The following is a 144,179-nucleotide window of genomic DNA, read 5'->3' as shown; positions in this document are numbered from 1 at the left end:
TTGTATAATTCTGATGAAAATGCAGCTGCAGCTCACGTTCGTCTAAGCAAGTATGTAAATATTGAATACATATTTGCCAAATTAATGCTCACATTGCGTGATTGAATCATTAGCCAACACATAGCCTACTTATCTCACTCAAAACGAACATAGAATTGCTGTAGCTCCGTTTGATACATGAATACAACGTGAAAGGCAATTGCACTTTAAAAAGCCTTGTGTATGGTTTGGTGATTTGATAAAGCAGACTGCACAAAATGCATAGATGATAAAGCATAGGAAAACCATAAATTCTTATCCTGATTGCAAAGCAGCGTGCAGCAGAAGCGTCCAAGCAGGCAGATTGAAGTGAAGCTATGCTTAAGTAAGCCGCCCTGTTTGAGAGAAGCCAATTGAGAGCATAAGATCAGCTGAAACAGATCAGCTGAAAGAGGGGCGGAGTTAGAATTTCCCAATCAGCTGATAGCGGAGCTTGACTACGTGGCCTGCCAGAACTAACGCTGGCGCTTGATGTAAACGGAATCCTGGGTTATCTTTATTCACATTCCACACTCCTCATATACCAGGGGTAAACCTGGGTATTCATAAGCTACCATCTCACACTGCACATTCCTAAAACCTGTTAACCCTTAAATGCATACCTTGGGTCTTTAGCGACCCGAGACTTCATTCACTACCCTCCTCCTCATTCATTTCTTTTTTTAAGTTAGACATCAACCTTCTTAGCATTCCTCAATAATTTCACTCATAGTTACCCTAAGACAGAAAACAAATAATAATTATAATCTGCAAAACTTAAAATGGCTGAGCGATTTACTGCAGAGCAAGCACTGAACACCATTCAAAAATGAGTGTCACTGTCACTTGAAGATGGATCTGGTGAAGGAAGCTGTCAGTGATCAAAATATTTATTTTGAAGACGTTGAAAATGAGTATAGAGGATATGCGTGAGATTGCGAATATGATCCAGATGCTGAATGCACTGGGAAATGAGTTCTGACGGGAACAGTGATTATGGTATAAAACATCTGCTCAAACTGAATCCTTCCAAGCTCCAAAAGGTAACAAAATATATTTTATTTTATTCTTCTGTAATTGTTGCTCTTACACCAGGAGTTTTATATATTTTAGCAACAGGTATAGATCTATCCATGTTAGATATAGATCCGGGTCGGTAAAGACCCAAATATGTAAGAGTGTTTGGCGAAACAGTCATGCATTTAAGGGTTAAAGTCCTTATTTGAATATTTTACTATACATTGTTTCACACTGTACAAGTTTGGCACCGCAATGGGGGGTTAAGACTGCAAAAGCGGTGCTAACCCTGCTCCGGAGCAGTGTTTCATAACCCTGGGTAAAAAGCAGTACTAACCCACATCTAAATTACAAGTGTGAAATGTTCCTTTACCCAGGGTTAAAAGCAGCGTTTAGAATGATGATAACCTGGGATTAAGCACAGTGTGAATATATTTGCGGGCTTTGGACAGTCACGGAAACACTGCACATTGTATATAAATAATGCACGACCAATTAGTGTATATTTGGGCCTAGTCCACACATACACAGGTATTTTTATAACCAGAGGTTTTCCTCCTCCGTTTTAAAAAACAATCACGTCCACACAAGCACGTTTTAAAACAAATCTCTGTCCACATGAAAAGGCAAAACCACGCTATGATTGGCTGCCTGATTTCCACATGGGTCCCATCCCCGGCACCGAAGCACTGAGGGATGCCATGGGCTCAGTGAAACCTTTCACTGCATGAAAAGTGAGATTTTCGACCCCGTAAGCGCCTGTATACTCCCGGAAATCTCCCTAATTTTCGGCAGTTTTCGACAATTTAGAGGCAGCGAACGTCGCGTTCGTCTGTGCCACAAATTGTCGTAAACGAACCATGACGTAGGTGGAGAGCCCCCCGCTGAGAGACCGCGCGGAGGTGCGACACCTCTAATTAGCATATGAATAGCAGCGAAACCAGAGAGTCAACGGCCAGACTTGAATTTACTCACTCACTATTGGCTGAAGCCACTACATTTAAAAAAGAAAAATCCCTCGTGATTGGTTGGCAGATCACTGCAAACCAATCATTATTGGTCCCCCTGGCTCATTATAAATGTAAACCCCAATAATATTAATAAATGTATAATTTATGTTGTAATAATTTGTTTTATATTAATGTTATTGTGCTATGAAGTATTCATACCATCAAGGAATATATGGGAAAATTATACGGACCGTGCCGTTTATTCAAAGAAAGAGCATTTATAAGCATACAGCTGTTCATTCAAAGAAAGGGCTTCATTTATAAAACACAGCTGTTTATTCAAAGAAAGAGCTTTATTGTTAAACACACAACTATGTACAGTGCAGCAGTAATGTAATGTAATGTAAAGTTCGGCGTGCTCCAGGCTGCGAGAGCGCGGTGGCCGCACAATCCATCCAGACACCCCGTCAACAATGCGTCTTCCTCGTCAAACATGAGTTCAATGGTCGCGGACTTCCAAATGTCCACCTCATCCAGCACACTCTCGCTTCCAGCAACTGTAATACAATCCATAAAGACAATAAGCAACCTGAAAAATACTCACATTGACAAAAAACGGATCTAATATAATAAATCTCACCCTTTTTCTTCTTGATCGACTCCGAGCTAAACTTCGCAGTTTCCGCCTGCTATGTAAGTTCAGGTTGTTTGTATCTGAAGCTGCGGCGTGTCGATTCATAATACGTCTTACAGGCAGCTGGAAAACAATTACATGAGACTGGTATTAATAAAAACAGTCACGGTAAAATTAAACTAGGAATGAGAAACACATTAGAAATTACTTACACACAATTTCGTCGTGATCAGCGGTTAAATCTGGACTCTTGAAAATCGCTCCAAGCAGATAAGAGCTCACGGCTTCGTTATGAGGCGAGGATAGTCTGTGTAAACAAAATGTGCAGTTTTAAGCTCGGATCTATTAACGCACCCATTTCCTTATACAGCTGAATAAAAGCATATTCTTTAAATCGTAACGTTACATTACCCATGCTCTGGTTCATAGCGCCTGCAGTTTGCCTCAGAGTTGTGAAGACGAAGACAGCCTCCTGAAAATTAGTCGAAAAAGTTGGTCACGTCCAGGAGTTGAAGACGGCGTCCTGTCATTGTTGATCACGAAAAAGGAAAGCAGCAAAAAAAATAGGAAATGTAAAAAAAAAAAAAAGGTTTAAAGCTCGTCTTCTATGCGTCATGGCCATGACCTCGACCTCACACGTCATTGGACTAGGGCTCTACTATGGAACGTAAGTTATGTCCATAACTATGGATCTATGTGACCGAACGATGACCGTCACCACGGTCTTACCTTGAATGACGCCATTCTTCCGCCTATCCTCGAGACCTAATAACAACAATGTCAGGTGACTGACCCTAGGGGTTGGCTAAATAACATCCAGGTGAACCAACCACTTCCTCTTGCCTGGAACGCCCAGTTCGTCCCGAGTGACAAAGGATGGTGACGGTCATCGTTCGGTCTCATAGATCCATAGTTATGGACATAACTTACGATCTATTTCGACCTCACTCAGACCGTCACCACGGTCTTACCTTGGATGACTTATACCACCAGGGTCACGAGGGACTAATATCTTTCCCTTTTCCTGTACACCTGACCACAGATAGAACAGTGGACCCAAAAGAATTCGGATTTGTCACATTAATCCTATAAAATCTAGTAAACGTGCATGGAGAGCTCCAAGAAGCTGCAGCACAAATGTCTGAAAGTGCTACCCCCTTAAGTGCCGCCCAGGAAGTAGCCATACTCCTGGTAGAATGAGCAACAAGATCAACAGGGATGGGTAGATTTTGATTGGAATATGCCTGTGAAATTGTATCCACTATCCAATGAGACAATCGCTGTTTAGACACAGGTTTGCCTACACACTTCTTGTCAAAACATATGAATAGTTGCGTGTGTGACTGACGCAATGAATGTGTGCGCTCAATGTATGTGTGTAATGCTCTAATCGGACATAGATAAGAGTTATCCAATCCCGCCCCTGAACAAAGGGGATCTGGACGAAAAGCATCAAGTTCAATCACCTGATTTATTGTACTAGGTCTAAGGACCTTGGGTAGGAATGACGGGTTTGGCCAGAGAAAAACCCCTGTTTGTTCTGCCTTCCATCTCAGGCAGTCTTCACTAACTGATAAAGAGTGCAATTCACCAACTCTTTTGGCCGAACATATCGCCAGGAGAAAGACTGTCTTCCATGTCAAGAATTTGAGATCGGCCTGTTCCAATGGTTCAAAAGGTACTTCCGTCAGTGAGTGTAGAACAATAGAAAGGTCCCAAGCAGGAGACCTCATAACTCGTCTTGGGTGTAAACGGTGTGCACCCTTAAGGAATTGAACCACTAAAGGGTGTTTGCCAACACTTACACCGTCTACTAAGACATGAAAGTGGGAGATAGCTGCAATGTAGACTTTTATGGTATTAACAGATTTCTCAGAATCCAATAATGACTGAAGAAACTTGAGACCCAGACTTGTGTCACAATTGGCCGGATCTAGTCGTTGGTCTTGACACCATGTTGAGAATACTCTCCACTTGCTAGAGTAGTTACTCCACGTAGAGGGTGCCTTAGAACTATGTATAGTCCTCAATACAGCTTCATCTAAGTCTTTAGAGAGGGACTGAGTAGAGGCCATACCCAAAGCTGTAGCTTCTCTGGACTCTGGTGCCAGATTTGGCCCTCCGCTTGAGAGAGGAGATCGGCCCTCCTTGGTAATGGTAAGGGGTGACCCTGGACCAAACGCACAAGAGCCGGAAACCAAGGTTTCTTTGGCCATCTCGGAGCCACAAGTAACACTCTGTGACGGCCCCGTGCTACTCTGCTGAGCACTAGTGGAATCAGAGGTAAGGGAGGAAAAGCGTATAATAACTCTTCCGGCCACTCTTGAGATAGTGCATCTATCCCCAAGGGACCTCCCTGACTGTTCAGGGAATACCATAGATTGCAATGTGTTGTCTCTGTGGTCGCAAACAGGTCGATCTTCGCCACACCAAACTGATCCCATATGAATCTCACAACTTCCAGATGGAGCCGCCACTCTCCCGGAAGAGGTCCAGTTCGAGACAGCAGGTCTGCTGCTATGTTCGCAACCCCCGGTATGTATACTGCTCTGAGTGATGAGAGTTTTTGAAACGCCCAAAACAGTAACTCTTTTGTCACCTGGAGACAGCGTATTGATCTGGTGCCGCCTTGGTGATTGATGTGGTACACTGCAGCCATGTTGTCCGTCCTCACCAGCACATGTTTGTTTTGCAGCCATGGGAAAAAAGCCTTCAGAGAAAGGTACACTGCTCTGAGTTCCAGTACATTGATGTGCTCTAAGGTCCAGGGAGATTCCCAGAGACCCCTGATGGACCTGCCTTCCCAAACTGCTCCCCACCCCGTCAAAGAGGCATCTGTAGTTATCACAGAACGCCTTGCTGGAATGTTGCCCAAGGGAACCCCTTGTGATAGCAACGCCTTGTTGTTCCAAGGGTGTAACATTTGCACACACCTTCGTGTAACCCTTATCGTCACTTGTCTGTGTAATTTGGGGTGTAATTGGAAGCTGTTCAGCCAGCGTTGTAGAGGACGGGCTCTGAGAAGGCAGAGTGGGATCACAACCGCTGCTGCCGCAATCATACCTAACAACCGCTGGAATTGAATCAGCTTCATTCTCTTGTCCACCCGGAATGAGCGAACTATATTGATCAATTGTACCACCCTCTGGGGTGATAGGGATGCAGTCATCATTTGGGAATTGAGTGAAATTCCCACAAACACTGTGTGTTGTCTGGGATTTAGATTGCTTTTTTCCCGGTTCACCTTGAGACCTAGAGACTGGATATGTCGTAGTACTATTTCTGTGTCCTTTATGGCTTGACTGTGAGATGGAGCACAAATTAGCCAGTCGTCCAGGTATAACAAAATTTTCAACCCTGCACACTGAAGGGGACGAAGGGCTGTTGCAACCACCCTGGTGAAGACCCTTGGAGACAGAGACAGGCCAAATGGAAGGACCCTGAACTGATAAACCTTGTCTTGAAAGGCAAAGCGAAGAAACGGATGATGATCCTGGCATATCGGTATATGGAAATATGCATCCTTCAAGTCTATGGAAGTGAACCATTCCCCCAGCTCTATGGACTCCAGAATTTGAGCTGTAGTTAACATTTTGAAAGATAGTTTTTTCAGGAACTTGTTCAGTTGCCTTAAGTCTAGAATGGGTCGAAGCCCACCGTCTTTTTTTGGTACTAGGAAATACTTCGAAAAAAACCCAGTGAGCTGTTTGCTGGCTTTTATCTGTACAATTGCCTTTTTCTGTAATAAAACAGTGATCTCTTTGGCCAAAATTTGTGCCTGGACTGGGTCTTTGACTATGGTCTTTTGAACTGAGAAAAAAAAAACTACTGTCTGCTGCGAACAGCTGACCCACACCTGTAAACAAACTTATGAAACTAAAGAGAAAAAAACTCACCGAAGTGGGTTCCAATGGCGCACCTAAATATACAAATGTGGAGAATCCAACAATCCTCAGGGACTTGAAGCACCTGCACGAACGTGACGGATTGGAATAGGATGTCTCCTGTAGAAATGAAGCACAAAAAACGCGCTCTACCGCTTCGGTCTCAGATGAGGCGAGAAAGGCAAGAGGAAGTGGTTGGTTCACCTGGATGTTATATAGCCAACCCCTAGGGTCAGTCACCTGACATTGTTGTTATTAGGTCTCGAGGATAGGCGGAAGAATGGCGTCATTCAAGGTAAGACCGTGGTGACGGTCTGAGTGAGGTCGAAATAGATCGCGCCCTGGGCCAAATCTCTTTATACGAAACGCGTGACTTATGACTGTTTCAACACGCACTGTTTGTCCGCGTCAACGCAGCAATTTTTTAAGTGTTTCTTTTGTATGTGTAGACACGCACATTCTGGTCGTGTAACAGGCATACACACACAGTCGACGCACAGTTTTAACATGTTAAGAAGACACATTTGAACGTGTTTCTTAACGCTCACATTCTGTACATGTCGAAGTGTAATATATATATTTTTTTTAAAGCAGACTTACCTTTAGATGTAGCCTAGGCTACATACATATTAATATAAGATATTAATTAATTGCTTAACTGACTACTGTGCTAGAGTAAAGTAGCCTAATGTTACAATGTATATTAAGTAAATGCTTAATATTATACAATTATTATAATTTATCTATATGGGTTATTGTTTGTTTTTTAAAGTTAGGCTATATATAATTTCTAAAAGTATATATAGGCTAATTTACACAGCACATATTTACAACTGAAAACACATACACACACACAACTTTATTCACTTTCACATAATAATGTTTTTGTAATTTGGTGTTTAGTTTGTTTATACTGTTCTGTCTCTGTTTTGTTTCCAGGAACATCTGATGAGTGCTATAATAAAATGACTTCATTATATTTAAAATATGTTTTGATATACATTTTATTTATATTATTAATATTTTATTTACCCATAAACGTGTCTTTAGGAAGCCATAAGTTATAGAGACAAGAATAACTTTTGCCATTTAAATGCCACATTAATTTACTGAGGACCCATACAGCCAATGATCATGTGTGAAAACACTTATACATAAATTGATCACTTAAAAATCAAAACTAAGGTTTGAGAAAGAAAGAATATGCATACAACAAAATATATTGTTTCATAGCAGCTTCAGTAACAAGTTCAAAACAAATTCTGCTGTAAACCGGCTCTAACAAGCCAATATAGTGTCAATATTCAGCTCAAGTGACTTCAGTGTTGATTCAGTTCAGCTGATTTCAGTTCAACTGTAAATTCCTCAGTTGTGCATGTTTGTGTGTAGTTAGATATATGCAAAAACAACATTTTTTGAAGAGTTAAAATAGTTTTGCACAAAGTGTTGCTTTTGCAAGCGATGTCTGATGTTTTGAATGTTGTGTGTTTTGTGTGTAGAGGTACAAGAAATGGAGCCATATTTTCAGAAATTGTGTATAAGCAATTAGATAAAACTGTAAATGAATCCAGTTTATTTTAGTTCAGGACTCATAGTCCAGGTGTTAGTAATCTGTGCTTAATCTTTGTTCCAGGCAACAATTTTTTAACTCGCGATTTACTAGATTAGGCCTACTCTTGGCATAATTTAAACCCTGTCCAGGAAACCACCTCTTGAAAATCTGCATTGATAATTCATAAAATGTGGTGTGAGCTCAATTTAAATGACAATTACAGAAAAACACAATCTGACTTAACTATAAACACACAAACTTGTACTTTTCACATTTATGATTAATAGCCATTTAAAAAATCATTCACAGTGCAGGGTGGAAAAATTAATTTTGGTATGTAAACTGTATGCTTTACTTGATTTATTTGTGTGCTTTGGTTCATTGTCTTGTTGCATCACATAACCTCTCTAAAGGTTGAAGACATGAACTGCTGTCCTGTATATTTTTTTTTTTACATAACATTGGTTATTGCTAATGACATACAGAGTAATTAATCTACACTGTGAGCCCGGACAAGTTGAATCTACTTAAAAAATTGGAGCAAACTGGTTGCCCTAAAAATTTAGTAATGTGAACTAAAACGAGTACATTTAACTTAAATTTAAGTTAACATTTTAACTTAAACTTTAAACTTGTTTTAGTTAAAAAAATTCAGAACCTAGATTAAACTCCCCCTGCTGCGATTTGCATTTGTGTAGCTCACAGCATGTTCATTTACATGATAAAGCCTCCCCTAGAATTAAGGGGAGGGGGGGTCATGGGGGGACAACTGCCAAGCAAGGCCCACGTCAATTTCCGACAATTTACGGCAGTTTTCGGTGTTGCCTGCAAATTGCTGTGCACAGTCGTAAACCTGAAGTTCCACGGCAATCTACAGTGCCACATACTGACGAAAATCCCACTTTTCATGCAGTGTTTCTACGAGTTCCTTTACTTTGCACTCAGTGACAGGTAACTGTATATATATACAGGGGCAGGGCCCAAATGGACTGTAATAGCTTCACACACTTGCATTACTATTTTGTATTATTGCATTCTGGCGCCTCTGTTCTTCAATACAATGAGATAACTGCGCATGTTGCACATGTGATAAGCGCTGTTAGCAGAGTTATTAAAAGCTACGTCCGCCGTTGCATAGACTCGACTCATGTAAGCAAAAGAGATAACGGCGCACAATCTGAAGTCAAACAAAGGAGAGAGCTGCGCACACTTCGACTTCACAAGCCGAAATCACCGGTTTCACCATCTACACGACAACACTGTAACCGGAGTTTTCTAAAAATGTTCATCCTGGCCGGAGTTTTCAAAAAAATACGGTTTCAGTAACCGGATACTGCGTTTGCGTGTGGACGAACAGCCAAACCACGTAGAGGGTTTGCTGCGATTTTGAAAATACTTGTGTTCGTGTGAACAGGGCCTAATTCTACAAATTCGTACGACCTCACTCGTATGAATTTGTACGATTTGTTGGTATTAAACCGCATTAATTTACTGGTTGATATAAACAGTAAATTTAACGTTTGAGAGGAAAAATGTCAAATGCTGACAGAAAACAGGTCAATTTGAGTGAAGTAGAGGCCGTTTCCTTTTTACCTTTATGGTTTGAAGTATCCATCCAGTATAAACTCGATAGTATAGTAAACAGCATAGGCTACGCACAACTGTAAGCTTGTCAGTCCAGCACCACCCTTATAGAAATTTACCTTGCAGCTATACTAACATTGAAGAAAAATGGTTTTGGCAGAAATGTATTTATTTTCTATTATTACTTATGTTAAATATTGCAGAATATAAATCACTTTTATAGAGGTTGTTTTTGTATTTTCTACATGGTTTACAATATTTTTATTTATAGTTTATTAATATTATTTGTTTGAGAAACCATATACCCATGTTAAAGAGGTGCATGGTTTTACCTGTGACTACCATGATCTTACAGTTAAATAGAACTACAGTTAAACTCTGGATTCAATGAGAACTATGGAAAATTTCATTAGGGCAATTAAAAGATAATAACAAAACAGCTGGATCGCATGAATTAAGGATGAAGCTTTCTCTTTAAATAGTCTATATGCTTTGTGAACTTTTTAATGCTTCTAATGAAATTTAATTGAAGTAAAATGTAAATTCAGTGAGAGCCTGATGAAACATAGATGTCAGTTTCTTACGTAAATTAACTTTAGTTTTTAACAAATGTTATTCTTTGATAGTTCATTCCAAAATGTCATAATTTACTCACCCTAATGACATTGCCAAACCTGAATTACTTTCTTTCTGTGAAACTAAAAGAAAATCATTTGAGAAATGTGTGTGTATGTTTTATTTTTATTTTATAGAAGTCAATGGTTTGGCTGCCAACATTCTTCAAAATGTTTTGTGTTTCACATAAGAGAGAAAGTCATACAGGTTTGAAATGACACGAGGGTGAGTAAGTGATGACTGTAAATTTACTTTATGGCATCCAAGCTCAAAATCAGTGCTTTACTGAAAGTGCATTTCTATATGACAGAAATGCAATTTTTAATTTATCTATCAATATATCAATATCACAGGGAGCTTGTGGACCAGACGGCTGGATTTGTCCAGGAACGAATTTTAGCCCCAGTCCGTGCCTAAGATTCAGTTTACTTGGGGTTTATAGAATAACCCAGGGTTAGCTTTCAATTTCAAGTGTGAAAAGCCCTAAGGTGATGAACTCCATTTGCAAACAGGTTTCCAAATAGTATAATGGAACAAAGTAAACAGCTAACAAAGAGAAGCAAACTAAAAGTTCATGAAAACAAAAGTAAAATAAACTAATCATGACGCATATCTTGGTTCTGTGAAACCATAACTAAACCAATGTTACTCGTCATGCCCCCTATGCTGATTGGCTACAAGTGTGCTGATTTCTCATAAATCGTTTACTGCACCTTTAAGAATAATAAATAATAGAACCAAATACATATTAATAACTGATTATGTAGTAGGCAGTGTATGCTTTTTCCTGTTAGTTTTTTGTTTTTCTATGCATTTCTTTGCAGATTAAAACAACCTGTAGCTGAATACCTGATCTATATAAATGACGTACATCAGTGAGTATACCCCTTTTTCATGTCAAGTCACCTTTATTTATACTAGTGTTTTTCACAGTATAGATTGTTTCAAAGCAGCTTTACAGTGATAACAGGAAATGAATGCAACAAAATGCAGTACAGCAGCTAGAAGAAAGTCATTGTCCAGTTTAAGTAAGTTCAGGGTTGGTTCATTTCGGTTGTAAAAGTCATTAGTTATTAATTTCGGGGCCGTTATTTCAACTCTGGACTGAAAACAGAAAACTTTTTATACGTTCTGTCAGTTCATTTACACGACAATGCGCTTTGGTGGCCTGAAAATGCAAACTTTAACTGTAAAAAATGTTATGTGCTATTTACTTTTAGTTTTTAAAGCTTGTTTTTAATGGAATCTGAATAAATCATGTATAATCTCTTTAATTATTTAGTCTATTAAACAATTAATTTAATATTTTTAATGAAATGTACTTATTTATTTTAAGTTGACTGTAAAAAAGGGTATAAATAATAGTGAATGGAAAAAGACCTGTTTATTTTAGACTGATTTACGTTATACAATTATTAGACTGTTTCATGCTAGCACAGTACAAATAGAAATAAACTTGTTACTGTACTGGCATTAACAAAGTTATTGCTCATTGAACAAAACAACATGCTTTGAATTATTATTTATGCAGTTATCCACAACCTAACCATAAGCTCTACTCTTCTCCACAATGGTAACGTTCGAAACTTCAACATAACAGAAACTCTTTCAAATGTCAAACATAACTGAACATTAACAGATGTTTCCGTTCACTCAAAAACACATAAAATAACACTTCATTTCAATATTAACTCTCCATTTCCAGCCATAGCATGCTGGGAACTAACTACACTCTTAAAAATAATGGTTCATTGCACTCAAAAAAAATATTTGTTGAATGTACATAAAAAAGCTGCATCAAGTGGTTCCACACAACTATATTGAGTCATTTTTACAAATAGCAATTTAGTTATATGAACAAAAGAAAGTAAAGTAAAGCTGAAAAAATTTCATCCTAAACACAGGCACCACTCTTCTGCATAATGGTAACCACAAAATTACAGAAACTCCTCTAAATGTCCAACATAACTGCACATAATAACACTAACATAAACTAACAACATCTTTCCCTGAACTGAAAAAGTTCAAATAACACTTTAATCCCTAAATTTACTCACCTAATGCAGTCCCTTGCAAAGCATGCTGGGAACTACAGATCCACTGCCCAGTTTGTTCGTTTCACTCAGCAATGTTAAGTTGACCGAACAAACACTTATTAAGTAAAGCTGACAATACTCATTTTTAGTCGAAACAACTCAGTAAATCTAAGTAAATTTAGTTACATGCATGAGTTTTTAAAGTAATGTGAACAAGGATGATTTGAGTGCAACTAACAACAGAGAAAGTTCTTTTTTCTTTTTCTTTTTATAAAGTGACATTGGCAATTACTTGTCTGGCATGCCTAATCCAGCTTTTAGTTGTTTTCATGGATCCGTGTGAACGATATCAGATAAATACCTTAACCAAGTTTAGTGTTTTGCTCTTCTCTAATATTTCAAATATTTCAAAATTATTAAATATTTACCTCATATATTGATTTAATCGAACTTGTAGGGTCATTAACCATTCCATACCAGAATTATGACCGCCTCAGACAGGATTTATTTTCCTCTAAGGGAATGCAAAACACGATTTGAACTTTTGTTTAACATACACTGTAAAAAATTTACCGTAAAATGTACAGTAACTTACTGGCAACGATTAGCCAGTAAGTTACTGTGAATACTTTTTACAGTAAGGGTACTGTACTTCCATTTACAGTATTTTATGTATATACTGTGAAATCAAAAACAATTAAATACTTTGATTTTAGTTGTATTTACAGTAACTTACTGGCTAATTGTTGTCAGTAAGTTACTGTAAATACATTTTACAGTAAGTGTACTGTACTTCCATTTACAGTATTTTATGTATATACTGTGAAATCAAAAACAATTAAATACTGTGATTTTAGTTGTATTTACAGTAACTTACTGGCTAATTGTTGCCAGTAAGTTACTGTGTACACTGGGCTATCCTTTGTGCTTTGTACCTGTTGGCTGATGTCAACCACCTTCCAGTCACTTGCTGACTAGAGCTGGCTTTGTTCTGATGGTGAGGTTACCTTGACCCCCTGTCGGACAAAAGCAATCACCTGTGCAGGTTTTACTTGGTGGAAGGAAATTTGCCGTTGTTTGTTTAGTTTCCCGGAGGGAGGTGAGGCTCTTAAGGCTCATAAGTATATGTTTGAGGGAAGTTGGCACGGAACAAAAGGCACACCCTGGATCTTCACCCAGCCACTGATGAAGATTGGCCAGTGTTGGAAGGACATCATATGTAGCTTTGATGGGAACTCAACCGACTTGTCCACTGTCCCTGCTTGCCAAGAACATTTTTGACCAACGTTTTCAACTTCTGATGTCATTTCTACCAAGAAATTACTACTGTAGAAATGAATTAGTCATTGCCTAAGGCAGTGAGGCAACAAGTCAGTTGCCTTGGTTTTCGGGTGCAGCCCTTGTCAATCCTGCTGGTTATGTTCTGTATAAAGCGTTCATGAAATACATACCATAGAGTATCACAGCTGCATACCTCAAGATATATTCAAGATATACATCAACCAGCTGAAATCTTGATTGTAGTGGGACTTCGCTACAATGTACATTGTTATAACAATACTTTTTTGATGTAACTGCAAATTACATTTTAATAACACAAATACATTTATTTACAGGCAAAAATTGGTGCAGATGAAGTATTTTCAAGAACAACAGTCACGGTAATAGTAAGGATTGCTGAAATAGCTAGTGATGCATGATGTCCAATGCAGTGGACAGATGATTCATCAGAATTTCCTCCCAATTTAAAATCAATACTTGGAAAATGTAACAAAATGATATGACTCCTTAGATGTTATTATGCTACAAAAAGACATTGTGATCTGCAAAAGTCTCCTTGGATAGAAGGAATGGACTGATATTCCAGAGCAACTTGGCATTTATTATCATCTGGCCGTTACGTCGGCCATCTTGGTTTGGAAGAAAAAAAAATTCCACATACAACGGGCTTGCCATTTGGTGGGAAGGTATGTGATGATGCATAAGTCCACTGTAGAGGTTGATGTGCAACTATGACTACATTTCAGAGCAAGTCCCTAACACACACACAAACACCTTTCCAGAGACGTGAAATGGAAAGAGTCCCAGAAAATGATCAATAATTTATTGCACAACACAAGTGAAAGATATAAAAGATTTTCAGTCCCACAATAAAAGCAAAAAAAAAAAAACATGTTGGGAAGCAATACATATTTCTTTTATCATTCAGATTTATCACGCCATGACTAAATGCTAATTGTTTTTCTTTATGTTCTGCTCAAAGTCAAATTCTGAGATTGTCTTTAAGACAAAAACACAAAAGTTTTAAAGGTGTTTTTTTTTTACCAATGATTTTGTTGCTTTACACAATTGTCACAAATATACAACAGTATATTTTCCCCCATAAATTTTCAATTGAGATGTGTCACTAATTTAGCTGATTAACTGAGTAACTGACATTAAAGATATATGACAAAACATACATTTACAGTTCTCTTTTCATTAGAAAAAAAGAAAATCCTTCATTTTCATCAAATTACACATTACATAGCTACTTCAAAAGACCTTCACTAGTTTGTTTGCCCTTATAATCCTTAAGCAAGTTAAATATATTTGGCTTGCTGTACGCAGTGGAGGGACTTGAGGTAGCAGCTTCAACTAGCTTATATAGCCCCAGTTGGACTACTAATGCTTGGAAGAGGAATATGGTAGCAAAGTATGTTGGTGGAGTTGGGGAGGTAGAGGGATGCCAAAACAGCTGATACCAGAGCTTGTTTCCCCCATGGAATAAAACAATTTAAACGATAATTGCAACTTTTTAGGCAATCTCACAATTCTGATTTTCTGATCAAAATTTTTTTGGTGAGTTATAATGTCAGAATTTTGAAATAAAAGCTTGCAATTAACAACTTTTTTCTCACAATTGAGAGTTTATATCTCACAATTCTGACTTTTTTTCTCATAATTGCGAGTATATATCTTACATTTCTGACTTTATTTCTTGCAATTGTGAGTTTATATCTCGCTTTTCTGACTTTAGGCCTAAACCTCGCATTTGTCAGAATTTATACTGAGTTACAGAGTTTATATCTCACAAAGACTTTCTAACACGCAATTGCAAGTTTAAATCATACAATTCTGACTTTATAACTCGCAATTGCAAGTTTATATCACGCATTTCTGAGGAAGAAAAATCAGAATTGTGAGATTTAAACAATTGTGAGAAAAAAGTCTGAATTGTGAGATAAAAAGGCTCCTAATAATAACCTTTTTTTATTTTTTACTTAGTGGAGGAAACAAACTTCTATAGTGAGCGGCTACATATGGTCTGGCAGTTAATTGGAAGATTAGATGTGTTCACTTCTCCCGAAATTACGTTGAGGAACTTCACTTATAAACTCCTGGCACCGACAAGAGCGATTTGTAGATCTCGTGCCTTCATCTCTCGTGACATCTGACACCAAACGCATGCTCTGCAGCATGTGGCCAACAGGCAGTCATTACACATATCACCCTGCAAATGAACAAAGGCATAACAGCTATATTACAAACAGGCCTACATCACTATAAAACTCATTTTACACTGTTTGTGTACATGGCAAGTTGCCACAACAAAAATAATAACGCTCTTTGTCCTGATATTTATGAAAAGTCCTGAGAAGGTTCATTTCTCAGTTGAAATCTATTACTAATTGACTCTTGTCTGAATGTAGGCAGCGTGATTTTAATTTGTTAAACTCACACAATAGCTATAGAAAAAAACATGATGGTATTGAAATATGAGTTTGTTTTATTGTTCATTAAAGTTTGCTGCGTTTTAAAGGATTCGTTCACTTTTAGATAAACTTTTGCTGAAATGTACTCACCCCCATGTCATCCAAGATGTCCATGTCTTTCTTTATGCAGTTGAAAAGAAATTAAGTTTTTTGATGAAAATTTTCCAAGATTTTTCTCCATATAATGGACTTCAATGGGCTCCAAACGGTTCAAGGTCCAAATGACAGTTTCAGTACAGCTTCAAAGGGCTTTAAACGATACCAGACGATGAAACGAAACTATTAGTTTCTGCGAGAAACCGAGCAGTATTTATGCTATTATTTTACCTCTTATCAGACGAACGTGATCATCTCTGAGCTCAGCCATAACTTCCGCTAAGTGAGGTCAAAATACGAGCCTGGTTAAAGATATATTGATCGTAGAGGCCTCATTCTACTGATCCGTGCAAGCGCTAATGAGGCATCTACGTATACATCTATGACCAGGCTCGTATTTTGACCTCACTTAGCACAAGTTATGGCGGAGCTCAGAGATGATCACGTTCGTCTGAAAAGAGGTCAAATAATAGCATACTGCTCGGTTTCTAGCAGAAACGGATCGTTTCGCTAGATAAGACCCTTATTCATCGTTTGGTATGGCTTAAAGCCCTTTGAAGCTGTACTGAAACTGTCATTTGGACCTTGAACCGTTTGGAGCCCATTGAAGTCCATTATATGGAGAACAATCCTGGAATGTTTTCATCAAAAAACTTAATTTCTTTTCGACTTTAGAAAGAAAGACATGGACATCTTGGATGACATGGGGGTGAGTAAATTATCAGCAAAAGTTTATTTAAAAGTGAACTAATCCTTTAAATTGCGGTGTAGCCTGTGTCATACATCTGTCACTGAAGCCCTTCTGATACACACGGTACCTGAATAAAAGTTTAGGTAAAACAAACAGTTTAGTGGTTGTTTTTACTAATAACGTTTAAGGATGGTTGAGATGGCTTTGAAATGCAGACATCAACGTCAAGGTAAGAAATTGTGTAACACAAAAGATGCATTAGACTAACAAATTTGTTAGATCGTAATTTATTTCATTTAGCTAGCTAGTAGCCTATAGCATAAATGCTAGCAGCCTATAGCATAAATAGAATAGCCAGCTATCCAGTGAGTAGGCTACCAAACTGCTCCATATTAAAAGCAATTGTAAATCATCCAAAATAAATGCCATGATCACTAGATTTCAGGTGTTACTATAATGATTTTGTACATAGTGATCAGCAACCAAATATTGATAATATGGAAGTTACTGCCATTTGCCTTGGTGCGTGTGACCTCTCACTTTTTGCAGACAATACAAAGGTAGAGTACAGTAACTTCAAAATAGGGATCAAAAGTCAAGTTTGAGCTCAAGAATTTTTTTTTATGTATAATTTTCATTACTAAAACATCTAATTATCAGATTTCCAGTGGCCCAGGGGTTTTCAAACCAGGGGTCCTCCAGAAGATTCTAAGGGGTCCCCAGAAAATTTCAGAGAATAAAAAGACAAAGCAAAAATGGATAAAGTGAACATTCTAAATGTTTCAGTTCTAAATGTTTCTCGCCTTTCTTATCATATACATACTTCTGTCCAGAATTGGATATGTTTGGTTTGTATCTTTCTGAGTTTTTCTCAATATAGTCCCCTTTATCTTACTGACTGGGGTTGTAAGGTGGTATTCTTAATGCAGTACTTAAGCTGCTTACATTTATTGTGAAAGTTGCTTATACAAATCATTTTTCTTCAGGTTTATACATCCAACATTAAGTATAGCCAATTTAAGTTTGGAAACAATATGTTGCATTTATAATGTCACACTTACTATAAAATATAATATATAAATGGATTTTAGGAAGTGGTTCCCTCATATAAGGTTCATCATATTAGGGGGTCCTTGGCATCATAAAGTTTGAAAACTACTGGCCTAGCCTACCTATAATCAATTTGGCTGCAACTAAATCGTTCAACTAATCTTTAACCCTCCGAGGTTCTTCGTTTTCAGGACCTTCGGGTCAAAAGTGACCCGACCCCTAAAATCAATGATTATTATTTTTTCAGTAAAATCAATTAAATGTATTTTTGTTCAATAATATTTTTTCTTTCTTCTTTTGTGTTTTGAGAGAATTTTATGATAATAATTAATAGTTATGCAATAATTATGATCCATTTTTCCCATTGAATATACTAGAAAATGTATATATATATATATATTTTATTATTATTAATGCTGTATTTCAGGTTAAAGGAGAGACTAGGCCTATAGAAAACAACTTTTGAAATCAGATTGGTGCCATCTGGTGGAAGCAGTGAGAATTATTATCATGAAATATCATATTTTAACCACTGGATTTAGATGGGTTTACAGCTCTCTGTTGAAAGGCTTGTGAATTCTACTTTTTTGTTTGTTTGGTTGGTGTAAATGGTAATTTGAAGAGCCAGTTTTACTTTATAATACAGTCAAACCTGAACATTGCATTAGAAAGAGAACAAATGGAAAGCATTTTGTTACCCATTGCTTTAATTGTAACTTAATAAAAATGCAATTCTTTCAGTCATAACATTTTTTGATTAACCTTTTATAATAAACATTTTCATTAAAATATTTTTTGTACAATTCAATGAACAGTAACTCTTTTTATTTCACATATTCTCACATTTCTGTTACAGTTTCACCAGTCTCATATTTACCTATGTGTGTGTGTGAGTGTGTTTATTTTGCAACCTTGATGGCTTACAGTGACATGCTTTCATTGCTGTGCGCTTTCTTTCTTACATTGATGAATAGTTGCTTTTATTTCACACTTTTCACAAAATTAGCTTTTGCAGTTTGTGTGTGCGTGTGTTTTTGTGTGTATAAGTGTGTGTGTGTGTGTGTGTGTGTGTGTGTGTGTGTGTGTGTGTGTGTGTGTGTGTGTGTGTGTGTGTGTGTGTGTGTGTGTGTGTGTGTGTGTGTGTGTGTGTGTGTGTGTGTGTGTGTGTATGTGTGAGTGTATTTGTCCATCAACACTCTTGATGTTTTAGAGATTCACCCCTTCACTGTTGTGTGCTTTTTTTCTGGATCGTGGCTGATTTGTAGATTGTACGCACAAAAAAAAACTATGTATTTTCATATTTTTGCCAATTTCCCATTCATTTCCTATGGGGGTCATTTTTGACCCGAAAAATAGTTTTTTACTATTTTTTTTCTTATGACCACTTAGACTTTTCAAATCCTGTCCCCAATTTTTTGTGTGTTCATATACCAAAAGTCACCAAGTTCCGTACCATTCCGATGAAGCTACGATTTAAGTTTTTTTTTATTTTTTAATTCAGGTCAGAAATGACAGAATAGTCCTAGAGGGTTAAAATAATTTTTCTCAGTTCCACACTTTAGCGAGTTAAAGGGATAGTTCACCCAAAAATGAAAATTCTGTCATCATTTACTCACCCTCATGTTGTTCCAAACCTCTAAGAGTTTCTTTGTTCTGCTGAACACAAAATAAGATATTTAGAAGAATGTTTGTAACCAAGCAGGTATGGCAACTATTGACTACCATAGTAGGGAAAAAAATACTATGGTAGCCTAGTCAATGGTTGCTCTCTCTGCTTTGTTACAAACATTCTTCACTCTATCTTCTTTTGTGTTCAGAAGAGCAAAGAAACTCATACAGGTTTGGAACAACTTGAGGTTCAGTAAATAATGACAGAATTTTCATTTTTGGGTGAACTATCCCTTTAAGGTCTTTAGCCGTTGTAGGGCAGTATAGGTGTACAGATTTAGGAAATAAACATTTGTCTGATTGCACTTTTGGCTCAAAGCCTCAAAGTTACTGAGATGTGACAACTAGGCTTGGTCTCCCCTAAAAGTATAGTAAATCCAATAGAGAAGGGATTCACTCACCTTAATGCCATAACGCTGGCGCATTGACACCCTTATGGACATGGTTATGGGTGGGACACACCCGCAGAAGTCCAGCAGGGGGAGACATAAGCACTCGCCATAATTCTTGGCTTTTATGCACGTGAAACACGAGAAACACCAGTAAGCAAAGCAGCCTGTTTACAGAAAGGAAGATGATAATAATATTTATTATAACACATGACACCATGACACAATCAATTAAATGCTCTGGAGGTGTTGTAGCCTATAGGATAAAGATATGAGCAGATAAATCAAAACATTTAGGCCTATACGTTCATTCTGCAGGAATTCAGGGGAAACTCTCACTGTAACTTTGTAACTGGTTCTGATCTATGTCTATGTAGGAAACTACTCAATAGATCATTTGTGTTCCACAAACAGAAGTTGGTTACAATTAATTGTACAAGTTGACGTAGTTACATTATACGTACTCAAATAAGTACAGAGTAATATTAACTACATGTACTTAGACTAGAGTTATGGTTAGGTTAGTTACTTGCAATTATGCATAATTTACTGTTATTGCTACAGTTAGTACATGTAGTAACGTGTAACTTCGTCACCTTACAATAAAGTGTTGAAAGTCAGTCACACAGGTTTGAAATGACCTCAGGGTGAGTGTTTTCATTTTGGGGTGAACTTTCCCCTTAGTTCCACCAAATTACGAACTATAAGTAACTTTGCAACTACATGTCAACTAACCTTCATTAGAGTTAGACAGTCTGCTTATATCTGCTAACCAGAGGTGGAAAGTAGCCTAACAAATTACATTTACTCACGTTACTGTAATTGAGTAGTTTTTCTGTGTACTTCTACTTTTTTAAGTAGATTTAAAAATCTGTAATTTTACTTTTACTTAAGTATGTTTTGTTTGAAGTATTGTACTTCGCTACATTTTAAACCACATCCGTTACTGAGTAAAATAAATAATACAAAGGGGGGAAAAACACGATCCGGAAACGACTGCATTGAATTGAAGGGCGGGAGAACGAACACGCAAAAATCACAAAAATCACAAAAAGGTGGAGACGGATAAGACAGACATCAGACCCAGCTGAAAGCGAAACGCCGTCGTGAACCCCTGGATAGTAGGCTAGGCTATGGAAAAACTTTGGATATAGACAAAAAATAGCCGGGTGTTGTCCTGGAGGATATCAAATTAGCAAAAAAATGTTGATGCAAAGGAGGAAACACATTCCGTTCCATGTTCAGGAACACCATCTCTCTGTGCAGATAAAGGTATGTTTTTAACTTAAGGCCGAGTGATTTCTGTGATGCAGAGGGAATCCAGACATGAGAATTTATTTACAGTATAACGCAGATGTCATGTAAAACACGCAAACGGATGAATGAATACATCGACTGTAGAGCTGTACAATAAATCAAATCGCGACATGGTCTGTGAATATTAAAGCTCAAAACACTGCTATATGAATATATGATCTGCTTGTTCTGTCTCTGTGTGAATGAGCAACGCCGTTTCGTCTACTATAGCCTACATAGGCCTACTTAAGTAGCCTACGCGATGCTCGTATTTGGGCATTAACATACAGTATGAACGTTTCCAGAGCTGATCTGAAACCCCCTAATGAACATTTTCATCATTTTATTTGATTAAAAGCCATTATCAAATACAATCTGAAACAGATCTTCACTGAAATAGGTCCTCACTAAAACCTGTCACAATAAACGGTTTAACTATGAAATTGTGACAGAAATATATTACTATTGTAGGCCTATAGAGTGCTTGTCAAAATAATAATAATAATAATAATAATAATAATAATAATAATAACAATAATAATATTACATAATTTAAACATTATTTAAGAATATATTTTTAAATCCATGGTTTAATTTAGTAAAACAGCAGCGCTTTGCCCAAAAAATGAAAGGAAAGTGTTTGATTACCACCGTTTTGGTAATGTATTTGTATTAAATCATAAAAAGAAAAATTTCTTGGGACTCTATTATTCTTAAAGTTGTTAATCTAATTCATGATAATTTATTTTAGTTCATTAGACATGTTTTATTGAAATTTTTATTTAAAAAAAAATGGTTTCAAGTTTGTTATAATAAATTATTTGTTCAACCAAAAATAAAATCAGTTTTCATTAATTTAATGCCATTTTAACTGGAAACAATAATAACCATGATTTAATAATACAGTTTATTTTTTAAATAATTAACACCATGATGCTGTGAAACTGGTGTTTTCATATTGTGAAAATCTTATTCTATTACAACCACAGGAGATCCCCCACCCCGCTGTTAAAAAAGTAACTCAGTAACTTTTAGTCTGAGTACATTTTAAATGAACTTTTTACTTTTACTTGAGTAAGTTTTTAGACCGGTACTTTTACTTGTACTTAAGTAATATTTCATTGAAGTAATAGTACTTTTACTTGAGTAGAATATTTTGTTACTCTTTCCACCTCTGCTGCTAACCTTATTTTGATGTTCGCCCAACAGTATCAGTGTACTACCGTCCATGGGCGTGGTAGTGGGGGGAAAAGTGGACCTGACTACCCAGGGCCCCGTCTAGGGAGAGGGCCCTTTGAAAAGTCTGGAATATATTTTAACATGGAACATGGGGGCCCATCAGGACTGCCTATGCCTAGGGCCCAGGATTTTGTGCTACACCCCTGCTACCGTCTACAAATTCTCTAATGAGAGTTAGTTGCCATGTAGTTGCAAAGTTACTCATAGTTAGTAGAATGTCTAAAGTGGCCCATATATAAAGTGTAACCTTTGTATTTTATTCCAAACTTTACTTACATTCAGGCACGTCATCACAGCAGTCAAAGACGCCTGATCTCCACTGATCAGAATGATTAGAGATCATAACAGGCTGTGGCTGCATGACTACCATTGAGTTTGACATGCTTACAGCTAAAAATGTACAACAGATAGATTTCAGCATCACTCTCCAGTGATTTGTTATATAGTTAATAGAAATGTTCATGTTAGTTGACAGTGCATTAAATAATATACTTTATAATAACAGATACTTTTTAGAGCTTAAAAATGTATTAGTAAATGTTAAGATTAACATTAACTAGAAGTGTTGTTCCTTGTTAGTTCATGTTAACTAGTTTCCATAATATGTTTAGCATATTATCAGTTTTCTGCATAAGTAGACCTAATTTTAATTTAATACTTGTATATACTTGAGATTTTAAACAGATAGAAGATGTTGTATTGATATGACAGATACGATTAAAAGTGATTAAATGTGAAAGGACTTTTCACAGTGAACAAGTCCTAATACAAAATGCTAAATAATCATCTTTAAAATGCAGATTAAAAATGCAGATGCAGATATGATTCTTCATATTTCAGTAGAAAATCTACACTCACCTGTGTGTTGAAAGGTCCAACGTAATGGAAAGTATCTGCTGTTTATAAATCTGTGATCACAATCTTGCCTTTTTACTGAGTGGGTATCCGAAAAAGACAAAAAAAGAACATCACATTGGCTCTAAAGGCAAACCTCCATAACCTGTTAGACCCGTTCACAGCATCATCCGAAACAGGGTGGAGAACAAGACTGCATTGCTCCATTGCATATGAAGAGTCCAGACATTCTTAATGCATGAAAATAAACCATAGGGAATGAAACTTGCAACATCATCATTGAAACCACATAATAAAAACACCTTCAGATATTAAGACAGAAATATATCCAGACACAAAAGAATATTTAATTATATTTCCAAATGGTTATGACATTAAATTCAAAGACAGTCACTGGGGGAAATAGCCAAGCTGCATCTCTATCAGAACAAAACCTGAAGACTTCCTCATTAAGATTCTTTCTCATTCAGAGTTTTCGTCAGATGAAAGCTGTTCGATTTTTTTTGAAGGGCTTTTGAGCTGTCTCCGCTGAGGTAAAGGAATCCTGTTAGCAGTAGCATCCATTAAACATTTCCCATAAGTGCCTTTCACTCATGAAAAATGTAATATATTAAGAACGGACCTGGTAACACGCTGAAATATCTTGACATCGTGCAGAAATGTTCAAATGGCGATGAGAGTCATTGCACAACTTTTAACAGAGACTGTCCATCAGCAGACTTGTTTTCAGCTCTTTTACAGGTTTCATGGAGTCATAAGGAAATATCTGAAGCATAGTTATCTAGTATCATAGTTTATATGGAGATTTGCCAAGGTATGACAACAAGTAATCCTCGCTTTATAAGTTTTGTTTTGATCCTCTTGTCTTGTTCATTCCTTTCTCATGACGTAGCATCTTCAGTGCTTTTACATTTACATGTATTCATTTAGCAGACACTTTAATTCAAAGCAACTTGAATTGAAGTATACAACAAGCGATTCATCTAAAGAGGCAATAAATACAAAAAATACCATTGTATTAATAGAAGTGCTATTAATACAATGTTTCAGCCTTCGTTTCAAGATAGGACAAACTAGAATTAAGGAACGGTCAGAGCATAAGTGAAGGAATAGTGAAAAAAAAAATTCAGCAGGCTGCAGTTAAGTGCTTACGGAAGAGATGAGTTTTAAACTGTTTCTTGAAAATTGTCAGGATTCGGCTATCCGGATACACTCTGAACAAAAATGGTGCTAAAATAGCATTAAAAGTGGTTTATTGGCTTGTAATCATAGGGGATTACAACCTATGCACCTATCTTTAAAATAGGGATGCACCAAATCCAGATTTTTGGGGTTCGGCCGAATACCAAATCCACTGATTAAGATTCTGCCGAATACGAAACCGAATCCTACTCCCATCCTCAGTACATTATCACAGTAAACACATTAATGAAGTAAACAACGTCCACAGCAGTGTAGGCTCGTATTGACCGTTTAACCGTTAACCGATTAATACTATAAGTTAAATGGTTTAAATGTTTTTTAATGCTTTTTTGTATGTTTGTTTGCTGCATGGTTAAAGAAAAATATACTGTATTTGTTCACTCATGGAGCACGTCGACACGTGCAACCACGTCTAACCAGACATATTTCGCAAAATGAAACAATCGGAAGGAAGAAGCCTATTATGTGGGACCATTTCGACAGAAAGGGCAACAAAGTTACTTGCAAAATATGCTACACGGTATTCAATTACAGCAGTAGTACAAGGTCCTGACTGGTGGAAAGCAAATGAAAGGCGCTGGCTACTCTAGTGAGGCATTCTCTCTGTGTTCCCGGGGCATCCGTGCCATCTGAAACCTTGTTTAAGGCTTTTCGTAGTGTGGTTTTGGTCAAGTTTACTAAAGTAAACATTGTCACGTATGTTCTTCTCGCCGCTGTTTTCTTATGGTTTATAGAACAATTACCCCGAGTCACCCTCTGTCGTTTCAAAGAACAGCACAACGGCGAGCGCAGAAGGCACGCGCGTAGTCATTGGAGGCTCGCACTGCGGAGACAGACGAAAGTATAAAGGCTTGAGAGGGTGTTTTCTGCCGCAGGTTTAACTGTCAACAGGATGTGCTCCAGACTAGCCCACATCACTTAGACATGTTACTTAAAAAAAACATACAAGGTGTGGATTGAGGTTGGCCTACTAATTTTATTTGACAAAAAAAATATTCCGGATTCAGTGTATTTTCGTTTTGTCATCTTAATTTGGTAATTGTTTAAATGAAAAATATTTAATGTAGGCCTATTTGTTTTATTCATTTTATTTATATTTTATCTCACCTGTATGCTGCTGTTTGCACGGTAAAATAAACCTGTGAAAAACGTGTCTTTTTAACGGGTCACAGACACTCGTCAAATCGTATTTTTATTTAATGCCAATTCAATATTATAATCTTATCAGTTAACTGTTAATAATCGGATAATGAGTAGCGGTTGTCGTTGGGAAAATTAACCGATATGAGCATCACAGCAGTGTATTTTTTATTTAATTTCATTTGAATTAAGAATAGGCAACGTTATGCCAGGATGACTGTCCCTCCTTTGCTGTACCTGAAGTTGCTGCATTTTGGCTGCTGTCTGTAGAGTCAGCACAACTGGTGTTCTTTCGGATGTTTCATATGCAAATGTTTTAACAGCGGCTATTGTTTAGGGTCCTTGCCACCATGCGACAAATCGACATTACATATTGAACATGTAGCTCGACTTGAATCGCCTTCTTTTGACTGAAAGTACTGCCAATCAACACGTTTTCTGTGCACGAGTTCCATTTTCACTTTCTCACAGCCTACTGGATTAGAACGGTCCACCTAGTAAACACCTTCCCGTAATCAACGGCGGCGTAATTACATTCGACCAGCGGAGCGCGCATAGTGCAAGCCAAGGGTTCGGTGGAAAAAATTCTATGGTTCGACAGAAACCGAACCCCGTCAAAAAGCCCAATTTTCGGCCGAATCCGAACCCGAATCCTGGATTCGGTGCATCCCTACTTTAAAAGTGTGAAATGGTGCTATGTAGAACCAGAGAACCACCCCATTCTCCTTAGATTTTAGATGCAACTCCACTCTCATATGTTTGCTATTAATGGGAATTTACCACAATGGCAAAAGCTGTTTTTAATCACTTTTATGCTTTTCTGAGGTCAAAAAGTTTCATGAGGGGGCCCTGGAATATTTCCTTATGGGGGCCTTGGGGGCAAAATGTTAAGAACCAGGTTATCTTCAGGAAATTCGCTGTTATCTAATTTTGTTTTAATCCTTTCCCCAACTAAACTAAGAGACTGAGAGAGAGTTAGAGAACCTTTAAAGATAAGGAGCTTAATGGGTTCTTTGTATGGCAGTGATGCTATATAGCACCTCAACCACGCCAAAGAACCGCTGAAGAACCACATTTTTTGTGTGTGTTGGGAAGATCATTTGAACAGCAAGGAACAGTGAAAAATAAAGTGCCTGATGGTAACATGAGATGTTGCACACTTCTTCCACCGAGAGGTCACGTAGACTTGTAAGAGAGAGGGGAGGTAGGAGGGTGCAGAGCCCGTGGCCATCCTGTAGGCAGAGGCTGACAGGAGTGAAGTACCAGTGTTTATCTTTGGAAAACGTTTACTTCACCACATCCCAAAGCATATTGTCATACTTTTTACTGCACTAGGTTTCTTACTTTCTTACTTTTAATTACTTTTACTTGAGTAAAAGTAAGAAAGTACTAGATTTCTAATGTAATTAAGTGTTAAATGAAATTCAATACGAAACATAGTGCAGTAAAATATACAACATTATGCTTTGGAATGTTGTGAAGTAAACGTTTTCCAGAGAAAAACTCTCTAATGAAGACCAAACACTTGAAAAATGCACTTAAGCAGAGTAAAAATACTTCACTAATGTCCGCCTGTGCCTGTAGGCAAGCACCAATATCGTGAACTTGTGAGCTGCAACTGGACAAGACTGCAGATAGATAAACAGCGGTGAGACGTAGGCTCTTTTGGGTTTGTTGAAGACCAGTGAAGCCGCTGCATTCTGGATAATTTTGTAGGGGTTTGAATGCACATGATGGAAGTCCTGCGAGAAGAGCATTGCAGTAGTCCAGCCTATAAATGATAAGGGCCTGGACGAGAAGATGTGTTGCATGCTCAGCTAGAAAGGGCCTGATCTTCCTGAAGTTATACAGCACAAATCCTCATGAGTGTGCTATAGCAATGTGGTCTTTGAAGGTCAGCTGATCATCAAAGATTACCCCAAAATCTTGATCTTGATGGGATTATTGTTGATGAGCCTAGCTGGATTCTAAAGTTGTACTGTACTGAAAGGGTGGCTGTGAAAACGAGAAGCTCTGTCTTTGCTAGTTTGTAAGTGATGTTCTTTTGTCCATGCAGAGATGTCCGCCAGGTAGTCTGAGAAGCGTGAAGCTACTGTGAGATTATCTGGTTGAAATGAAAAGTAGAGCTGTGTGTCATCAGCATAGCAATGGTAGGAGAAATCTTGTGCCTGTATAATGGGTTCCAGTGATGTAGTGCATATGGAGAAGAGGAGAGGTCCAAGAACTGATCCCAGGGGTACCCCAGTGACCTGATGATTGAATGACCTTATGTTTTGTATACCTCCCCTCCCCAGGCAAGCGTGAATGACCTACCTGTGAAATAAAATTCAAACCAGCAAAGTGGAGTTCAAGTGATGCCAAGTGATGAGAGGTTGGGCAGAAGGATCTGATGATTAACCGTGTCGAAAGCTGCAGGTAGTTCTAGAACTGATGATTTCAAATGAAAACTGATGATTTGGAATAAGCTCTTGCAATCCGCAGAACTTCCGTATCCAACAGCAACGCAGTCTCGGTTGAGTGGTGGCTTTTAAAACCTGATTGATAATCGCCCAGCTGGCTTTTCTGTGAAAGGAAAGATGATAACTGGTTGAAAACAGCTTGTCCAAGTGTTTTCGCTATGAGATACAGGTCTGTAAATTTCTACAATTGAAGTGTTTAATGTAGGAATTTTAAACAGTGGGGTTACTTGGGCCTGATGAATGCCGTGGGGAAATACCTTTATCGGGGGGTCGGGGGGTTATTGGGGTGTAACCATCACTGTCAACATAAACCAAAACTGTAGCTACAACCTGTCCACATTGAACCCCGCTGGCTACACCCCTGGGATGGGGTCTAGGGGGCAGGGGGCATGGGGCAGGGTGGCTGGAGATGAGAAGCTTATATATAAGCTTCTCATCGCATCCTTCTCTCTTCTCTCAGAAGAAGAACTGAATGTTTTGAAAAGTATGCTTGTGTCAGAAAATAACAAATTAAATTATTGTATAGCCAACATTTTATATTTGTTATCCAAGTCACTCTCTTTCTTTAGGGGAAATTTAAATCTGGAAACGAGGTCTAAATTTAGCGGGATCGGTCGGGTCGGGAAGAAACTCAGGTGAACACAGAGTGAATTTTAAGTGGGAGCGGGTGGGTGCGGAATAGAACCTAGCGGGAGCGGGACAAAAAAAAAAAGCAGTCCCGCGCAGTCCTCTACCTGAAAGCAAAGACTGAAGTCAGCTGAATCTTTTGATGTGTGCCATTTTCTTTCAGCTGCCTTGAGCTTGGTCCGGTGCTCACAGAGAACATTAGATAACCACGGGATTAGAGAGAGTAACACACGCTGACCTGGAGAAGAGAGGACAGATTTTGTCTAGACAGGATGTTAGAGTGAAAAATAAAGTGTCTTTGGTGTTATTAACATCTAGTGATGAGAATTGGGTGGGGGAGGGAAGAGAGGATGACACAACAGAGCAAAGGTAGGAGGGAGAAAGGGAGCATAGGTTTTGTCCGAATGAGACTGGCAGGGGGGTTTGTGGAATGAAAAAAGGAAGTTGTAAATCAAAAGTGATAAGGAAGTGATTAGAAATGTACAGAGGTTTAACCAAAATGTTTTCTGTGATACAGTTGTGTGTAAAGATGAGGTCAAGCTGGATGCCTGAGTACCTGGTGGTGAGTTATTGAAGATTGAAAGAGGCTATGGAGAGAGGGAAATCTGAAGCATAAGGCTTCTCCAGGTGGATGTTGAAGTCACTGAAGACTATGGGCTGCCATCCTCAGGGAATGAGGACAGCAGCACATCCAGCTCTTCTAGAAACTTGCCCAGCTGACCTAGAGGGCAATGCATGAGTAATATTTCAGGGAGTTTTGAATGTATTTACTGAAAGCATAAATTAAAGATGCACAGGATGAGCTCTGTCCCCTTCAGTAATCTTAGAGACAGATTGTGATTGAAGATGAGCAGGCCTACAACTTTCTCTACGGATGTATTAGTTTGGTTCAAGGATTAAAGTCGGTACATTGTAAGCTGGAGTACAGCTGGGCAGTATACTAGAGTTATGACATAAGGGGGTGTTGGATTGGGATATCCTGATTTATCACGAAATGCTCTTCCAAAGACATACATGGTCAAAATTGGAATACTTGAATTTATGAAGGATCCTAATGTGCAATTTCTCAGAATTCCAACATTAACAGCAAGAGGGTCTAATGAAATTCCTAATAGGATGTTCTAAGAGATTTTAAATGAATATTTCAGGATGTTAAATCTCTTGTCACTCTGGTCTGATCCAATCCTGTGAAAGAAAGGGCGGGACAAAAGAAAGAGAGAGAGAGAGACAGGACCAGCAAAGCAACACCTATACACAATATGTCTCAGGACATAACAACGTGATTTCTTTAGCAAGACATTGCTCAAATAGTCACCATTTACCATCACTATACATATATACATATATACTAACCTAAAGGATTATTAGGAACACCTGTTTAATTTCTCATTAATGCAATTATCTAATCAACCAATCACATGGCAGTTGCTTCAATGCATTTAGGGGTGTGGTCCTGGTCAAGACAATCTCCTGAACTCCAAACTGAATGTCAGAATGGGAAAGAAAGGTGATTTAAGCAATTTTGAGCGTGGCATGGTTGTTGGTGCCAGACGGGCCGGTCTGAGTATTTCACAATCTACTCAGTTACTGGGATTTTCACGCACAACCATTTCTAGGGTTTACAAAGAATGGTGTGAAAAGGGAAAAACATCCAGTATGCGGCAGTCCTGTGGGCGAAAATGCCTTGTTGATGCTAGAGGTCAGAGGAGAATGGGCCGACTGATTCAAGCTGATAGAAGAGCAACTTTGACTGAAATAACCACTCATTACAACCGAGGTATGCAGCAAAGCATTTGTTAAGCCACAACACGCACAACCTTGAGGCAGATGGGCTACAACAGCAGAAGACCCCACCGGGTACCACTCATCTCCACTACAAATAGGAAAAAGAGGCTACAATTTGCACAAGCTCACCAAAATTGGACAGTTGAAGACTGGAAAAATGTTGCCTGGTCTGATGAGCCATCCTCTGATGGCTACTTCCAGCAGGACAATGCACCATGTCACAAAGCTCGAATCATTTCAAATTGGTTTCTTGAACATGAAATGAGTTCACTGTACTAAAATGGCACCCACAGTCACCAGATCTCAACCCAATAGAGCATCTTTGGGATGTGGTGGAACGGGAGCTTCGTGCCCTGGATGTGCATCCCACAAATCTCCATCAACTGCAAGATGCTTTCCTATCAATATGGGCCAACATTTCTAAAGAATGCTTTCAGCACCTTGTTGAATCAATGCCAAGTAGAATTAAGGCAGTTCTGAAGGCGAAAGGAGGTCAAACACAGTATTAGTATGGTGTTCCTAATAATCCTTTAGGTGAGTGAATATAGCAATATTATGTTAGATAAAGGTATATCTTCGAAGTGGAAGGATGGCACTTTATGAATTTGCCTAATAACATTTTTCATTTCATTTAAATATATGTATTTAATATTTTAAAAAATGATAGCTTGTATAATATAATGTAAGAACATATATGGTAAGAGATTTCTGTTTATATTTTATTTCTTCATAGACAGTGAGAGGAGACAGAATGGTGAGAAGAGGACAGAGGGACATTCCCAATCACAATATTCTGTTAATGTTTATGTGGTTATGATCCCAAATACCATGGTCTTTGTAGCATCATGAAAAATGATTTCCATATGGCCCATTGACTTCATTTGCACGGCCACACACACACACACACACACACACACACACACACACACACACACACACACACACACACACACACACACACACACACACACACACACACACACACACACACACACATACACACATGCCCACACACACACACACACACACACACACACACACACACACACACACACACAAAGACTAAAGTCTAAAGAGACAAAAAATACTATTTGAAAATAATTTTACTCAAGAGAAAGAAAGTTATGACACAATTCATGTTTTTTTAATATATATTTTTTTAGATAAATTAATTTAAAGACACCTAAAGTGATGCGTCCTTATAATTGAGGTTTATTACTCCACTAAAATGTATTGGTGTGTGTGAATGACTAATGTGACTCTCAGAACGTGGAGCTTTACGCATCCGGTCCACTGCATCGTTTGACTGGAAGATCACACAGAACACAAAGACGATCATTACCGAGGGATGCTGGTCAAGAGCAGTTGAATTCTGCAGTATTCCGCCTGAACAACGAAGTGGAATGAAACACGAGCTCACTGCAGAGACAAGGACAAACGTATCCTCGCTACGTTCGTTAAGTCGTCCTATACACTCTGAATGCTGTACTGTTGCGGCGGTAGGGAGAAGGAGGAGAAGGAGCAGACGGGCGCGGAAGAGGCGTTGATGAGCAGCGGGGAAGCGGACACCGTCACCGCTGAAAACCGGGAAGAAACTCCGGCTGCAGGGATGCTTGACACAGCGGACATGCCCGAGCTCCTGCCGCCCTCTGAGCAACTTCAACCGAGTCCCTGTGACTCGGTGTGTGAGATGAAGCATTTGCGAGTTGAGTTCAACAGTGACTGCTTGAGCCCCGAATCCCCTCAGATTAGGTTAGGCCAGAGGGCCCCCAAACTCGGACAGATTGGACGGTCAAAGAGAGGCGAGTATATAATGTTTTTGTTTCATTTATTTAGATATGGATACTTTATGATTTTTCACCCCATCTTTAGGACGGTCACTCCATGAAATGTGTGCCTTTTTCCTTTTGAAAAGGGGATTTTTTTTCATATATATATATATTTATATATATTGAGATTTATTTTAGGAGGATTTAGGAAATATAAAAAGTCAATTGCATTTGCAAGGTGAATATTATTTTTTTTGTTGGGATATAGGCTACATACCTTTAAAAATATGTTCATAACAGGGTTGACAGTTTTATTGCTCAATTATTAGCCTTGTCCTCAAGGTCATATAATATTACAATGTGTTTATTGGGAAAACAAAATAATGCTGATTCTTCTACAAACAATCAGTTATTTACTATAGGCTACAAATCAAGGTAACAGTTTTATATTTCAGTCGTGCTAAAGTTCATGCCACTGACTATAAGATATTTATTAGGAAGATAATTCATTGTAGAGATTTCTACAAATACAATTTTCAGAAGTAATTAATTAAAAATTCATAGAGATGACAATTCAAGATTGCCATTTACTGACCGATTAAGATAAAAACTTGTTTAAATCATTGTTAAAAATCATCGTTTACACAGGTCCAGACACAAAAGGCACTTTTTATGGAATGGCCGAGGCCTATTTAATGGAATATTTACATATTAAAGGGATAGTTCACACAAAAATGAAAATTGGCCCTCAAGTCATCCTAGGTGTATATGACATTCTTCTTTCAGACGGATGCAATCTAGGCCTTTAGAAGCGAAGCGATACGTTTGTGTAAGAAAAATATCCAAATTTAAAACTTTACAAACTGTAATCTCTAACTTCCACTAACTGTCGTACGCGTGTTCACGAGAGTCTGCCGTACCAGCGCATGACGTAGGATGCTCTGGTGAGAATATGCTAGTTCTCGCAACAACCAAGTTTTGTTTTGCTCTATCCTCTGCGCTTCCATGTTCGTCACCACCAGGAACTTACGCTACACCTGCGTCCTATACGCCATACGCTGGAACGACAGTCTCTCGTGAACGTGCTTACAACAGCCGTGTGGATGCACTTTTATGGACTTCAAAACAGAAACAGACATTCACTGCCACTATAAAGCTTGGAAGAGCCAGGACATTTTTAATATAACTCTGATTGTATTCGTCTGAAAGATGAATGTCATATCCACCTAGGATGACTTGAAGGTGAGTTAATAATGGGCTAATTTTCCTTTTTGGGTGAACTATCCCTTTAACGGCACCACTGATTTAATTACACTGTAACTGCGAATTTTCACCTCTGTTTAAAATAGGATGTGAATTTTATTTTATAGTGGTTATAGAGGATGAAGATCTGGATGACGTCATAAACAACAACAACAACAACAACAACAGACCACTACCTGTCCCTCTCAGAAATGAGCCATCCTGAGCTTCCCAGACTCTTAATATTCTGGACCAGCTATTCATGAAATGCTCCCTTCTGCCACAGGACTGTCGGGACACTTTGAGCAGGAGAAAAGACAGACACCTCTCTCCCAGTATCAGATTCACACGAGATCCGCATGCGTTTCAGCTGTAGTTTACTAGTCGCATGGCAGCAGTTGTCAGCCTACAACAGGCCACACAGGTGATTTGTTGCATAGTAGCTTCTTAGATCAGAGCTCTGTATGTGACACTCGTGCCTCCCTGAGGGAGAAATGTGCGTATGTAGGCTGATCAACATATTTCAGACCAAAGGTAAAGACCAGCCACTGTAGATAACTCTGTCCAGATTTGTGCTGTTAAAAAGATGTTGTCTTTCACTTTATTTATTTAAACATTTGGCGAGAAGAATGGCAGTGTTCTATATGTAGTCAAGTTGGTCTCTTAAAACCAGGTAATGTTGGAAATATATGCTGCTTCCTAGAGTTGTGTTTTCGACCTTTTGTTGATGATATTCATGCTCCCCATGACCCATGTAGACTAAGATATTTCAAAGATTTGTATTAACAGAATCTCCACCTGAGAACCAGGAGAATTTTTTTTGTGAATTTAGTATTTTTTGTGTCATTACATTGTTTAGAGCATAAGATAAAATGGGGGGAAAAAAGAAAATTTTTGGAAAATTATATTTTATTCATATGTTATGCTATGTCCTCTGTAGAGGACACCAGGACTATTTGTTTTTTAAATAAAAAGACAAGATTTTTTATTTAGGTTTTAGGATTTTTTTATACACCATGCTTTGTATAAAGAAGATTATCAGCTATGTTATGAAAGATATAACAGAATTATTTAATATATAATTTTGCTTAATTTGCTTTTGGTTTCCCCATGATATACAATGTATCTATACATTGCATCTAATTTGCATATTAATGTGTTCTTGGGGCAGCATGTAATTAAAAAAGAAGTGTAATAATGGGAGTAGTAATTGGCAAGATTTTTCATAATAATAAATAATATCTCATAGGGATATTGAAATATTCACTTGTTGTGTCTTCCAAAATGCCTGATAAACATGATGTAAGTCCTGGTGTCCTCTACAGTGGACATGTATGAAATCGATGTCCTAATTCATAACAGAAAGTCATATTTTGATTTGAAACCCCATAACATTTTACTGAGATGTTGATTTATGGCAAACAATTAAAATGTGTTAGAAATATGATAAAATTGTGTAATTATAATTTAATTACTTTAAATGATAATTACACAATTTTATCATATTTCTATAAGAGTGTTAAATTTGATCACTAAATTAATGACATTTTTAAAGTCCAAGCAGAGGCAGTTGTCATTGTGAAACTTCTAAACATTTGGTATATCTGAAAATCCCTGAATGTGCTCTTTACAGGACATCCAGACTAAAACTGTGACATGTTGTCAGAGAAATTCACTAAAATATAATGTCCACAGAGGACAAACGTCAATTCCTGGGTCCAAGGAGGATCTTCAGCAGGTCAAAATAATGATTAATTTCCAGTTTTTAAGAACTAAACTTATTTGTTAAATGTTTGTTTGTAATAAAATTTGTATTAAGTTGGATTACTTTTTTTTCTCATTTTGCACGCCCTGGTTGAGAATCACTTTCCTAAAGGCTTTGCACCTCAAGCTGGTTTACATGCTTTTATGCCTTATGAAACATTGCACGTTGTATTAGTTATCACTTTGAAAAGCTATGCACTTGCTTGATTATTCCCATGATCAATTATTTTTATGCATTTTTGATCAACTAATATTTTTAGTTTATATGATCATTGGGCTGACTTATTCTGTGGCACGTATGAAGAATTTATATTGTTTTATTTGTTGCTTGCATTCTGTATTTCAGCACTGGAAAAAGGGACATGCAAAAAAGAATAAAAGTGTAAATCAGTATGACATACTCAATATACATGACAAGTGTAAAGCTGAGTTTATTTGTGTCAAAGTGTCGAGCTGTTCCCTCTTTGGCCACCAGATGGCAACAAACCCTAAGAAATAGTCCTAAACAGTTCTACGTTTGGCTTTTGTTAGCTTTGCCTACTTACTTCAGCTCTTTTTTGCAACCGTGTTTACACCACGTACTTGCGAATTGCCTCAAAATCTAGAGTGGAAAATGTCTGGAAAAACTGAATTAGGTGGGTTACGTTTTTAAGGAATTTCCTACTGGATTTTCTGGATGTAATATTTTGAGGTTCCATCGTTCGTGGCGCCCTTTATCAAAATCACCCAAAACGTCTCCAATCAAACAGACTTTTTGATATTTTGTGATATGTAAATCTTGACAGCATTTATGTTTCCTAAAATGTAAATGTTTTATCCTATACCGCTTCAAACCAAAGGTGGTCAATTGTGGTAATGTTACTATGGAAATTCCCTCAGGTAACTTAAACACGATTTGTGTTGTCAGGCGTCTGGCTATAATTTTATTTGTAATATTGTTACCGATTCGTTTATAAATTAAACCATGTTGGTACGTATTTACTATATAGACCAACTTATATGTATAAAGAATAAGACTACCAACCCATTATTTTGACTTAGCAGGACCAACATTTTTTTCGCGTTTGACCGACGAGGATAGTGGCAGTTGAGAGAACAGCACCCAAACAAGGAGGAAAAGTACCTTACATTTAGTCTCACATATTTCTGGCTGGTGAAACTCATATTCCATTTGTAACAAGTGTTTTATTGTTCATGTTCTTGCTTATTATAACAGCATACTCGCGAAATACAACTGGCAAAACAAGTAATTGTTGACCACAGCATATGCTGATCGAATTCACACATTTTACCTGGTGACCCATTTTCCCTTGACTCATATTATTCTCCCATTACAGAATTATTTACATTAACACGTCTGCAGCGATAGCTAAAACATGCAAATAATGCTTCAGAGGAAGTCAGAGGACCACGTGACTCATCAAGGCTGAGGTATTTGCAAATCACTCATGTGGGGTAAACTGTCACCAGGGTTACTTTTACAATGTATTTCACTACAGATGACAAAATACATGCTTTAAAAAGTAATTTAGAATACTTTGGAATAGGCTATGTCAATATACTAATAAGGTATGTAACACCAAACAACTTGGTTTTCCACTGCATATTTCATGAAGCAAAAAATGCAGACAATCTTAGAAAAAAGAAAAAAATACTGATGCTCAGGAAGGCAACACGATGCATTAAGATCTGGGTTGTGAAACCGTTTTGAATTGGATGAACAGGGTAAATTGTACTTATTTTGTCTTCTGGGAAACATGTAGTTATTAGCTTCTGAAGGGCGGTACTAAACAAAAAAAAAATATGATCTTTTAACGGAAGCTTGTTTCCACCACTAAATATAAAATTAAAACAGGTAATTGCACATTTTTATCTCACAATTCTCAGAAAAGAAGTCAGAATTATGAGATATATTGCAATTGTGAAGAAAAACGTCAGAATTGTGAGATAAAAAGGTCACAATTATCTAAACAAATTACTTAACATGAAACATGAAGAAAAAAAGTAGTGGATCATTCAGGTGACAACAGACAGTTAAGATTCTAGGGCATGTCATTTTTTGAATGTAGCAATTTGTATAAATTCAGTCATTTTGTCTTGTGGACTGTATGTAAACAGCTATTATGTGAAATAGCTTATTCAGGACAGTACTAAATATAAGTAACATGCCATTTTTATGATCCCAGATCCCTCTCATTTTGTTAAAATAATGCATATTCTGCAAGGGGTATGAAACTTGTGAGCACGACACGTCATCAATTGCTGTTAACATTAATGTTTAAATGAAATAAATGACATTTCATTCTAAGTAATCACTTTGGTAATCTAAAATACTTTTCAGTTGTAACTATAATTTGATTACCACCCATTTAAAAATGTAACTAATGAAATACAGTTACTCAAATTTTGTATTTTAAATACGTTACCAACTATGCATTTCGTTACTCCCCAACCCTGACTGCCACAGATATCATTAGGCACATATAAAAAGGACATATTACAGACAGGTCTTGTTTAAAAAATTTATTTACATAAAATTTGTAATTTGCAAACTTAAACAATCGAAAACATTTTTAAAAGTTAAATATTTGCATAAGCTGGTCACAAATATGATGTGAACTACATTTAGCTAAACTCCTAAACAGACTTGAGGGCAACCCATCTCAAGTGGTCCAAGCATAAAGACCAAAGAAAAAAAAAAAAGGTTTCACGTTGTGGACAGATAGAAAAAGACGTAATCCATGTGACCTCTTTGTAACCAGCCGTGATAGAACTGAACCAATATCCACAGTCATTTTCTCCTGACCAGTAAGTGGCGTGTATAATACAAGAAAGGAGTATCAAAACATTTTGTAACATTTGCTTTATCAATGTGCACATGCAACGAGGACGACACTGAGGAGCTAAAAGCACAAAAGCTAAGGTTAAGTTTCACGTTGCATAAATAAGAGCCATTTCTTTGATGAAAAAAAATTAAATAAAAAAGCATTGATCAGGTTGCTCAGAAAAAGAAACCGACCAATCAGCAAATTTTAAAGCTTAGTACCTTCATCTTTAGCATCATCTAAACAAGGTGAAGTTCTCAGACTAGTTCAGTAAGTTTCTACTTCATTTCAAAAACAATTAAATCAAAACTTCCCTTAGAGGATGTTGATTTGTATAAAATTGCGTCTTGTTTGAAAAGAGAGGTCATTTAGCAAAGAAAACTAGAAATTTGCACGTTTATGCCTTGGTTCTATATAAAAAAAATATATATACACAATAAATGCAAGTTGTTCTTCTCATGCACCCCAGTGTCTGGCACATTTGATTTGATGACGTACACAGCAAGCAAGACAGATGATGAGGTCAGGACATGGCTTTACAGCAGTAATCAGTGATGAAGTGTAACTGAGCGGTACGAGTGATGATTTTTCCCTGAGCATGCCTCCCTCTTTCATGGTCGCTAAACATGGCAGTCTTATGAAACGAGGAACACACTGGGGAAGAACCCCCCCACCCCCCACCCCCCCTTCCCAAACTCACATCAGCAACAGGATTCATAATAGGAAGAAAAAAGATTGTGCTTACAAAAGAAAGAAAACAGAAGTGACCTTTTTTTATGAGGTGGGCTGCTGTATCGAGCACGAGTAAAAGCTGCCCGAGAACCCTGATCTGAGCAGTTTGTTCTATTCTAAGTCAACCACAATAAAAGAAATTACAATAACAACAGATCTCAGATCAGCTGACTTGGGAAACTACTACCCACGCTCTGTGATTCGTTTTGGACTTCTTCAGCTTGTGAACAACTGATGTGGCTCAAACGTACTCCTTGCTGCTGCTGGGCGGTCTGGAGGACTTGGGGTACTTGGGAGTAGATTTACCCTTTGGGCAGGAGGCAGCCAACATGCCTCCACCCATTATGTCCAGGAACGCACCTGCCCAGGCGATGAAAATGGCTGAACCAAACTCATACCTATAGAAATGGAGTATTATATTAGGAGCTGTGATTAACAATACTGAGAAGAACAAAGGATTCTTTCACTTTAAAATGTAAATTACCTCGTGATTTACTCACCCTTAAGCCAACCTACACTGGTAAAAATTATGTGTTGGATTTACTTAAAATATATATGCACCATTTTTGCATCACACTTTTTAAGTAAACCCAACTAGGAATAATTTTACTTAAAATTAACAAGAAAACCTGTTATATGTACTTAAATATTTGAGTGCACTCAACATTCTTTACTTAAAAATATATGTAACATGCAAGTATGTGCAAGTTGTGTTAACTTAACATTACTTAGTAGATTATATCTTGTTACATAGATTTTTTAAGTAAAGAATGTTGAGTGAACTCAAATTTAAGTACATTTAACAAAGGTTTCCTTGTTAATTCTAAGTAAAATTTTTCCAAGTTGGGTTTACTTAAAATATATGCACCATTTTTGCATCACACTTTAAGTAAATCCAACACATAATTTTTAACGGTGTATATGACTCTTCTTTCTGATGAACACAGAGTTAATAAATATCCTGACGATTCCAAGCTTTATAATGGCAGTGATGGGGTCCATTGATTTTGAAGCTCAAAAATGTGCATCCATCCATCATAAACGCACTCCACGCGGAAAAGCCCTTCTAAAGCGAATCAATTGAGTTTTGTAAGAAAAATATCCATATTTAAAACGTTATAAAGTAAAATATCTAGCTTCCGCCAGACCGCCTTCCGTATTCAACTTACGTAGAAAGTGTAACACCTCTTGTGGTTCAAAACGCTTACGCTACGTCCAACATCGCACCAGTTACGCTTTTTTTCGTAAGTTAAATATGGTCTGGCGGAAGCTAGATATTTTACTTTATAAAGTTTTAAATATGGATATTTTTCTTACAAAACTCAATCGATTCGCTTTAGAAGGGCTTTATTAACCCCCTGGAGCCGTGTGGAGCACTTTTAAGATGGATGGATGCACTTTTTTGAGCTTCAAACTCAATGGACCCCATTATAAAGCTTGTAAAAGTAAGGATATTTATTAATATAACTCTGTGTTCATCAGAAAGAAGAAAGTCGTATACACCTAGGATGGCTTGAGGGTGAGTAAATCATGGGGTAATTTTCATTCTAAAGTGAACTAATCCTTTAAGAGAAACTATAAAATAAGGTGAAGCACATGGATAAATGCCTATACTCTTATGGTTTGCAGCCACATTTAAACTTACTTTGTATTGACAGGGGTGAAGGGGTTGTAGAAGTCCCGGACGATTTGACTTGTAAACCAGCCACAGGCAACAATGCTGCAGACGGCTGAGGAATGGAAGAGAAGCGATAAATTAGTTAATTACGAAACAACTTCCAAACACAGTATCTGTTTTTGACACAGTATATGCCCACTGACTGAGAGTGAACATTTTCTGCACGTCATCTGTCAAAGTTACATTCTCTAATTCAGAGCAATGAGAAACCAAAACAGTGCAGACAGACATTCCAAACCTGCCAAGAGTTCATTTAACCTTGATACTTAAAAAAAACTAATCTAGAAAATGCTGCTGTAGTTTAATTACATAACTAACATTAATATAATTATATTAGAGTGAAAGTACCTGCAACAATGAGGATTATACCGCCTGTCATGGCAATACGGGACTTTTTGACCTTGTCATCACCAGCACAGTTAGTGCACTTCATGCCCATGCTGGCCACAGCCAGTCCCGCTACTGTGAAGAGGATTGACACAATCATCAGGGCACGAGTTGCCTGGAGAGCACCTGAAAGGGGGAGGGTAGAGAAAGAAAAAGTTAATAATTTGGTCTCGACATGTACATTCATGACAATGACATTCAGATCGTGGTTGAAGTTTAGCACACAAAAAGGGTGTGCGCCAATAGTGAAACAAAGATTATAAACATTCTAAAGGGTTTTGAAATGGCCTAATTCTCAGCAGGGACAAAAAAGCCCTTCCCCCCACTACACCTGCAGTCAGGTGCAACAAAGACCGGTTCCAACCGGAAGCCTCCTTTGAGAGAAGTTTGTACACATATGTGGGCAGCGATTTGCCCTTTAGATATAGAGCAAGAACAGGTTTAACCAGTCATGGGAACCTGGCTTTTACTGAAACCATCTATATACTTTTGCTTTGTGGGCACGGCTTTCAAAAGTATTAAACATCCTTTTAGTATCGAGACAAATTATTCATAATTCTTAGGAAGAACTCCATTTTTTAGGAACTTGTCACCTGAAGTGAAATGCATATTCAAATCTTACAAGATGTACAAAATGGCTGCAGGCCATTACGTCACCTTACCGGGTTTTCTTCTCTCTTTGCTTGTGCCGTGTCTCATTGTTCATCCCTAACAGCAATACTACATACAGTAATTGGTGTTGTACTTCTGTGTACATAAAATACAATGCAAAATAAACTCTATAAAGCTCTATATAGATAAAAACACAAATGGAAGACGTGAGCCAAAGGACTCCTTTCCATCAGTCTCAGGTGTGGAGAGTAAACAGGGGATGAAATAAGGTAAACATCACAGATGGAGCAAACGCCTCTGTTGTTCTAAAAAAGCACTCTTTGAGTTTAAATAGCTTCATTGTCTGTTTAGGTATTTTCACAAAGGAGTCCTCGTTTTAATAAGCTGTGGGGAAAGTACTCGAGTGATTCAAAGACAATGCCTGACTCCCCCACCCGATATAGGAGCAGAGTTTCCGCGAGTGGAGGAAGGGTGGGAGTCACGCCCGTATAATCATTACTTTGAGTAAAAGCGTAACCCAACCGTATCACCAAACACTAAACTAGCATTGTCCCAGTCTGAATGTTCACCCTAACCTTAAAACGATACACATTTTTGTTTATTAACAATTAATAATATCCTATTTTGACTACTCTGGCTTGAAAACTAACTGTTCACACGTTCTTGAAGAACGGCTGCCCTTTTTACCACCTGTGAGCTTCATTTGACCCAAAACAAATGAATACATACAAATCCTTGTATAACAAAGATAAAATCAAAACAAATAGCATTAGCTAACACCAAGCTGTGCAAGAATGTGAGATACTAGTCAACTAGATTATGACAACAAACGCCAAATTGTATACAAATCAAGGGGAAAAATGCGTGAATTTGTGAGGGAACGCATGGAATAACAGGTGCGTGTCCTTGCTGTGGTAACACGAGATGAGTTGCTATAGGGTGTGGCAAAGAACAACAATTTGGGTGCTAGCTTTCATGTACGGATAAAGATAAATATCACAACAGTTTTAAATATAACTTGTGCCTTTATATTTGACAGGTAAAAAAAGAAAGAAAAAGGGACCAATAGTTTTTTTTAGGTTATTGACAAAGTTTACAAGTTGTATTCTTTGCTCAGGTAACAGCTGTATGACATGACAGAAATAAATTATATCAGTAAGCTGGCGCCATTCGACGCCAGAACACTCATATCATTATCATCAGTGTGTGAAGAAGCGATCATATGCCAGTATACGCTGAACAGTGCGCGCATGCGCCCTCTCAGGTACATTCTTTCGCCAAGCAAATGCTAGTTTAAAAAATCATAACTAGAAGGATGTTCTAAAATAGACATCCAGCAGGGTTATCAATAGCCTAATATAGTACAACATATGTAAAAACCTTACAGGTGGGCTGTACTTACTATCGAGTTGTAGAATGGAGTCGTACACCTTGCACTGGATTTGTCCGGTACTCTGAAATGCGCACGACATCCAAAGGCCTGAATACATCGCTATCGCTGTGATTATATTATCTCCAACGTAGGCAGACATCTTCCATTGAGGCAAGATTGTGCCAACAATGAGCCCAATCAAACCCAGAAGCGATAGAGTAAATCCCAGGAGCTGCATTCCTTTATTTGCCATCTTTCCACAATGAATCTAAAAAGATTAACTAGTCTAAAAATATATCTGTTTGATATCTGGAAACAATAGTTCAGCGCGGTTTCTGTAGTCCTCCGACTTTGAATCGGTTAAATTCACAAAAAAGTTTTTAAAAATATAATAAAAATCCGCTAAAAAGAGCTGTAGTGGATGCCCTGACTCAGACACCTGTTGAGTGAAGCCGCACCTTGAATATGAAATGAGCTGCTGATTTGAGCTTTATCTTCCTTTTTGTGGGCGGAGACATTCTGAGTTTCGCCTAGGTTGAGTTTGCCCATGTTGTTTGCAAAGGTCTGGGGGTTTCGTGACGACACCGTATCGAAGTATGAGTAACGTTATCACAAATCACAACTTGGTCATACTTTCATCGTTTGATGATATAGAATGTTTATCGCATCTTGTCTCTGACCTGAATGTCAAGAAGCCTCGTTTAAAGACGTTGCCTAAACCTTTTCCATATAATAATGGCTACATAATGCAGTGCGTGTCTATGTTTATATATATATATATATATATATATATATATATATATATATATATATATATATATATATATATATATATATATATATATATATATAGGCCATACGCCTACATACATTACATGTATATAGGCTATACGCCTAGATACATACATTATTTATATATATACATGTATATAAAAATAAGAGACCACTTAACTTTACATACATACATATACATTATATAGGTTATACATGCATAAATTATATGAGGACAATATATATATATATATATATATATATATATATATATATATATATATATATATATATATATATATATATATATATATATATTGTCCTCATATAATTTATGTATTTATAGCCTATATATAATGTATATGTATGTATGGCCTATACACAGCTCTGGAAAAAGCTAAGTGGTCTCTTATTTTATATATATATATATATATATGTATATATATGTATGTATATAATGTATGTATGTAGGTGTATATCCTATATACATATTATGTATGTATGTATATATACACTCACCTAAAGGATTATTAGGAACACCATACTAATACTGTGTTTGACCCCCTTTCGCCTTCAAAATTGCCTTAATTCTACTACGTGGCATTGATTCAACAAGGTGCTGAAAGCATTATTTAGAAATGTTGGCCCATATTGATAGGATAGCATCTTGCAGTTGATGGAGATTTGTGGGAAGCACATCCAGGGCACGAAGCTCCCGTTCCACCACATCCCAATGATGCACTATTGGGTTGAGATCTGGTGACTGTGGGGGCCATTTTAGTACAGTGAACTCATTGTCATGTTCAAGAAACCAATTTGAAATGATTCGAGCTTTGTGACATTATGCATTATCCGACAGGTGCATTATCCTGCTGGAAGTAGCCATCAGAGGATGGGTACATGGTGGTCATAAAGGGACGGACATGGTCAGAAACAATGCTCAGGTAGGCCGTGGCATTTAAACGATGCCCAATTGGCACTAAGGGGCCTAAAGTGTGCCAAGAAAACATCCCCCACACCATTACACCACCACCACCAGCCTGCACAGTGGTAACAAGGCATGATGGATCCATGTTCTCATTCTGTTTACGTCAAATTCTGACTCTACCATCTGAATGTCTCAACAGAAATCGAGACTCATCCGACCAAGCAACATTTTTCCAGTCTTCAACTGTCCAATTTTGGTGAGCTTGTGCAAATTGTACCTCTTTTTCCTATTTGTAGTGGAGATGAGTGGGACCCGGTGGGGTCTTCTGCTGTCGTATCCCATCTGCCTCAAGGTTGTGCGTGTTGTGGCTTCACAAATGCTTTGCTGCATACCTCGGTTGTAACAAGTGGTTATTTCAGTCAAAGTTGCTCTTCTATCAGCTTGAATCAGTCGGCCCATTCTCCTCTGACCTCTAGCATCAACAAGGCATTTTCGCCCACAGGACTGCCTACTGGATGTTTTTCCCTTTTCACACCATTCTTTGTAAACCCTAGAAATGGTTGTGCGTGAAAATCCCAGTAACTGAGCAGATTGTGAAATACTCAGACCGGCCCGTCTGGCACCAACAACCATGCCACGCTCAAAATTGCTTAAATCACCTTTCTTTCCCATTCTGACATTCAGTTGTCAAGTGATAAAAAGGCGTTTCAGTGCTGGAAATTAAAAAAAAAAATCAAAAAGTAATCAAATGTAATCAGTTACATTACTTAGATAAAATAATTGAAATAGTACACTACTTATTACATTTTAAATACGGTAACTTGTAATCTGTAACCTATTACATTTCCAAAATAAACTTTCCAACACTGCTTATGCAATGGTAACTTTGTTGACATTTTTTTCTCTCTATGGGATTCACTGTTCAAACAAACTGTTGTGGTACTGAGTCATATTCTGAAGGATGACATTGTTACAAATGAAGTGCCAAACAGAGTGAAAATGTCCTGAAATCTTAGGCCAGTTATTAGATGGAGGGATTATTTTTAGACTTAAATTGACATAATCGAGTGATGATTATTAACCACGGACAGGAAACTGTGACCACCTGTTACAACATTTACAGGAAATGCAGCTGAAATGCCATGTTAGTATGCATATGATTGACACAGATACAATATTGTTTAGGAGCATATAGCTGTTCCTTGAACAGGGGTTTTAAACTTCTTTAAACTTTTTTTTGTTTGTTTAAACTTTAGCAAATATATATTTGTATTAGCTAAGCCAAAGCAAATTGTTAAAATTTTATCTAAGTTAACATATACCCACTAACGGAGTAGGCTAATGTTAATGTATAAACATGAAGAGAATAAAAGGAGCAATAATAATCTTTATATATATATATATATATATATATATATATATATATATATATATATATATATATATATATATATATATATATATATATATATATATATATATATATATATATATATATATATATATATATATATATATATATATATATATATATATATATATATATATATATATATATATATATATATATATATATATATATATATATATATATAATATTTTTATTTTATTTATTTATTTTTGGCATGAAATGTTATGCGGCCGTGCTGAGGGTCCCTCAAATGTCTAAGACACTCTTCAACTTTTTCATACGGTTGTTTCATAAACAGATTGTTTCAGTGTTGTTCTGACATGTCTTCCTGTTTTAGTAACTGATAGTAGGTGCTGATAACATGTATCTGTATTGTAAAAAGCCAAACTGTTCAGGTTCTTAGTAACTGCTCTGTAGTTCCATAGAAATGTGTTCGTCTTAATATAGTTTTTCAGTGGAGTTATTGCACGTCAGGATAACTTTTCATTGCTGTTTGTATAGCCACATTATCAGAACATACAGAGAAAGAGAAAAGGGAGTGTCTTTATTATGATGTCACAGGTTTCAGTCAGAAAGAAAAACATGTTATATGATTCATGGATCTACACTCACTTCCTAGTTTATGAGTATGTGAAACTGTTCACTAAAGCATTATTTGCCGCAGCTCTTGTGAGGGGGAGGGTTTTACGTACCGGTACTGGTCAAACAGGTTCTACTGTGAACCACAAACACCAACCCTGGGCATTTCCTGGAATCTAAGCTGAAGATATTAATACATAAAGGCCTAAAGATCTCTGATTTATATTACTCTCCACACACGCAATCCAATACAAACATTCACGGATCACAATTCTCTCATACTATCTTATGCTCTAGTGAGACATTTCACACACCCTACCAATCACTGTCTCAGAGAGCATGAGAAACTCGGAAGTTTATTTCTGACGTTGTGTGCAGATTCTAACTTCCTAAAAATATCTTTGTCATGGAAGTATAAGAATAATCTTTTTTCCTGGGTAGACATTTGAATGTCACCTCTATGTTTTTGGGTGGTGGTGGGGAAAGGTTTAAGGGGGGTCTTATTAGACCCACCCCTATAATTGTTTGGGAGTTCCAAGTCAAGTAATTCAAACTGTCAACTGATAGTGATTCATAGCTGGGAGTAAATGGGACGAGTATCAGAGAAGCTCGTAATTCTGACAACTACTGTATTGTTAGCATGTATTGCTTTATATAGTTTAATTAGCTCTGGGGTGTTTGCATATATATATATATCTTATAGCATGGGGCATTATTATTACTTTGATCTTACCCACCACGGTTCCTATGGAGACGAGTTTCATGGAAACTCTTTTTCTCTGTCTGCTCATACACGCAGTTTCTACTTTCTACCGCCCCCTATTGGAAATATCCCGCTAGTGTTCAGTTCAGCCACTAGGGGGAGTCGTGGCCTTTCATTGTAGCTTCAGTCAAAGGTCTGAGAGCTCTGACATTTGTTTTGTTCTTTCCTTTATCGGTGTAATGGATGCTTAACATCACCAAATGCCTGAGCAGACTCTCTGTTTTTCTCTTTGTTCTTCCTTCTTGGGGTCTGATAACAACAATGGCCATTTACATCCTAATGAGAACAAGAAGGTGAGATGGAGAGAATGAGGGAATAAAGGACAGAAGAGAATGTGTGGGAATGAGATAAAAGCAAAATCAATGGTGATGTTACCAGGGCCTCACAGGGAAGGATAATGGAGGACATTTGGATAAATACTGAATGTGTGTTTTTGTAAGAGGCTATGTCTGAGACCACTAAAATGAAATGCTACTATTTACACTACTTCATTACAAAATATGTTATGACCATAACCATTTCAATTACATTTTGTTTGTCCCTCTTTTGCTTTATTGACAGCAGCACTTGAGCTGAATATTATTCGCAAAATTATCCTATTATTTCTTTTTCAGATTTTTTTATATGACCTATGCACTGTAAAATCAAATAAGTTCAAAAAATAACTCAAAAAAATTGAGGCAATCAGTTTCCTCAGATTTTTAAGTTAAGGAATTTAAAGTTTAAGGAAGCAAAACTTGCAGATTTTTTATTTTGTAATCATACGTTTTAATTGCTCTGAACTGGAAATATTTGAGTAAGCTTCATACATTTAACTTAAAAGTATAATCAACATTTTTTTTTGTTGTGGAAACTTCACTGAAAAAACAGGAAAACACACATTGTCCAATTTACTTAATCATATTATTTGCGATCTACGCAACAAAATTGTGTTTCTCTTCTAAATGTGATTTCTTTGCTTTCGATTAATGTAATTCTCTAAAATGTGCATACTAAATTGCATTTTTTGGGGGTGAATGTGAACCAATAAAGCACTCGAAAATGATTTTTGCTGAAACAGTAGTTCCCAGCATGCTTTGCTTGGGACTTGACGAGAAGAGTAAAATTGTTGGGCAAAATAAGAAAAGCGGGAGACTTTATATTGTTTAATAGTGTTTAATGTTTAATTATGTTGGAATTATTAGAACCATTTAAATTATTCTAGGTTACCATAGTGGAGAAGAGTGGAGCAATAGCTTAGTGGACTGATACAGCACATGTCATTAGCTTAAAGAGCATTTCATACAGCACACATGTTCATTGCTATTGCTGGCTATAATGAAAGCTAGTTAGTACAATCTTATAAATCACAAAATGACAACAAAAATATAAAAAATAAAATAAACTTGTGTTTTGTGATTTGATTAAAGAAGTAGAGTCTCCCTGTGTACACCCAACCTGTTCTCATCAATCAGCGTATAAATAACTCAGCTTTACACTTTCCAATTGCGTGTAATGTGTTGGGAGCCATTTTAAAATCATTTTGAGACTACTCAATTGGTTTACTTAAAAATTACTTCATTACATGATGTTGAAATTAAGAGAACAAATTATGTTTGTATAACTTAATTAATCAATGTGGAACCGATGTAGATGATTAAATCATGTAAATCCAACGCACCTTTTTTTCCAGTGCTAGCTTTAACTAGCTAATTCAATAAATGCACCCTTGCTAATTGCTCACACAATGCTATAGCATTCGCATAGCATAGCATTTGCTGAATGAGGACAGCAATATAATACATTTAAAATGTATCAAGCTCATGCTCCACTCGTCACCATGGTAACCCCCCAAAAACACAACATAACAGAAACTCTTCTAAATTAGCATAGAAAAGAATTAAACACTACACTGTAAAAAAAAAAAAAAAAAAAAAAAAAACATTTAAAAAGTAAGTTACCTGGTTGCCTTAAAATTTTGAGTTAATTGAAATTAAACATTTGAGTTAATACAATGAACATTTGAGAATCGACATCCCCCTTTATTCAAATATTATTCAAATATTTTGTAAGCAAATTGCGTAATTGTGTGTTTTATTTGTAATAATGCAGTGAAACATGCCAAATTGTGCTATTTTCATGATTTATCACAATTTTTTTTATTTATTTATGTGGTTCAGAGACAATAATATTTTGAGTTTCTATTTATTAAACCAATTTCCTTCATTTGTTTGACTAAAAAAAATGTATTTCAATGAACTAAACATTTTAAGGCAACCAGGTTACTTATTTTTTTAAGTTAAACCAACACATTTTTTTGGTTCAAAGTTCATTTCAACTCTCTATATTACAATTTACATTCAACTGACTTACAATTTTGAGTTAAATCTTGTATAACTTAAATTAAAAACTTATTTTGATTTTGAGTTAAATTAACTTAAAACATATTTTGTCATAACTTATTGATCCTATAATTTTTTACAGTGTACTAAATCTCCCACTTAACGTTAATCGTGCACAAACAACATTGTATAACCTATTTTTGGCATTTACTGCCCCTTTTGAGTGCCATGGCAAAGCATGGAAATAGAAATCCCAGCCCAGTTTTGGTTAAATTTAAGTCAGTCTAAATTAAAAGAAACAAGTTCATAAAACTCCAAACAATGAAACAGTTCAGATTACTTAAAATGTGTCAGTTTTAAGAGCTTTGTCAGCCAATTCGGACATACAGGTTATCTGCAGACAATTAGAAGCCTCACACTAGTTCTTTTTGAGGGCTTCAACTTTAAAGGTCCCCTTCTTCGCGATTCCATTGTTCAAACTTTAGTTAGAGTGTAATGTTGCTGTTAGAGCATAAATAATACCTGTAAAATTATAAAGCTCAAAGTTCAATGCCAAGCGAGATATTTTATTTAACAGAAGTTCCCTTTCAAAGCCTACAGCGAACGGCTGGCTTGGACTACATCCTGGTACTTCCTTCTTTAATTACGTCAGTAGAGCAGTAGAACAGACTAACCTCCGCCCACAAAGAAACGCGAAAAAGGGGGAGCGGTCTTGTTGCTGTCCCACGTGGAGAAGCGGACGGTCGCGTGGAGAAAAGGAACTGTTGCGTTGAGTGTGTTTATCGCCATTTCATCGAGACGCTGTTATTTTCATCCAGGAGTCAAATCACCTTTGTTTGGCTTTCCCAGGGACGCTGTAGAGATTATTGAACCATACATCTCTCCGTTAAGAGGCGTGACCTTTCCAACGTGCGCTAAGCTGCTGTCAAATTACAACACAGGAACCGCTTTCACGTGCGCTAAGCTGTGGTCGAATCACAGCACAGGAACCGCTTGCACAATCAGAACTTGTTACGTATTTCTGAAGGAGGGACTTCATAGCACAAGGAAATCACCAGCCGTTTTTAGGACAGTGGAAACAGCGGTACACAGATAAGTAAATTGTGTGAAAAATACTGTGTTTTTTTAAACGCGAAACATGAACACATGTTATATTGCACACTGTAAACACAATCAAAGCTTCAAAAAAAACACGAAGAACGGGACCTTTAATAACACAACAACAAACTTCTTAGTTGGCGTTATCTGCAGCTGTCTCACCTTGAAGTTTCCGAGAACTTGTTCAAGACAGATAACGAACACTAGTCCTATTAAGAAAAGTATCAAAGTTTATCAAACAAAAACAGCACAGAAAACTAGAATTTTTAAAGAATCTAAATCTCCATTTTACCATAAAGTAGGTACGGATTGTTTTTTTAGTTTTTTTTTCTTTTCAGAAAGGTGATTTTTACTCTGGATAATATAATAATTTAATAAGGAGAAATTTCACTGCAGAATACAATACAATTTTATTATGTGTATTTATGAGGTAATATAATATTTTTCATTGAGGATGTTTGAAGCAGTTTAAGTTGTAATTTTGTGGTCTTATAATATAACAAAATTAAGTATCGACCTTACGTTAACTATTAAAGGAGCATTAGGGTTAAAGTAACACAATAAGCAGGCTATTTTAGGTAATTGACCACATCCTCATAATCAAGGCTGCTGACTCAGGTTTCATTTGCATGGTGCATCTCCTTCTTCCACTAGAGAGCAGTATAAAACAAGTCTTAAATTGTTGCAGCCTCTACGCCGAAGACCTTGATGATCAGTTTAGGTGGTAAAGTCAGGGGAGAGTCTGTAGATGTGTTCAGGAGGCCTCAGGGCAGAGCCTCAGGGAAGAGTTCAAAAAGTGTGTACGATGTCAGGTTTGGATGCGCACAGCATACAGAGTGAGAAGATTTGAGAAGATGCCATGTTGGATCAAATCATCACCCGAGAGATCATAGAGGCTTGTAAGAGAACACAAGTGTGACGCGTGTCTGTGTGCGTTTGCCAGTGTGTATGTGTGCATGTACAGACTTGTTTCTGCATGCATTAATCTTGCAGCCTATATGTGTGTGTGTGTGTGTGTGTGTGTGTGTGTAGGGTGAGCTCAGGAAGGGAAGCCCCGTTTTAAAAGCTCTGCCCAGATGGCAAATGTAATGAGGAGCAGCAATGCAGAGGTGCGTTCTCTGACCCTGCCACCCTCGCTATCCTCTTCCCTTCCTCCCCTGGGACACGTCCATGAATAATGCATGGATCAATTATTGCTTCTAACATGTTGCTGTATTTCCTCCAGAGCACTGTGAACACAGGCGAGATTTCAGCGGGGTGCCCAGCAATCTGCTTTTATGTGGTCACTTGGAAGACTTACCATTAGAATTTAACCAAGGGGAAAAAAATCTACTGAACATTTAACACCCTTGACAGATTTGTGCAGTACTGTTGTGGTTTACCTTTATCGAAAGTTGCAGAGGTTTGCCACGGGAGATGGTCTGATACAACCATGACTCATAGCCTCTGATGCTTTCAAATTCAGCAGCCTGGCGACTCAGAACCAAGTTCTAGCACGCTCGTGTTGTTGGGTGTGTAAAATTCTGTCATATCATACGTATTTGTGACGTAATTTAGTGTATTTTTTCTGCTGTCAAAATCTTATGGAAGCCCAAGAGGTCACAAATTATTGATGTTTTCCAGCCTTCTTTTTGTGTTTTCAAGTTTTCTCGTTAGCATTTTTTTTGTTTTTTTACAATATTTATTTTGTATTTACGTTCGTTTTTACGTTGGCCAGTGATTTAGGCTACTCGAGGTGAAAGAGCTCTATTATGTCTGTCAGTGATGATTGACCTTCAGTTACTAACAATTGAAAACAATTTGCGTAGATATGAGCTCAGAAAAAAAAAATCACAATAGAGGGAATGACGCGTTCATTTGTGTGTGCGTGTGTTTTTGTGTGTATAAGTGTGTGTGTGAGTTTTTTTTGTCTGTTTTGCACTCTTGATGTTTTAGAGATTCACCCCTTCACTGTTGACTCCTTTTTTTCTGCATCCTGTCTGATTTGTAGATTGTATGCACAAAAAAACTCTGTATTTTCATATTTTTGCCAATTTCCCATTCATTTTCTATGGGGGTCATTTTTGACCCGAAGGTCCTGAGTGTGACTATTTTTTTTATGACCACTTAGACTTTTCAAATCCTGTCCCCAATTTTTTTGGGTTTTCATACCAAGTACAAATAAAGTCACCAAGTTTCTGACCATTCCGATGAAGCTACGATTTTTTTAAAAAATGTATAAAACGCTTCGGGTCATTTATGAAGTACCCCAGAGGGTTAAATAACCATTATGTTTTTATTACCTTAGAATGAGCCATTTCTATCTACATACACCGCGGGTCCCCTTACAGTGAAGTCGCCATTTTGCGCCGCCACGTTTCTACAGTAGCCCTAAACGGACAAACTTCTCTACAGAGCGCTTGTCACTCTGTGCTCTCTCCGACGACGACAGTTTTGTCCTGTGCCGGTTGCCGTAGCGCTGGTGGATTGCAATTCACAACCTCACCACTAGATGCTGCTAAAATCACACACCACACCGCACCTTAAACTGTGATATAAGATTTTGGATAATTGCCCATCTCTAAGTCATTTATTCCCTGTGTGACTTTTTGCAAAAGCTTGCGTTTCGTTTGGTCACACCACAAGGTGTCACTGTGGCCTCAAAGCTTCAGCACTGCCACTCTGAGCTCGATTGCTATGCCTGAGGAAAAAACAAACCCTCCTCATTAGCATACAGACAAAGAAATGTAGAAATAAATAAATGTGGAAATACATTAATGTAGACATAAATACATATATTCATAAAAAATGTGGAAAAAATAAGGAAATAAAAGTATAAATACTAATTTATTTTTGTATTTTTACATTTCTTTGTATATTTCTTTATGTATTTTTTGCTTTTTTTTTACATTTCTTTGTATATTTATTTATGTATTTATTTATTTATAATTTAGTCAGCTTTGGAATTCCATACTCTATAGGTGTGTACACAAATCGTTTTGTTCTTACCCTCTGTCTTGTAGTAGCCTATCGATGGATCGGAATGAGGGTGTGCACACGCCCAAAACATGACCAAATAAGGGCTTGCTGCTGTACTATCACCTGTCTCTGCCACCCACTCCCTCTCTCCGGCGCACAAGCCTAAGAGCATGCGCAGAAAGACGGAAAAGGGGTGCCATTATCAAAACCGGTTATACAATACATATTGTCCTACAATGTTTTGTCTTGTCATTTTTATTGCAACTAAAAATTGTTATTAAAACTTGAATAGAGTCACTTATTCTTTATCTAACAGCCTAATGTGTTTTAAAAGTCTTAAAGACCTTTTCCCTGTGGGGAAAATCGAGTTTTTGTTGTTGTTTTAATGTTGTTTATATGTCTATATGGTGTTTTTATTATGCTTTAAGTCAAACCATGTGCAAATTCATCAGTTATTGCTGAGTATTTTCTCCTTAACTGCAGTTGACCAAAGACGGTCTCAAAAACACAGTTTGAAATTGCGATTGTTCTCTACATCGCAAACATGTAACCAATCCCATCAACGTGCTAGGCGGGCTTTAGCATATTATTAACTAGCTATGCTGCGAAGCAGGGGGGGATCGAGATGGCGAATGGGAACATGGTTTGTGTAACATTAGCAACACATTATAGACATTATTCAGAGCAGCGCCATGACAAGTATGAAAGCGAGGCTGTGAAGGATAGATTTGCCGTGTTTTCAATGGCATCCGCTGTAAAAAGCTGTATAGGCCTAAAGCTCCTAGATCACTTATCATTTTCCACAACTCAAGATTTTTGCCTACTGCAATTTCTTGGAAAGATATTTTTGCAGTGTTTCGTCAGCAGAACAATCCAAAAACACATTAAATAATAGTATAACACTGAAGAGATGTAGGCCTATGTCTATCCCTCACAGCCTTGCTTTTATTCCCGTTGAAAATCAAAGATGGTGCTGCTGTAGATAAGGTCTCTTAGCTGTTTGATAACGCAGTCAAGCCAAAGGCTGATCATATCAATTACCGTTATGTTTCAGACATATAGAGCGATACATTCTGAATACTTACCATTCTAATACGTGTAGACGAGCCTGTATAATTCACTCTTCGATCAGTTTCTGCTTTGAACACATGGCTGAATTGAACCAGTATTTCGACTTGACATCGTGTGGCGTTTACTGCAGTAAAGTTGACAGAGTGGATCAAGTATACCACTCTAAAAAATGCTGGGTTAAAAACAACCCAAGTTGGGTTGAAAATGGACAAACCTAGCGATTGGGTTCTTTTAAGCAAACATTTAACCCAACTGCTGGGTTAAAACAACCCAATTGCTTTGTCCCAATTGGGTTGTTTTTAACCCAGCATTTTTTAGCATTCTAATATGCATATTCATGGTTCCGGATGTACGAAATGAAGCAAGGGCATTACATTCAAGCTATTTTAAAGCATGAAGAAATCATTTTCACAGGACAAAACTTTTAAATATTTCATTTTGGTGATCAAAGATGAGTTTTAAGGGATACAATTATTTACTACTTATAAAATATTTTTGTCAATTAATTAATGATTATAAAAGGATGTTTAACAGTTTTGATCTTTTGTTGAGATTGCGAAAATTAACTTGTGACCACAAACAAACAAGACTTCCATTTTGTTTTCTAAAACTTTCAACAGCTTTTAGTGTCTCCCTTCCTCCTACAGAGAACCGATCAATGTGCAACCATCTTTTATGATTTATGCCATACATCTGAAGTCTTCACTTTTTGATTGTTTAACCCACATGCTGTCATTATCCCAGACAGGCAATCTAAATATTTCTGAACGTTCTCGCAGCAGGAGTCCTGATCTAGAATTAGTTTCTTGGATTACTTTTAGTTAAACAGCAGAGGGATCAGAATTACGTTTCGCTCTCCCACGCTGAAATTCAGACCCTGTTCTGCATGTAATTTTCTCATATTAATCCATCAACTGCCAGCTAATCCTCAAATGAAGAAGCTTGTTTTAAGAGTTTGTTGGGTCTGTAAAGGCGTTCAAGACAATTATCTCCGCTTGCTTGAAGGGTCTGGAAGATGATCTACGATTTTCTAACAAGAGCGAGAGTGGGCTGTGGTTTATATTTCACCCTGCGGTATTAATTCTGTTCCTTGTCTGATTAGCGAGTGACATAATGCAGATGTTTGTAGGTGGCCAGTGAGAGGATTAGTCAAGGTCTGGTGACATAAAAAGGGGAAAAGTTTCATAAATACTGGGCAGAGCGAGTGTTTCATGTGTGTGAATGTGTGTGCCAATGCTAAGTGAAGGGAGCAGAGGTTGTCTGTCACCTGTCACCTGACTGCTCACCTATGAGTACCTGCAGCTGTCTGTGCCATCTGTTTCCTACATGCCGCTGATGTTATGCATGGAAATGCTCTAAAACACCTAAGAGCACACATTTTACACAACATAGTCCATCACACATCTTACAATAATACAAATATAACTGTTTATTCAATAATATGTAATAATAAGACACACCCCTCCCTCCTTCCAGCCCAGAGATGTATAATTGCTCTAGAAACGTACACAGGATGGCAAGTTGGAGGTCAGGAGAGGGTGCGTAGTAGATCCTGTGCTCTGTAACGGGAGTCTTTTCCTAGTATTTCCGAAGTGGGATGCATGCAATAGAGTCTTAGTACTCTGCCGGGTGTGTCGGCTTTCAGAGCAGCACGTCCGCCATGCTGGTTAGGGGCGCAGGGGATGGCCAGGTGACCCCGGCTGTTAAGTCTATGGTCAGCCGCCTTTGAGTCTCCGCGTAGGTCTCCATGCTGTTTCATAGGGCAGGTGTGTGTAGCTCCGCCTCCAGTGGCTGTCAGCCAATCAGTCTGTTCCTGCATTCACTGTAGGATTGAGGGCAGGGCTTATGCAGGAAGCCATGTTTGGTTTGGCAGTTACTGCCACACTCAGGCAAACCCTGGCTAGTGGAAGACTTTGCTTTTTGGAAGACGAGAAGATAGGGGAGAAAAGGATTGGCTTGTTTTCTTCTTTCATTTGGAAGACCTGATTAGAAAAAGGTGCGTTGGCTTTCAGGTTTCAGTTTGAGTATTTTTTTGTTTTGTTTTTTTGCTTAACTTGCAAATCAAGTCGGGGTGAGGAGGTCTCGAAAAGTCCAATTGCTTCATTAACGACACAGCTTTAAGAAAAACAATTAAAAAGGGGAAAAGAATATATAAAAACAAGTTTGCACAAGGGGAAATATGGCAGAGGAACAAAAACAGGTTAATACATCTTTTCCATTAAATATAAAAGCAAATTTCAAGGAAGTACCCATCAGTTCTTCAAAATGACATTTTCACTGTGGGTGAAATGGCCTTTAGTTGCTTCAGATAATATCACAATTTAATAAAAACAAATACAAAAGAAACTCAAATCTGTACATGTCCACAGTCCATATGGCTCACAGCAGTTATGGCAAGACCAGGCAGTCCATCTCCCCAAAAGCACCCATTTACAGTACTGTCATCATTTTTTGATTGCATTTAATATTACTTTTTAATCATTCTTTGATTTATATACACATATTTTTCTCTTTTACTCCTCTGAGATAAATAGTATGAAATCAATTTTTCGTCACAAAAATACAGCATGAAAATTTTATAAGTGTTCCCTTGATCGTCTCACTCTTTTTGCATGCTTGAATCGAGGGCAAATGAAACAGAGGGTGGACTCAATGTGTCCTTGAGAACTTGCCCTGATTTAAAAGAGAGAGAGTGAGAGTCAGGAGAGATCTGAGACCATAATACTAGCCACTCCACAGCAAAACCAGGTCTGGGCAGAAGAAAGAGAGCGAGATCAAGCGAGCAAGGCCCATTTGACAATACCAAAATTGGGTTTACGATCTGAATGTCACTTTATCTCCATGTTGTCTCCTCCTCCGCTGCTTTCTCGCCGACTGGATAAAGTCCCCCACACACACACACGCACAAAAAAACCCCTCTCAGTTCATCGTCTGCTAATGTCCTCGGGTTCCTCGGTTGCACAGGGAAATTATTGCTCACAGCGCTGGGCTATTGCTCTCCAGTTTGGCTTTTATTGAGTCAATCGATCGTTACTTCGCTCTATCTCTCTCTCTCTCTCTTTCTCTCTCTTACTCTCGCTCACACACACACACAGAACTGGAGGGAAGGTTAATAGCCACTGGACACACAGGAGAGGGTTTGGGGAGATTGCTCAGGAAATGGAGCGTGACTTTGAAGCACACATGAGGGGGCGTGTGCGCGCCGCATTCGTCCTTGTGTTCTCAACGTCTCCGTCGGGCCAGGTAACTACATCGCACGCACGCGCATAAACGCTCCCCTCCCCCGTCCTCAAAGGACCTTGTTCCTCGCCTTCCGCTCAATCAGCAAGAATTCATTCAGTGTCTAATTCACAGAACAGGATCTTGCTCTCATCATTAACACCAACACTCTCCTCCACGAATCCAACTTAATGATCTCCTGGTTTTGCTCCTCATAATTTAATGCCTCTAAAGCCGTCTTCCTTTCCACCAGCTAACTTCAATCACTGAGCTGCCCTCAGGACTTTCAGAGTCTCTCGCAGCCAGCGAATCGTCGCATAACCAAACTTTCTCCAGACGTTCTCTTGCTACACATTACAATCCATTTTAAAAGGAATGTTCCAGGTGCAATACAATTTAAACTGCACTTGTGGCATTATGTTGATTAACACAAAAACTAATTTCATTTTGTCTCTCCTTTTTAAAAAAGAAGCAAAATCTGGGTTACAGTGAGGCACTTACAAAGAAAGTTAAGGGTAAGTATGAACGGAAATGCTAACATGCTCACTGTTTTAATAGAATAGCCACAAAACATAACAATTTAATCATCATCATCATCAAAAAAAAAGCCCCTAACTAACCCTTGGTATAAAGGTATATGACAATGAAACAGCTGTAAATCCTTTAAAAATTAACCCTATTCACTTCCCTTGTAAGTGCATCACTGTAACCCCCATTTTTTTCTTTTTTTTATAAAGAATTGAAAGAGTTTAAATACATTTTGGTTGTAATCAACACAATGTCCAAATGATGCCAATTAAGCTTAACTTGTATCGAACCTGGAATATTCCGTAACATTCAACTTGGCTAATTCACCTCTCATTGAGACACATACGCGTACCATAGTTCAACATGCTCAATACGTTCTGCATCATGCACAAACCCTCACTGACATCCCCAATACATTCTTCCGACTTCCTGTTGCATTTTCCTTAAAAATGTTCCTTCGCTTTAATATTCAAAGTTTTTTGCTTTCAAGGTGTTCAGGACACAGCTCAAGGACATTGAGATGGCCACTCAAACACAAATACGAATCAACAAATGACCTTTTTCACACAGAACAACAGCAAAACCAAACTTGTGAACCTGTCACATCTGCAGCCACTCAGGTCGCACCTTCCATATTCGCACCGGTTGCAATTGGCCCACGAATGATTGATATCCTAATCACAGAGCAGTTCTCTTCCCTTCTGAAGGACAAAAGGTCACCATCTGCAAGATGGTTGACCAACTCTTTACTCAAGCACACACATTGCAAAGAATGTACGGAGTGTGGTGTGTGTGTGTGTGTGGACCGGTAAGATGCCTGTGATTCTGGAAGTCACAGCACTTCCTCTTGGTTATGTGTCAATTATGAAACCTGGAGAAGGTCATCAGTCAACATCTCCAGGCAGATTAAAATGCCCAGACTCGACCGAACCATTAAAATGATCAACTGTGGTGTGTGAGCCAATGTGTTTACACATGTGTGCCCAGACTGCCACACACACACACACGCACACAGATAAATAATGGAAGCAGATGTTCATTTCGCATCATTCTGTCTCTTTCACACTCCAATAGACACGTCTACACGCACACAAACACTGCGTCATTGATCGGCTCGATACAATTTAAATTAGCATATTTAAATTTCTCATCCGAGCTGCTTGAACGAGCCGTGCGTTCCCGGGAAAAGGAGTAAATAATTCAAGCAATCATGGCTGGACTCCATGTAATCCCCTGTACGAATTCCATCAAAGAGCTATCAAACAACTGCCCCGAATAATCTACACTCGTTTGCCAATGATACGGATGCTGCTCCGAGCCCACTGGCCATTAAACATTAATAGAGTCGTCACAAGAGAATTTACTCGTTTTTTCATTTTTTTTGGGGGGGGGGGGGGGGGGGGGCGATCTTACAGCCTGCCGGTGAAGCCGCAATTAAACCAAAAACAGATGCGGTTGTGGATTCAATCTAAACTCATTATCATCGTCATCGGGTTGTTTTTGAGAATATCAGGAAGGAATTGGACCTAAAGACTTTTGTTTAATTTTAAAAGCTGCCTGATCACAAATTCTGGATGATACCATTGGTTTCCCTGGCAGTGGCCCAGAAGAAATCAGTGTACACCTGCTGACCAATAGAACCGGATCCTCCTTAAATGGACCAATAAAATGAATTTTACCGCACTCCTTCCTATAGTTCGGATTGGCACAGAGCAGCTGTTGGCAAAGTGATGGCAGGAAAAAATGAACCAGCGAGGGTCTCATCTGCTGGAATCATTATGATATTAGATGATAACCTCTCTCTCTCGCTCCCTCGCTCTCGTTCTCACACCAAAATGTTTTTTCGTTCAAACAAAAAGAAACCGCAGGAAAAGAAAAGTCAATTGAAATCTTCAGTTAGGATATATATTGTTTGCATTTTTCGTCTGTGATAGAACTCAAGTAGGGCATGTGGGGGCACAGAAACATGTTTGCAGGGGATTATAGGATCATATGGTGGGTCAGGTGTCATGCCGGGTCAGTGGAAATATATACGAGCTGGTTCGACCGAGAGAGGCAGGGATTTTCCTCTCATTGCTGAGAGCCAGGGGCTGCTGTCTGATCTCGCCCCCATTCAAAAGCGAGCAGCCGCTCATACAGCTCTTCCTGCCCCCATTGCATGAAGGAAAATGGAGTTCTCAGTATCAATGTAGTCCTTCACCCTCCCTGTGTGCGCCCCCTGTGCTATGAAGCATCAGCTCTGGGGGCATCTTTCCTGCCATTCTTGTGGGAGGGGGAGTCTGAAGTCTTTACGGTTTTGCGAGGAGGACTCTGCTCCGCTACAAGCTCATGCAGTGACGGTTCCTTGTACATGGCCACTGAGGGAAAGAGAAGAACAAAGGCACACTGATGTTATTTAAAGCAACAACAGAGGAACTAAAATAAGTTATAGTTTCATGAATAGTGCAACTATTTATGACAGTGAGAATCTGCAACTGAAAAACCCATGCTTATTGATCACTAATCTGAATATTGGGAGGGGCATTAGCTGATCCAAGCAAGTTGCTATCCAGTCTAAACTAGTACACACTGGATATTAGCTGGTCTATGCTGGTGCAAACTGGTTATTCAATAGTCCAGGCAGGTTATTAACTGCTTTAAGATGGTTATTAGCAACTTTAATCTGGCGCAAACTGGTTATTAAGTGGGGTAAGGTGGATATTATCTGGTTTTAACATCCAAGCTGGTTATTATCTGGTCTAAGCTAGAATAAACTGGATATTAGCTATTCTGGTGTAAACTATTAGATGGTCCAAACAGGTTTATGAACTGCTCTAAACTGGTTGTAAATCTGGAGCGAGATGGTCATTAGCGGATCTAAGATATCCATAAGCTAGTGCAAACTGATTATTAGCTGGTCTACGCTAGTGTAAGCAAGTTATTAGCTGATCCGAGCAGGTTATTAACTGCTCTTAATTGGTTATTGGCTGGTTTAAGATGGTGCAAGCTGGTTATTAGTTTATCTAAAATGATCATCAGCTTGGTGCAGACTGGGAATGTGGTCTAAGTTGGTCTTTAGCTGGTGTAAACTGCTATTAGCTGGTTCAACCTTGCTGTAAAATTGTTATTGGCTGGTTTAATCTGGTGCAAGCTGGTTATTACCTGGTTTATGCTGGTGCATGCTGGTCCAAGCAGGTTATTATCTGCTCTAAACTGGTTACTCGTTACATACATTTTTAAAAGTTAAGAAATTCAAGTTTAAGTAAGCAGAACTCAGATTTAAATTGTGTACTCATACATTGTAATTGCTCTTATTTTGAGTAAGATTGAATCAAGTTAATTCATACATTTAATTTAAAATGATCATGTAATCTCAATTTAAATATTTTTAGTAGTATTTTTAATCTTGCTCGAAAATCATATAACACTTCATTTTAGCATTTACTCTCCCTTTCGCGTGACATGGCAAAGCATGCTGGGAAATAGCCCAGCTTAAGGTACATTTAAGTTAGTCTAAATGAAAAGAAACAAGTTCATAGAACTCAAAACAATGAAACAATTCAGATTACTTCAAATGTGTCAGTTTCGTTAACTCAAAAGAAAGTTCTAAATACTAATAAAAGTTAATGTGATTGAACTAATATGTTTAATTTGAGTTTGCCTTACTCAAACCAATTAATAATTTAGAGCGTTAGGGTTTACAGTGTGGTTTAATCTGGTGCAAGATGGTTTTTAGCTGGCGTAAAGGGTTTTTAACTAGTCCGAGGTGGCCATTAGCTGGTCTAAAATGGTTACTATCTGGTCTAAGATAGTCCAAGTTTGATATTAGCTGGCCTATGCTAGAGCAAGTTGGACATTAGTCATTAGTCAGGGCAAGCAAGTTATTAGCTTGTCCAGGTTGATTCTTAGCTGTTTGACCAGACACCATCTTTAACCACCTTAGGTTTGTTACTGGTCCAAAATGGTCTACTAGCATATCACCTGCTTGGACCAGCTAATGACAAACCCCTACTAGGGGTTACCATTTTAGGCTAGGTTTTTCCATCATGAAATGTCATTCTTTGCTCATCTATATTCAGCATCTGAATGTGTCTCAAGTTTATTTAAAACCTGATCTGACCTTCGATGACTTTAGGTAGGAAGTGTGCAGCCGCTTTGGTCTTCTTCACGCGGTTGCCCTTCATTACTTGGCCGTCCCGGTTGATGCCAATGTACCACGAGCGTCCCGACTGGCTTTGGCGATACAGCATGGAGGAGTACGTCACATAGTAGTTCTCAAACACACTCTCTTTGAATTTGCACTCGGGGTTGAAATGCTCCTGCCAAAGAATGAAAAACACAAATATGCTAATAAGCACAGAGTTCTGAAATGTTTGCACATACGTGACCAAGTTAGCATGTTGCGAACAGAAATAACATTGTGCCATATTTTTGATTGGTTTTGCTATAGAGGGATTGGGGAAATCTCATCATGGTGTTTTTTGAAAGCAATGTTCTCCAGAGAGCAGGAGGTAGATTATACTACTCATCAACTGCGCATTCATTTGCATGACTGATGAACTTTACACGGTCCCCAAAGGTACTCTGAGAGTAGAGAAGCGGTGAGCTCCACTCAACATACATACAGGCATGCAAATGTAAACATGAAAACTTGAAAGCAGAACCCACAAATCTACAGATACTCAAAATGTCTCGACCTAAGATGAAGAAAAACACACTCCGCTTTCAACCTAAAACTTTAATTTAACTGATTCCGAACATAACCTCGCTGTTCCCATTCATCTCCCTTTCGCTAAGAGCCCTTCCCACCAATTCAAGCTGCTGTAGCGGGGTGACTGTAACTTGGAGCGACATGTATACATCTCTCTTAGTCTTCGTCAGGGTCCTTGCCCTGTCAGAGAGCAGACCCAATCAGTAGGATTGATTTACTGAGGGTAGCAAGCAGAAACGGCTGACTGAGAGGATTCGGACCGAGAGAGGGAAAGAGAAACGGAGGAGACGCTGAGGTCTCGAAGGGGATGAAAGGGTTACAGGGAGTTTTTCTTCCCCAGTATTAAGCAGCTTGAGTGAAAACCAGCGAATACAACCAAATTTCTGCCTGTCTGCTTTTAGTCTATGCAACATTCAGGATTTTTTTTCTTAGATTCGTCTTCATCAGCTCTCCTGTTCTTTTTCTTACACTTACTTTATCCAACCCTCCCTCCCTCCTGGCTTATGCATCAAACTAAGCAGCTTTTGCCTCACGTATTTGATGTCCTCAGAATCTCACAGACGGAGGAGATCAATAGATGATCAGCCTCATGGAATACTAATAACAATCTAATCGTGTGAATCGAGTTACCATGGCCAACGTGAAGGACATCATCACCCCCAACCTCACATTTTCAAGTATATGACCCCAAAGTTAACCATTGACGTATCACTAGCATGCATCACATCATAGCTTGTGGTGGTACAATCTTAAGACATTAAGAACTTGATCTCTATCCTCTGACTACGGCCGTCTACCAGGAGTCATTTAACATTTTGATGCCAAAAAACTGAATGATGATCTCCTTAGGACTCCTTTCCTAAAATATAAATGCAGCTATATATTTACACATATAAACATTCATTAATACTATTGTGGTATTATAAAGACAACACAATTAAATAAGGGTTTCAAAATTAAATTATTGTCTTTTATATTTTCATTGATTAAGCAAAATGTTATTAGCCTGACGTCGTCATACTCAATTCTAGTCAGAATATGAGTCTGATACTGCTCCATTGGGCTGTGATTATGGGGCATTTCAACCGAACCAGGAAAGACCTCAATTGGATAGACCTACAACCAATCAGAGCAACGGAGCGACGCATAACGTTAGTTGTCAAACGTCAACAGAACTCATCTGCACTGTGTTGCCATGTCCGCGGGTTGAAGTGACCCTAATTATGTGATATACAGACCCAGGAATGCGATTTGTAGCTGCCAGCCCTGCCAAAATAACACATATTTTACCCCCTAAATACCTTTTTTCCCAGAGAACCCCCCCCCCCCCCCCCCCCCCGGAAAGCTATTGGGCTTGTTTTTGGCTAGTTTTTTGAGAAACGTTAGCAATTGGGCGGGTTTTGTTGTAAAAACTTGGCAACCCTGCTGTACGCACGCTGGAATAAGTAGCCTAACGTTAGAAGAAAAAGATGAGTGTAAACGATCTTTGCCGGTGTTGTAAAAAAAAAAATTTAAGGATACACAGAGTACTTACCAACACGATCATAATTTCTGAGAGAAATAGTAGGTGAATGCATATACGAACAAGTTCTCCGTTTAGGATTAGAACAAATTCAACCCAAGCGACTTTGATGACGTGGATGATTACGTTAATGTTGATCATCTGTCCATCATCGTCTAAAGCCCGCCCTGACAATTTGATTGGTCCGAACAGTTTCTGTTCGAGCATAATTACTTCTCTACCGATCAAGTCCAGACCGAACTGCCCGAGTAAAAATGTTGTGGGTGGGGCTAAGTTCGGCTGGTATCCAGGCTAAAATGTTATTATTAATATTGTCTAAAATAAATTTTATTAAGCATACCTGAGATGAACACTTTAAAATATTTTTATGATATATAAATATAATAATTCTATAATTAAAAATAATTAAAAGTCTATATGAAATCTAAATGATTAGAAAAAAAAAGAAGTATTATAAATATTATACTAAAAACTACACTGTAAAAAAAAACGGAAACCGAACTGAAAAATGTACTGGTAGTTTTCTGCCAGGGCATTATCCAGTAATTTATTTAGGAAATTTCCGTTAAAGCTGCTGTCCTTAACTTTTTTTGTGTTCAAGATTTACAAAAATGATATAATGAGACTGTACAACATGGATCAATTTTCCAAACTGTGTTTTTGTGTTACCCTGAATCATTATGGTACACTTATAATAAGTGTTTATATTGGGACTATTTGAAACCGGTCTGGTAGGAACCGCTGCGGAGGAGCACAGTCCCTGCGTGACTCGCCATAGACATAAACAGAGAGAAGTAGCTCCGGCTGCAATGTTCTTCCGCAAGACGCATGCAGTTCTGTTTATTAACCGTTAGAGCGCTAAAAGTTACGGACTGCAGCTTTAACCCTTAAAACACAACCTAATGAAATGCATAATTCAAAATACAGGTAAAACCAATCCGGAAAATTCCTTCATATTAATACAGTACATAGTGCCCTATTTTTACGGACTATTTTTTATACAGTGTAGTGATATCAATGCGATAATCACAGCTAATCTTATGATTCATGAGTCTTTAGAAAGGAATGGATTTAATAGTAATATTATAAGATTTGGAAAATAAATAATTTAAATAATATTTCATCGATATATTAAGTGCATATATTGTCATTGACAGTCCTAAAGATATATTTTGTCAAATCCTTTTTATTTTCTCAAACTTTTCATGGTTACCCTAGCACCCTTTGCACTCCCTGGACCCCAGTTTGAAAGCCCCTGACCTAGATGACCAGCTCTTATCTGTGCGTGGGAGAGTTTGCATTGAGTAGCCATGATTACGGGCTTAAATAAAAAGCTAATCCTTTCGCTCTGACTCTTGAAGGAGTTAAGACAGCCTCCTTCAGCTTGCGTGTCCTGGTGGAACGGGTTGGAATGACATGTGGAGAAAAAGGTAATATCCGGCCTGCGTGTGGAGAATCCCGATGACAATGCCATAATCTTTATTATGCATGCAGAGCAGCACTCTGACCTTCCCCTCGCCCCACCCTCTCTCCTCCCCTTCTCCTCCTCCTCACTGCCTCCCTCTATTTCTCTCTTTTTGCATGCGTCCCATTGAATCTGTTTTATTTGGTCATAAAGAAAAAGATTCATTATCTGAAAACATGCTTCTCCCTCTGTAAATTCTTTGATGATGCCAGTTTGATGGATTGGGGCTGAACATCCTTAACCACTTCAAGCTAGAGATGGTAAGGCGGTGCCTTACAATCAAGCTCCACCCTCAATTTTTTCCTAATTTAATATTCTATTCAACAAAATGTCACAATACTAAAGTCATGCGGACATGTAGTTCATGCAGACTTTAACAATGAGAAGTTTGGCTATATAGAAATGTACAACCCCAAATCAAGAAAAGTTGGGACATTTTATAAAATCAAGAATCTGTGATTTTGTTAATTCTCTTTCAACTTTAACTGACAAAAGTACAAAAAAGGATTTCCAATGTTTTCACTGAACAACTTAATTGTATGTTTACCACTGTGTCATGTCACCTTTCCTTTTAATTACACTTTATAATAGTTTAATAATTGAGAATACTAAAAGTGGATTTTTTTTGCCCAATCTTGCCTGATACAAGACAGGTAGTCGATAATAAATTAAGAAGGTTTTGTGTGACTTAAACCATATGACATGAAAATTGACCATGAACTTATAAATTGAAAAGAAAAACCTCTTCTAATATCAATAATTGCAAAATATAATTGCTTTTTCTTGCTTAAAAGTACTATACAAAAAGGTATCATACCACATAGGGCTGGGTATTGACAGGATTTTCACAATTCGATTTCGATTCACAAGCTTGCAATTCGATTCCGATATGATTCAATATCGATTATTTTGGATATCAGGTACAATACATGGCAAATTTTCTCAGGGAAAACAAATCTCTGTTACTAATGCTGTAAACTATGGGAGTCTGTTGTAGCCTACTAGGCTTCATTAGCCTACTATAATATTGAAAAAAATTACTGATTTGCAGTGGCGGCTGGTGATAATTATTTTGGGGGGGCCTTTTTGTTTTCGGGGGGTGGGGGGGGGGGGGGGGGGGGGGGGGTACAGTATCAAGATGCAAAACAGTGTCTTCACTTTTATCTTTTTACACATTCATTTGCCACATAATTGAAATGAAGAAAGGAAAAACAAAAGAGAACAGCAACAACAGACTAGCATGTTGACCACTTGAACATACATTTTGCCCCCCTGTCTTTCTGGCCAGCAAATTTCTCAATGACTCTCTGATCAAAGTCAGTCATCTCAGTAGTGTCATGATGTTTGCATTTTTCAGTCAGATATTTGAGGTCTCTTACCCCCGTTGTTGTCCACAAAACTTCAGTACCAACACTTTGAAATAAAAGACAGGGAAAGCAATAAAGGGCATTGCTAACAACACATCCAGCCAGCCACCTACGTTTCTCATAACAAGCGTGTGAAGCTCTGAGTGAAGCTTCATCCTCGGTCACAGGCCTACTGCTGGATTTGTAAATCGCGTTGGTCCGCGATCCTTTATCCTTTTGTTTTCTTCCAGCGAACGCCTTGTGAAATATTTTGGTTTAACTGCTGCCATCTCTACAAAAGTGATCATCCTAATAAGGTTTTGGCGGAGTCGGAGTGACTGTGTCGCCCGCGCACTTTCGCTTTAGTTGCCAAGAACGGAAATTTGACAGGTGACGAGAACCAATCAGATTGGATAAAATAACACGCATCCAATTCTGATTCGCCAGGGACGCAGCGACCTGCGTCCGGAGGAGGATCTTTAAGAACCAATTAGAGACCAGCTTCAGGTCACATGCTGCCCGTATATTTTTGAACTCAGATAGACATCCATTTGTCCGGCGTCCCTCGCGCATGAAACCGCATGAAACATATTGAAGAACATATAAAATAGTTAACCCATCAAAGCCAGTTTTTATTAAATGCTGAGGCTCTTACTAACAGCCGGCACATCGTATGAGTAAACTATTTTATTTTTGTTTCATTTTTATATAATTTTTGTATACATGTATATTTCTGGAATTTTGATGGGGGCGGCACCCCAGCGCCCTCTATTGACCAGCCGCCACTGCTGATTTGTATACAAACACTTAAATGACACGTACATTAAAAAAAAAAAAAAAAAAAATTATATGACATATAAACATTTAAATGGTGTCTGTCATAAAAAAACTTGCCAGATTTATTCAAACATGCATTAAATATTGAAGAACATTAAACAATTATAATGAATATGTAATATGGTGCATATATGTATCAAAATGCTCCTCTCAGGAGTTAATTTTTCTAGCTGACTAACGAGTTTATGGATGCTGGCAATGTTTTTTCTGAGGTAAATGTGACGTACCTGACATTATTTACAAGCGGTTTTATTGACGTCTTTCCGCGGTTGAAACACTGATTGATTCCATGTGACGTGATACAGATTTCGGTAAGTTGTACTCTCTCTTTTAACACACTTTCAGATGCGCATTCATGTTTATTTTGCACTGTAACTGGTATTAAAGCGGAGGAGATGATCAGTTCATGTGCACCCTGTGCTGCCACTTCTCTTGAGCTGAGTTCCAAAATGGTATTTATGTTTATGAATTTCATAATAAAATGGATTTGAAATCGGAGACTTGTTTCCTATCAATAGTAACAAAGCACAAATATTATAGCAAATTTATTGGATGGGATGTGCGCTACAATTTCCTGTTCATTCATGAACTGAAAAAAGGATGACTAATCTATTCTTGGGATTTAAGAATCGACATTGGCTCTTAAAAATGAGAATCGATTAAAAGAATGAGAATCTATATTTTTTTACCTAGTCCTAATACCAGGTAATCCATTTCTTAAAACTATGGGCCCTATTTTAACGATCTGAGCACATGGTCTAAAGTGCACAACGCAGGTGCACTTGGCGTGTCCGAATCCACTTTTGCTAGTTTAATGATGGGAAAAATGGTCTGCGTACCCGGCACATGGTCTAAAAGGGCTGTCCCTAGTCTCTTAATGAGTAATGGGTATGTTTTGGACATAACGTGCAATAAACCAATCAGAGTCTCATCTCCCATTCCCTTTAAAAGCCAGTTGTGCTTGCACCATGGCGGATTTGCTATTTACATGGCGGAATATAGACACCACTCAACCTGACGAGTCAGTTTAAATACATGTGTGTATTGCCACAATTGGTTAAATAGGTAGCCAATTTCATTCATCACTACTGCAAATAGGTAATTCTGATACATGCAATGACTATCCATTATGACATGTAAGCATTTTTATCTTTATGTACACAATAATGATCTTTTACATCTTTTTATCTTGTAATCCTTTTATTTGTAATACTTGGCATGTTTGTGTGCTGTGCATATTACTAACGCGCCCTTTAAATAACACAAAAAATACTGCGCTATTGACTTTAGACCAGGTTTTTGTTGGTCAATGGCGCAGTCGTTTCAGTTGCATCAAATAACAACGTGACAACATATGTGCCTGAACACACCTCGTTGTCAGACCAGCACGCCCATGGGCGCACAAATGGACGCAAATGCATTTGCTATTTGAACAACGTGGCGCTGGACGTGAAAATTATAACTGCGTCGAGCTGAAACTAGCAAAAAACACTTTGCGCCACATTGTGCCGGGTTGCCCAATATGTTTCACTACAGATACAGTACTGACTTGGAAATGTATTGTATAATGTTGCTTGATTTTTTTTAAGCTTACAAAATAAGAATAATAAAAAAAAATCTTGAATTTATTAAAGTGTGAACTACACATTCTAACAAACATGCAGACTAAATATACCCACACACTCCGCAGCAACCACGGGACCTGAGCTGTGACGTCCCAATCCAAGAAGTTCTGCAAGCGTCTTGTCACAGCTCTTGGTTCAGAGAGCATGAAATTGACAGACGGAGGGTGTGGGATCCGACTGCTGTGCTGTTTCTATCTTCCGTCAAAGTGGAGTTAATGACCTTGTTACTGCCTATTGGCAAACTCAGAAACACTTTACTTGGGGGCAGTTTACAGAGCCCGCTCAAGTGCTACAAAGAGCAATCTGCAATGTTCCACAAGGCCTGTCGCACCTTTAACGGCCATCACAACAATAACTAAAAGAGAAAGAAAAGTTCCAACGCCAACAACAAGAAAAGCACACGTTTTAACCTCACTTTAATGAGCCCATATAACAAGCTTTTTACAAAGTTTTGCAACAGAGCAGCTTGGAATTTTCTTGAAATTTGGAGACCAACGTGACCTCTATGTCCATTAGATTCTCAGCAGGAAGTTCTGGAAACGTAACACAATGCTGGAGACACGGTTGAATAATTGATATCAATTATGCTATTTCAAAGACACATGCATTATTCAGTGAAACTTTGTATTAGTCCCAAATCCATGACTACAGCTATAGGCGTTACACTGAGACAGGAAGTAGACAGAGAAATATGCCCTTCATCTCAAGATCATGCGAAACACACGAAACAACCATCTCGGCCACAAAGGAACACTGGGAAATCAAAGTTACGACTCAAGCTATAAATGAGTGCCATGCTTCCTGTGAGTGGAGAAGGCCTATGGCACTGTAGGAGAACGGAAAAAGAAAGAGAGGAGCTGGAAAGCCAGGAGCTAATGAATTATATGCATGCTGTGAAAAAAAAAAGTTATTAATATTAGCTTTAGACAAGACAGGTATTTTTGAATGGCCATCAATAAAGCGCTGCAGGGATGATGTCATTTTGTAGGCCAACCCATAATCATCCGGGTTCCCTCGACAAAAAAGCCAATAGGATTTTTCCATTGGCTTTTGGATTATTGCAATTAAAATAAGCTCTGTGACCAACAAAAGTTAATAGTTCTGTAGGATTGAAAATAATCAAAGATATTTGAAAATGAACAAAGACGTTTCAACCCCCATCTTTCTTATCACAAGGGCCATTTGGAATTCCTAAAGTCAAAGAGATGTTGATAGGCATGTAGGCCAAGATGTGTGTACATCAGGGGAATATGAATTCTTAAAATGAACCTTTATGGTGGGGGACGTTGTAATTATCTGATTGGTCAGTCTCACATTTGGGTTTTAGTCACATGGTCAAGGAAGGGACAAAAGAAGATTGCAACTGTTGCTCTGGCTCTCTCTTCTTGGGGCCTGCTCTCTGGCTCTTCTTTTTGCTGGGGCTTCTTTGCTCTGGCACTTTCTCTCTTCTCTTTCCTAAAGCCTGTCTCTCCCTCTCTCTCTCTTTCTATCCCTCAGGTAACATTCTACATATATGCTGGGTACGATTAAGGGTATACGTTTTTATCATCTCATACATCTATTTTGTAACTATTTTAAGTGTTACCATAATCATATTGTTATTAAATCCTTTCAATTACAAAATATGTGCTAACTAGTTTTGATTCAGTATTAACTTTGAAGTGCTACCTATTGCAATACAATATCGTCACACTATAGCAACGCTCTCCCACATATTTTGCTATTGTAACAGTGCTTATTATTGGAATAAGTTGCAGTGGGTGGTAATGGACGAGAAATGTACAGTTTTCTACAATCTTGCTGATAACGTTTCTTTAGTCATTCAGTAACCCTGCAGCCTGAACCACTGTAGGCGAACCACCCTTACAGTTCTTACATGTTTTGTTCATCATGATAATCCTCACAAATGAACACTTTTAACACGATTTTGAAGCCCAAAAAAGTGCATCCATCCATCATAAAAGTAATCCATACGGCTCCGGGGGTTAAAGGGGTCATGAACTGGCTTTTAAAAAAAATGTATACTGTAGTCTGAGGTCAACTTATGACGTTTGCGTGGTTTTTACATTCAAAAACATCACAATGAATAAGTAATAGGTTATTTTCTGCCCTGGTTTTGAGGCTCTCTGAAAAACGCTCGGTTTTGATGGGTGTGCCGCACTGAAGACTTGGAAGTAAATGCCCACGGCTAGGGTTGGATAAGATTTGCATATTTAATGAGCGTCAGCTCCCCTCAGTACATTTGGAAATTGTTTTGAAAGCGTCTGGAGAAACACTCACAGGGCTCGGAAAATATCTTTATCAAACAAACACAATGACTCATCTTTCATCCACCCGCGATTGATTGGAATGTTATTTGTGTATTACTTGGCTGGCCCGATCAGTGAATATAATCGCGAACTGTACACACACTTTAAGATAGCTCGTCGGCAGGCCGGTGATACGTTTTGGTAGCCCTCTGAAAAACACATAGCCCCGGGACGTTGGGCTTTATGGTGTAAATACTGGTGTTACAAGTCCGAGTCTGATTACGAATGAACCAATAACACCTTCTCCAGCCTGTGACAGCGTGCTAAAGTATTATTTGGCCGGCCCGATCAGTGAATATAACCGCGAACCGTATACACACTTTAAGATGGCCCGTCGGCAGGCCGGTGATACGTTTTAGTAGCCCGTCTGAAAAACACATAGTCCCGGGACGTTGGGCTTTGCGAGCACTGGTGTTACAAGTCCGAGTCTGATCACGAATGAACCAATAACACCTTCTCCAGCCTGTGAAAGCGTGCTAAGGTATGTAATCAATAGATATCAAACGATCTGTTTTAAGTTTTAAATATGGATATTTTTTCGTACAAAAACCCATCGCTTCACTTCAGAAGGCCTTTATTAGCCCCCTGGAGTCCGATGGATTACTTTTATGATCGAGGAATGCTTCAAAATCGCGACCCCCATTCACTACAATTACAAAGCTTGGAAGAGCCAGGATATTTTTAAATATATCTCCGATTGTGTTCATCTGAAAGAAGATATACACCTAGATAATTAAAAAATTTTGGGTGAACTATCCCTTTAAGGGGGTATTACTATATTATGTTGTAGAATAAAACATGAATATATATTGAGCTTGTGTTAACAACGGACCTTATTTCAAGCATTTAACAAACCCAATTGAAAAACCCATTGATTTTGAGATAGTGGAACCGGAAGTGCTAACAAAATCATCCCTCCATAGAGAAAGATGTAGGCTGCATCTCAGTCAGCTCCCTAGTTCAGTAGTCAGTGCACTGATCAGGGTGTCGGCCATTTTATGTGCTGTCGCAAAATCCTTCCAGTTCACTGAAACGTTCACTCCCTAAAAAGTCCGGCAATGCACCATGAAAACCAGGGAGCATTGATGCTCACTATGTTCCCTTAACAGAAGTTCTAAAGCGTGAAACATAAATCACTTAAGCCAACTCACTGCACATAATGACACATGATAGATGTTTTTTAAAAAAACAAACCATTATTTAATTATGTCAGCATAAACACACATCTCTAAACATAATCTAGCTAACATTTATAATTTACGTATGACTGAAATGTTCCACGTATTTGTAACAAGCACAGTATTTATCATAATGTAATTTAAATAACATTAAAAAATAATATAATAAAGATATCAGTTCTGCTCTGCGGATGTTCATAAATAACAGTAGTGATGTTCTACAATGATGTCGATGTCCCAATGTGTAGTGAGTCCTTATACTGTTCTTATCAGTGCCTGAGTTTGTGTACATGATATACTGGTTCACGACCTTGGAAGCATGGGAGTTGATTGAGACATAGGAGACATAGACATCACCGGCCCTGTCCACCAGCAGGGGCTAACTGGTCCATGCTAACCAGGCTAAACCCTGACACTTTAGTTTCCACGCCGGATCTGATGCTGTCTGACCGAAAGTGGCCTCTATAGTGCTGTAATCTCTGTATGTCATTTGGGTCCAGTCTCGTCCATGATCATATCTCAACATAAAGCTCCTTAGTGGGGCTTATGTTTCATGTGTGAGTGTTTGTGTGTGTGTTTTCCTACCCAATATGTTTACGCCTTGTGCTTGAATGCATGCGTGTACATATGTGTAATAATGTGTCTTCCCACTTATAAGTGTCGCTGTTGTACGTGTGTGTTCAGCACATGTTCAGACATTACATAAGTCTATAAAGCATGCAGGGCTTCATTAGGAAACATCAATGGATGGATGAAACGAAAGCAGGCGAGGCCATAATCAATTTACGCTCTGCCTATGGTGACGTTTACTGATGGTTGTGCAGATGGTGAGTGTGGGCGGGGCTATTCCAGACCGCTGATGGCATTTATCTTTGTTTTGAGTGATTAATGGAGGGTCCCTGTCAATAAGAATTATGTCATGGAATGTTAGATGGCATCTCCTGTTTTAATGAACGATCTGGAACAGGGCTGTCATTGGGGGGACAACCAGGAAGTATTACTAATAAGCAAGTGGCAAAGAAAATGGATGGCATTTGTATTCGTATGTAAAGTGTGGAGCACATGTAGATTTACAATATCAAAGTGCTGACAGCATCTAAAATGTAAACGCTTCCCGAATCTATTAAGTTTCAACGATTAATCGAATAGGTTGTTTGTGTTTATAATAAATGAGATTAATTAAATATGTTTAACACCATCACATTGATTTGTTAACCCATTTACCTAATTTGACTTCATGCTTTCATTTTGTCGTGTAATGTCGAAAGATTGATCGGAACTGTTGTGCCACCGATGACACATTTGAATCTGTAATGAGTGGAATGCATTCACTTTCCAGGCTATTTAGAATAGCATACTATTCTTACATTTTCTGCAGTGTATAGTATGTATACACAGTATGTGCATTTTCTGATGAACTAGATTTTGCCAAATGTGCAGTAGAACACAGCATGAGATACTACATCCCACTGTGCAGTGCACTCGACTTGACCTTTCCATTTCCAGTGAGATTAATAAACTGTTAGACAAATCGGCTGTTAGTGACTCATTAATTGACTGCCACTGAGAACAGGCATTTTTACACAAAATTGGATTAAAAATATCCATTAATACAGGAAAACCTTTGGGAAATTATAAACCTGAATTGTGATTGTCACAATTCACTAGTGAGAGTGCCCCTGATTACCACCAGAGGGCACTCCACCCCGGACTGTCATTCCATCAAAGACTACATTACCCACAATCCTTTGCCCAGACTCATAAACACTCATTGTTTACACTTGTGTCTCATTTACCTCATTACCTTGCCTATATAAACCATGTTCACGCTGTCATTCACCGCAAAGTCTTGTTTAGTGTTGCACTGCATTTCTGAGCGGTTTCATGTCTCTTAGTTTGTTGGATTACCCTTTTGCCTCTGTCCCATGCTCTGTTTGTTTGGACTGCCTACCTGTGTTTTGACCTTGCCTGTATTGTTGATTGCGATTGTGGATTACCCTTTCATTACCCTTTTCATCAGAGCAGTTCCGTAACAGTGATCATGCAGGTCTTCCAATGAAGCTCAACTTTGGGAAGAACTTGAAGGCCCACTGAAGTGTCTTAAACAGTCCTTCCAGAAAAATGCGGCTTTGTGATTGTTGCGGGCAAAAATCCTTGATTATGCAGCACGTTTTCTTAAATGCGGTGGAAAATGCGGGATATTTATGCAATTTTATGCGATAATTGATGAAATTGATGAAAAAAAGCAGTACATCACAGAAAGTGCTGGGAATATTTAAGTGCTCATCTTGTTTTATTGAAGACCTTAATAAACACATGGCTCTAATTTACAAAACATTGAGTCAAACAAGTTCTGTAGCTTTACAAAAGGAATATGCTACAACTTCTGAAAAAATGAATAAATAACTTCCTGTTTTAAAGAGGTAGCTATACAAAACAGACATTTGAGTGCTTCCAATGCACAAAGTGCAATCTCTTAAAGGATTAGTTCACCCAAAAATGAAAATTCTGTCATTAATGACTTCCCCTCATGTCGTTGGACACCCGTCAGACCTCCGTTCATCTTCAGAACACAAATGAAGATATTTTAGGCTCAGAAAGACCTCCATTGGCACAATGCACTGTGCACTCTCAAGACCCATAAAAGGTATTAAAGACGTCGTTACAAAGTCCATCTCACTACAGTGGTTCTACAATAACTTTATGAAGCGACGAGAATAGTTTGTGTTAAACCCTAAATAACGACTTATATAGTGATGACCAATTTCAAAAAACAGCATCATGAAGCTTCGAAGCGTTATGAATCAGCGAGTCGATTCATGATTCGGATCGTGTGTCAAACTGCTGAAATACTTTGGCAATCCAAACCGCTGAATCGACTCACTGATTCATAACGCTTCGAAGCTTCATGATGCTGTTTTTTGAAATCGGTCAACACAACGGGAAACTGCTTTGCACGGTCTTTTTCTGTTATTTTTGTTGGCAAATGGGAATTTGCGTGCTTCATCATGGTTTCACCGATATCTATGGTTTCACCACGGGGTTTGCAGCTTTTCGATGACGTTCACGTCTGGTAATTACGTCACTTCAAAACGTTCCCATGGCAATAGAGGGAAATGGCGGCTCTTGTGCGAAGTAAACGAAAAAATTTTAACTTTCTGCTAATATATATTACTTTTTTGCAACGAAAATGCGGGGATTATGAAATCATGCTAGCCCCACATATTTTGCACGCGGAAATAGGCAATTTACACGGCGAAACTGCGGCGTATTTGAAAAAATGCGGCCCCCGCATAAATATTCCCATTTTGGTTTTGGCTGATTATGCATTAAATCATGCGATTGCATAATCACGTTTTTCTGGAGGGACTGAACTTAAAACCCACATCATTATTTAGTGCATTGACATAATTTCCACTGAAACAGGAAGAAGAGGCGGGACATATCAAACAGCTCCTCCCTTTTTTTAAAATAGCCAATAGTATTTAGTTTATATCACAGCTCATCTGAGTACGGTAAAGCTGCGGTTTCCCTCCTCCTCCATATCGCTTTAAAATACAGCGTTCTGTGCAGAATTAAAATGAGTATGTTTTCTGGTCTGCTCCGTCTATGATCCGTCAGAATGTGTGCACGCTGTGGCGGTTCGCGTGACTCTTACGTGAAACCAGACTTCATTCACCCCAATGGAAAGCATATAAACAGTGTCTGAATCGTTCCCTATCCCCTATATAGTGCACTATGTTCCAATCACCATGCAGAAAACAGTAAATGTGTGAACAAGTGACAGATTTCAGCCGCAGCTTCAGCATCTATTTATTATATTGTATAGGGTGGGATGCTTTAGAGCATTTGATTTGACAGAAAATCAGATGAGAAGCGCAGAGTGCACTCTAAAAAATGCTGAGTTAAAAATAACCCAAGTTGGGTTGAAAATGGACTAACCCAGCAATTGGGTTGTTTTAACTCCGCGATTGGTTTGTTTTAACCCAGCAATTGGGTTGTTTTAAGCAAACATTTAACCCAACCGCTGGGTTAAAACAACCCAAATGCTGGGTTAGTCCATTTTCAACCCAACTTGGGTTATTTTTAACCCAGCATTATGATGTCATTAAAATCATTGATTAAAAAAACATTTTTCATTGATTTAAAAAATGCAACCCAAGCAATAACCCATCGGTTGGGTTAAATGTTTGCCCAACCTTCTGGGTAGTTTTATTTAACTCAACTACTGTTTAAAAATGACTGTATTGCTTAAAATGAAATTAACATAATAAGTTTAATGAATAATGACTAAATAATAAACATTTATTAAATTGCTTATTAATAAATGTTCACCTTTTGATTTTTATTGTTTCCTCTAGTAATTATGTGTCTGATTTTTAATTCCCAACCTATTTCGGGTTAATTTTAAGCCAGCCATATAGTAATTTTTAAACAATAGTTGGGTTAAAAAAACTGCTCAGCACGTTGGGCAAACATTTAACCCAACCGCTGGGTTTGTCCATTTTCAACCCAACTTGGGTTGTTTTTAACCCAGCATTTTTAGAGTGTACTGGTAGAAGTGAGAGACTGTAAGTTTTGAATGCTTATATCTTCTAAATGCAAATTTTGTTGTTTTGGAGCACACTATAGCTTATAGATAACCGTAAAAGTGGTCATATGATGGCCCTTTTTACAAGATGTAAAATAAGTCTCTGATGTCCCCAGAGTGTGTATGTGAAGTTTTAGCTCAAAATACCCCACAGATAATTTTTTATAGCATGTTAAAATTGTCACTTTTTGAAGGTGAGCAAAAACATGCCATTTTGTGTGTGTGTCCCTTTAAATGCAAATGAGCTGCTGCTCCCAGCCCCCTTTCAAGAAGAGGGCGGAGCTTCAAGAGCTCGTTTTAGCAGCTTCGATTACGCAGACACGCACTGAATATGTCAAAAACTGTTCAGCCTTTTATGTTTAAACCAGAGTCGGACAATGATGGAGAGACTCATGAAGAAGTGACAACATGTAGAATGCAACAGGACATTTCTGAAGTGGAGTAAACTATCTTCAAGACATTGATTAGCATTTTCTGTCAGGATAATCTATAAATCGCTCATGTGGGAACTGTTGTAAGATGCCTTCAGAGTCAGAGAATACATGCCGCATGAAGATAGAACAGGTATCGTTTAGTTTAATTACGGTTATAACTTATGTTGTCATCTTGCTTTTATGATATGCTATTGCATTTGTGTTACGTACTGTATTGCAATAAATGTGAAAAGACGGATGCGACAGCTTGAGCAGACTCCCAAATGTGCTCTACTACAACAACTCTTCTTTTTCTCAACATGGCCTTTGTTGCGTGTTCCCGGGTGCAGGGTTTATGTACATTTTAGGGTTATTGATTTCACTAACCCGTGAATAAACTTGTTGTAGTCCCTACCAGCTGTTTTTTGTGGTCCTTAAAAAGCGATTTCTTTAAAAGTAAATATCTCCCTTTGCTTTGACCTTTGAGCGTTGTAACTGCAGATGTTGTTTATGCTCAAACAACAATATTACACACTAACTAAAGTTAAAAGAGTGAAATCATAATCAACCACCCCTTTAAGTCTAACATATTCATACTAAAAGCCAAAAAAACCTAATGGGGACTTTAAGGAGGATTGGAAAGAAGCTGAGCATGACACATGCGCAATGTTTTGTGAGCCAATACCCAGAAGAATGTCTGCTGTAATCAAAAAAACAAGGGAGAACCAACAAAATATTAATAACTGATTACACTGTAGCCAATGTGTGCTTTATTTCCTGTGAGTGTTTTGTTTTTCTATGCCTTTTGCATAATAAAATAAAACCCATATTTAATTATACGCTGGAGTTTGCCTTTCTTGCCGTATCATTTTGTCATTTTAATACCTTAACCAACTTTAGTGCATTCTTCTTCCCCGTATAACATGCTCCTCATCTTTTTATTGTTTAATTGATCCTGAAGTGTCATTAAAAGCAAATATTGTGCAAATATCCCCTACAGACATCACTTAAAAAGGTTCCAGAAATTTCAGCTCCAAAGTTGCCAGAGGACATGGAAAGATTAGTATGTCTCTCAACTGTATATACATGATATCGTACATATTAGTGTCTATCAACACATTCAAATATACACACTAATACTAATTAGATCACCTTGGGCAAAGACAGAGAGGCCACAGAATAACAAGATTCTCAATTGAAGGGTAAAAGGGTTCATAAGGGGGCTTATGGGAAATGGAGGCAGCTTAAAATGCCGCAGAGGGTTTATGGGGATGAACAGCTACAATCTGCAGTTCATTACCTGCAAGGGGGAAGGAGAAGATTACTGAATCACTTACACTTCTGTCTCTCTCTCTCTCCGTCCCTCGTCGACTTGTGAGGGAATGCTGGGAATGAGGTGTGTTTGGAAGCAATTGCATGTGTTCTACTTTGGATTCATATCGGTATGTCTCCGGCTTTTCATTTACCTTTACAAACCACATGTCTCTCTTTGAGTCTGTAGCGTGATGGGTGTGATTGCATCTCAGTGACGGAAGCATTTTGAATCTCAATACCATCTATAGAGGAGAGAGTCTATAGAAACCATTTATCAAACCTAAGATAAAGGCACCGCAACACACACTATACACATCCTGTCTTAGGTCACACAATCACACACACCCACACATGCACCTATTGTGCTCAGACAATGCCATTATACTGCAAGTTATTTGTTTGAAGCGAGTAGTTTTAAATTGAAGCCTGTGTCGTCTGAATAATGGGCTGATCATGGCAACAGGCCCATAACTATTTCTGTCAGGAACCTTACAACTGTGTCAGCGCCTCCCACTCCCCATATCTTTCTCATGTTCTCTTTCTCACCCTCTCTCGCTCAGCCCAGGAGGGTTTTTCCAGAGCATACTGTCTATAAAATGGGTCAGGACGGGACCAGGCTCTATTTTTATCAGGAAGCCATTTTCATAACTCCACAACAGGTATCTCATAGACCTCGATGCCCACATAACCGTAGACCAATAGCGTGGAGGTTCCCTCAGCAGTCCATTCCCCATCGCTCTCCAGGGCTACACAACTGCTGCATGGACAGTTAAAGACGCAGAACAATGAAGGCTGCTGGAAAGCTTTCAGCTCAGTGCTGATGTCTGTACGTTTGGAAGTCGATAGAATAGTTCAACCAGAATTGTAAATTCGGTCAACTTTTACTCATCTTCATGTCATTCCAAACAATCTGACTTTCTTTCTTTCATAGAAAACAAAAAGATAAGTGTCCAATCAGCTTTTTCATGGGTGGTGTTTTACGTAAAGACTAATATAACATCATATGGGTTAGATTATGCTTTTTTTTCTTTTTGGAGCTTGACAGTTACCATCCACATTAGTCTATAAGAGAAGCTCAGGTGGGCATGGAATTCAGTTTCCACCGCGATGGAGCCCTGGAGGTGGGAAGCTCCAGGGTGTCCATGGCAGTCGCCCAGGCCGACCAGGGCTCATCCTTGCCGGTCAGAGGGGTCAAAAATCACTGCGATGGAGCTCTGGAGGTGGGAAGCTCCAGGGTGTCCATGGCAGTTGCCCAGGCCGACCAGGGCTCACCCTTGCCGGTCAGAGGGGTCAAAAATCACTGCGATGGAGCCCTGGAGGTGGGAAGCTCCAGGGTGTCCATGGTAGTCCCCTAGGCTGACCAGGGTGTGCCTTGGCCGGTCAGAGGGGTGAAAAATCACTGCGATGGAGCTCTGGAGGTGGGAAGCTCCAGGGTGTCCATGGCAGTCCCCTAGGCCGACCAGGGTGAGCCTTGGCCAGTCAGAGGGGTCAAAAATCAACACGATGGAGCTCTGGAGGTGGGAAGCTCCAGGGTGTCCATGGCAGTCCCCTAGGCCGACCAGGGTGAGCCTTGGCCAGTCAGAGGGGTCAAAAATCAACACGATGGAGCTCTGGAGGTGAGAAGCTCCAGGATGTTCATGGCAGTCGTCCAGGCCGACCAGGGCTCACCCTTGCCGGTCAGAGGGGTCAAAAATCACCGCGATGGAGCTCTGGAGGTGGGAAGCTCCAGGGTGTCCATGGCAGTCGCCCAGGCCGACCAGGGCTCACCCTTGCCGGTCAGAGGGGTCAAAAATCAATGCAATGGAGCTCTGGAGGTGAGAAGCTCCAGGGTGTCCATGGAAGCCCCCCAGGCAAAAAGGGATCAAAAATCACTGCGATGGATCACTGAAAGAATGAAAACTCCAGGAAATGACAGGCTGGTTTTCTGAAAATGCATCACAGGGAGGATACACCATTCTGGGGCGGTAATAAAGTGAAATACACCCTGGAGGAAATTCCTCCTGTAAAATAAACGAAGTCCAAAAAGCCAAACATGGCCAGAGCTCCATGCTCTCAGATACGTTGTCCCTCGGGAGGTCGGTTGTAAAAACAAAAATTGTTTTGTAAAAATATCCTTTTCGTTGGAAGAAAAAAATATAATATGTGTAATGATGATGACAGAATATTGGGGTTCCCTGTTTTTGACCAATTGATTCCCACTCTTAAAATTACACTCTTAAAACTAATGGTTACTTATTGGGATCTATGGTTCCATGAAAAACCTTTATCATCCATGGAAACGTTTCATTGCAAGTTCTTTAAAATGAAAAAAGATCCATTTTAGATCATTCATGAAATGTTCTTCACACTAAGAATATTTTTTGAAAGGTTCTTTGGGGAATGCAAAATGGTTCTTCAATGGCATCATTGCACTTTTGGAACCTTTAAGATTCTAAAAATCATTTTGATTCAGACTGTTGTGGCTAATGAATTATCCAGACTATTTTGTGAACCGTTTGATCAATTAACTGAAAATAATCGACTCGAAGGAACAATCTGGTTGAAAGCAAGTTTTGCTCAGCAACAAGCTGGAATGTTTCTTTTTCATTAAACAGAACAAATTAAACAAATTAAAGTTAAATCTAATTCTAATTAAGGGATGCAAATAACCGTCATAGACAATTTTCATCAGATCTTAAGGGTGAAGGGCTTCCAAATGTTATTTCGGCAGATAAGAGTATTAATACATAAAAAAGTAAGGTTACATTACCATAAAACATCTGTTCCTTGCATGCGCCGTCCAACGTAAAATACTAAATAGAAAAAGGAGAGTTCTTTGAGATAGCCAAGACATTTGTATTTTATAGATGTGCCATATTCAAAAGTAAATGACAATGGCATATTATCATAACTGCACATTTGGTGGATTTTAACCTTTTAAATCATGCAGCTGAATGGCCCCTTCCAGTTTTGACAGTGCATTTTAAACCTTAATGGTCATTACAGGCTTTGCACCAAATGCTGCATGAGGACATGAAGAATCTCTGCCCAAGCGGCTGTATGAAATCCATTATGTGGCAGAGGAGCACAATCCCTGAGGCAGTTTGTCTAATTTACGTGGGCTTATTACAATAAGATACTTATAGAGCTTGACAATATAGTGGCATATTATGAATGACCTTCTCTTTAGCTGCAGTGAGGAGGGGAGGGGAGGGGAACGGGAGCATGCGGAAGGGAAAAATGCTCCGGGGACTGAGGTGTTTCCCCATTGGCTGTGTCCTCCGAGTCTCTGAGCCTCTCTGACACACTTGTCTGTTCCGTTACACGCGCTTTCTCTAAGCCGATGGTTATCAAACACGCGCTTGCACTCGCATTTAAACCCTGACGTATGCTTAAACAATCTAATGCACACACGGACGCACTGGTGACATAACAAAACCCAGTATGATTTCCTGCATCCAGATGCCGGTTAAGCAGCATTGTAAACATAGATATCATTCCCAAATTAATCCGCTTACGTAACCCCCCTGACATTGATAAAAACACCCAATTTTACCCAGAATTCAATGCAATGTTCTCTGATTCGACTGCAAGCGAAAATATTGTTTGTTTGAGTGCCAAAGACTGGAATAGGGAAAAGAAAGGACAAATTCAGATGGTTACAGTAGCAAGCAAAGGACAAATCTGTTAAGGACGAGTCCTAATGAGAGGAAGCGGTGACAGGGGCCAGGACAGACAGACCAGAACTAAAACATGAAAAGGGGAAGGGAGGAGGGACAGTTTTAGGATAGCAACACAGAGCAGGGTGTCCCAAAGCTCGCAGCGCATCGGTAAGCTACACAGTCTCTGAATTAGAGTCAGTTGCCTTTGAACCAAATGCCGCTCTCCACTTTCTGAGAAGAAAATCCCCTCATTTCTCAGTTCACAGAAAGGCAGGAGACAAAAGCTCTCTCATCCCCGCATTCTAATCGGCAGCTCTGGGATGCACGCTCACACACACACACATGCACAGCTTAACAAACACACACTCAATAGCTCTCTCTGAGAGCTGTCTCATCACGCTCTCTGTTCTCTTTATCCTGCTCTAGCCGTGACACAGTCTAAATATCTGCTCCACCTTGCCTGCTAATGCTGCTGCTTTCCACTCTACTCCACATCAAGCACAATTTGGGTAATTGGTCACACTGCACGGGCTAATCCCTTGTTATTGTTTTTATTTTAAAGGAAAGATTGACCTTTGGGAGCAGTAATGGCACTCCAATATGGCTAAAGGGAATAAGGAAAACAGGATTTGAAATGTTTCTAGGGCCACAAGAGATTTCTGATATTCTCTAAGAATGTATAACTCTTGTTAAAAGTGAGGTTAATATTTTTAAAATGTTTCGTGGCTAAATATACTACCGTTCAAAACTGTTTGGGCCAAGTAATTATTTTAAGCAAGGATGCATTAATAAACAGTTAAAAGGTGACAGTAAAGACATTTATATGCTATTCTTTCTATATATATATTCTATTTTATGTATAAACTTTAGATTTATCGAAGAACCCGGAAAAATTGTATACAAATATACTTTTCACAAAAATAGTTTTTTTCAACATTGATAATAAGAAATCAGCAAATCAGCATATTAGAATGCTTTCTGAAGGATCACATGACACTGAAGACTGGAGTAATGATGCTGAAAATTCAACTTTGCCATCACAGGAATGAATTACATTTTAAATGTATTAAAATAGAAATATTTCAAAATATGACTGTTTTTACTGTTGGTGAGCAAAAGAGACTTAAAAAAAGCATTTAAAAAAATCATACAGACCCCAAGCTTTTGAATTGTTGTCTATCTGTGCAGAACTGCAAACTGAACCATTTTATTTGGTGTTGTGACATTACAGCTCCTAAATCTGAAAAAATAAATAAATAAATAAATAAAAAAATACACACGATCACAGGCCTGAACATTCTGATGCCCTGGGGTGTCCAATTCGGCTACTGGAGGGCTGCCTCAAACCTGCTCCAACACACCAACCTGAATGTATCTAGTCTTCCTGAAGACCTTGATTACCAGGTTTAGGTGTGTTTAATTAGTATTTAAGGTACACTCTGCAGGATGGTGGCCCTGCAGGAACATGATTGGACCCCCATGATACACTATATTGCCAGAAGTTTTGGGACGCCTGCCTTTACATGCACATGAACTTTAATGACATCCCATTCTTAATCTGTAGGGTTTATGGAGTTGGCCCACCTTTGTAGCTTCAACTCTTCTGGGAAGGCTTTCCATAAGATTTAGGAGTGTGTTTATGGGAATTTTTTGATCATTCTTCTAGAAGCGTATTTGTGAGGTCAGGCACTGATGTTGGACGAGAAGGCCCAACCCCTGAAAAAAAACACCATAATACCCCCTCCACCAAACGTTACACTTGGCACAATGCAGTCAGGCAAGTACCTACTCCTGTCAACCGCCATACCCAGACTCGTCCATCGGACTGCCAGACAGAGAAGCGTGATTCGTCACTCCAGAGAACATGTCTCCACTGCTCTAGAGTCCAGTGGCGGCGTGCTTTATACCACTGCATCCGACACTTTGCATTGCACTTGGTGATGTAAGACTTGGATGCAGCTGCTCCACCATGGAAACCCATTCCATGAAGCTCTCTACGCACTGTTCTTGAGCTAATCTAAATAAGGCCACACGAAGTTTGGAGGTCAGTAGCTATTGACTCTGCAGAAAGTTGCCGACTTCTGCGCACTGTGTGCCTCAGCATGCGCTGACCCCGCTCTGTGATTTGGTCTACCACTTCCTGGTTAAGTTGCTGTTGTTCCCAATTTCTTCCACTTTGTTATAATACGACTAAAAGTTGACCATAGAATATTTAGTAGTGAGTACATTTCACGAATGGACTTATTGCACAGGTGGCAACCTATCACGGTACCACGCTTGAATTCACTGAGCTCCTGAGAGTGACCCATTCTTTCACAAATGTTTGTAGAAGCGTCTGCATGCCTAGGTGCTTGATTTTATACACCTTTGACCATGAAAGTGATTGGAACTCCTAAATACATACAGGTGCTGGTCATATAATTAGAATATCATCAAAAAGTTGATTTATTTCACTAATTCCATACAAAAAGTGAAACTTGTATATTATATTATATTCATTCATTACACGCAGACTGATATTTTTCATATTTCATATATAAATTATTTTAATTTTAATGATTATAACTGACAACTAAGGAAAATCCCAAATTCAGTATTCAGAAAATTAGAATATTGTGAAAAGGTTAAATATTGAAGACACCTGGTGCCACACTCTAATCAGCTAATTAACTCAAAACACCTGCAAAGGCCTTTAAACGGTCTCTCAGTCTAGTTCTGTATAGGCTACACAATCATGGGGAAGACTGCTCACTTGACAGTTGTCCAAAAGATGACCATTGACACCTTGCACAAGGAGGGCAAGACACAAAAGGTCATTGCAAAAGAGGCTGGCTGTTCACAGAGCTCTGTGTCCAAGCACATTAATAGAGAGGTGAAGGGAAGGAAAAGATGTGGTAGAATTTTTTTTACAAGCAATAGGGATAACCGCACCCTGGAGAAGATTGTGAAACAAAACCCATTCAAAAATGTGTTCGCATTCCTTGTGTCAAGCCACTCTTGAACAACAGAAGCGTCTCGCCTGGGCTAAAGACAAAAAGGACTGGACTGCTGCTGAGTGGTCTAAAGTTATGTTCTCTGATGAAAGTAAATTGTGCATTTCCTTTGGAAATCAGGGTCCCAGAGTCTGGAGGAAGAGAGGAGAGGCACACAATCCACGTTGCTTGAGGTCCAGCGTAAAGTTTCCACAGTCAGTGATGGTTTGGGGTGCCATGTCATCTGCTAGTGTTGGTCCACTGTGTTTTCTGAGGTCCAAGGTCAACGCAGCCGTATACCAGGAAGTTTAAGAGCACTTCATGCTTCCTGCTGCTGACCAACTTTATGGAGATGCAGATTTCATTTTCCAACAGGACTTGGCACCTGCACACAGTGCCAAAGCAACCAGTACCTGGTTTAAGGACCATGGAATCCCTATTCTTAATTGGCCAGCAAACTCGTCTGACCTTAAGCCCATAGAAAATCTATGGGGTATTGTGAAGAGGAAGATGCGATATGCCAGACCCAACAATGCAGAAGAGCTGAAGGCCACTATCAGAGCAACCTGGGCTCTCATAACACCTGAGCAGTGCCACAGACTGATCGACTGCATGCCACGCCGCATTGCTGCAGTAATTCAGGCAAAAGTAGCCCCAACTAAGTATTGAGTGCTGTACATGCTCATACTTTTCATGTTCATACTTTTCAGTTGGCCAAGATTTCTAAAAATCCTTTCTTTGTATTGGTCTTAAGTAATATTGTAATTTTCTGAGATACTGAATTTGGGATTATCCTTAGTTGTCAGTTATAATCATCAGAATTTAAAGAAATAAACATTTGAAATATATCAGTCTGTGTGTAATGAATGAATATAATATACAAGTTTCACTTTTTGAATGGAATTAGTGAAATACATTTTTGACTTCAACTTTTTGATGATATTCTAATTATATGACCAGCACCTGTACTTGCATACTTTTGGCAATATAGTGTATAACCAGAGAAGTTCAGCACCACAGAGAGCAACCCAGAAATGCAGCACCACGGAGAGCGTCCAAAGTCTTCAGTGCAAGGCCCAGAATGGGTAACTTCACAGCATAAACAAAGCCTGACGTTTTCAGCACCAATGAACGAGTCTTCATCGTCCTAATTACGCCATCTTCTTGCACACCAGTTTGTTTGGCCAAACTCTTTAATATGAGGAGACTAATTAAACTGTCTGCATAATTATTTACCTCTCTAAAAGCTGCACATCGTCAATTATCTGTGAATCATTATTGTGGAGACACATGGAGGGCACCTGCATAATTGTTCTAATGATGATAATCATCAATCCTTAAAAGAGCATTCAGGCACTTACAGAGGTGTAGAGATATCCCTCGCTGTTCATGCCCAGGTAGAAACCAGTCTTCGCTCCCTGAATCGCCACTATCCGCAGACCCACAGGAATCAAGTTGAACTGTGCTGTGGGACGAAATCAAGAAATAGATCAGACACTTGATGAAGAGTGTCAGGTGTCAGAGAGAATGGGATACACAGGTTGAAAACTGTGGTTGGTTGCAAACTGTCTTTTCCTGTCTAAGTGGGCGGTTCTTGGGCAGAATAAGCTGCAATGACAGCCAGAATTTTAGCTTTTCTTGAGTCAAAAGTCTGGCTTCGCAAGACTAGGGACAACGTAACATAGGATGAAACAGGATAACAGAGATGAAGACGTGAACGACACAGAATAGAGGATGTAAAACTGACAGGTATGCAAAGATAATGGTATGAGGTGGGGGAAGGTATCCAGTAGGGACTATCTGCCCTACGTCTGATGTCCTTGATAGAAAGATGGATTGTATTTGATATGGATAATTCATGGAACATCACTGCTTCTGAGAGATAGCAGAAGATTAAACATGCAAAATAAATGGCAACGAGAGGGAGGAAAAGACTTAGAGAGATATTCCCTCACAGACTAAGGAACACTTGATAAATATTTCTGCAATTAGTCTTGAGTGAGATTTTCCTGCCAGAGTTGGACAGATATATGACCGTATGTAATTGCTGTCGGACATTATTGTAACGATTTAGCACCATCAAATTCACCTCATTGGGCGTGAAGTGTTTAGGATTCATGTCAGAACGCCCTGTCACAACGTTCATGGGGCGCTGCAGTAGTATGGTTATTTAATATGTGCGACAGTCATTTCAATAGACAAGCGTGACATGTAAGCAAGTCCTTGACAACCCAGGCAGGAATGTGCTACTCTAGCGCACCCTGACAACTGCCATCCCAATAAAATACTTCTCAATCTGTTACACGCACAAAAAAACTCACATAGAGCTACATAAGGCACAAGAGCTTGTGAGACATCACATTCTCTCTCCTTACTGTCTATTTCCCTTCATGAACGGCATGTCATGGTGACTCAACCTAAAAAAAAGATTGTACCATTGAGACCTCAGGTTGAACCTGTACAGAAGAATTAACTTCCAGAAATGGAATACCAAGATCTTGGGGTAACTAAATATTCTGCAGTGGTTCTTTGCAGAAACTTAAGTTGCGTCCACACTGAATTGAGAAAATAGTTGAGAAAAAGTATGAGAAATAGGTAGCCTGGATGCTAGCCGAACTTAGCCCCGCCCACAACATTTGAGGTTGAGAAGTTCGGTCTGGACTTGATCCGTTGTGGAGCAACTATGCTCGAACCAGAGCTGTCCGGACCAATCAAATTGTCAGCTTTATACGATGATGGACAGATGCTCAACAGTAGCGTAATCATCCACGTCACCAAAGAGCGCTTGGGTTGAATTCGTTCTAATCCTAAACGGAGAACTTGTTTGTATATGCATTCACCTTTACTATTTCTCTCAAAAATGATGATTGTGTTGATAAATACTCCGTACATCCTTCAATTATTTTTACAACACCGGCAAAGATCGTTTACACTCATCTTCTTCTTCTACTTCTTCCAGTGTGCGTGCAGTTGAGTTCTGTTGACAACTATGCGTCGCTCCGTCGCTCTGATTGGTTGTAGGTCTAACCAATTGAGTGCAGAGGCATTTTCTTTCCTGGTTCGGTTGAAACCCCCCATAATCACAGCCCAATGGCGCAGTATCAGACTCTTATTCTGACTACAATCTGAGTATGACGACGTCAGGCTAAGAAATAGGTATTCATTTTGAGATTGGCTAAACATTATACACTCTTAGGTAGTAAAAAAGGTAGAACAGGGGTGTCCAAACCTGCTCCTGGAGGACCACTGTCCTGCAAAGCTTAGCTCCAACTTTACTCAACACAGCCACCTGGAAGTGTGCCTAGTAGGGGTGTAACGGTACAAAAAACTGACGGTTTGAAGTCACGGTACAGTAGTTTTACAAAATTGCTTTTTATTTATTTTTATTTAACAGTGGTTTACTGAAAAAAATGTGTCTGTCCTTAAATCAATTCAAATATAATAATAATAATTTGTTACATTTATATAGTGCTTTTCTAGGGACTTTACATGGAAGGGGGGAATATCCTCAACCACCACCAATGTGCAGCATCCACCTGGATGATGCGACGGCAGCCATATTGCGCCAGAACGCTCACCACACACCAGCTGATTGGTGGAGAGGAGACAGAGTTATGAAGCCAATCATTATATTTTTATATATATATATATATATATATATATATATATATATATATATATATATATATATATATATGGGGAAGATTTGAAGGCCATGATGGACAGGGGCCAATGGGCAAATTTGGCCAGGATGCCGGGGTTACACCCCTACTCTTTATCGAAGGACATCCTGGGATTTTTAATGACCACAGAGAATCAGGACCTCAGTTTAGCATCTCATCCGAAGGACGGTGCTTGTTACAGTATAGTGTCCCCATCACTATACTGGGGTGTTAGGACCCACACAGACCACAGGGTGAGCGCCTCCTGCTGGCCTCACTAACACTTATACCAGCAGCTACCTAGTTTTCCCATTGGGTCTCCCATCCAGGTACTGACCAGGCTCAGCCCTGCTTAGCTTCAGTGGGAAACCAGTCTTGGGCTACAGGGTGATTTGGCTGCTGGCAAATTATAACTAAACGTTTCTTAAAGATAATGCTGTAAACTATATGGGAGCCCTTACTTGCACATTACTATACTATTAAAGGTTAACAACAGAGCCCAAACTATTAGCTGTCCCACTTTACTTTCCCGAGAGGACACAAACCTATCCCAAGATTCATAGTGCGCCAAGGACGACTGAATATTTTTTGAGAGAAAATGCTGGATTACACTTTTAAATGTATTTCTGGGTTTAAACTTGAATATTTAAAAAAAAACTTTAAATCTGTTCACATGTTGACATATCTTTATAGCAATTTTATAGATTGTTTATACTCTTTACTATGTACATAAATGGACCATAAATGGAAAATATTAAGACAGGTTGTGAATCCTCTTTTGTTTTCAGACAGTTCAATATAAATAAATGAATAAATAAAAAATCCAGTCCCAATGATATTGACACTCGTCAACGGCAACTTTCACAGTTGCTAAGCCCCAAGAACAATCCTATAAGAACAATCCTATTTCCTGAGCAAACGGTGAGCGCTGCCATGATTGATTCTAACTTCCGTTTGGAAGCTGTCCTGTTCCGGTCTCCATAGGAACCCATAGTTAAAACGGGGGAAAAAAGAGCGACTCAATTCATTAAAAAACCTTTTAGAGCATTACTAAAAAATTCAATGAGTACGGGGTTAAACTGTGCTGTTGTTGGCTGCCACAACAACAGCAATAAACTAAATAAATAAAAAAACGTGTTTTGAGCACCAGCAAATCTGAAAAGAATGTCTGTATACAGCGCCATATGCCTTGCATTTTATTCCAAAGACTGACAGGAGAAAATGAGCATGGCTTGCAGCACTTAAAATACTCCCCCAAAAAAGTATGCTCCATAATTTTGAGGACAAATCCACCGAACTTCATCCAATTGCGAGCTCTAGGATATGAGTAGCCATCTGTTTTCATGGTGCTAACGTCGGGCAGCTTCATGTCATGCACTCTTTTAACTTTGACGGGTGAGGTGAGGCACTGACAAAAGTGATGGTACTATGGAGCCATGTGCTTTTTTAAAACATTTTCATAGCTTTAACGTTACATTATCAGCTCGGAAAAATAGCTTAATTTGACTAGAAACATCATAGACTGGAAATTTAATGGATAATTCTGCCACGAGTCGGGCAAGATTTCTGTGTTCAGGAAAAAGGCGGATAGGCTAGACCGTCCCATTTAACAACGCTCGGTCTGACCTTCACAGACTTCGAAGTCTGCATCCTTCGAAGGACAGCTTATGAATAGCAGTGAAGTGACGCAGCAGCATCGCAATGTAGTACATCCAAATTTCATTCATACAACCCATATTCATACTATATACAACATACTTTTTTAACAATCACAAAGTAAATTCAAATGTGTAGTAGCTACTCAGACAGGATGGGATTTGGATGCAGCCCATGTTTTTATGAATGGGTTATTGAATCAATCACTCCAATGATTAGTTAAATGCAGATTAATTCAGTGACGAAATACCGCTGTGTGTTGCTGAGAAACGTGCAATGGTTTTGATGCAGTTTTGTTTACAACTATTTGCATTGGCATTCTAACTTAATTCTAAGAGGCCATTCACACAGAACTAGTTTTTGTGGGTAAAGACGCGTGAAGCAAGGCATTGGAATGGAAAAAACTGGAAAGTGTAGAGTTGAACTTCTTATCATTTAAAGGGATAGTTTCACCCAAAAATGAAAATCGCCCCATGATTTACTCACCCTCAAGCCATCCCAGGTGTATATGACATTCTTCTTTCAGACGAATACAATCGGAGTTAAAAAATATTAAAAATGTCCTGGCTAATCCAAGCATTATAATGGCAGTGAATGGCAGCCCAAATTTGAAGCCCAAAAAAGTGCATCCATCAGTTATAAAAGTAATCCACACGGCTGCAGTGGGTTAAGAAGGCCTTAAGCAAAGCGATGCGTTTGGGTAAGAAAAATGTATCCATATTTAACATGTTATAAAGTAAAATATCTAGCTTCCGCCAGACCGCCTTCAGTATTCAACTTGCAGAAAAAGTGCAACTGTCGTGACGTATGATGTAAGACGTAGCGTAAACGTTTTTGAACTGCGAGAGGCGGCGTTACACACTTTCTTCGTAAGTTGAATATGGAAGGCATCTGGCAGAAGCTAGATATTTTATTTTATAAACTTATGGGATATTATGGGATTATTTTTATTTTTGAGTGAACTATCCCTTTAAGCGCTGTGTTTTTAGAACGGCATGTCATGGATGAGATGCTTCAAAAGATGTGAGTGCAATTGGCAAACACGTCCGTCTAATGTGTTTAGGTAAAAAATGGAAAAATAGCACAGTTGAATGGAAAAACACAAACGCATGGACTTTCAAAGCCGGCTTTTGTTTGGTTTTTGCAATGTGAGTGACATACTAAATAATGCCAGCTCGGACATTGTTAAAACAACAATTCACCCTTCACTGGGAGTTTGATTGACAGGCGATCTGACCAATCATAATCCACCATCCACCGAATCCGCCATTTGTGTCTAACAAAGCAGTCAAGAGAGTTAGTAGATTAACATCGGTGGACTTGAATTTGAAAAACGCTGTGTACGGAAGTCTTTCTGCGGTTGAACCAACATTCCTTCTGAAGTTCATTCATGTTTATTTGATACTATAAATTAAGGAAGAGATGATCGGTTCACGAGCAGCTTTAACTGAGACGCTACAGTGACCTGTCACCACACATTAAACAGTCCCTCCAGAAAAACGCGATTATGCGATCGCGTGATTTAACGCATAATCAGCCAAAGTCCGCATATTCATGCGGGGGCCGCATTTTTTCAAATACGCCGCACTTTCGCCGCATAAATTGCCTATTTCCGCGTGCAAAATATGCGGGCTATCATGATTTCATAATCCCCGCATTTTCGTTGCAAAAAAAGTCATGTATATTAGCAGAAAGTTGAAAAATTTTCGTTTACTTCACACAAGAGCCGCCATTTCCGTCTATTGCCATGGGAACGTTTTGAAGTGACGTGATTACCCGACGCGAACGTCATCGAAAAGCTTCAAACCCCATGGAGAAACCATAGATACTGGTGAAACCATGATGAAGCACAAACTCCCATTGGCCAACAAAAATAACAGCAAAAGAGCAAAGCAGTTTCCCTGTGTGCTGACTGATTTCAAAACACAGCATCATGAAGCTTTGAAGCGTTATGAATCAATGAGTCGATTCAGCGGTTTGAAGCGTTATGAATCAATGAGTTGATTCAGCGGTTTGAAGCGCTATGAATCAATGAGTCGATTCAGCGGGTTGGATCGCCAAAGTCACATTTCAGCAGTTTGACACGCGATCCGAATCATGAATCGACTCGATGATTCATAGCATCATGATGCTGTGTTTTGAAATCAGTCATCACTATACAAGTCGTTATTTAGTTTTTTTTGCACACAATAACTATTATCGTCGCTTCATAAAGTTATTGTAGAACCACTGTAGTGAGATGGACTTTGTAACGACGTCTTTAGTAGGCTACCTTTTATGGGTCTTGAGAGTGTACATTGTGCCAATGGAGGCCTTTCTGAGCCATCGGAATTCAACTAAAATATCTTAATTTGTGTCCAACAACATAAAGGGAAGTCATTAATGACAGAATTTTCATTTTTAGGTGAACTAACCCTTTAAGAGATTGCACTTTGTGCATTGGAAGCACTCAAATGTCTGTTTTGTATAGCGACATCTGTAAAACAGGAAGTTATTTATTAATTTTTTCAGAAGTTGTAGCATATTCCTTTTGTAAAGCTACAGAACTTGATTGACTAAATGTTTTGTAAATTTGAGCCATTATTAAGGTCTTCAATAAAACAAGATGAGAACTTAAATATTCCAGCACTTTATGTGATGTAGTGCTTTTTTTCTCTTTCTCATCAAACCGCAGTTTTTGCAAGTTCCCGCAATTTTATCGCATAAAATTGCATAAATATCCCGCATTTTTCATCGCATTTTTTAAGAAAACGTGCCGCATAATCAAGGATTTTTGCCCGCAACAATCACAAAAAAAGCCGCATTTTTCTGGAAGGACTGATTAAAGAGCCACAAAACGTATTTATTGTTTACATTACTTTACTTTTTTTAAGAGTTGAGACTTTGTTTCATATTAAAAGTAACCTGCTCTGTCCTGTCTGTCAGTTCGTTGTCTTTGCTCTGCGATGTGTTTTTCACTGCGTGAGAACGTGTGTGTGGTGTGAGAGTGCGGCTTGTCGGACATCGGTCTTTGCGAACGGTCATTTACCATATTATCATAAAAACTGAATAAGTGAATCACTTCCAGACATCTGATTAAAATACACAACATGGCCAAGAATATGTGAAAATCCTCTTCTAATTATCGGGCCTGGCCTTAATTCCAGTCAAGACAAATATTCTTCAGTTCCGCTGAGTGTGAATCCCCAGAGTTGTACCAGTGACCATAAGTGTTATACACCTGGCCTTAGGCCTGACATAGGGGACATATGCCAACACTGGCTCTCAAATTAATTACAACAGACAGACAGATGTACGTGAGGAGACTGTAAGACAGAGGAAATGAATGACACGACCAACAAAAGTTCATTTTATGTCTGTCTAGCAGCCGCAGGAACGGACACACACAGACACAACTCAATAGTTTCTACAACTGACCAACCAGAGGTCACGCTGCGCCTGTCAGGTGTGAATTACAAGTGAGAAAGAACACACGCTTACAGAAGCAGCTGTTCTCGTCCCTTGTGCCGTCCATGGTGCCATCCGGTAGCATCTGCAGGTAGTAGCCGTGCTGGTTGTACAGACGGGTGACGATGCCTTTTAGCTGTGGCTCTGCAGAGAGAAAACACAATCACAGGCACACAATGTTAGTCACAGTTTGTGGTTTGCGACTTCATTAATGCTTCATTAAAGCTTACACAGAGTATACTATGTTCAATAACAGTGCCTCAACATTTACTTATCCTGCACAGGTCACACTGTGCATATATTTAGCACAACTCAGACCAAACTTCCTGATGTAAACATATATTAAAACATGAAAGAATACAATTGAATACACTACTGTTAAAAAAATGTGTGGTCAGTAACATTTTTGGAGAGAAATTAATATTTTTTTCCCCCTCAAAAACTGATTAGATTGATCAAAAGTGATAGTCAAGACATTTTTAGTGTTACAAAAGATTTATGTTTCAATTAAATTCTGTTCTTTTGAACCTTAGATTCATCAAAGAATCCTGAAAAACAATGTACTCTATCATAGTTTCCACAAAATATTAAGCAGCTCAACCGTTTTGAATCATTAGTTAAGCATTAGTAAATAGTCGATTCATCATTTATAAAGCATTTATATACATTAGTAAGCAGTTTATAAATACAGCTATAATTGCTTTATTATAAGCATATCTATAACGTGTTTAATAATTTTATTTTTATACTTTATTAATAATCAATTTATAATTTCTAAATTAAGTATTACATTATTTACACATACCAATTATTTAGGAGTTGTCAAGCATTGTAAAGCTTTAACAAAAGAGATTTAAAGGCTTAGTTATCTTCTAGAAAAAGAAAGCAGACACAACAGATACAGAACATGTAAATATTTATTTAAAGATGCAAAAAATGAAACTGTACAACTGCACACTTGATGAAAAATATACCTAAATATACCTATAAATGTTTAATGTGTCCAATAAACTTCCCTAAAAGTATTTAGACATTTAAGTCACACTTAAAAATTGTACATGAATACCATTGTTAGATAACAAAATATTAAACCAAGCATTTATTTTTTATAGAAGCTTAGCAACATTTTTCAAGAAAAACATTTCACAACATAAGGTGTAATGGGTTTAAAATTATACAATATAATATAAAGTACAAAAAAGTACTGCAACATTTTGGAACATGTAGTTAGCACATTATTAACACTTGTGGATACTCTGCTAAGACGCCTTGAGGGGAAATTATTTCATACATCCAATAAAAATCACTTTGGGACCAGTTAGTTAAAACTATTGCAAAAATGGCTAGGAAAAGTTATGGTAAAGTTATTTGGTCATCTAATGCAATGAACTTCCTACATTTTAAAATGTGGTTCATATGTCCAGAAGTGGAGTCACTGTTTGCACAAGTTAAGTAGTCTACAACGACTAATTCAGTGGCTCTTAAAGGGATAGTTCACACAAAAAAGAAAATTCTGTCACCATTTACTCCGCCAAATCCTCAAGTTGTTCCAAACCTGTGTGAATTTCTGTGTTCTGCTGAACAAAACGTTTTTTGAACAATGTCTGCAACCAAAGTTGATAGATCCCATTGACTTCCATAGTGACTTCCATCACTGGGATCTGTCATTCAGAAACATGGCTTTTCCTATCACTGCTATGCTGACGACACTCAACTCTACTTCTCATTTCAACCAGATGATCCCACAATTGGCGTTCGTATTGCTGCCTGCCTGACAGACATTTCTGCCTGGATGAAGGAACATCACCTGCTTATCAACCTTGCAAAGACAGAACTGCTTGTGGTCTCAGCCAAACCAGCACTTCACCATAATCTCTCCATTCAGCTAGGTTCCTCAACCATAACTCCGTCCAGGACAGCCAGGAACCTTGGAGTTGTGATTGATGATCAGCTAAAATTCACTGACCACATTACTGCAACAACCCGGTCCTGCAGATTTGTGCTATACAACATTAGGAGGATTAGACCCTTCCTATCAGAGCAGGCCACACAACTCCTGGTCCAAGCTCTTGTTCTCTCCGGACTGGACTACTGTAATGCTCTTCTAGCGGGCCTTCCGGCATGCACTATCAAACCCTTGCAACTGATCCAGAATGCAGCGGTGAGGGTGGTCTTTAAAGAGCTGTAGAGAGCGCACGTCACGCCTCACTTCATCAGTCTGCACTGACTGCCAATAGCCCCTCGAATCAAATTCAAGGCACTGATGCTCGCCTTCAAGGCAACCACAGGCTCTGCACCAATATACCTAAACTCGCTCGTTCAGACTTACACACCCTCCAGAAGGTTACGTTCAGCAAGTGAACGACGCCTCGTGGTGCCATCCCAAAGAGGCATGAAATCACTCTCACAGACTTTTTCCTGGACCGTTCCCACCTGGTGGAACGACCTGCCTATCTCAATTCGAGCAGCCGAGTCTGTAGCCTAGGCCTGTCGCGATTGGTCGATACAATCGACTGAGTCGACACTGATAATTAGTCAACGTCAATATTTTTAGTCGACTGGGTAAGTTGGGCACGATATGAAATTGTAGCCTATTAGTAGCTACCGGTAGGCTACTTTGACAGCACTCTAATAAGAGCAGTATTTCTTAATCTGTGTCGATGTGTGACAGCAGGAGTGAGGACGTGTGTGTGAGCTCTGCTTCCACCGTTCACTAAACAATGGAAGCAGAACAGTCAAATATACACTCACCTAAAGGATTATTAGGAACACCTGTTCAATTTCTCATTAATGCAATTATCTAATCAACCAATCACATGGCAGTTGCTGTTAGAGCTAGGGTGTGGTCCTGGTCAAGACAATCTCCTGAACTCCAAACTGAATGTCAGAATGGGAAAGAAAGGTGATTTAAGCAATTTTGAGCGTGGCATGGTTGTTGGTGCCAGATGGGCCGGTCTGAGTATTTCACAATCTACTCAGTTACTGGGATTTTCACGCACAACCATTTCTAGGGTTTACAAAGAATGTTGTGAAAAGGGAAAAACATCCAGTATGCGGCAGTCCTGTGGGCGAAAATACCTTGTTGATGCTAGAGGTCAGAGGAGAATGGGCCGACTGATTCAAGCTGATAGAAGAGCAACTTTGACTGAAATAACCACTCGTTACAAGCGAGGTATGCAGCAAAGCATTTGTGAAGCCACAACACGCACAACTTTGAGGTGCATGGGCTACAACAGCAGAAGACCCCATCGGGTACCACTCATCTCCACTACAAATAGGAAAAAGAGGCTACAATTTGCACGAGCTCACCAAAATTGGACAGTTGAAGACTGGAAAAATGTTGCCTGGTCTGATGAGTCTCGATTTCTGTTGAGACATTCAGATGGTAGAGTCAGAATTTGGCGTAAACAGAATGAGAACATGGATCCATCATGCCTTGTTACCACTGTGCAGGCTGGTGGTGGTGGTGTAATGGTGTGGGGGATGTTTTCTTGGCACACTTTAGGCCCCTTAGTGCCAATTGGGCATCGTTTAAATGCCACGGCCTACCTGAGCATTGTTTTTGACCATGTCTATCCCTTTATGACCACCTTGTACCCATCCTCTGATGGCTACTTCCAGCAGGATAATGCACCATGTCACAAAGCTTGAATCATTTCAAATTGGTTTCTTGAAAATGACAATGAGTTCACTGTACTAAAATGGCCCCCACAGTCACCAGATCTCAACCCAATAGAGCATCTTTGGGATGTGGTGGAACGGGAGCTTCGTGCCCTGGATGTGCATCCCACAAATCTCCATCAACTGCAAGATGCTATCCTATCAATATGGGCCAACATTTCTAAATAATGCTTTCAGCACCTTGTTGAATCAATGCCACGTAGAATTAAGGCAGTTCTGAAGGCGAAAGGGGGTCAAACACAGTATTAGTGTGGTGTCCCTAATAATCCTTTAGGTGAGTGTATACGCGTAGCTCAGGAAAAAGAAAGCAACAGAAAAGTGTGGCGCGGCGGTGGCGTGCTCGCGCGCGCTGCCCGACTCCGACCTGAAGCGCGCGCAGCCGCCTTTCACTCAGACAGATCGTGACGCCAGTTTCGCGGATTATTGGGTTTGAATGGTAAAAAATATGTAAAAAAGCACATCCTGGCGAGTATTCGGGTAAACGCAGTCGGATATGTCTTTAGTGAACGTATACAGTGTTGAATGAGAAATCGGGTGTTATAATGAATTAGGTCCGTGCAGCTCTTAAAGTGCCAGACCTAATATTCTGTGTGAAGCAGGGCAGGGCAGGAACATGCCGGCCAAGTGAGTTTTTAGGGTTTTTTAACCCTGAAACAATGATAAAACAATGAATAGTAAGTTCTGTCATATTAGTCAATTACTTTTACAGTTTTTTGCCATGGTATCGATTCAGTATCGGTTTTGAGGTATTTTAGTCTGGTATCGTATCGAAGTCATAACTTTGGTATCGTGACAACACTATTCTATATAAAAAGTATTTGCTGATATTATCTTTTTTTGTTATGTTGGTTTACAAATTTGCACCTTTTTACATTTTTACTCTTTTAGTTTTACATTTTGTCAAAGGCTTGTTTACATTTATACTTTTTTATAGTACACTACTGAAGGCCAACATTGCAAGTTAAATTAAATGTTTTTAAGTAAAATTGTTGAAAATTATTGCGATAAATTAGTCGATAGATTAATCGATAAATTAGTCGATATAAAAATAGTCGTTAGTGGCAGCCCTAGCCACTTTCAAAAAACATCCAAAGACATCTTTTTCAGCAGCACCTGACCAATAAAGAATAGCACTTGTCACTCTATTCATTTTCTGCTTGTTTATTTATAATAATAAAAAATTATGTCCTATGTGTTCTGTGCTAGATTAACTGAGACTTGTTACAAAACTTGCATATTGTTGCCCTTAACTGTTTTAGTTGCTTCTGTTGCTCTCATTTGTAAGTCGCTTTGGATAAAAGCGTCTGCTAAATGACTAAATGTAAATGTATGTTTTTTCCCTACACCAGCATATGCTGGTTAGGTATATGTTGAAGCATGGCAGCTAGTTTGAGCTGGTTTACACTGGTCCTTAGCCGGTTTAAGCCAGTCAAGTGCTGGTCCTAAGAAACTAGCTCCAGCTCACGACCAGCTTATAACCAGCTCAGGACCAGCCTAAACCAGCTCATAACCAACTAAGGACCGGCATAAACTAGCTCAAACCAGGTGCCAGCTTCAAATCATACCTAACCAGCATATGCTGGTTCTTTCAACAGGGATGGAAGTCCATCAACTGTTTAGGTCTCCATATTCTTTCAAATATCTTCTTTTCTGATCAGCAGAAGAAAGAAATTCCTACAAGTTTGGAAGAAGTTGAGAGTGAGTAAATGATGACAGAATTTTCATTTTTGGGTGAACTACCCCTTTAAATGGTTTTTTTTCAAGACCCATATTTTGCATTGGGCATCAAATGAAACAAAAAGGCCCTTAAAACCAAACATTATAATTTAGCCTCTTAATGTAATCAAGAACTGCATAGGCTGATATGGGGAAGACATGAACTAACATGACAGACAAAAGGTCAATTGGCAAATTAGGTTACTGCAAGTGAACTTTAATGTACTGCATTTTATTTGACCTTTTGCAGTTTTGTTCATGGTTTTCAAGAATGAAGGGTTGTGTCGAGCAACCTGTCCATTTTGACAATTGCCTAACTTGACTAGCTTCTATCATGATGAACTTCTGCCAAAATACTTAAGAATTTGATTGCTTATGCTCCCTTTTTAAAAGGTCACAAGTCTATCTATTTTGCTATGCTAATTATTAAGCACTTATACAGTCAGGGTTTTTGCATGTGGCATTGATTTTCCCCTGCTGTCCACGATACCGGCAGACCTGCAGCCCATTTTTGGGCAGCGACCGACCAGTTGAGAACCACTGAACTAATTTTGCATCAATATCCAGAGCGCAGCTGTTCCTTATGCACATGAAGATGCCTCCAAATGACCTGAAGGGTCAGATTCGAATAGGCCACCTTTCGCAGGCCTCACATATGTTGCAGATGATGCATTAGTCATGAACATTTATCATACATAACTCACTTGACATTTATACTTTCTCATGTATAACTGAATGAAGAACATGTTTGCTCTCTCATTCCCTTTGACCATCTTACCATGAACGCTTCACAGTCCATCCTACAGCATTGTATTTACTTTAGCTTCATCTTTATTTTTCGAGAAGCTTTGGTCACTACAGGACTTTTAGAAATAAAATGTGTATGCTGCTCTATTAAAGATGTATTCGCATTGCACGTTTATTTATGAGACTAGAGGAGAAGAACAGAAGCTGAATGATTTATTAGTACAGTCCCTCCAGCCTGTTTTCTGTTCATTTTAGAAACAAGAGAAAGGAAAGCTAAACAGAAAATTGCTTGTAAACAGACTACCCGTAGTTCCAAAAAGTGTGTAGTTGTAGTAAATGTAGTGACCACACTTAGAACAGTTTCTTAGGACCAGCTGATTCGTTCCCCACAGTGAAATTCAAATGAAAGAAATCTCTCAAGGAAGAAAAGCGATTTCCAGGAGGGATAGGCTGGCTAGTTTCCACTGTGAAGAATATTGGTCAAAGGATTGCATTGTATAAATGTGGAGCCGGTGGGTTAAAAAGACAGTCAGTCTCAAATTCACATGCTTCATCATGATAAGCTTGAAACCAACTGAGAACTGCTTTGTTGTAATTATTGGTTAATCGGGCAATCCAATCACAAGTTAATACGAAGATCTTTTTCCGCTACACATCCTCCACAGTGAGTGCGTGTTCTTGAGTGTGTCCTTTTACTTTTCTTTGCTGTCACAACACCTTTAGCAATGCAGAGGACTGTGATGGAATCTGCTGAACTTTTCCCAAGACCCGGTAAAAGCTCGTATTGATTTCACCCACGCAAATCCTGATAAAAATTCCACTGACACAAAGAGGTTGCAAAGCTCAGTTTGTGTGTTTCTGATTGCGTATGTGTTAGTTTTGCTGCTGCGGTTTTATCTCTAGTCTGAGATCAGCAAGAAGTGAGTGTTGGTAGGAATAGGAATTTTTTCTGCTTTCAAGTACACATGAGAAGCTCCTACTTCTGAGGTGAGCAGTCGGGTGTATTCAGTGTTTCTTCAACTATAAGCACTTTGGACCCTGTGCACTACAACATAAACTTTCTTAAAACACACTTTTTACACTTTGACTGTGTTTCAGCTGCCAACTAAAATGTCCAATAGTCTAAATACATGCAAAAATAAGATTAACATTTCCACCACAGTATCATTTTTAAGCACATCACATATTATGTACTGTATTTGACATCATTTTGTGGTAGATATTGGCTTTTAAACATTTAATATGTATGCATAACTTAATTGTACAGTGCCCTCCACTAATATTGGCACCCTTGGAAAATATGAGCAAAGAAGGCTTTGAAAATAATCCTGCATTGTTTATCCTTTTAATCTTTCATTCCAAAATTTCTAAAAATTCTAACCTTTCATTGAAGTAAAACAATTGAAAGTGGGGGGAAACTCACATTATGAAATAAATGTTTTTCTCTATTATTATTCTCAATTATTGGCACCCAATTATTGCAACCTCATTTTTCCAAGATAGCAGCTCTGAGTCTTCTTCTATAATGCATGATGAGTTTGGAGAACACCTGACAAGAGATCAGAGACCATTCCTTAATTCAGAATCTCTCCAGATCCTTCAGATTCCCAGCCAGATCCATGTTGGTGCATCTTATCTTCAGGTCACCCAACTCATTTTCTACAGGGTTCAGGTCAGGGAACTGGGACGGCCATTGCAGAAGCTTAATTTTGTGCTCAGTGACACATTTTTCTGTTGATTTTGATGTTTGTTTTAGATCATTTGTCCTGATTGAAGATCAACCACGGCCCATAATAAAATTTCTTGCAGAAGCGGTCAAGTTTGATTTTGTACCAGTTGGTATTTGCTGGAATACATGATGCCATGTATCTGAACAAGATTTCCAGGACCTCCAGCAAAAAAGCCCACAACATAATTTAAATCCATCTGGTGGGTTTTCTGCCCAAAAGCTCTTTTTTTTGTGTGTTTCATCTGACCATAGAACCAGGTCCATTTTGAAGTTCCAGTCGTGTCTGACAACTGAATATGCTGGAGTTTGGAGAATCTTTGTCCACTCAAACTCTCCTCCTCACCGTGCATTAGGGCGATTTAGATGTATGTCCTCTTTCAGGCAGATTTGTAAAATCTTTAGTTGATTGGAACTTATTAATTATTGCCCTGAAGGTGGAAATGGATTTTCAATGGGTTAGCTATTTTCTTACAGCCACTTTCTATTTTGTGAAGCTCAACATTCTTTTGCTGCACATCAGAACTATATTCTTTGGTTTTACTCATTGTAATGAATAATTAAGGGAATTTGGCCTTTTTGTTTCCTCATATTTACTCCTGTGGAACAGGAAGTCATGGCTGGACAATTTTATGCCCCTAGTCACCCTGGTGTGTTAAAAAAATGTGAATATGAATATACACTCACCTAAAGGATTATTAGGAACACCTGTTCAATTTCTCATTAATGCAATTATCTAATCAACCAATCACATGGCAGTCGCTTCAATGCATTTAGGGGTGTGGTCCTGGTCAAGACAATCTCCTGAACTGAATGTCAGAATGGGAAAGAAAGGTGATTTAAAGGTCCTGTTCTTCGTGATCCCATTTTTCAAACTTTAGTTAGTGTGTAATGTTGCTGTTAGAGCATTTATAATACCTGTAAAATTATAAAGCTCAAAGTTCAATGCCAAGCGAGATATTTTATTTAACAGAAGTTCCCTTTCAAAGCCTACAGCGAACGGCTGGTTAGGACTACATCCTGGTATTTCCTGCTTTAATTACGTCAGTAGAGCAGTATGTCGGCTAACCTCCGCCCACAAGAACACGCGAAAAAGGGGGCGTGGTCTTGTTGCTCCCGCGTGGAGAATAGGAAGTGTTGCGTTCGTTTGCGTTCGTATAGTTTGTTTGTTGCCATGTCGTCGAGACGCTGTTATTTTCATCCCGGAGTCAAGTCACCTTTGTTTGGCTTTCCCAGGGACACTGTACTTAGAGATCATTGAGCGCATGCATCCCCGTTATGGTAAGAGGCGTGACCTTTCCGGTAACGTGCGCTCTGCGTGCGCTAAGCTTCTGTCGAATCACAACACGGGAACCGCTGGCACAATCAGAACTCGTTACGTATTTCTGAAGGAGGGACTTCATAGAACAGGGAAATCTTTCAAGCCGTTTTGAGGACAGTGAAAACAGCAGTATACAGATAAGTAAATTGTGTGAAAAATACTGTGTTTTTTTACACGCGAAACATGAACACATGTTATATTGCACACTGTAAACACAACCAAAGCTTCAAAAAAACACGAAAAACGGGACCTTTAAGCAATTTTGAGCGTGGCATGGTTGTTGGTGCCAGACGGGCCGGTCTGATTATTTCACAATCTGCTCAGTTACTGGGATTTTCACGCACAAACATTTCTAGGGTTTACAAAGAATGGTGTGAAAAGGGAAAAACATCCAGTATGCGGCAGTCCTGTGGGCGAAAATGCCTTGTTGATGCTAGAGGTCAGAGGAGAATGGGCCGACTGATTCAAGCTGATAGAAGAGCAACTTTGACTGAAATAACCACTCGTTACAACCGAGGTATGCAGCAAAGCATTTGTGAAGCCACAACACGCACAACCTTGAGGCAGATGGGCTACAACAGCAGAAGACCCCACCGGGTACCACTCATCTCCACTACAAATAGGAAAAAGAGGCTACAATTTGCACAAGCTCACCAAAATTGGACAGTTGAAGACTGGAAAAATGTTGCCTGGTCTGATGAGTCTCGATTTCTGTTGAGACATTCAGATGGTAGAGTCATAATTTGGCATAAACAGAATGAGAACATGGATCCATCATGCCTTGCTTCCACTGTGGTGGTGGTGGTGTAATGGTGTGGGGATGTTTTCTTGGCACACTTTAGGCCCCTTAGTGCCAATTGGGCATCGTTTAAATGCCACGGCCTACCTGAGCATTGTTTCTGACCATGTCCATCCCTTTATGACCACCATGTACCCATCCTCTGATGGCTACTTCCAGCAGGATAATGTCACAAAGCTCGAATCATTTCAAATTGGTTTCTTGAACATGACAATGAGTTCACTTTACTAAAATGACCCCCACAGTCACCAGATCTGAACCCAATAGAGCATCTTTGGGATGTGGTGGAACGGGAGCTTCGTGCCCTGGATGTGCATCCCACAAATCTCCATCAACTGCAAGATGCTATCCTATCAATATGGGCCAACATTTCTAAAGAATGCTTTCAGCACCTTGTTGAATCAATGCCACGTAGAATTAAGGCAGTTCTGAAGGCGAAAGGGGGTCAAACACAGTATTAGTATGGTGTTCCTAATAATCCTTTAGGTGAGTGTACAGTCAAACCAAAATGTATTCAGACACCTTCAACATTTTCTCACATTATCACAGTTTATTCGCTATAGTTTAGAAAATGCTAATAAAATATAACAAGAACTCGGAGTTAAACATGTGTCAGAACAAATTCATCTTGATAATGTCAGATAACTTTGATAGACATTTTTACGCATTTGGCAGACACTTTTATCCAAAGTGACTTACATTGCATTCAAGGTACACATTTAACATTTTGTCAGTTTTTGCTTTCCCTGGGAATCAAACCCATGACCTTGGCGTTGCTAGCGCCACGCTCTACTGTTTGAGCTACAGGAAAGCACAGAAAGTTATGTAATGGATTACAATCAACCAATCAGATGTCAGCTGTTAAATTTAAGTAGACAATTAGATAATACTAATTTTGGTCAACCAATTATCAAGCAATGCTCAATTTTATTCAGTATGTGGTGTAAAAGGGCGCATTAGAAATGAAAGAAAAAACACTTAAGCAAAACATGGTGTCTGAATAATTTTGGTCCCAAATTTTTAAATATTTTACTGGTATGAATAATTTTTGGGTATAATATGTCACAGTTTACTTTATTTTGCAATCCTCACTTACATAAATGAACTATAGTATCCTGCACCCACTAGTAAAAAATATATATCTGGTGTCTGAATAATTTTTGGTTTGACTGTACTTCAGAGATATTTTACTCATAAGAATTTCCAGGGTAGCCAATAATTGTGGCCAACATGCATTGGAGAAATTCTTCTACTTCAATGAAAGGTTAGCATTTTGTGATTTTTTTTTAATGAAATATCAAAAGGATAAACAATTCAGATTTATTTTCACAGCCTTCTTTGCTCATATTTACCAATGGTGCCAATATCTACCAAAATATTTATCACGAAAATAAAAATATTCTGCTAAGTGATATTTACCTTGACTTTACTTCATCATGTCTCATATTGCATCTTAAGCTGCTCTTCACTGACACTGTCCAAGACTGCAGACAGCTCCGTATGTTTTCGAATTGCTTTCGCTTTACTTTGATGTCATAAATCGATCAGTCTGCGCAGCACCGCTTCAAGTCGAACACACCTTTTTCTGTTGTACCAGTGGATAAGCATAAGGGAATACACCTGCATCACTTTTACACAATCTAAATTATTTATGCATGTCACCCAGCAGATAATTCCTTTGTATAAAGCAAGTCGTTAACTGTACATTATCAGACAATAAGCTCTGTAAACTCAAATATTACTGAAATACACTGCAACGAAATTACTTTGCAATTTGCAAAACCATTTGCTACAAAATACTGCAGAGCTGCTTTCCACCCTCTTTCATGTGAACGCCTCTTTCAGCATCCCAATTCACCCTTCTGAGTTTGCTTGGTCATTTACAAGCACAAAATGACTACAATATTTCCAACTCATTTCTTTTGGTCTCTTAGTCTTTCTCCCCCATCTCTCCTTCAATTTCTAATAATTACCCATATGGGGTAATAATATGATGCATTATCCAACCCAAAAAAAGGGGACGCATGTGATTATTTGCCAGGCGAGTTGGGGGAAGGGATGCATATAACATAATTTCATTAGAGAAGATGGCTCTATATGTATCGGACAGGCATAAAGTATACACTTACAGCCTCATTTGACAGCTGAAGCATGACAGGGCTAATCAGAATCTCAGCTGCCTTCCACTGGAACAGCGACACTGATGATTCACTTTAGAGTATCAGCATAAACCGAACACCCACTCATGCTACTGTTAAACAGTGGGAAACTGCGGCTATCATGGCTCTTCATCACCACATCCAAAAACTAGCATGACACAGCAAAGTGACAGAAAACACACACGCATGCCAACATGGTGTTTAACAGCATTTAATGAAGCATGCCATTTTGTACTAATTTAGTTCTGCGTAGGAACACGAGTAACTGGTGGGTTGCTCTCAGTATATATAGTAATACTATTGTGTGTTTGGACTTGTGCAGTCATATCCCAGCTAACAAGAACGTTCTCAGAACTTTGGCTAACGTGTTGAACAAGGTTGTCTGGTCTTTAATAATATTCTAAAAACATTAGCCTTAAAACATTATTTATACATTGTTCTGAAACATTTAGTTGAATGTTTGGTTAACATTTCAAATGTTACTAGGGCCTACTTGTTTGAGAATGTTCAAAGAACATTCAAAAGTAACATTCCCGTAAGGGCTTTTCACACTGCGCTTAACCCTGGGTTATCGTCATTCTAAACACAGATTTTAACCCCGGGTTAAGGAGCATTTCACACTTGTAGTTCAGATGTGGGTCTAGCACCACTTTTTACCTGGGGTTATGAAACTCTGCTCCGGAGCAGTGTTAACTCCACATTGCGGTGCCAAACTTATACAGTGTGACACGATGCAGTGTTAAAATGTTACAGCTAGACGCTTAGTAACAGACAACCAATCGCGTGCCTTATATTCACACGCTTTAGGCAGTCATGGAAACACTGTGCAATGTATACAAACAGTCGTTTCTGTATAGTTTACTGAAACAGACGTTTCTGTGAATGAAATGTCAAACGATGATTGAAAACGTGACAACTGGAGTGAAGAAGAGACCGTTTTATTCTTACCTTTATAGTTTGAAAATTTCACAGTTCACACAAAAAAACTTAGCATCAATTTTTTGGAGTTATGACTCAAAAAGAGTTTACGTTTAACCAACAAGCTACATTGAGTTAGAGGAACTTAATCATTTGTAGCATAAACACACATTTTTAAAGGTCCCGTTTTTCCAGTTTTTTTGAAGCTTTGATTGTGTTTACAGTGTGCAATATAACATGTGTTCATGTTTCACGTGTAAAAAAACAGTATTTTTCACACAATTTACTTATCTGTATACCGCTGTTTTCACTGTCCTCAAAACGGCTTGAAAGATTTTCCTGTTCTATGAAGTCCCTCCTTCAGAAATACGTAACGAGTTCTGATTGTGCCAGCGGTTCCCGTGTTGTGATTCGACAGCAGCTTAGCGCACGTTGCCCGGAAAGGTCACGCCTCTTACCATAACGGGGAGATGCATGTGCTCAAAGTACAGCTTCCCTGAAGGCCAAACAAAGGTGATTTGACTCCGGGATGAAAATAACAGCGTCTCGACAACAAACGCAACCGAACGCAACACTTCCTCTTCTCCACGAGGGAGAGCAACAAGACCACGCCCTCTTTTTTGTGCATTCTTGTGGGCTGAGGTTAGTCAACAAACTGTTCTACTGACGTTATTAAAGCAGGGAGTACAGGGATGTAGTCCAAACCGGCCGTTCGCTGTAGGCTTTGAAAGGGAACTTCTGTTAAATAAAATATCTCGCTTGGCATTGAACTTTGAGCTTTATAATTTTACAGGTATTATATATGCTCTAACAGCAACATTACACACTAACTAAAGTTTGAAAAATGGGATCACGAAGAACAGGACCTTTTAAGTTAATTACTCAAAAAAGTAAGTCGCTCCAACTAGCAGAGTTGTAGCCCTGAAACCAATTAATCTTATCTATTTCAGTTCAAATCAACAGCTATCATAGCGCATGCTAATATATCTTATTTAACATGTTTATTTATTGAAAAAGTAAGATATTACTTGTCATTTGTGCAGTCATTGCTTAGAGTCAATATAGTGTTTACCTTCATACTCTTCAGCACAATGGTAACCACAAAAACTTAAACATTACAGAAACTCTTTTAAATGTCAAAAATAACATAAATAATGCTAAAAAAAATAATAATGCTGCGTTCACACCAAATGCGAATAGAGCGTCAAAATCGCATCTACCACGTCTAGTTAGACGCTTGAACATTTTGAATCCATTCGCACATCCAATTCGCTGTGCGTATAAATCGAGCGTTTGAAGCGAAATAGACGTGCATTAAGGCGCTCCAGGAGAAATATGTCATAAAACACCTCTGCCTCTTTTCATTTTCATTAAAAATATATATTAAACATTAATAGCCACACAAATGTGGTCCAGGCAACGCACTACCTACATTATCTTCAGTGCATGTATATTTAAATATCCTAAAAAAATAAAGTTATGAAACTTCTCTTTGCCCTCAGTCAAAACGATTTGGCAGACAACAAATTATAGATTCATGACACCAAAGATCGCCCGTTAGATCTACACAAGATGAATTCTATCTCATGTTTAACCACTACAGAGACATCCGAGCCAGCCGAGTGTCCTGGTTATCAAAATATGGTCACCCTAATTAAGAAATAATAATTAGCAAAAATTTTAGAACATATTTTTTGTTAGCTGCGATGGCATTTACATCTCATAAGCATTGGCTAACCAGGTAGACCTCCATAGTGAATACAGAGAATCGTTTGTGTTTTTACATGCCGAATTTTTTATAAAATAAGACTGAAAATGAGTGATACTAATAACAAAGGGGGAAAAGAAAAGAGAAAGAATTGAACGATGCTTTTCTGGGAGCTGGATTATGGAGAACTGTTTGAGAAAGAGATTGTGTTAAAAGAGAGAGAAAATGAGGAAAGAAAGTGACTGCTCTGGTCCCCCCCCCGGGTGCTGTTTATCCGGCGGAGGTGAGGTGTGTGTGGGGAGTGGTAGTGTGCAGTGTCCAGTTCCAGGCTGTTACAGATGGTAATTTTGTCAGAAATCACTGAGCTGCTGCCAGCTCCACGCTGGAGATACAGCAAGTGACGGTTGGTGTACTGTGCCGAATCCTGCCTGTGAGGACGAGCCACCAGCTTTTATTCTCTCTCACTCATTCAGACTCACATGCACTGGATCAAACACTGTTTGCAAGGATTTAGCAAACTGACTGTAAGCTGCTATTGGAGAAATAAGTGCTTGAATTCTGTTTATGTTGGATTTATTGTATCTGTCATTATTTGTCTTTCAGCTTCTAATCTCTACACAGATATTTTACAGTTCCAAAACCATGTGATTTCTTTTCTTCCGTAGAACAATAAGGAGAAATTTACAGAACTGTTCTTGCTGCTCTTTTCCATTACAATGGCAGTGTGTTAATGCTTCCAGGGATGCAAATCCACCATACAAAAAATCATAAAGGGGGGCCATAAGTCTTTCATATTCCAAGTCTTCTGAAGCTAGGCTACATGATTTGTTGATAGATTTCAATAGGACCGATTCAAATTGCAGTTAACAGTTAACAGATCACTCAAGGGGAAAACTATCAATGAACAAAAGATTTCAATGTTGGTCTAATCCTCACAAAACTGTTTATTAAATGCATCAAAGGAGGTCAGAAGCATTGGGATATAGCACAGAAGTTGCATCAACCTCTTTTATGGTGTCCTTTTTGAAGCTTGAAATTTGGGTTTGGAACAACATGAAAGTGAGTAAATGATGACAGAATGTTTTATATTTTTAAGTAAACCATTCCTTTAAGTAGAAGCAGGAAGTAAGATTAAGAGTGTGTTCCATATGCCAGGCATTATATCGCATTGGGTATAATAACAATGCACTTTATCCTGTTACACAACGCTGTGTTAATCTACTGCATTAGTGCATACATGTTCCCTGTCAGGGGCAGGGCTTTATGTTTATACCTCCATGGAATATATGTTACACATTATACAGCTTTCCAAACTACCTCTTAGCTAAGTGTTACTAAAGTATTTGGCGTTACTGACCAATCCCACTTTAGCAACTGTTGCCATTTACTCTTTTTTTTGTGATGTTATGTACTGTATGGACAATGTTTTGGATAGCTAAAGAGGAATTATCCAAAATATGGTAAAGTGTTGTTGCTTGGGGAATAACAGTGACACAATGACACTTGGAGAAACCGGAATTTACCCCTCTAATAAATATTTAAATAATTCTTGAGAGATGCATGCTCTGAATTAACTATGTAGTCTTACTTAAAATGGACGTGTACAACATAAGCAAGGTCATCTATGTTTGCTCCAATGTAAATCAATGTTACTAACATTAAACTTCAATATGTAAAAGAAATTACATTATTCATGTCATGAATAGGCTTCAAGGTAACAAAATAAAAGGTTATAGTTGTTTAAATGTTTCCTAATGCTTTTGGGCATTGGGTAAGAAGCTTTTGAGTATGGCTGTTCCCAAAAACATTCGACTTGAAGCAACGCTGCACAGAACCGCAGACCGATCAGTGTATGACATACAAAGTAGACGGCTCCATTTGCTTTCTCCATATAGTGGACTTCAATGGGGTACAATGGTTTGAAGGTCCAAATTGCAGTTTCAATGCAGCTTCAAGGGGCTCTACACGATCCTAGACGAGGAATAAGGGTCTTATCTAGTGAAACATTTGTGTCATTTTATAAAAATATAAACATTTATATACTTTTTAACCACAGAAGCTCTTCTTGCTCTGTTCTGCGAATATTTTTAATATTATCTCATGATTCCAATATAATTTGGCAACTGTTATATTAGGCTGCCGTCCCTTTAAGACCTGACGCGCGGACCCTACTGTGCGTGCACTTTGGGTGTGAGCACAAAATCTGTGGGAATGAGTAAAATTAAAGGATTAGTTCACTTCAAAATGAAAATTTCCTGACCTGAAGTTTCCTGAAGTTTACTCACCCCCATGCCATCCAAGATGTTCTTGTCTTTCTTTCATCAGTGGAAAATAAATTAAGTTTTTTGAGGTAAACATTTCAGGATTTTTCTCCACACAATGGACTTCAATGGCAACCAAAATGTTGAAGGCCCAAATCAATGCAATTTCAAAGGGCATCGAAGGGCTTCAAAGGCTCTGCACGATCCCAGCGGAGGAACAGGGTCTTATCTAGCAAAACCATCAGTCATTTTTAAAAAAAAAGTCAATTTATATACTTTTTAATCTAAATTGCTCATTTTGCGCTGCTCTGCGACGTGCCAGGGATTACGTAATCACGTCGGAAAGGTCACGCTAGACGTAGGCAGAAGTACCGCCCCCATGTTTACAAAGCGCTCGTGCGAAGACTAATACAAACGTCCTTTAGCAAGAAAAAGGTTAAACAACGATGTCCCAAATGAGTAACGTTACTAGACTACGGCTACTAGAAGCTGTTTCAGATTTCAGTATCGATATGTATCGAAAAATCTATATTTTAACAACACTATATTGCACTTAGTTTATTATTTCAGACGGGTTTTTAAAAGACTACAATTAAAAAAATTATATAGCCAAAGTGGCTAGAAGTGGCGGATTGGCGGGTGTTAATGTCAAGCCCTGGTCACGTGTGACCTTTCCAACGTGATGACGTAATGTGTGGCGCATTGCAGACTAGAGCAAGAAGAGCATTTGTGGTTAAAAAGTATATAGGCCTACATTTTTATATTTTTTAGAAAATGACAGATCGTTTCACTAGATAAGACACATTCCTCGTCTGGGACTGTGTAGAGCCCCTTCAAGCGGCATTGAAACTGCAATTTGGACCTTCAAACCATTGTACCCCATTCCACTATATGGAGAAAAATCTTGTAATGTTTTCATCAAAAACCTTAATTTCTTTTCGACTGAAGAAAGAAAGACATGAATCTTGAACAACATGGGGGTGAGTAAATGATCAGGAAATTTTAATTCTGAAGTGAACTACTCCTTTAAGAGCCAGTTATTTTAGTGAATCGTTCAGAGAGTCCCTTGAAATTACTGTAACTGAATCATTCAGAGCGTATACTGGATCAACACCTGACCTGACTCACTGAAATGCTACAGAATCATCAATAATGCATATGTGGAAATAAAGTAAGATTCGTGTACTTACAGTTTTGTGTTTCTGAAGTGCAGTAGTTGAACGTTTTATAATTAAGAGCCGAATCAACATTATGAGTGTCAGTCAAGTGTTGGTGTCATTTTCGAGAATCAAACTACTTAACCGCGCCTCCACGTAGGATACGTCACTACGCAAGTTAGATATCAGGCGCTAGCTTTCTGCGGAGAGAACACGATATTTTTAATATAAGGAATTACGATATTGTCTACTGAATGAAACATATAATTTTGGTGTAATACATCTACCTGTGTATGCACTCTCGTATCATTTAGCTATAATTGAAATACGTCAGTCAGGAAAATGGGCGGGATTTTATCTCAGTAAGTTAATTTGACACTGCGTAATATCATATATCTAATACAATACCTCGTTCGGATCCATTTAGGTTTTCAAACGAACACTTCTAGAACATTCAGGTAAGGAACTTAACATGGTTAACTTAAGTTACCTCACATTAACCATATCACGCCACTAACAACAAACCTCATAAACGCGGTATTTAACCTGGTCTGAAGAGTCCAGAGACATTCTAACATTTTTGTGTGAATAATGAATGGTCATAATGTTATTGTTTAAGCTGTAAAATAAAAGATGGTGAAGCTGCCACAGATGTTCATAAAATTAAAGTCTACTTTTGACTTACAAATTATCCGCAGTCCACAAGCTAACGTTACATCGTTTAGTTCAAATATAAGCCTTTTTTGAGTACATTTAGTATACAAAACTAAAAGTTTGTCTTATCAATGGTTTTGTTCAGGCTAATTTCTCTCACTTTCTGCAGTTTTAGAAATATTTGGGTAGAAAATATTTGGTTTGCCACCTGACAGACAGAAGTTGCCTACAAGGAATAAATTTTTAAAGACGCATTTCCCAATCTCCTGGAGCACCCTAACGCTGCACGTTTTTCATAAGCTTGTGATCAGAGCTTATTTATTTAGTTATAAAGGTTTCATAACTTTATATGAAACCTATATATTTGCAGTCGTATTGATTCAGTACTTTATACTGAACAGAATATATTAATGCGTTTTGGAGGTTGCCAGGACACTTGAAAAAGTGGAACTTTCCTGAGACTGCAAGATACCAAGGACATGACAAGTATATATGTTGATGAGGCATTAGGTCTGCCCAAGGAGAAAGTGATTGTGGCAAGGAAAACTTTTTCATGCTTTTAAAAAAAAAAAAAAAACTTTTATTTAAATTTTTTCTGTTTAGGTTGAACCGTATCTTGCTGCTGTTTCTTCCTCCAATCACAAAAGGTCACTCACAATAGGAAAGCCTTCTCCTCCGGCATTTGTTGACGTTTCTGAAGGTATTTTTTCAATTGTACAATGTGCCATTTTTATATTGTAAATTAAAGTGCAGAATGAGTCTTACTTTATTTGTTCATCTTGTATTTTGACAATGCTGTTTTACCTTTCATTACAGGTTGGTACAAACATGCAGACCTTTGTGTCTAGTGTTAACGGAACACTGCACTTTTTTTGAAAATAGACTCATTTTCCAACGCCCCTAGAGTTAAACAGTTCAGCTTTACCGTTTTCGAATCCATTCAGCCGATCTCTGGATTTGGCGGTAGAACTTTTAGCATAGCTTAGCATAGATCATTGAATCTGATTAGACCGTTAGCATCTCACTCAAAAATGACCAAAGAGTTTCGATATTTTTCCTATTTAAAACTTGACTCTTCTGTAGTTTTCTAGACCGATATGGCTAGGAACTATACTCTCATTCCTGCATAATAATCAAGGAACTTTGCTGCCGTATCATGGCGTTTCAGGCTCTGCATAATATCATTGCGCCTACTGCACCCATGGTATGGCAATTCAATGATCTATGCTAAGCTATGCTAAAATTTCTACCGCCAGATCTGGAGATCGGCTGAATGGATTCGAATACGGTAAAACTCAACTGTTTAACTCTAGGGGAGTTAGAAAATTAACCTATTTTCAAAAAAAAGTTTAGTGTTCCTTTAACGCTTTCCAGCCTGTCCTACTCTGCATTAGGGAACACAAATGGAGTATCCAGAAACTTTACATCATCGCGGACAAGAAGGCAATTAAAAGCAATATGCAAGTGTCTTTGACATTGATGAACTGTTCAAAGCTCACTTTGTATTCAGCACATCAGCGAGGCACTTTACAGTTGCACCGCAGCAGACGTCAAGGATAAAGGAACTGAGAGGTACGTTTATGATGTTATTGATTAGTCAGGAATGATCATTGAATGTTAAAGGGTTTAAACTTTAAACATTTTCATCATGTCCTTTGTGCAAACAAGAGGAGAGTTTTTTTACTCTCCATCATTGGTAATTAAAATATCTTTTCACTTGTTAAAACATGCTTTTGTTCGTTTAGTTTTTATGTTCTTGGGATTTTTAAAGTGTCATGAAACCCCCCTGTTTAAGCCTGGTCATTCACTTCTTATAGTTGCAAAAGGTCTCTAAAAAGGGCATGTAAAGCTGTGAAAAAGTGGAAGTGTAGAGGAGGGGAGACAACAACCAATAAAACACAGACCTGCAACACACTCATACAGACACGTGAATATTAAAATAACCACGGAGAGAGAAAAAAACAGGGCACCTTGATGCATTTTAAAATTGTAACCCTACATAATATCAAACTGCCAAAACGAGGGAGAAACACGATTGAACATTAAAAAGGTCTAATAAAATTTTCAGTACATTTAAGAGCACTACAGTCTCTAAACAAACAATGTCAGTTTAACTCTGAAAGAATAGTAACTTTTTTGCCCATTCTTTGAATTTTCGGTTTACGTCATTGTCTTCTGTGTATCAGAATAAAGGCCTTTGCACACTGAGTCCGAAATGCGCATGCGAAATTTTCACACGTCAAAAAATTCATTCGACCTCACGTTATGTCAATTACGCTTGCACACTGCCTCCGAAACTTTCGTCCGTCAAAAAAAAAATCGGAACAGGTTCGACTTTCTGCGTTTTTCGCATCCGTTTTTCCATCTACAGCCGATGCCCAACCTAAAACTGCTGGCAATGCTGGTGAATGAATCGCCAGTGCTCAGATACCTACAATTATATAAACAAATATTATTGTATCAAAAATACTACAATATCACATTCACAGCTATAATTATAGTACGCCAACTCCCTGTAAACCGTGTGTGTGTGTGCGCGCGCGCGCGGATCCTAGACATACTGCCAGTCTCTGTTCAGGATTGGAAATTGGTGGTCTTCTTTTTAATATGTGGCTCCAGTATCGCTAGCAAAGCATCAAACGGAGCCACTGACATTCAACTTTGAATCGGTCTGGTTAATCCCGCAGCTCCTTGATAAGGAGGTGGAAGACGGCATTTTGTGTTGTTTTGCGTTTTTTTTCGTAACGCATTCATAAATAGGCATTGGACTCAGTGTGCAAAGGCCTTAATCCATTGTGTCATCGCGTTCATGATCAGACGTACAGCTTCCTAGTTTTATGTCAGTCGCCAACACACCACACTTCATAAAACTAAGGTTGAACCACTGGAGTCAAATGGACGATTTTAACGATGTCTTTCCTAAAGTGTTAATTACATTGCTGTCTAAAGCCTAGTTCACACTGCCCCGATTTTGACTCGCCGACAGGTTTTGCGAAATCGCAGACAAATGCCCGAAATCATAGGCAAATCGGTGCTAGTGCACGCGAGTGACAATCACGCAGTATGAATGATCAAAGACGCGATCAGAGAGAATCGCAGATGAGTCGCCGACGCCCGTGAGATATTTGGCATGCTAAATATCTGGACCTGTCGGCGATTCAAACTCCTGCTGTGTGAATTAATAAGTTCTGACTGAAAAATACATCGGCAATGACCGACAGCCAATGAGAGAGCAAGATACAGGACAGCGGGAGGTTCGGGGAGGAGTTATAGACCATAATATTAGTATTTTAATTGATATATTTACAGTTATATCAAACAGAAACAAAGCACAAACATTTGCTTGATCAGTTGCAACAGCAGCACATTGCAATATTATTTATTTACCTCAAACTCTCTGAACACAATCCTTGCTCCCTGTGTCTCCCCAACCATTTCCTCCACCATAATCTTTTTTATTTTTCTCCCTTTTGCTGCAAATCAGTGCACAGACAATTTGGAAGTTTCTGCACAGCACTCTATATTTTGTAATAACAATTCCAGTCTCGCGCGAGAACTTCAGTCTGACGCACGTGTGATCTTGCGTTGTTTCCTTCTCACTTCTCACGTGTGCTTTGTTGTGAAACGTAATTTGCGGACGGGACAGAGCTGTCTGTGATTCTTTCTCTTGTACAGTCATGCAGTGTGAAACCTCCTGTCGCCGGTCCATCGGTCAGTGTGAACTCAGCAGTGACTGAATGCTGGCCCAGATAGTCATGCAGTGTGAATAGAGCAGTGATCCGACGAGTTTGAAAATCGTGCAGTCTGAACTAGGCATAAGGAGAGGTCAGAGAGCTCTCGGATTTTATCAAAAATATCTTCAGTTGTGATCAAAAGATGAATACGGGTCTTACGTATTTGGAACGACATGAGGGTGAGAAATGAATGACAGAATTTTCATTTTTGGGTGAACTAACCCTTTAAACTCATTGCGGCATTCCGTGCAGAAACCGCTCTCATAGAGACAGAGCGACACGCGTCATAATCTGAAGGCCACGCCCACCGGGGGGGGAAAACAATCGAACGCTCTCCATTGACTTTGCTTTGCGTGAAGCGGCATCCTTGTCATTTCGGACTTATAACAAAAACAGAACAATTTCTAAAAGTGGATATGTGACAAAGTGTACAGCAAACAAGCTAAACAAAAACCCAGAAGTTTTTATAAGCTGTTGACCCAAAAAACGAGCGTTTAAGGACAAAAAAGTGGATACAGGCCATTGAGACAGAGCGTGACACATTACACTGAGAACTGCACACACTAGAGGGGAACGCAATCAGCGACAGGAAATGTCATAAATAAACCTGACATTTGGATATTTGACTTAACAGTGACAACATATTTACAGCACACATAGGCACACTGAGACATACTGAGTGTCAGGATCCCAAAATGTACCCATTCTTCCTGCTGAAGTGTCACGTTTTACTGCCTTTATCCACTTTTGTTTCCTTAAACGCTCGTTTTTTTGGGTCGACAGCTTATAAAAACTTATTTCTGTGTTTTTTTAGCTTGTTTGCTGTACACTTTGTCACATATCAGCTTTTACACATTGTTCTGTTCTTTGTTATAAGTCCGAAATGAGTCTATAAGTCTCTATGCGCATGCCGAATGTTGTTTGAATTCGTAATACAGCGCAGTGATTGGGTATCGATTCAGATGTTCCAATTCAATTAGATTTCGATTCACAAGCTCTCAAATCGATTCGATTCTCGATTCGATTCTCAATTCAATTCAATTCAATAAATATAGATTTAATGCAAATACTATAGGTATTTATAAAAAAGGACAATGAACATAAGTTTACAAGTGGGTAATTAAAACGAAATGAAGAGCCACAAACCTGTATATTAAACTCTCGGGTACATTAAAACAGAACCCATCTCTATATTTCAAATGCATACAATTGTTAAATACAATACAATTTTGATGCAACTTTATACAGTTTTGTTTTTATGGATATTTTGATATGGATATTCTAAAACATAAAAAGGTTATTGGATGATTTTCAGCAATTTTCAGAACACGACAATCTTTTCTTGCAATTTTGCTGCACGTCATGTGTGCAGTTACTTTTCATACACGAGAAACGCGTTCATACCTGGACACAAGTAGTTGCCATGGTAACGAACAACTATACCATAACGTGCTGACTTATGTGGACTAACTTTTATTTGAGGAAATCTGTTTATAATATAAGCTATTAGGCTTGAATTATTGGTCCTGCGCTGTCTATTGACTCAGTTGATTTGAATTATGTCTATAATGGCTAACGTACGTGCTTAAGTGAACGCTCAAGTTTAATACAATGATCATAATGCAAGGCAAGCATTCACATGTAACATTATGTGATCTATTTTTAGCGGTTGTGTGCTCGGCTGTGGGGGTGTTGCGCAGATTTGTAGCATTACTACAGCATTTCACCTCAGCATTACAAACGGCGACAATGCACCGGAAGCCCTGGAATGAATGAATGAATGAATGACAGGGGCGCCTATCGCTCCGTTATAACATCGCGCAAGGCAAATGGGTGACATCTAGTGGAGAAGACTAGTAATTAGATTTACGTTAATCTTATGTTCAATGTTAGTGGATAGAAATATGGAAACAAATCGATTCGTGGCCTTTGAGAATCGATTTTGAATCGACCACATTTTAAAAAATATGTTTTTTTGCCCAGCGAGCTCATTCTCATGAATAAATGCATAGGACTGGCTGATGTAGAATTGTGCCCGCAGCCAGTCACACACTCCGAAGACCCGTTTCTACCTCACATTCCGTGATGTTGCTTCGACTTTGCTTTTCAACCCGGAAGAACAAAATTGCTCAGAAAAACGCAAAAATAACCAATTTCTGCATATTGGTAAAATGTGTGAGTGCTTTTAGTGTTTTGAGCGATGTGCAGCCTGTACATATCTGTGCACTTCTCAAAAAAATGGGGTTTGGGGTTTTTATGACCCTTTACATTTTGAGGTTACGATACAGGCTGTGTGGAATATAGACATGTGCCGGTAAACGGTAATACGATATACCGCAATAATGAACATGCACATATTGTTATCGTGGGCACTTCAAAATACCGTGAATAATTATTTATTACGAATTATTCAGATTTTTAGAATGAATTTTAAGAATACTTTACCCATCAACCGTTTAAAATGAAAAACACGTCAAAGAGGAACGAGCACTGATGTAAATAGACCGTGCATGAGCCGAGCACATGGCGGAAGGCGCTGAAGTGCACATTCATTCTTCGACAGCAGAGGGCGCTGACGGAACAGCAGAAATGCAGCCGTTTCCCCAGTAATCACATAACATAATACTTAAAGACTTAAGGCTATTCATTTTCAAACTTGCATTTTATATTTTAATCTGGACTAAATTACATGCCCTAGATATTGTTTGAATATGTTCTGACTGTTGTTCAATCACACACTTTACAAGGCTCCAGTATTTAACATTAGTTCATTCATTAAAGCAGCACTAGGTAGGTTTTGCTCTCGGGGTCCCCCTACAGTTGGGAAACAGTAATGTCCTCTACTACTGTCGTAAACTGTCATTCTACATCAGGGGATGCATCGCACGTGCATTTATTGACACGACAACCATGATAGCCCTGAACACTGCAGAAGGAGTTCACATGTCTATGGAGTTCACATGCAGGTGTTCTGCTTGCGTCGCGTGTGAAATGTCTTCATCCCAGGTACAGTGGCATATGTTTCAGCATGTCATATGAATATAATTTCATGGGTTTTATTGTTGTCTAACGCCGAATGATCGCGATGCTCACGTTTACAGCGTCATTATAGTAGCCTAGTCTATTGGTTCCCGTTTTATATACTTCAATTCAATGTTTGAGCGGTATTATGTCAGTAATATTATAATATCAAGCTACCCTAGATGCATCTGAAAATTTGAAAAATCGATTTGCATTATAGCTTGAGGAAAGACAAATAAACCAATATCACAGACATGTTAGGTATCCTAAAATATGATTTTGTACCTCTTACGTATTTACTTGCAAGAATGTAGCCCCTCCTCCTCCAGCTCACGCCAACGAGCAAACGCTGGCCCAATGTTGATCCTCATCCTGCCTTTAATCCCATCACTTTCTCCTTTCCTCTTTTTGCTTTCCTCTGACAAAACCTTTGCTTTCTTATTTTTCTGTGCTGCTTCGGCCATGACTATAACATTCGGCAAACAAATGATAGTTTTTCTCGCACGTCCGAATTTAAGGAAGTGGGGGTAGTGGTGGAAGTGACGTATATGCCGTAAAGCAGTCGAATTTTGTAGTTCTTTTTGTTCTCGGGTTACTACCCGAAACCCGAAGTTTAAAAGTACGATTAAAAACGATACAGGCCTCGTCAGGCTATGACAGACGTGCCATTCAGCCTATTGTAAGTCGATGTATCATCACAAGAGGTTTGAAAATATATTATAAAGGTTGAAAAGTTACCTAGTGCTGCTTTAACAAACTGACAATGAAAAATACTTCTAAAGCTTGTATTAATCTTAGTTAAATGTACATTTCAGCATACCTATTGTTCTTTATAATTCTTTTGCACTTTAATCTGTTTTAAATATTTGTTTACTTTATACATTTTTGTGTATTGCTTTATTGTAAATGTTTTAAATGTTTGGTTCTTTTGTTATAAGAAAGTGATTTAACCTGTTATAGTATGACAACACTTTTTTTGCTACTTATTTCAATATCGTGATAATACCGTATACCGTGATAAAAGCTTCAGCAATTAATCGCAACATGAAAATTTGATATCAGCACATGCCTAGTGGAATATGACTATTTTTTACTTCTAGCTCGGTATATTACATAGACTACAGTATGCCACAGGAAAAAAAATAGAAAGCTTTACACTTGTGTTGTTAGTTTAATTGAATTCTGACTAATTTCAGAATGCTGCACCACTACTCCTCCTTGGAGGTCAAATTTAGCTCTGTTAAGTTCTCTAGAGATTGGGACAGCCTACAAAATTTTTTCCATTTGTTATACCGTGCAGATTGTGCACAGGACTAGGAATGTCTATTTTAAAAAGTACATTTTGATTTTGTTTGATTTCTTTAAAAAAGTTTTTTCCACTTAATTGATTTTCTAGCAGAGCAGTGTTGCAGATGTCACATGATCAATATTGTTTGTGGCATTTTTTTGACCTGCAAAAAAACAACAACATGCAATTTTTCTCATTCTCGACACCCAGCTTACAGTGATCCCCTTTTCACCCCTAGCTCTGTCTAATTTAATCTCATGCATCGATGAGTTTTAATTAATATGATTGGCTGTGGGATTCTCGCACTGTTACATTGTATTTTTCTGACTTTCTGAGGGTGACAGGCGCTAGGGAACTAAACAGCAAACATACATACAATATACAAACCAACAATCCTCCCTAAACCAGCAATCCTCTCTATACAACCAACCCCACGGGGAGAAGAAGACATACAACTGCAGTAATGCTAATCATGTTCCTGCTGGTGCTTTCCGGCTTTGTCTCTTGCTTATCTATTGTCCACTTGCGATATCACACACACACTATAATGTGGCGATTTTGTAAGGAGGGGGATGTCCTCTTCAGCTGGCTTTCTGTATTGATATGGCTGTTTACTTAAAATGTGGTAGCGTCCAGTGCAGCTTCTCAAAGTCAGACAGAAATTGCAATAACCAAGACGAAGCCTCCATGTGTTCATTCAATTATGTGTGTGTGGTTTGATCAGTAGCACGGTAGCAGAGCCAGAAGTCGCACCCTATTTTCCTTCTGGCGTTCACTGGATCGATAGAGGTTAACTATCAAGTGACCTTTCGTGTGTTTTTTGTGTGTATGTGTATGAAAGATTCTGGGACAGGGTGTTTGGTACAGTGTGGTGTGCTGCCTTATAGTTGTGAGATGCCGGCTTACCCTGTAATGATAAGAGAGCGCAGAGTAATTACAGGCGCTGCTTCAGTGAGCAGCCAAGGGCATCTGTGACTCCCCTTCCTGACTAAGGCCAAACTACCAGGGCTTCCCTCAACCTTTATTAGGACTCCCCACCAGTCCCCCCTCTCTCTCTGCTGTCTTTCAGTCTGCATCTCTCAGCAGTTTTTCCCCTCTTATCTTTCTCACGTTTCCCATTCTCTGCTCTCTCTCTATTTCTTCCTCTTTCATCAGATCTTCCCTCTTGGTCTGATCTCTTTCTTATCTTACCCCATTTCTTATACGTTCTATCTATTGGAAGGGTTTTCAATGCCTCATATACCTATGAGGATGGAAAACAATTACAGTAGACCAAATTTACTTAGTATTTAGCTTAACTGTAATAAATATGCACATGCGGATATGCACATTTAAATGTGATCCCTTAGGGGCCTCTAATCATGTTATTTGAAATGCTTGTATGCACTGCAGTATTCTGTTTGCTTCTTTAATTCAGCTGGCTGCTGTTTTGATTTGCTTTATTTTTTTATAAGTGCACAAAACCAAACAACTTTTTGGCATGGTTCTTCCCAAAAATATTAGATATTTCATTTCACTTTCTTCATAGAAATGAAAGCTTTATTCGTTTTTCCATTTTGCATGAGGATAAAGATGACTGAAACACAGAATTTGCACAAAATTAAAGTTCATTTAGCTGAAAACCAAAAATAAAGTTTACATATTGTTATTCTAGCATAATGTGATCGTTGTGAACTGTGTCCACTCTGCTGACATGTTTACCTATTGCAGCTTTGTCCGTGTTGTTTGCACAAAATAGACACTGACACAGTCAAAACGTGTCATCAGAGAAGCACTAATTAACATCACTGTTTTTGGGATGTTCAGCCCTCCAAAACGTTTTCAGCCTAAAATGAAATATATATATGTATTTTTAAAGAGCATTAGTAATTTTAAGTTCTCTTTGAATCAGGGCTGTATACATACGTGTAACGTTACACGTATTCGTACTGAACTGTTTCGGTATAGGGCTTTCGGTTCGGTGCACGCGTATACCGAACGGTTTCCGAATGCAATCTTTAACAGTTAACAGTTGGCTTGTTTTAGCAGAACACTAGGGCTGGTCCGAATACCATTTTTTGAGCTTCGAAGCTTCTGTAGTAATCAATATCGAATATTCGAAGCTTCGGAGGGAAGGAGCTGAACATATCCTTCTCTCTAATAAAGGCTGGAATCAGGAGAAGCGGCGCGCCTCACGCGAGCAGGGCTTCCGCGAACGGGCAATGAATAGTGATACAAAACACACAGATCTGTTACGTCCCAGTTTTGATATATTATAGTAGCTAGTAAAAATAATTCTGTTCAGTTATAGAACAGACTAAGAGCCCCTATTTCTGCCGCTGGGGCCAGGCTTCGGGACAATTTTTACGTCATACCTCAAACGCGGGCTTTTTCCTTCATTTTATATTTTAGACATTAATTAATTAAAAGAAACAATGAGCTGTGCAGCGCTGGTGGAAACAACATGAGACTATGACAACACGACTGTTAAGACGGCTCGCAGTGTTTCGCCGCAAATGAGTAAAGCAAGCCAACACGCAAACTGCCGAACCTCTTAGATGCTCAAAAACACAATCTTCATTAAAATGAATGAGACTAAATGCTCTTACAGTGCTTAGATCACTCGTTCTGATATTGCGGTCTTTGATCTTGAAATTAGCTGATGAATAGCCTATAATGCGGCTCATATCTGTTGCTTTCGTTGACATGAACTCCGTTAAATGTGCATATAGCGCAAGAATTGAAGATCGGATTTATATTAATTTTGCGGAGAGGTGTAAGTTAAGACAACCTGCCTAATTTTGATTTATTTATTATTGAACACGTTTCCTCAAAAAAAAAACGTATTATAAGCAAGACAAGTTAAGTGTTGATTTAAGAGGATAAATGGATCAAACATGTGTTGTTAACTCACTCAGTCCGCTTGGTCGTTACTTAAAAAAAAGAAAACTTTAATTTAACAATCAAAAAAATGCTTTAAACATTTTTTAAAATTAACTTAATAAAGAAATTAAACGAAATATAACTACTTTGACATTAAAAACAAAACTGAACTATTTTAATGGCTGCAACAATGTGTAATAGGGAGGAATGTTTACTCAAAAAAAAAAGGTTCTACATGGCACTAAAATAAAAAAACAAATTAAATAAAAAATTAATTAGGCTAATTAATTAAAAAAACACGTCACGTCACTTCATTTTATTTGTTTCATTTGCGCTGTTGCTAGCAGCATTAGCCTCAGCTTGTCAAAAATGCCTTTTTACTGTGGTGGTGGTGATAGTAGGCTAAATGTTTAAACCAACATTGTGATGCTTGAAGTGTTTTATATCTATGGATTTCATTACAAGTAAGACAAGTCCAGTGTTGATTTGAGAGGCTAAATTGATCAAACATGCGGTTAACTCACTGTCGGCCGCTTGGTCATTACTTTAAAACAACTAAAACTTTAATTTAACAAACAAAAAAATGCTTTAAACATTTTTCTAAATTAACTTAATAAAGAAACGAAACAAAATATAACTACTTTGACATTAAAAACAAAACTGAACTATTTTAATGGCTGCAACGATGTGTAGGCCTAATAGGGAGGATAAAAAAAATAAAAGAAAAAAATCACGGGACTCAGGCCGATAGTTTTGGTAAGCTGTAGGACACGGCCAGGCTAGGGTCTAAGACTAACTACAATTAAAAAACTGAACGTGCCACTCGAGCCAAACTAACGGGCGTCTCAGCACATCAGCAGCAGCAGTCAGATAATATTCTACACAAGAGCGAGGAGCTAAATTACAAGATGATCGCGGAATATTTGGTTTTAAAGCGATGTAAAAGCGCCTACTTAAGGGAGTTTGTCATTGTACTGTTTTGTTGCTATGTTTTTCATTATAGAATAATAGCTAATGAACCTACAATTCAAGCAACCCGCCCCTGAATTGGCAAACCGAAAGTAAACGCGGCGCAGGGCTGCATGCGTTCAGCCGCTCAGTGCACAAGCACAGCATTGAGGGAACATGTTTTCACCGTCACATCCCTAACGTATAAAAAGGATAATACATTTTGATTATATTATTCTATTTTCCACAATGTCAAACGAACGCAGTTTAACCCAAAATGCAAGCTCAGACATGGCTTCTGCCATATAAGCTTGTGCAGTTGTGCGCTCTGCTGCAGGGAACACTAAGAAGAAGAAAATATATTTATTAAGTATAACGAGGCTATTAAAATGGCTTGGCTGTAAGATAATTAAAAAAAAGTATTGTATTTTATAGTGATTTTATAGTGTAAACATATGCAAGCGCGAATGAGAGCCGTTTTGAGCGGGATGCCAGGTGTTCGCGAAAAAACAACAACAACAACGAATATTCGAATCACAAATTTGAAAATCGAATACCAACCCATCGAACGAATATTCGAATATTCGAATATTCTGGTCCAGCCCTACAGAACACACTTCAATCCGAGTTCCCACACGAACATATTAAGCATTCAGTCCCTTTTATCACGAAATTCAAACGATAAATGCCGTTTTGACGCTCTTTAATGTGAAGTGACTGATCACTGATCACAGTTCAAGCGCCCGCGCGGCGCGTGTGAATGCGATCATCTGTGAACGCGATCGATCATCTCTTCCTAAAGAATAAACATGAATAAACATCTGAAGGTATGTTGAGGATACATTACAACTTACTGTCACGTATCATATGGTGTCAGGGCCGTTTCTAGCCATTTTGACGCCCTAGGCGAAATCCTTATTGGCACCCCCCAGCCAAATCTTAAAAAGCAACATGGTATTACTGGTATTCATTTTAATCCTTATTGAAAAATACATATATACATACCATTTTGGAACTGGAATCCTTATTAACAAATATATACAAATACAATTTGGAAACTACGTATAAAAGCTGTTCCAGTCACATGAAAGTAACAAGAATAAATATTGATTCAGTGTGGCCTTTGTTTCTCATTGACGTTTGAACTTCATCTTTAAATAACGCAACGCTATGCCCTGTACGACACTATTAGAACTGAATGAATCGATTCAGCTTTCAACACCACCCGTAAAGATGCATTAAATTCGACCAAAGCGGTTTAATAAAGGATAATAAATATTATGAATTAGCACATTTTATTATACTATTTTTAAGTTGGCCATTGAAGTTTTATTATGGGACAATTACACAAGGATCCTTTAACAATGCATTAGCGCAAAAACACACACCTTTTGGAGGTGCAAGTAAGAGAAGAAAGCTTAATAGAGTCTAAGTATAATGATATCATGAAATGCTAAAGTGAGTGTGGTTAGCCTATATCTTGCCTCTATAATACACACCGAGCAATATTACACTATCTGCCCATTTCACAGCATGATTTCTCGACTGCCACAAATACGGCCCTAACAAAAAAAAAATTTGGTGCACTTTTTATTGTACCTGTTTTTTTAATTGGCCTTTGAGTTTAGCTTTAGTGTGTGGTTAAAAAAAGCATTACCTTGCCAAAGCTTTGACCAAGCTCTTTGATCTAATGGTGTTGAGCGCTCCAAATGCAAACTTTACATGCAACATTCAGACAGTAATTGACAGTACTCTGATCCAATAGTGTTAGGGGAACCAGTGGGGATGGCAATCATATTTCAGGGTGGCCTTGACACCCTTTACACACACCCCTGATATGCGTTCATTGGCGCCCCCTCAGCTGATGGCGCCCTAGGCGACTGCCTAGTTCGCCTATGCCTAAAAACGGCCCTGTGTGGTGTAATCGCTCAGTGTTTCAACGGCGGAAAGACCTCAGTATAGCTGCTTGTAAACTAAACAATGTCATGTAGCATCACATTTACCTCAGAAGTCATTCAGTGTCCACAGAATTTCATTCACTAGAGAAATCAACTTTTTCACTAAATATATGCACTATATTAGCCTATATATTCATTATATTCTACTTAACCTGTTAGTGATGTCTTGATTATTTCATGTATGTTTAAATAAACGTCATGAAAATGACAGACGATTATATTTCAACATCGATAATATTTACAGAAAACTATTTTATAATTAGATTTAGTATGCAATCATGTAAACTTCACATAATAAGGAAGTTTTTGCAATAACTTCTATGTTATTTGAGTGTTGATTATTATACCTAAAAATAAATAGCAACTGAATTTAGGCTAATAGTTCGGGCTCTGTTGTTAACCTTTAATATCAATGTGCAAGTAAGGGCTCCCTATATAGTTTTCAGCAATATCTTCAATAAACTTTGTTATAATTTAATTCATTTAAGGACAGACACTTTTTTTCCAGTAAACCACTGTTTAATAAAAATAAATAAAAAGCAATTTTTGCTGCAACCCCTAATATATATATATATCCAAAATAAAAGTTTGTGTTTACATTATATATGTGTAGTACTGTGTATAATTATTATGTACAGTATACATAAATACGCACACATGCATGTATACTGTACATAATAATTATACACAGTACACATATATTATGTAAACACAAACTTTTATTTTGGATGTGATTAATAGCAATTAATCGATTGCACAGCACTATTTTACTATTCATATTTTTAGTATAAATTTTATGGGGTGTAACGGTACATCACGATTAATCATTTGACAGCCCTACTTTGAATATATTTTAGAATCCCTATACTCAACCTTAAACATTAACTACCAATCAAATCAGAGGGAAATAAAAATTCCCAAACCTTAATACTAAAATCTGATTGGTTGATCTTAATATTGTTCCAGGTCCAGCAAGATTGTTGATGTTTTACTTCTTGAAATCCATGTGAAAATATATACTTAAGTTCTTCCCATGTTCATCATCTATTTTCTTTCTTTAGTTCTTAACCATTGCTCTCTACTGAATGAGGTCTTTTTATTTTCATCTGTATGTTAGATTCACTGTGTGAAGTATCAGCAAAAGTGAAAATGGCAGGAGTAAGTGAACTAGGCACCAATGGACTTGCTCTAGCACACATTCTCTAAGGCAAAAACAATTACATGTTTTAATGCCATGTTTCAATCACAAGACACAACTGGATGAACATTACTGAGTGTTTATGGGTTTTGGGTATTAATATTTTGCAGGTCAATAACCCAGTCAGACTCTTCAATCTTTTTGTCTTGTATGTTTGACATGACCTTGTCAGCATCATTGTGTGACCTCAAGGGTCCTTCCCCTGAGATGACAGCTGTGTCAGATTCAATCATCCTTTATTGTGAATTGACAAAATGAGCGATTGAAAGTATAGATAAATGCTGACCAGCGAGCTGTAGAGCAAGCTGCTGAATGTTAAAAATCTGAATGAAAGGTGGTTTTACATGCTGGTTTGGTTTCGGTACTTGTGGTGGATGTTATATGTAACTATAAAGCAATCTGACTCTCTGGGATGACAGCCCAACAGTAATGGAGCCTTGCCCGATCATGACGTCAACACTATGCACTTAAGTGCTCAGAAATTACTGAGGTAAATGTCTACCTTTTCTGTCTGCTCCTCCTTATCCTCTGCCCCTTTCTAACACACACAGCCTCTCTCACACACACACCACACGCACTCTTCTTTTGTGTGTCTCCCTCTTGTTAGAGGTCAAACTCAATCTGTCCTTGTCAGGTTTAATCAAAGTATCCACAAATTCAATTTCAGCTGCTGTGTGAGAGAGGCTATTAAGGCATTCTTTGTCATTCGCAATGTCATTAGGCAGTGAGAAGAGAGGGCATGGGGGTGTTTCCGATTCTGATGCATTTACTCATCGTTTTAGGGTAAATAAAGCCCAAGTGCTCTGTCAGTACCTAAAGGTGCCAGAATTCTATTACTTTCTGAGACATGAACATTAACAAATTTTTTAATGATAACTTGGAAACCTTTAAAGCCAGCCTAAAGGCCAAAGTATACATCACTTTTTATGCGTACGCAGTGTACAGTTTTTTTTTGTTGCGCGGGTTGCGCATGCCTTGCGCATTTCGAATGCCTTTGTATGCGTACAAGTCAAAATAAGTTTATTTTGCAAGGCTGTGCTCTCGACTGTGTACATACGCTCGTGTAAGCGTAAAAAAACGAAGTATACTTTCCGCTTTATTGTGAGCTACGAGGTTGTTAATTAATAGTATTTGCCGTTAGCCTGCATTATTTCAACTTAGCTTTAAAATAAGTGTTTAACTGTGGAATTTGTGGTGAACAACTACATCAGATTAGAAGTACAAACTACATTTCCAATCAGAGATTCGAAGCAAAACACAAAAAGATTTCTTTAGGTCCGCCCATTCCCAGGAAGCACAGCGAATTACGTTCTCCCTACGTTCTCCCTACGTTCTCAAAATAATTAAATATTTGTATGTATATGTATGTGCATATTTTGCAATACACGTAAAAAAAAATGATTTACTGTATGTGACCCGTGCTGGAAAAATGAGTTGGAATGTGCAGACTGATTTCGAGCTACAGGCAAAACAAGTGAAAAATTTAAATTTTGAGGTTTTCACAAAAATGTGTTCATTAAGCCATCAATCTCAATGATACAACTGCCAATTAAACATCTAAAAGTATCTTTGATTTGTGCGTCTTCTGAGAGGAGTCTTTTCCTGTCCATGTAAAATGCAGTTTTACTCTGCTCACTTTTCGCGGTTCCCCTCACTTTGGTGCCATTTTAAAGTGCAGCATTCCAACTTGGTCAATATTAATAGCAAATTCTCGATGGCATGAGTCTGAACCAATAAAATCAATAAAATGTGATTTTCAAATGATACTGTTGTAAACAAAATGATCTTACTCGCGCTGACTGACAGATCCGACGCGTACGCACAAAGATTCCTCAGATGGCGTGCGATCCCGATATACACAGAATTACATTATTTCATAATATCCGTCTTGGCATGTATTCACGTGAACATTATCTGTTGTGTCTTGAATTAAACGGTTAACTGTTGGGGAAAACTTTGTCTGATGTGTAACATTATCTGTGCGGTGCAGTAGGTCAGAATATATAGGCTGTCCGTTAAAAAAAATATAAATGATTAAATGTTAATCTAACAATTGTGGTATAATGAAAAAAAAAGTTGAATATATTTTTCCTATAAATATTTGGTTTTGACTTGGTGTGTGCCAAATTTGGTGTTATTACCAGGGATTTTAAGGTATGTTTGCTAGATGATTTTGTTTTGGAACCTTCAGAAAAAAAATATTTTTCTCAAAATTGATTTTGCTGACTCTATCGACTTCAAACAGGTGAAGCTCAGTCATTTTTTGTCAGATTCCAACAATCATACATCTTTTTGTAGGTTTTTTAATAGAGAATGACAATAAGTTCATTGCGACTCATTTTGTCAGCATGGGTCAAATAGTTTTATATTTCTCTTTTGTTTTTAATTCCATTATACTCTTCGCTATGCTTCATGAGATTGTAGTTCTTTCCATCACTAAAGCCAGATAGTTCACCCAAAAATCAAGTTGTTCCAAACCGGTATGAATTTCTTTCCTCTGCTGAACACAAAAGAAGATATTTTGAAGACTGTCAGTAAGCAAACAAACAGTTAATGGGTCCCATTGACTTCCATAGTATTAATCTATACGATGAAAGTCAGTGGGCCCTGTTTTTGGTTACCCATAGTCTTCAAAATATCATCTTTTGTGTTCAGCAGAAGAAAGAAATTCATATAGGTTTGGAACAACTTGATGGTGAATAAATGATTTTCAATTTTGGGTGAAATATCCCCTTAAGTACACTTGTCTTGTACTTTTTTGTAACTTTGTCCGATTTTCATATACTTTTTTTGCTTTAGTTTGTAATGTTATCATTCCCCTCGTTGGCTTGTTACATGGTTTATAACGTTTTAAGAAAGACTTAAAAAAAATCCCTATGGGAGAAATTCCCAGTTTCCAAAGCTGCTGTAAAAGTGGGTGGGCACTAGTGCATAGTGATGGGGTGTTGACTCCAAAAAAGGTTAAGAAAATGTATGTCATGCTTTAAGGATGTTTAGTTATTTTTACTGGAACACAAGAGATAAGTACTTATTTAAAAAAAAAAAAAGATTTGTTCTTCATCAATTTGGAGGATTTTGCATTTTTATAACCATTGCACACATAGTGTGTTGCATTATGTATATTGTCATTCTACAATCAGACTAAGTTATATAATTTGTAGTACTGTAATTAAAATGCTGCAATATCACAAATGCACCAACTTAAGTTTTCTGCATCATTCAAACAAATGGCACCTCAATACTGTAGAGACTTGATAAAGTCCTCTGAAATGAGAAGAAAAATAGCTTACACATAACGTTTCTACAGTGTTGTTTTCTTCTTGAAACTGCTACTTATACACTTGCATTGCCTGACTTGAAAAGTTACTTTTTCCCCACAAATCTCCTTTGGTGACAGCAGGCTGTACCGTAACCAAAAAGCTCCATGAAGATAAAGATTTTTTATTCTTTTGTATTACTAAGCTCTGCTGCCCCCACATATTTTAGTTTTTTGCCTCAAATACCAAATTTAGCATTGCAAAGGTATTTTTTTCGATATTTCATTTGAACATTTTAGCCTCATTTCCATTATGGTCACTTTTTTATATATATATATATATATATAAAAAAAAATGTTCAATGATGTTTTATGAATATGATATTGTGAATTTGCTCCAGCATGAATTCACTCATACTAATCACAGGCTAGTGGCATTTATCTCAGTGCTGCCTTCTCTCTGATCTCTTTCAGGCAAATTTAGTCCTAATCTGATCTCTTCCAAACTGATGGAACTTTTTCTTCAATCTGTTAAGTCCAGCACTCAACCCAGAGGCGGCACATCGGCACTGAAATAAACCTTCAAAACAGAAGCATCAATCCCTTCAGCTTTAATTATCTTTTCATCTGGAATTAAATTCTTGATAGATTATGAAACCCTTCCCAATCTTTGGTTGTGTAACGGCATAAGCTGATGTTTGTATGTTTGGCGTCCTCAATATCAACAAAAGAGTCTGGGAGACTCGCTTGGCTGCTGTTGCAGCCGCAAAACTAATCGGATATTCATTTCATACAGATGGCAGTGAGCAGTGATTGCTGCAGCTGAGATTTGTCATGATTGGTTCTCTCAGGACAGCCGAATGGGAAGACGTTTTGGAGTTTCCTGTGTTAGTAGTCGGTCGCTGTATATCTTGCATGGAAAAGTCACTAAAAATAAAGCACAATGAACTGTGTTGAAATAAAGGAATTTTCCGTATTCACATGTTTTACCTACGTTTTCACTCTAAGAAAAAAAAGCCTTACAGTGGAGGTACAATTTTGTTCCTTGGGGAACAAAACGTATGACTGTACCTTTTAAAGGTACACAATTGGTCCTTAGGGTACAATTATACCATTGTTTTCCACTACTTAGAGGTACAGTAATGTACCCTTAAGGGTACCACTGCAGTGACGGCCGATTGTACCTTAAAAGTTGAATTACGCATTGTGTTGTGTTGTATGGTTAAAGGACATGTCTGTAAGCTTCCAAAAATTACCAGTCCCTTTTCCGTTTTTTTCTATGGATTTCCTTTTTTTTTTTTTTTTTTTTTTTTACATGTCAAGTGTTTTTTACAGTGTATGCTAACACTGTCTAAAATATGAATTGCTAGATGTGACCCATCTGAAACCGGTCACATACAGAATGCATTAATTATTCAATAAATGGAGCTTGTAAGGGAAACTTGGGCTTTTTAATTCATTTTTGGAGGCCGCCAGCTGAGAATAGAACAGATTAATGCTGTAAGCTCGGAGAATGCCTCAGTTAATATTAGCGCCAATAAAACATGTGCAGTGCAGTCCATTAGTCACATGTGGGTTCTCTTTCCTGCCACATTATCTTTCAGATGGTCAATCACACATTGTCCCACCGGCCCTGACACGTGGATCAATAGTGTTAACCGTCCAGTATTATGATGACTTGATCTCTTTCATTTCTGTCATATTTACTTTTCCAATATCTTTATTCACTTCTGCCTCTAGGAGGGAGCAGCAACCACACAGTAGATCTTTTGTTCATTTGTTGACTAACAAACTCAACAGTGAACTACATCTTAATTCAGTAATTATTTGAACAAGTGCTGTGTGTGAGCTCAGGGAAAGAACAAACTAAATTCTGTTTCATTGACTGCTGCAGTTTGATAATCAATACTGCTCCTACTGGTTACATCCCTTATTAGGTTACTTGTATATTATTTCTAATAGAATATTATTTTAAAACTGACACAGAATACAATTAAAAATTGAATTATGTTAATATATTATGTCAAAAAAGATGGAAGATTGTGAAGCAAGAATGCAGAAATTTGCAACTTTTTAAAGAAAAAAAAATACAAAAAAGTGTAAAAAAAAAAAAGATTTAGTTTAAAATTAAATCTAACATTTAGCTGTTGGCCTAAACTTCTAGCTATGCATTGCAAATAAAATTACAGCGGGTTAATTTTCCTTTACGTAAACAGCTTTTTTCAAGTAATGTTGCATGTATTCTGCAAACATTTCTGAGTTTACCCTCTACATGATCATGACAGACGTTAGATACATTTAATATAGCTTAAAAGGTTAGTATGCAATTTTGTTACACAATGTGTAAGTCTTGTGGCTGTACGTTGCATTTATCCCTATGCAGTGTCTTGCCCCATATACTTCCATTGTAAGTGTGTTAATGTAAACAATATTTGTGACAAACTTTAGGAATGAAACATTTTTTCATAGAGCTAATGTGAGCTTGAACCCTAAATGAAAGGGATAGGTCACCCAAAAATGAAAATTAGCTCATGATTTACTCACCCTCAAGTCATCCTAGGTGTATATGACATTCATCTTTCAGACTAATACAATCGGAGTTATATTAAAAAACTTTCCCTAGTTTTATAATGGCTGTTTCTGTTTTGAAGTCCATAAAAGTCCATCTATCCATCATAAAACTTAATAAAGGCTTTCTGAAGTGAAGTGATGCGTTTGTGTAAGAAAAATATCTATATTTAAAACTTTACAAACTGCAATCTCTACTGTCCGCTAACTGTCGTACGCACATTCACAAGAGACGTGAACGCTCCGGTGAGAACGCTCTCTAGTTCTCGCGAGAACCAAGTTTTGTTTTGCTCTATCCTCTTCGCTTCCGGGTTCGACACCGGAACTTACGCTATTCCAATATCATACGCTGGAACGACAGTCTCTCGTGAATGCGCGTACGACTGTCAGCGGACGTTAGAGATTACAGTTTGTAAAGTTTTAAATATGGATATTTTCCTTACACAAACACATCGCTTCGCTTCAGAAGGCCTTTATTAACCCCCTGGCGCTGTGAGGAGCACTTTTATAATGGGTAGATGCACTTTTTTTTGGACTTTAAAACAGAAACAGCCATTATAAGGCTCGGATTAGCCAGGACATTTTTACTATTACTCCGATTGTATTCTTGACTTGAGGGTAAATCACAGACTAATTTTCCTTTTTGGGTGAACTATCCCTTGAAGTTAGTTAAAAGACCTTTTATATCATATAATGTATTTGTTTTCTTATAATTTAACAAACAAAAATGAACAAAACCTTCATGCAGTGAACGCACAGGCTGCCCATTTTAATTTAACATACTCTCTGCCAGAACTTTTGCTTAATCATCAGTGATTTTCTAAGTTCCCTCTGCATGCCCTTCTGTCATTTGCACTGACTCACTTTTTGTCTTTCCACCTATCTCTCCTCCTCTTTCTTCTTCACTCCCTCTCCTCATCCTCTTCCGTCTCTCCTTTACTTCCTTCCTCTCCGCATTACTATCTCTTCCCCTCTCTCTCCCCCTTTCACTCACTCTTTCTTTCTGACCCCTGGCACTCTCAGTACTCGGATGAGAGGCTACCTAACACTGTGCAGTGTGATCAGGTGTTGTTGAGTAAGCAAGATAGACAGCCCATCTTCAGCGGTCAGCTTAATGCTGTCCTCCTCCAGTGCCACGTCCTCGTGCCCTGAGCGACTCCTTTAGACTGAACCCAGCGAGCAGAACTGCTGCATTCTCCTTGCTACACATCTGCAGACCTCAACTCGCTTCTTTTTCTTTTAATTTTGAAGGTGAATCATTAACTTTTCTTTCAGTTACAATAGCCGGACGAGCCGCTCTGATGCTTTACCATCCATTTCCATTCTAATAAGGCACCCAGTATTTAGTACAACTCACTAAATCATGGCAGCTGAAATCTTACATTAGTGTACTCTTAAAAACAAAAAACATACATTATAAGTCGATTGCACCCTGAACATTTCCTGAGATGGTGTAAGATTTAATCAGAATGTATACATAAAGAAGTAAACTACATTTTTCCCAAGACACTCTGAGCCATCTTGCATGTTTACCATCAGAGTGGGTTGGCAAGCTAAAGTCACCCATACTGTGGGAAAATAAACGAATAAATAAAAACATCTCAATTGGCTGGAGGCAGGCGTTAATTTCCCACCTTAAGGCTGTAAGAACACCGGAACTCTAAGGCAATGTTTACACATCAGCAGACATTGTCTTTCAGATGTCACTTTTAGAGTGATTAAATACGGTTATATTCACAGTTTGTTTATTAATGAGAGTGACAACCACATTCTGTAGCCGAATTGTCTCCCTTACATTTTCAGAAATCGCAACTGAATTTTGGGAGTGAGTTTGATTAGCCTGTGCTGTGATCTGAACCGTGTTGGCCATCTAGTTGTCCGTCACGCCATAGACCGCGATAGTCACTCTGCAGTGCACACATGCCTGCTATGTAAGGTTCTAGTAACTCACAATGACGGAGATATGAGCACAATCTCATCCAAAGGTTTTGCTCCAGGCGCTGTTTTTCACTGTTGTCTTATTAAAAATAAAGCATTCAAAGCTGCTGTCAGATAATTAGGATTTGACAGGGGACATCGTGCCTTATTTTGACTTGAATAAAGTCATGGAAAATATGGTAAGAATTTCTGGTGTTAGGGAAGTTGCCATCTTTGATATTTACTTTAGACACTGTCACCATGATTCCAGGTGTTACTCACAGCTATCGAGAATAAAAAAAACTGGCTTGAATTTGGTTATTCATTCATACAGACCATATTCAATCCACTTCAGTAAGCTGTTCCATGTTAAAGGAAAATTTGTGAGGAGCCTATGTGAGGTTACTGATAATAATTGGCTCTCTCTCATGCTGTCTCTCTCCTCCTCTATAGGAGATTTGTTGTTGAATAAAGCCAAACACTCCACAGAAGCCAAGTACTCCATAAAACTGTAAAGGTGTAAAACAGCCTCTGCTATTAAGAGAATGGTTTCTCTGTGTGTGTGTGTGTGTGTGTGTGTGTGTGGTTTACATTTCTATACCACCTCCACCTTGCGTGAAATTGGGCACTGGGCAAACGGAGAGGGTGATCATTGATTAATCAGTATACGTTAATGAGCTGCATCGATCGAGAGACCAGTAGACTCAGCGCCGACCTCAGATGGTGTGAGACCGTGACGCCATTTTAGAGCAGCAAGGGAACCCATCCTAGGCCAGTTACTCAGAGAGACAGGTGTGCGTGAGACAGATGGTAAAGGGTGTTGCGGGTACAGCAGAGGCTTGACATTGTTATGATGGATGTTTATGGATCACTGACCTGACAATGCAGCAGTGATCCCATGATCCCACACTGCTGTGGCTAGGTGATGCCCACTAATTTGTCAATTTGTGGCTGCTTCAGTGCACCCAGAGCGCTATGGTTTGGATTTTATAGCACGACTCTGAAACGTCACAGCTTGAGGCATTTAGAAGAACTTCCCTGTTGGAAAGACCAGTATATGTTGTGTTTTGGATGTTGATGTGCTGCTTAGTAGGCTTCTTAATTAGCGTAACCAACAGGATATCATTTGTCAATCAGCAGCTAGTTGCTTTTTTCTGCCAGCTGGTTCACAACATCTACCAGCAGGGGCTAACAAGGCCATATTAACCATCCAAATCTTGACCTCTGGACCTAACTAGAATAAACTTGCCTAGTCCAGCATTGGGATTCAAGTCTTTGCAGCAGGGTTAGACAGTATAAGGAAAGGCCTGCAGGAAAAGTTTCACCTATCATAGCAATGCAATATTATATGTAGTTCCCTAAGCCAAGTATTTGTGTGTTTGCATGCACAGAAATATATTTGCATTTCAGGATGTCCCTAAACCACATTATGCTAACGGTGCCGGAGCGTAATGTGATAATGTGTTCAGTAGATATCAAAGGAATGTAAATATTACAGAATATGGTCCCAGGAGTAGGACTGGCTATCAGCGTTACTTCAGTACTATAAAAGTACATGCACACACTACTCTCTCTTTCACTTTCAATTCCGTTTATACCCATATTTTTTTTTCTGATGATTGCAGTGTGGCGCGTTTTATGTTCATTGGTGAGAGAGGTGGATAAAGAGGCAGATTAATATCCCTGACTATAATCATTTTCGTTTACGTACAAAACACCCACTCTCGCTCTCATTCTCAAACACTCACACTCTCACTCACTGCCTTATCTCTTTATCCTTTCTCTTTTGTCTTGTTTTTACATCGACAGTTCTTTTATTCAGTATGTCGTTTTTCAGTCTTATGGCATCAATTTCAAAATGTCATAAGCATTAGGTCCCAATCTTTACTCAAAGACATGACAACTCACAACCAATGGCAGTGACACAGAGCAGATGTTTTTGTTTCAATAAATCTGCTAGTCAGAGTTGTGGACATTGGTGTTTTGAATTTTTGCCCTGTCGGTTGACATAACAATCGCAGAGATTCTGTCTCAGTATCAGTGCTGTAATCAGAGAGCGTGCTGTTTTTTTCTGTTTGGCCAATGGCAAGGTTACTGGAACTAAAACATGGCCGGAGTCCAACTTCCAATTTCAGTGCACTACTGAGTAACAATCTTTTATGGAACACAATTGAAATTGGGTATTAATATGCAGACATGCTTGCCCATGTGTGAACATAGAAGATATGAGTTAGTAATTAGCATCCTAAGGGCAGATCTTAACGCAACCCAGAATAGCCTGTGCATGTGGGACGCTTTGAAAGACTGTAAATCACACCTAATAAAGGGCTTGCCTCTTCCGGCTCTGTTCATGTCATAAAACAGTAGTCAAACCCCTTCTTCCCTTATAAAAGTCGGAATAAATCCCATAATGCTGCAGCTTAATGAGCTTAGTGGTTCTCTCCTTTATGTGACCTGTGAAACATTGCTTCACAGAGACAACTGTATTTCAGACCGAACTGTATTTCATCATTGTATCCTTACATTTGTTCCACATCCAGTTTGAACTTGAGTGTGACTGTGAAGTGGCAATAGAAAAGCCAAGAAGACTGACATCAGTTTGAAAACTTTTTTCATTCTTCTCTTTTTTTTTGGTATTTCAAGAAAGCAGTTAGCTTTCATTTTCATTTTTTAGGTGGTGGATTTGGTTCCAGAAATGAAAAGTGGTTAAAATAGAAAGTTACAGATAAACCTACCCGGTCTTTTTTCTGTTCTTCCTCTTCGGCCGCCACATAGTCGTACTTTTGATATGAGAACGAGAATTTGTTTCTGGCAAAGGGACTTGTTGCTCTTGGGGCACGGCTTGCGTTTGTTGGCTATCGGCCGGTTGGCCTGGTCTTCCTTGACTGCCCGTTTTTGTCTGATGAGAGAACTGGCAAGAGCTGCCATCTTCCACCCCCCCCTCTCACCTTCGGGAGGGGGGTCTCTGTTTGCTTAAGAGACCCTCTCTGGATGCACTCGTCTTTTTACCAGCAACGCAAAGAGATAAAACTCAGGGGTCAAATCTCACGTGGAGAGCCAAGAATTCAGATAGGTTCCTCACGTGTCCGTGTGTTTCCCTCCAGTAAGGGAAGAGGTTAAGTTCTGGTCCACTCACAACCTGTCCATGGTTTGTCCTTCATTTTGTTTGTTTCGCTAAATACATGTTGACACCACAACAAATCCTTAAAACATAAATCGACGTCGTCACATTTCCACAAAAAGATACAGAAAGAGGCTGACAAAGTCATCGTTGCGACATTGCCGACATGTTTGCCCCCCCTTTTCTCTCCTCTCCCTTCCCCTCCCCTTGTGTCTTGTTCCTGAAGACGAAAACACTGACAAAGCTAAAGTTTAGCACACAGAAACGATGAGCTTTCTCACCCTCACACGACTGGTCCTTGCAGAAAGTTCTTTGCTCTCCAGCAGCAAAATTATTTGGCTCAAATTAGGAACAGATCCTGTCAGAAACAGGCAGATGGTCAGCCTGCAGTCCCTATGGCTAACTTTAGTTGTGCTGGGAAAAAAAAAGAGGAATAATCTGGAGCGGTAATCCAGTGCTCCCACGTCCAGAGGCACTTCTGCTTCAGCTGCTGGGACGGACAAAGCTCTGAGTCGCAGGACGGGAGCCGGCAAAAGAAGAATGGACTCTGAGAAATTTCCCTTCTGCCTCTTCTGGCAGGCGCTATCTCTCCCCACAGCCCTACATTACCCCCCCCACCCCACCCCAAAGCCAGCGAGCGTGTGTGTATGTGGGTGTGTGTGTGCAAATCCAGCGGCTACCACCAGTAAAGGTGACATTCATATGAGAACAAGTGAGGGAGGGAGAGCGAGAGCAATCGAGTGAGGGAAAGAGAGCGCGCGAGTGTAAAAGAGAGTGAGAGAAGAACAAGAATGATGAATGAGAACAATGGAGGAGAGAAAACAGAAAGATGAAGGGAAAGAAAAAGAGGAGGGTGAGAGAGAGTTAACAGTACTGTTCTTCCTTCAGTCTGCCGTGTCTGTCCTTGATGGGTAGAGGAGAGAGAGAGCTTGAGGTGCCAATGGTGACAGTTTTCAGTCACCTCAGGAAGAACATCGCAGTCGTGCGTTCCGAGTCCGTTATCGCTGCCAAATTCACACACTCGCGCGCACACACATTTATCCCACTCACCCGTCTCTCTCTCTCTCTCTCTGATACACACATCCTCGTGTACACAATCACTTTTAGGGGATTAGGATTGTACCACTTTTATTGGTTTAGCATTCAGTTTCTTGCAGTCCTTGTGCTGGGAGGGCTTCACGTTTGCTGAAGGTGTAAAACTAATGCAAACAGAACGACTTTCTCTGTCTTATCTTTTTCTCTTATCCTCTTTTTTTCTCATTTACTTTATTGCTCTGGATTCTTCATCTAAAAGCTCCCTCCCTCAGTGTCCCCCCTCCTCCTTCTCATTCTTCTTTCTGACATCACTGCAGTTTCGCTTTATCTCAGTGTATTTTCCAGTCTCTTGGCACTCTGAAAATACAGCATGTGAAATGAGCGGGACCTGAGGGGCGGTTTGCTTAAAGAGACAGACAGGCACTGAGCGTGTGTCAGGATGGGCGACTATCTCTCATTAATAGTGACACAGACAGGTAGAGACAAAAATAGTCTCCGCTCTGCCGTGCTCTCGTCCACAAACAAACATGCTAGATGCCTGTGTACACATTCACTACAAATTCACTAAACAGTTTCACCTCTTTAGTGTGTGGTACTTCAGTGCAAAAAAATCATTAACCATTCACAATCGGTTTTAGCCAGGTGCTAAATGTGCTGAAATAGCACTATGCCATGACTATTTAAATATTTAAAAAGTCATCGTTTCAGTGCTAACACGACTACCCCTGTTTAAATTATATTCATAAGGGTGTGTTCACATTTGTAGTTCAGTTCGCTTGGTTCAGTTGGTCCAGACCAGAAAATAAATAAATTAGTCCTGGTCCGCTTAGCGTTCACATTGGCGTTTTTAACACCGAACCTAATGGCATAGGGATACGTTCACAACCTTATTGATCGTTTTTTTTATGACGTAGCCTATATTTCGTGACAACTTACCGAACACCCAAAAAAATGCTTTGTATGCAGTGTTGGGGGTAATGCATTACAAGTAACTTGAGTTACGTAATAATATTACTTTTTCCAAGTAACTAGTAAAGTAACGCATGTTTTTCAAAAAAGTAACACAAGTTACTTTTTCACATTAATTTGACTGACAGCTCTCCCGTCCCCATGTTGAGAAAAAATAAGTGCAGAGGCTTTGTGTGTAAACATGATGGTTATTGTAGTTCTAGACTAAATGTGAGCATTTATTTATCTCACTTGCACAATAAAGATGCTGTACTCCTCAAAATGAATTAAATCAGTCAAATGCAAAATGCATATCATCTTTATGCAAACCTCCAATAATTAAATGTTAAATAAAACAACTATTTGTATGCATTTAATCTACCTTTATATTTAATTTACCAATGTCTTGCTGCTGACCTTTGATGATGAAAATTACTAGATTTTTTGTTTTTATTGGTAAAACTTTTTTCTCCTGCATCCTATTCTACCATTATCCAGAATGGCAGCACAGCAGAGCTGCGCCCTCTACTGTTCATGCGTGAATTTGCATTTTTACCTCAGCCTGGGGCTTATTATTTCAATTTTGGTATGAAGAGGTCTTTACCGTTGCACAAAAATATAACTTTTTTGTTATAAACAAAAACAAGCCCAGCTCAGGTGAGAAAAAGTAACGCAAAAGTAACGTAACACATTACTTTTCTTAAAGGTCCCATGGCATGGCATTTTTCTATTATTTTATAATGTTTCCTGAGGTGTACTTATATTGTTAGTATGACTTTTACATCATAAAATGTCATAATTTAGAAATAAAAGGCATTTTTTCAATATTGCTGTTTGCCCTGTGGCTGAATGCCCTGCTTCAAGAGGCGTGTCTACTGTGAGACTTCAGTAAAAATGCCCACTGTTGTGATTGGCTGACATCTTTGTATTTTAAATGAGCGGAGGGGGCGTGGTTTAACTTGGTCTATGAGGCACGAGCAGGCACGAGCTGTTGCCAGAGAGACGGATGGACCTGAGTTCACTTCACATCAGTTCTCAGCATGTCTGAACTGTTGTAGTTACAGCATATACTTCAGGTTATTAGTCTATTTCTAGTCGGAGTGACTGTCACTCATGTCAGAAAGTTAGTAACTTTAGTAAATTATGGATCAGCGCTGACTGGAGACGCGAACCGTTTAGAACGATTCAGTCCGATTTAGTGAACTGATTCGGTTCACTAAAAAGAACCGGTTCAAAAGAAAGATCGTTCGCGAACCGGACATCACTAACGTACCAGAGACGGAGATCAGCGATTGCTAACAAAGTTATTTATAGTAACTAAGTTACTGAGTTGTGAGAGCGCTGTCAGTCAGCGCGAGTTTATTGTGTTTGTATCTGAGAGTTCTGAATAAACACGAGTCCCAGTCACACCGAGTCCGTCTTCATCATTATTACCAACTTTGTAACACATGCACAAAGTACCATTACAGCTGTCGAGATGAACGAGTTAAAAGTAAGTGTTGATAATAGCATTATTTTTAAAATAAAATAAAAGCGTCAGTGACGCGCGTTGAGTACACAGCGCAAACAAAGACACAACCGCAGTAATCGAATGTAATCCAGTTTATTGTGGGGCTAGGCTGGCTAGCCCGGATATGCTCACGCTTACCCCCCTTCTGCTTAATCTCACGCCGCGTTTGGTGCCTCCGCTGTGGGCCAGATGCAGTACTGGGGGTCGGGGATGTTGAAGGCCACCGGCCAGTGCAGCCCGAGCTTCGGCGTGTGTGAGGCCGATGTTGAGCAGAAACTCATGACTGTATGCACATTTTAGAACCGATAGACGCGACGAGGACGTACAAAAACACTGACTCACAAGATAGAAAACACGAAAACACCGTTCTGTCTGAAGAGAGAGAAGCCGCAGCGTGTGCACGAATAATAAATAATTAGCTACACATCAGAAATTACTGATCACAGATCAGAAGGAACTGAAAAAAGACTTCTGTTTTCATTTGTACATCCAAACACTGAGAAACTGCCAGCATTCACTCGTTCACAAGGAATGATCTCTCGAGCGTTTGCATGGGCGTGCCAGATTCTCTGGGCGGAGGAAAGGGAGGAAACCGTTCCTGCTTGGAAGTCAAACCAGGAGACTTCAGGATTGGCTAGTCTGGCCTGTCATTTTCTCAAAGGCAGAGAAAGACAGCCAGAACTCGGGTTTACACCGATCAACATTTCTATCCACTTGGGGACAATATTC

The 144,179-nt window shown here is 38.6% G+C and overlaps 3 protein-coding genes across 3 annotated transcripts; all 3 read right to left on the bottom strand.

Moving 5' to 3' along the window:
* Positions 1–13,857: 13,857 nt before the first annotated feature.
* ponzr2 (plac8 onzin related protein 2) lies at positions 13,858–23,355 on the bottom strand. Its single transcript, XM_079803979.1, has 4 exons — positions 23,333–23,355; positions 22,751–22,864; positions 19,952–20,106; positions 13,858–15,783 (listed from the first exon to the last, which is right to left on the bottom strand). The coding sequence occupies exons 2-4, from the start codon at positions 22,854–22,856 to the stop codon at positions 15,661–15,663; spliced, it is 384 nt and encodes a 127-aa protein (XP_079660105.1). The 5' UTR covers positions 22,857–22,864; positions 23,333–23,355; the 3' UTR covers positions 13,858–15,660.
* A 14,469-nt stretch (positions 23,356–37,824) lies between these two features.
* cldn7b (claudin 7b) lies at positions 37,825–43,482 on the bottom strand. The gene is made up of 4 exons (XM_079803896.1): positions 42,955–43,482; positions 40,902–41,066; positions 40,521–40,605; positions 37,825–39,273 (listed from the first exon to the last, which is right to left on the bottom strand). The coding sequence occupies exons 1-4, from the start codon at positions 43,175–43,177 to the stop codon at positions 39,117–39,119; spliced, it is 630 nt and encodes a 209-aa protein (XP_079660022.1). The 5' UTR covers positions 43,178–43,482; the 3' UTR covers positions 37,825–39,116.
* Positions 43,483–59,965: 16,483 nt separating this feature from the next.
* fgf11b (fibroblast growth factor 11b) lies at positions 59,966–140,972 on the bottom strand. Its single transcript, XM_079803790.1, has 5 exons — positions 139,572–140,972; positions 95,273–95,383; positions 87,836–87,939; positions 62,671–62,869; positions 59,966–60,928 (listed from the first exon to the last, which is right to left on the bottom strand). Exons 1-5 carry the CDS (start codon positions 139,762–139,764, stop codon positions 60,795–60,797), a joined length of 741 nt encoding a protein of 246 aa, XP_079659916.1. The 5' UTR covers positions 139,765–140,972; the 3' UTR covers positions 59,966–60,794.
* Between the last annotated feature and the right edge of the window lie 3,207 nt (positions 140,973–144,179).

Source organism: Gobio gobio (genome assembly GCF_949357685.1).
Source record: "Gobio gobio genome assembly, chromosome: 22".
Classification (NCBI taxonomy): Eukaryota; Metazoa; Chordata; class Actinopteri; order Cypriniformes; family Gobionidae; genus Gobio; species Gobio gobio.
The sequence above is the reverse complement of the archived record's forward strand: the minus strand, read 5'-3'. Positions and strand labels throughout refer to the sequence as shown.

Excerpts from the sequence above, each read along its gene's own strand:
- ponzr2 (XM_079803979.1), bottom strand. The coding sequence starts at position 22,856 with ATGTCAAACTCAATGGTAGTCATGCAGCCACAGCCTGTTATGATCTCT. Across the intron at positions 20,107-22,750 it reads CTGTGATGACGTGCCTGAAT|GCTGCTTTGCTTACTGGTGT; the intron begins GTAAGTAAAGTT and ends TTCTGTAAACAG. Across the intron at positions 15,784-19,951 it reads GCCAGCGTTATGGCATTAAG|GGTGATATGTGTAATGACTG; the intron begins GTGAGTGAATCC and ends GTTCATTTGCAG.
- cldn7b (XM_079803896.1), bottom strand. The coding sequence starts at position 43,177 with ATGGCAAATAAAGGAATGCAGCTCCTGGGATTTACTCTATCGCTTCTG. Across the intron at positions 41,067-42,954 it reads CTCCATTCTACAACTCGATA|GTGCTCTCCAGGCAACTCGT; the intron begins GTAAGTACAGCC and ends TCCCCCTTTCAG. Across the intron at positions 39,274-40,520 it reads TTCACCCCTGTCAATACAAA|GTATGAGTTTGGTTCAGCCA; the intron begins GTAAGTTTAAAT and ends CCATTTCTATAG.
- fgf11b (XM_079803790.1), bottom strand. The coding sequence starts at position 139,764 with ATGGCAGCTCTTGCCAGTTCTCTCATCAGACAAAAACGGGCAGTCAAG. Across the intron at positions 87,940-95,272 it reads GGACGAGAACAGCTGCTTCT|CACAGTTCAACTTGATTCCT; the intron begins GTAAGCGTGTGT and ends TTCGTCCCACAG. Across the intron at positions 62,870-87,835 it reads AGGGATATCTCTACACCTCT|GAGCATTTCAACCCCGAGTG; the intron begins GTAAGTGCCTGA and ends ATTCTTTGGCAG.